The sequence below is a fragment of the Lepidochelys kempii genome, chromosome 1 (assembly GCF_965140265.1).
Source record: "Lepidochelys kempii isolate rLepKem1 chromosome 1, rLepKem1.hap2, whole genome shotgun sequence".
NCBI lineage: Eukaryota > Metazoa > Chordata > Testudines > Cheloniidae > Lepidochelys > Lepidochelys kempii.
The window spans coordinates 9,705,014-9,849,192 of NC_133256.1; the positions used below are offsets into that span (position 1 = coordinate 9,705,014).

The following is a 144,179-nucleotide window of genomic DNA, read 5'->3' on the forward strand; positions in this document are numbered from 1 at the left end:
AGAAATACCATCTTGAGTGTCAGGTGGGGTACTGAGCAATTGACAGCAACTCAAAAGGAGACTCCATGAGCATTAGGAGGACAATAGTAAGGTCCTAAGTGGGAGATGGGTCTGTTACCAGTGGGTGAGTATGCAGGAGGCTCTTGAGGAATTTTGATATTATTGGATGTGAAAAGATAGATCATGACTGTACCAGAGCACAACATGCCAATATTGCTGCAAGATGGATCTTGAGAGCTAAATGCTAGTCCAGAATGTTTCAAGTGCAGCATGTAGTCAATGAACTTTGGTATCAGGCCCACTACTGGGTCTAGATTGTGTTGGGCTGCCTATTGGGAGAATCTTTTCCATTTCGAGGAGTAGGTCTTCTTAGTGGAAAGTTTCCTACTGGGTATGAGACTCTCTTGAACCTGTAGGGATCAGTCTGTTTCAGTAGTGCTCAACCAGCCATCATCCAAGCTGTCAAAAGTAATGACTACAGCTCTCGGTGCAGAATCTGGCTATGGTTCTGAAATATGATGTCTGGACAGGGTGGGATATGTATGGACAGCTGCCTGGACAGCTGCAACAGGTGTGACAGCCAAAATTGTCTCAGCCAGTAAGGAGCTATCAGGATCATTGTGGCCTTATCTCATCTGATCTGGGATATAGAGGAATTGGATTTCTTCTAGTTAACAAGGAGGCTGAGCTTGGAGAAGACGTACTCCAGGGCTTTTGCAGTATCTTGATGGGATCTGCCACTGATCAGCCTGTCATTTAAGTACGGATAGATGTGAATGACCTTTCTACTTATATGCACTGCCACCACCATCAGTGATGGGCGGGAGGAGTAGACTTTTCTGTAGGAGCAGTACCAAAGACTACCAGGCTCCACACCAATACCAGTATCCTCTTGGTACCAAGGTCATTGACAATTCTTTTGGAGATATGTCCAGCAGCACCAGCAAACTCTGCTGGCAGCACTGAGGTCAAAGGTTGCCTCTCCAGTGCTGGAGTCATTGCCAGGGACCTTTTTCTCTGTGCTGTGATGACAGATCATAGAATCATAGAATATCAGGGTTGGAAGGGACCTCAGGAGGTTATCTAGTCCAACACCCTGCTCAAAGCAGGACCAATCCCCAACTAAATCATCCCACCCAGGGCTTTGTCAAGCCAGGCCTTAAAAATATCTAAGGAAGGAGAGGTTTCAGAGTAACAGCCGTGTTAGTCTGTATTCGCAAAAAGAAAAGGAGTACTTGTGGCACCTTAGAGACTAACCAATTTATTAGAGCATAAACTTTCGTGAGCTACAGCTCACTTCCTCAGATGCATATCGTGGAAACTGCAGCAGGCTTTATATATACACAGAGAATATGAAACAATATCTATTCCCACCCCACTGTCCTGCTAGGGAACCCATTCCTGTGCTTCACCACCCTCCTAGTGAAAAAGTTTTTCCTAATATCCAACCTAAATCTCCCCCATGGGAACTTGAGACCATTACTCCTCGTTCTGTCATCTGCCACCACTGAGAACAGCCTAGCTCCATCCTAGCTCCATCCACTTTGGAACCCGCTTTCAGGTAGTTGAAAGCAGCTATCAAATCCCCCCTCATTCTTCTCTTCTGCAGACTAAGTAACCCCAGTTCCCTCAGCCTCTCCTTATAAATCATGTGCTCCAGACCCCTAATTATTTTTGTCGCCCTCCACTGGACTCTTTCCAATTTTTCCACATCCTTCTTGTAGTGTGGGGCCCAAAACTGGACACAGTACTCCAGATGAGGCTTCACCAATGCCAAATAGAGGGGATTGATCACATGCCTCGATCTGCTGGCAATGCTCCTGCTTATACAGCCCAAAATGCTGTTCGCCTTCTTGGCAACCAGGGCACACTGTTGACTCATATCCAGCTTCTTGTCCCCTGTAACCCCTAGGTCCTTTTCTGCAGAACTGCTGCCGAGCCATTCGGTCCCTAGTCTGCAGCGGTACATGGGATTCTTCCGTCCTAAGTGCAGGACTCTGCACTTGTCCTTGTTGAACCTCATCAGATTTCTTTTGGCCCAGTCCTCTAATTTGTCTAGTCCCTCTGTATCCTATCCCTCCCTCCAGCATACCTACCACTCCTCCCAGTTTAGTGTCAACTGAAAACTTGCTGAGTGTGCAATCCACGCCATCCTCCAGATCATTAATGAAGATATTGAACAAAACGGGCCCCAGGACCGACCCTTGGGGCACTCCACTTGATACTGGCTGCCAACTAGACATGGAGCCATTGATCACTCCCCACTGAGCCCGAAGAACTAGCCGGCTTTCTATCCACCTTATAGTCCATTCAGCCAATCCATATTTCTTTAACTTGCTGGCAAGAATAATGTGGGAGACCATATCAAAGCTTTGCTAAAGTGAAGGAATAACACGTCCACTGCTTTCCCCTCATCCACAGAGCCAGTTATCTCATCATAGAAGGCAATTAGATTAGTCAGGCATGACTTGCCCTTGATGAATCCATGCTGACTGTTTCTGATCACTTTCCTCTCCTCTAAATGCTTCAAAATGGATTCCTTGAGGACCTGCTCCATGATTTTTCCAGGGACTGAGGCGAGGCTGACTGGCCTGTAGTTTCCCAGATCCTCCTCCTTCCCTTTTTTAAAGATGGGCATTACATTAGCTTTTTTCCAGTCATCTGGGATCTCCCCCGATCGTCATGAGTTTTCAAAGATAATGGCCAATGGCTCTGCAATCATATCCACCAACTCCTTTAGCATCCTCGGATGCAGCGCATCTGGCCCCATGGGCTTGTGCTCATCCAGCTTTTCTAAATAGTCCTGAACCACTCCTTTCTCCACAGAGGGCTGGTCACTTCCTCCCTATACTGTGCTGCCCAGTGCAGTAGTCTGGGAGCTGACCTTGTTCGTGAAGACAGAGGCAAAAAAAGCATTGAGTACATTAGCTTCTTCCACATCCCCTGTCACTCGGTTGCCTCCCCTATTCAGTAAGGGGCCCACACTTTCCCTGACCACCTTCTTGTTTCTAACTTACCTGTAGAAACCCTTCTTGTTACTCTTAACATCCCTTGCTAGCTGCAACTCCATGTGTGATTTGGCCTTCCTGATTTCACTCCTGCATGCCTGAGCAATATTTTTATACTCCTCCCTAGTCATTTGTCCAATCTTCCACTTCTTGTAAGCTTCTTTTTTGTGTTTAAGATCAGCGAGGATTTCACTTGTAAGCCAAGCTGGTCACCTGGCATATTTACCATTCTTTCTACACATTGGAATGGTTTGTTCCTGCAACCTCAATCAGGATTCTTTAAAATACAGCCAGCTCTCCTGGACTCCTTTCCCCCTCATGTTATTCTCCCTGGGGATGCTGCCCAACAGTTTCCTGAGGGAGTCTAAGGCTGCTTTTCTTAAGTCCAGGGTCCATATTTTCTGCTGCTCTCCTTTTTTCCCTCATGTCAGGATCCTGAACTCATCTATCTCATGGCCACTGCTGCCCAGGTTCCCATCCACTTTTGCTTCCCCTACAAATTCTTCCCTGTTTGTGAGCAGCATTGGTTCACTGCATTGCTTGGGGCTCAGTGGCTTTGTCCCTGGAGGCCTAACATGGCATGGTCTTTACAGGAGGGAAGGCACTGAGTTCCATCTCGAGTCTCTGACCCTGAATTCAGGGTGGCCTCTCTCGGTGTGGGGCTTCAGTACTGGAGATGTTGACATCTGCTTCAGTGAGGATGTTGTTGGTTTTAATAGCATTTATTTTGGCACCTGGTCTTTCAGTGCAGGCTTCTCTGCACTGGTTTTTGGAATCGAGTGTCCACCAGACGTTGTGTTGTGTGGTACCTGGAGTCAAACTTGTCTCTTCAGGATCTGAAGACAGCTTCATAGATTGCTCCAGCAGGTGACGCTTCAGTGCAGCATCTTGTGACTTGCGGGTCCTGAAAGAGAACAACCAGCTTGTCAAGCATCTGTCCAGTACACGGCTCTCTGCTAAACAGAGCAAGCATCTGCTGCGCCCATCTTTTAATGGGATAAACTCGCCACAGAAAGGGTAGGGCTTAAAATCCACAGGTTTAGAATCAGCCATGTTGAGGCACCCTGAACAGGGGGGGTCTGTACAGAGAGGTCTGACTGTCAAAACCAGACCATACAGGTCAAGATCTTTGCATCTGCTGGGCCTCCGATAGGTTGTAGCAGACCTTCTGTAGGTTGGAATTGAGGAGTTCTGACCATTTTTGCGGGATTTAGAGATTAGCCAGTGCCAAGGACTAGCAGGTTGGCCACTCGCTAGGTTCCATCTCACTGCCACAGGCAGCAAGAGGGAACTGGAGAAAAGCAAGAGGGACCTGTTCTGCCCTGTATGCCCTCACGTGCGAGTACGAGGACGGACAGGGTGCGTGTGCAGCTCTGATGGCCGCTGCTATTGAAAAGCCTCCAATCTTGCGTGAACGAGACACATGTGCACCTATCACAGGATCCACACGGACATGCCCTCCAAGAACTCTCTCTACTGCAGGCATCAGGGGGTGAAATTATGCAGCCTGTGTTATGCAGGAGGTCAGGCTAGGGAATCATAATGGTTCCTTCTGGCCTTAAAAAGCTATGCGTTAACATGGATGGAGCTGGCAGATCAAATCGAATACAGCTCCTGGAGAACTGTTCATACCAAAATGCTTAACAAATTATGCCCACAAAGGACCATTACAAATATGACCCTCTTGAAGGCACAGTGCCCACTGGGCAAGCTCGTATCATGTGCAGCATGTCCCCCGCCCTCTCAGCAGCAGTCTGCACTCGCGATCGCCTGCGGAAATGGCCCTCTGCCCCTGCAGACTGCAAGCTCTGTGACGTTTAAAGGGGCACTGTGCAGAGCAAAAGTCACAACAGACAAGCTACAGCCACCACAGTCTGAGACACCTCCTGACCCTGTCTGGACGGAGCCTGGCTCATCTGCCTTGGACTGATCTGATGCGGCCAGTATTTGAAGCCAAGTGAGACGTACTGGGCCAGCTTCTCGGGCTTGTATTTTAGTGCTACTGTGTTGCTCACAACTGGCAGCTGACAGGCCATCCACTTCAAGAGCATTTACTGCATCTTCTGCTTCACACTGCCCCGTGCAGCTGTGTTCGTTCACCGTGTCAGTGGATGCCAGCTGGGAGTGGACTGAGATCATGCTTGGCGCCGATACCCCAAAACTTTCTCCTCCTTCCCCCTTGGATGACAAGTAGACTGTGCCACGTACGCTGGCTGAATCAGAATCATGGGACTCCTAGCTACTGCCTTTCTGTGTCATTCTGTTCACCCATGTCAGGCGATGGATATAGCCTGAGTTAAAGGGGGCACCATGGACCCCCAAGTGACTCCTCTCCTCCCTAGATCTGGCACTGACAGCTGAGCAGTGACTCCTGCCCTGTTCCCCGCTGCTCATTGCTGTGCTGGTGCCCCTTCCGCCTCTGGGTCCTAGACCCCAAGGATCTTGCCTTGGTCCTCTCTTGGTCCCTCTGCTGGCTCACGACTGGGATGGAGAGTTGTAAGGCCTGGCCATGTGAATGAAGGTGGAGAGATTAGCATTCGATCAGCCCACGAGGCCAAGTGCCAGGGGTCGGGCTCTGGATTATGAAAGCACAGAGCATGTGAGCACATGGCCAGACAGCTGGCCAGCAGGGCCCAGCTTCTGACAAGTAGTGACTATAGGAATGAAACATTCCTATTTCATGAGGATGCCAATGCAGAATGAAAGCCTGTGACATCCTTCCCACTAGCTGGCATTAGGATAGCCCTAGACAGTGAGCCAGGAAGGATGGACACATGAATTGCACCTGCTGATTTACAGCATCTGTGCTGAACTTGGCCCATAATGTTCACCTGGTGATTTGGGTTCAGCTCTCAGTGCGAACAGGGCCAGCATGTCATTTCACCTCGTCACAGACCCAACCGATCACTCTAACCTTCTCGCCAGTCTCCCCCCTTCCCCCTACTCCTCCCATTCAAATCCTCTTCTGTTGCTCACACCAGACTCGTGCATCACTTTCATAGGCAGCACTGATATGGTTTTGTAAGAAAACAAGAATACATTTATGAACAAAGAACAGAGATTTAAGTGATACTAAGCAAGAGAAAAAGAGGCAGGTCTGGTTACAAACAAAACAAAACACACTTTCTAATGACTAAAACTGAATCTTAGCATGTTACAATCTTTTCCGAAGCAGTTTTCTGACTTACATTAAGTTACCAGCCTTCCCTAGTGCTACAGACTAGGGCAGCCAACTTTCCTAGGCTCAGAGGGTGCTGTACCCTATTGTCCCCTCACTGATGGATAATTAATTTCTCCCCTTATATTATCCAAAGTCCATTGTCTCTGCTTCTAGAGCCAGGAAGGACTTCTGGGGTGCAGACTCTGTCCCCCAGTTTGATTTTTAATGGTCTTCTCCCCTGCTTGTTTAGCCTGATGGCTTTGTTTATCTTGTATGTAAATGTACTTTCATTGTTCTCCGCCTGTAACCAAGCAGCTCAGAGAGGTAAATACACATTCCTTTATCTAGGGCAGGCTGGGTTTCTGCACTGCCTCCCAAACACATTTTAAGACACACACTTCCAGCACACATCTATAACGCTTGCTACACAACCCATGCATACATCACGCAATGATTTTTGGGACCAGCTTGTCACCACTTTACATATGACACCTTACATGACACCTTTGAGATTCATATTAGGACAACAGTGTGTTGGGGCAGTGAGTGTGTCAGGCCAGATGTGAGTTATATTATGGGGAGCCCTCTGCCAGCTGGCACTGAGGGGCTCCCTGTGTCACACCTCCAATATCGTCCTGGTTCTGGCCTTGATAGAATCTTATCTACGTTAGACTGTAGATTCTTCAGTGCAGAGAACTGTGCTGGCATAAACAGTCCAGATCTTCTGCTGGCATCAACAAGCTCTGATCCATTGACTCTGACTTACACCCACTGAGGATTTGACCTTCTGTAAAATCTCGTATTAATTTACAATCCTTGTACGTGATTTGTAAAATCAATAATATCGTATCACCCTGCATTACCAAGACAGTCACGCAAGCCCTTTCTGAATCGCTTCCCTGGCCAATGCGGGTGGAGTTAAATGGCTTGATAAACCATTTTACAAACACTGTTGTAGAGTTCAGGCAGGGCCGAAATTGCTCCCTGCCTGCAGGTTACTTTTATTGCAATAATTGGGCAGCACTGTGTATGAAAGGGTTTGAGAGTTCAGACACGGTTAAGTACCAGTGTCCTGTCCTCAGAATCATTAACCAACCCGTATGCAGTTACGCCTAGTGGATCCAGCACTGGACTAGGACACAGGAGATTTGGATTCAATGCCTGGCTCTAGCCTGCTGCGTGTCCTTGGGCATGTCACTTCCTTCCCTGTGCCTCAGTTTCCCCCTCTGTAAAATGGGGAGAATGGTACTGGCCTCCTTTGTAAAGCACTGTGAGATCTAAGGAAGAAAAGTCTGATATAAGAGCTAGGCGTGGTTATTTATTGTAAGTTGCGCTGATGACGTAATGTTTCCATCTTACGTTTCATTGGCTGAATGTACTGTCATTCAATATAAGAAACCCTGACTATTTCTGCTTTTTCCTACGCAGATAGTTGAACACAGTTTTTAACAGAGCCGGCCTTTTCCTAATTGGCCTCCACACTCCTGCTATTCATTCAGACCCACCAGGCAAGTCCCCTCTCCCTCCACATGACAGCAGGCCACTGGGCCCCAGTGCTGATGTGAAGAGGGGAGCGGATTGCCGTGCTCGTAAAATGCCCTTTGCAAATATAATTGCTCATCTGCTAAAACAGATTTCCCTCAGTGATTTTAGACTCACTGGAAATGGAACGATTGAAGGGATTATTTCATTAACTAAAGCAGGCTTGCGGCATTTCAAAGCACATCTTCCCCCCACAGAGGATACAGGGAGCTGGAGAGAGCTCGAGGGGAGCTGCCCTTGCCAACCCCGCTGGCAAATGGAGATTACAATCTCCAGCGTTGTGGTTCTCCAATGGCCAGAGCCTGCATGGTGCTGAGCAGCCACGGCTCCCATTGGCTTGAGTGGGCTCCAGGTGCTCAGGCTCTGCTCCCAGCTCAGGAAGACAGGGTTATGCTCGCTGCATCACTACAGGCTGACGGAGTCATTTGCAAGTTGTCTGGCGAATGCAGGAGGCAAAACCATCACTGTAACTCCTTGCTCTCCAGTGGCATGTGGGAGAATCAGCTTGGTCCATACAGGTAGACATATGACCAGCAGGATCATACCCCAAAGCACCATCGGGGACCAGACTAAAAGCCATTCCTGGACCCTGCCAGTACAATCTAAAGGGAAAGTCTTGGCTCTTTGGAAATTCAGCCTCGAATTGGGCCACAGCAAAGCTGAGCCAGAGGGAGAGGCCACGCTGGCCAGAGTTGACCCAAAATTCATTTAGTTGCTAAATTAACACTTAAAATAATAAGGTCTGAATCCAGCTCTGGCCTCTGCCTCCAGCCTGCTGTAGTGTAATGCTTCCCACACCTGCGGGGCTCCGAGCGGCGCCCTGAGTTGTCTTTCAGCTGAACGGGAGAGTCCTCTAGGCTCCCCCTCTCCCTGGCCCAGGTAACCGCACATGCTGTAAAGATGGGCTTGAGGGGCGGTGGAAACACAGCCTGGTCTGGAGCCACGCCAGAGAAGAAGGGCTTGGAAGGTGGCTGGTTTTCACATGGACACAGTGGAAAGAAGCCTCGCCCGAGAGCAGCCCAGGACCCCTGTCGGGCCAGGGCATGAATAGCCCCAGGCTGACTCCCTGCTCTGTGCACTTTCGAAGCATCCCCACATGGGCCCGTGCGACATTATCTGCTGCAGCCATTAATAGGAGACCTGAGCTTTCACTGCTTCCCTTGTAGGATTGTTATTGCAGTCCAGCCCCAGAGGTATGCCTGGCATGTACAATCTAGGCATGATAGTGCCCTGCCCCAAGATGCTTCCACCTCAAGGGCCCAATCCCACTAGTCACATGATTTCAATGAGGCCACTCCCGTAAGTAAGGGCTGCAGGATCAGGTAGTAAGTTAGACATGACACCCCACAGGAGCCAGAGGGCAGCAAGGGGACTATAGGAACTGGTCCCCCAGGTATGGAACATCCCACCGGAGACTAGAGCGAGTCTGGCCCTAACAGATGCAAATGCTAGATTCCCCTTTCTGAGTCCTTCTCCCAGGAGCTCTCTCTCTTTCAGCCCGGCCCACAAGAGGGCCAAGAGGAAAGGAAAACCGGAAATCGTACCAGTGGGAGGAAGAGAAGAAGGAAGGGCAAAGGAATATAATACCAATGGCTGTGCTGCTTAATGGGTATATGGTATTTAGATCTATCTAGCTTACCATAGTATCTGGGGGCCTCACAAATCTTTAGTGTGTTTCTCCTCATAGTGTGCAGTAGGGAAGTGCTGTTAATCCCAACTGTCCAGAGGGGAAACTGAGACACGGACAGGCTAAGTGGCTTCAGGAGGGTCACGGAGGATGTTTGTGGCTGTGCAGCATTGACCCCAGGTCTCCTGCAGCCCAGTCCCCTAACCACTAGACTGTCCTTCCTCTGGCCACACAGGGGCTCTGATGTCCAGGGCACAGATTACTTACGCCAGTATCCTAGGCAGACACAGCAGAGCGGGGGGCAGAAGCTGGTGACTACAGGCTGTTTGTAACCCTTCTGCCAGGCAGAGCCGGCAGCAACCAGGGACAGGTTCAATATCTAGAGGTTTTTTTCCATTGATACAACACAGAACCGGCTCGAGCCCCCACCCAGTAACCTGGGAAAATTACACACCACCCCGAGCGCCTCTGAGAGGCCGTACTTCCCCACTCATCAGCACAGAGTGTAGAAAAGAAACTTTTAATAAAAGGAGGGAATTAACTCAGTGTTAATTTGGGGAAACACCGCAAACAAGGTTCATAAACCACGAGCAACAGACCCACCCCCAAGTAGTTTTTCCATCAGGGTCTTAAGTTCAGCAACTCAAAAGTCCCTTTAATGTGCCCATTCCTTCTCTGCACCCCACTCACAGTTGCTGTCCTTGGTCAGTGCAGACCCAGAGTTCAGAGGTTCATCCGCGGAGTTCACCTCCCACCCTGGGTGGAGGTAAGGAGGCACCTTGCTCCACTGCTCAGGCACTTGCTTGCTGCCCCTCTCTGCTAGCCCCGGGCAGTAGCCCCGAACCCCAGAGCCCCACCATGAGGGGCTGACTGGCTGCCCCAGAGCTCCAGCAGCCCCAACCCCAGACACACAGCTGGGGCAGGGGATTGGTGTGTGGGAGGGGGTGAGGGGTGCAAGCTCTGGAAGGGAGTTTGGGTGTGGGAGGGGGCTCAGGGCTGGGGTAGGGGGTTGGGATGCAGGTGGGGGTGAAGGGTGTGGGCTCCAGCCAGGAGGCGCTTACTTCGGGCAACTCCCAGGTGACGGCACATTGGGGCTAAGGCCAAGGGCCGCAGAGACATGCCGACCACTTCCAGGAGCAGTGCGGGGTAAGGGCATGCAGGGAGCCTGCCTTAACCCCGCTGTGCTGCCGGACTTCTGGCAGCCTAAAATCTCCTGGTTTGGCTTCAGTAGCCTCTGGGAGATAGAGCCTGATTCCGGGAGACTCACAGCGAAACCAGGAAGGTTGGCAACCCTACCTACAATGAAAGACTGAAAAAAATTGGGTTCATTTAGTGTGGAGACAAGAACACTAAGAGGGGACATGATAATGGTTTTCAAGTACATGAAAGGTTGTTACAAGGAAGAGGGAGAAGAATTGGTCTGTTTAACCTCTGAGGATAGGACAAGAGGCAATGGGCTTAAATTGCAGGCAGGCTAGTTTAGGTTGGACATTAGGAAAAACTTCCTATCTGTCAGGGTGGTTAAGCACTGGAATAAATTGCCTAGGGAGGTTGTGGAATCTCCATCACTGCAGATTTTTAAGAGCACGTTAGACAAACACCTGTCAGGGATGGTCTTCATCACCGTTTCTCAAACTGGGGTCCGCAGACCCCTGGGGCTCCCCGAGGGGACCTCAGGCCCTACTGATCAACTCCCCCCCATCCCTCCCAGCGCCTCCTGCATACTAAAAGCCTAGCGGCGCAGAGGGACTAAGGCTTCCTACCTACCCTGGCTCCACGCTGCTCCAGGAAGCTGCTGGTACGTCTCTGCAGCTCCTGGGAGGGACAGGGGGTCGCCGCACGCTGCCCCTGCCCCATAGCGATGACTCAGCAGCTCCTATTGGCTCGGAAGTGTGGCCAATGGCAGCTGCGGGTGCCGTGCCTGTGAGCAGGGGCAGCACACGGAGACCCCTTTCTCCCGTCCCCGACTGCGAGAGAGAGGTGCTTCCAGGAGCCGCCCAAGATAAGCGCCACCTGGCCGGAGCCCACACTCAAACTCCCTCCCAGAGCTCGCACCCCACACCCCCTCCTGCATCTAAACTCTCTCCCAGAGCCTGCACCCAAACTCGCTCTCAGAGCCCGCAACCCTCCTGCATCCAACCTCCCTCCCAGGGCCTGCACCCCACACCCAAACTCCCTCCCAGAGCCCACACCCCCAGCCGCACCCCCTCCTGCACCCCAACCCCAGTCTGGTAAAAGTGAGTGAGGGTGGAGGAGAGCAAGCAACGGAGGGAGGGGGGATGGAGTGAGTGGGGGCATGGCCTCGGGGAAAGGGGCAGGTCAAAGGCTGAGCAGGGGGACTTGGGGGTCCCTGAAAAAAAATAAAAATGGGGGTCCTCGGGTTACTAAAGTTTGAGAACCACTGATCTAGATAATACTTAGTCCTGCCATGAGTGCAGGGGACGGGACGGCACTAGACAACCTCTCGAGCTCCCTTCCAGACCTATGATTCTATCTAGACACACAGGAGCCAGCTGGTCTGCTCTCAGGCAGCATTGAGGGGAGAACTTAGCACCATCCTTTTCAAAAAGACAGGCTCCTGCAAGTTCAGAAGTGTTCAGTCCGTTTGCTGGAGGACCTGATCACACACAGCTAGCAGGGTTGGCGTTCCATCCAGCAGCGACACACATGCCCCTTATTACCTAGCCCCTGCAAACTAGACCACGGCAGAGCACTGAGCAGAGGCAGTGAAGCAGACCCAACAACAAGGGGGAATCCAAGATGCTGTAGCAAAACCCAGTAAAATCCAGAACCAGGGGAAAACTCAAGAGAGTCAAGCGGCTTGATTAGAGAAGTGAAACCTCATTATCAGCAGAACTGTTTTAGGGGAAGCTCAGCAATAAATAAAGATTAACAGGAAAATGCTGGTTAAACGACTGCCCAGGGCTAGGAAACCTCATCTCATCTCTTCACTGAGAAATTCATTCTTGGGAGCAGAAGTAATTCTGTAGCTACTGGGGTGCCGGCCCTCAGAACCAGCGGTTGAGCTCCGGATGTGCCACTGAAAGCCCATAGGAACCAGAATGCCCTGGGGACATCCAGCCAGCATCCCTGGACTGTGGAAGAACCCCAGGAGAACTTGGCCTCAGAAGATCCAAACCATTTTACACAGCGCGCAGTGCAAGCTAGGACAGGCCTAAAGGGAGTGCTATGCAACTGCTTGTAGAGTGCAGACATGGGCAATTAACTACTCCGTGATGTATCTCACTATGGGGTCCCAGTGCTTCGACTTACGGCGCTCCCAGTCAAGGGGGTCGCAACCAGTAGCATAGCTGGGGGGGAGCGGGGCAGCGGCCACTCCCCCACCGAGCAGACGTGGCGCCTTGTTAATTACTTGGCGCCTTTTACATGTTTACTCCCACGGCGGGGCTCCGGGTCTTGGGCGGCAGGTCAGGGGGCACAGAGATGAAAGAAGGCCCCACCCCCTGGTACTCACCCGGCAGCGCTCACTTCAGCAGCACTTCGGCGTCGGGCCCTTCACTCGCTCCAGACTTCAGTGGCATTGTGGTGGTGGCGGCGGGGGGCGGGGAAATGGATGGATCCTTCAGTGCCAAAGACGGGAGCGAGTGAAGGACCCGATGCCGAAGTGCTGCTGAAGACCCGGAGCACCGCCGGGTGAGAAGTAGGGGGTGGCGGCTTTTTTAATCTTCGCTCCCCCTGTTTTTTCCACCTGGCTACGCCACTGGTCGCAACAGGAATGCGGTCATTAACTGGGAGGAGGGGCAGCATTAGAGGGGTATTTTGGTGGATGTACTTTGTGTTTTGGACACCAGCCGGGTGGCCAATGAATCCTATTGACACGGGTAGTTGCATTGTCAGGGTTCTTTCCAGTGTCCTCCCAGTGCAGCTTTGGGAAGAGACACGCAGAGGTGACAATTAAAAGGACACTGTCCACTGGGGGGTGGGAGGTTGGTCACACTTCTCTCTGAAAACCTTTACCTACAGTTGAGTGGATAATGACCATAAGAACGGCCATACTGGGTCAGACCAAAGGTCCATCTAGCCCAGGATCCTGTCTTCCGACAGTGGCCAACGCCAGGTGCTCCAAAAGGGAATGAACTATTAAACGTACCCATGGTGTCATCATAGTTTTCTGTATTTCGGTATATTCTCAGCGACTATGTACCGCTGATCTATGAGGAGATGGAACTAGGCCTTCAACGGGGACAGGGAGTGATCTCAGGAGAGACGGCTGGAGCCCTCTAGTGGCTGTAGTAGGGAAACAAATTGTAATCACGCTGGTGCTACGTTAGGGATTCTTTCACAGTGTGGCTACGACAAGTTCTCTTTGCTTGTGGCTCAGACCTGAGCTGGGTTCTCATGAACAAAAAATAATATGATCGGAGAGAAGTTAGAAACACACATTTCAGACACAACTCAAAGTAAAAGACACTCCCCCACCCCTTCAAGGAAAAAAAGTGTTCTGAAAATGTGCCCCTTTATTTAATACCCACGTAAGCAGGGTCTGCATGAGCTCTCCCCTGACTGCTAGCTGGGAGTGGGGAGAGACTTCAGGAGCAAACTGTACTTACATGAACACACCGACTCTGCCAAGATATCCAGCAGATAGAGCGGTATTGCTCAAAGTGATGGACTTTGGCTGGTGTCGGGTTACGAATCACTTTAGTACAGAATGCAGGGGTAGTGGATGCTCCCTACGGGTCCCTGGTCTGGTTTAACCTGTTCCTCCGCACTGTTCAAAGATAAAGCTAAATAGGCTTCATCAGGAGCCTTTTTGTTGTTTTAAATGTTCAACCAGAGTTGAGATCACTTGTGGTGGGGCGGTGTTTCTGCCCAGCCTGCTAGGAGCTGACAACCACGAAGAGACTGACCTGCAGGGTCACAGCAGAGAGGCAGGGTGGCAGCAGCAGGTGGGAGCGGCAAGCGGGCGGCTGGGGAGCGGCCGGCCAGCCGGCAGGAGCAGCGAGTGGGCAGCTGGTGGGAGCCCAGCCGGCAGAGCAAACAAGGTGGCTTTCACCATCCCCCGCCTGCCCACCTCTGAATTCTGAGTCTGCACTGACCAGGGACAACAGCTGTGAGTAGGGTGCTGAGGAGGGGGCATACTACAGAAACTTTGGTGTTGGATTCAAGAACCTGAAGCAAAGGATATCGCCCTGTGTACTCTGGGGTGGGTGTCTTGCTCATGCTTTTATGTTTATGAATACCGCTTGTGCTGTTTTCCCAGATTAATGCTAGGTTACTTTTATTAAAGAAAAACTCTTTCTACCTCAGACTCTGTGCTTGCGATGGGGAAGAATTGCCTCTTAGAGGCGCCCAGAAGATAGCGTGAAAATTTTCCCAGGTTACTGGGTGGGGGCTAGAGCCAGTTCTGTGTTGTATTGTTGAAAAGGAACCCGTAGGTATTGAATCCGGCTCTTCTTGCTGCCCACTCCACCTGGCAGAAGGGTTACACACAGTGTCACAGTACAAGAGATGCACATAAGGAATAGGAGAGGGCCACCTGCCCTCAATGCTAGCTTTTCAACTCTCTAACCTTTGAGCTGTCGTTTCACGCACTGACTTTGTGTGTGACCGTCACAGCCACTCTATCTGCGGCACATGGGTTTGTTACAGCTTCACAAGCCCGAAGAAGGGTCTCTAGTACCCAGCCCCTTCTCAGGACATTGATGACGAGAACAGACTAAGGTCAGATTTACAGTCCCTGTCAGTCAGGAGACTCATGCCCAGCAGAGGTAGAAGTGGAGCAAGCTTCCCCCAAACTGTCCTTCCAAGAGGAGTTCAGTCTTTGAGGCCCAGCCAATCTGGGCTTCTATCCTGAGACTCTCTGACTGAGACTCTGAGTCTTGTGAGAGGGAAACTTTCCATGAAGAACTACACTGAGACCCACCAAACTCATGTCACACAAGGCCTCTGAACAGTAACAAGTTTCATTCACTGCCCACCTAAGCAGTGGAACCAGAAGTGAAAGGCCCTGTAGCTTGCTCCCAATCCTTTGGTTCATCCAGTCCTGCCTCCAACACAACACAACACCCTTACACCCACCAGGTGGCATTTCCACTGGTCTTCTCCATCCCTTCTTCCTGCAGAACCAGACTTTGGTATCTCTCGAACCTGTTTGTATTCTTTGCTCCAATCACTTGTTTCAAGCCTGAGCTTGATAAGTTTATGGAGGGGATGGTATGATAAGGTCAGCTGCAATCATAGAAATGTAGCCCTGGAAGGGACCTTGATAGGTTGCCTAGTCTAGTCCCCTGCACTGAGACAGGGCTAAGTATTATCTAGACCCTCCCTGACAGGTGTTTGTCTCACCTGTTCTCCACAACCCCCCAAGGCAATTTGTTCCAGTGCTTAACCATCCTGACAGTTAGGAAGTGTTTCCGACTGTCTAATGTAAATCTTTCTTGCTGCAATTTAAGCCCATTGCTTCTTGTCCTGTCCTCAGTAGCTAAAGAGAACAATTTATCACCCTCCTCTTTATAACAACCTTTTACATACTTGAAGACTGTTATGTCCCCCCTCAGTCTTCCTTTCTCCAGACTAAAGAAAAACAGTTTTTTCAATCTTCCCTCATAGGTGATGTTTTCTAGTCCTTTAATCATTTTTGTTGCTCTTCTCTGGACTTTCTCCAGTTCGTCCACATCTTTCCCCAAGCATGGTTCCCAGAACTGGACATAATATGCCAATTGAGGCCTTATCAGCGCAGAGTAGAGTGGAAGAATTACTTCTCACATCTTGCGTACAACACTCCTGCTGATATATCCCAGAATGTTCCCTTTTTTTGCAACAGTATTACAAGAGTTTATTTATATTTAGTTTGTGATCCACTATGACTCCCAGCTCCCTTTCTTCAGTACTCCTTCCTAGGCAGTCATTTTTCATTATGTATGTGTGCAACTGATTGTTCCTTCCTAAGTGGAGTACTTTGCATTTGTCCTTAGTGAATTTCAGCCTATTTATTTCAGACCATTTCTCCAGTCTGTCAAGATCATTTTGCATCCTCCAAAGCGCTTGCAACCCCTTCCAGCTTGGTATCTTTCACTAAATGTAGGTGTACTTTCTATGCCATTATTCAATTAATTTATTAAGACATTGAATAGAACCAGACCCATGGCGGATCCCTGCAGGACCCGACACATCTTGACTGTAAACCATTAATAACTACTCTCTGAGTACACTTTTTCAACCAGTTGTGCACCCACCTTATAGTAACTCCATCTGGGTTGTATTTCCCTAGTTTTTTAGGAAAAGGTCATGTAGAATAGTATCAAAAGCCTTACTAAAGTCAAGATATACCACATCTACCGCTTCCATCCATTCACAAGGCTTGTTTCCCTGTCAAAGGATGATATTAGGTAAGTTTGACATGATCTGTTCTTGACAAATCCATATTGAATATTACTTATCACTTTATTTTCTTCTGCTGCTTACAAACTGATTGTTTGATTATTTTCTCTATTATCTTTCCAGGTACTGAAGTTAAGCTGACTGGTCTATAATTCCCTGGGTTGTCCTTATTCCCTTTTTCATAGGCATATTATGTCCAGTTCTGGGAACCATGCTTGGGGAAAGATGTGGACGAACTGGAGAAAGTCCAGAGAAGAGCAACAAAAATGATTAAAGGACTAGAAAACATCACCTAGGTACTATATTGCTCATTTCCAGTCCTCTGGGACCTCTTCTCATCTTCCATGAGTTCTCAAAGATAATCGCTAATGGTTCACAGATCTCATCAGCCAGTTCCTTAACTATTCAAGAATGTATTTCATCAGGCTCGGCCGACTTGAAGATATATAATTCGTAACTTGTTCTTTTCCTGTTTTAGCTTCAGACCCCACCCGATTTACACTGACGTTCACTATGGTAGTCATACAATCACCGCTAACTTTTCTGCTGAAAACTAAAACAAAAAAGGCATTTAACACTTCAGCTACTGCTGTGTCTTCTGTTATCTTTCCTCCTCATGTAATGGTATGTGGCCCATCCACGACTGCTATTAGCAAATATCTCCAATGGCCCATGAGGGCCACTAGAGGTGGAGGGCTGAGTTAGTCTGAGTTTCTCTGAGTTACTACAAAGAATTCTTTCCCATGTGTCTGGCTGGCGGGTCTCGCCCACATGCTCAGGGTCTAAATGACTGCCAGATCTACAGACAGGAAGGAATTTCCCCCCAGTCAGATTGGCAGAGACTCTGGGGGTAGTTTCACTTTCCTCTGCAGCATGGGGCACGGGTCACTTGCAGGTTTAAACTAGTGTAAATGGCGGATTCTCTGTAACTTGAAGTCTTTAAATCATGATTTGAGGACTTCAGTAACTCAGCCAGGAGCGGTGAGGTTCTGTGGCCTGCAATGGGCAGGAGGTCAGACTACATGACACCGATGGCCCCTTCTTGCTATAAAGTCTATGAGTCTATTTGCCAACTAGACTGGGCAAAGCACTAAAGAGTGTCCTGTAGGGACAGGGACTGGCCCCAGGGAGATGTGCAGGGGATCCAAAGGGCCTTGTCCATATCTAACTTCTGCGGTATTACTGCTTCAGTGACTCTGTATTTGAGCTCTGATGGGTGCCCAGAAGAGCAAACAACAGACCCCCACCAGACATGGAGGGTTTACATTCAAATGCAGGCAGCAAGTGCTTCCCAGCCAATCAGAAACACACTGACAGGGTAGATTCTGGATCCCAGGTATTTTCTGCAGCTGTGGAATCCACCTTGGATGCTACACTGAGTCCTGGAATTTAAATGTACAGTTTAAAAAAAAATACTACGGGCTGGAGTCTAATGCTAATTCATCGGCCTACTTGAGGAGTGAGGCTCTCCTGGGCGTGGGTATGGGGATCAGCATCCAGCCCTCTGTTTCCAACCCACATGATAGTGGAAAAAACACTGACAACATAACTCAAGTCTGCAGTGATGTAGCTCCCCGAGTCTGCAGACAGCCTGAAACAAATACCCAGGAGGGAGCTCTGCCTCCTTCAGCCCAATAGCTTGGTGACTCTGAAACCTAACGAGGACAATTTACCAGGAAATATCCAGAAACACCCAGCTAGTGCGCTTACCCCATAACCCCAAATGCCCCTCACACCTCCCCAGCAGCCAAATCCCCAGCCTGCCTTGAATAGCTTCTATGACACTGGTTCTCAAACTGGGGGTCGCGAGCCCCGACCCCAGTGCGCGGCTGCAAGTTGCGAGCCCTGACCCCTGTGCTGAGCCACGAGCCCCGACCGTGAGGCATGGCCGCGGGCCGCAAGCCCCAACCCCGGCGCCAGGCTGCGAGCCCCGACCCATGGAAAAGAAGCCCTTGAGGAATTCCACCATGATTTCAACAATTTCCATCCCACCATCAACCTCAGCCTGAACCAGTCCACACAAGAGATCCACTTCCTGGACACTACAGTGCTAATAAACGATGGTCACATAAACACCACCCTATACCGGAAACCCACCAACCGCTATTCCTACCTACATGCCTCCAGCTTTCACCCTGACCACACCACACGATCCATCGTCTACAGCCAAGCTCTGCGATACAACCGCATTTGCTCCAACCCCTCAGACAGAGACAAACACCTACAAGATCTCTATCAAGCATTCTTACAACTACAGTACCCACCTGCGGAAGTGAAGAAACAGATTGATAGAGCCAGAAGAGTTCCCAGAAGTCACCTACTACAGGACAGGCCTAACAAAGAAAATAACAGAACGCCACTAGCCGTCACCTTCAGCCCCCAACTAAAACCCTTCCAACGCATTATTAAGGATATACAACCTATCCTGAAGGATGACCCAACACTCTCACAAATCCTGGGAGACAGGCCAGTCCTTGCCTACAGACAGCCCCCCAACCTGAAGCAAATACTCACCAGCAACCACACAACAGAACCACTAACCCAGGAACCTATCCTTGCAACAAAGCCCGTTCCCAACTGTGCCCACATATCTATTCAGGGGACACCATCACAGGGCCTAATAACATCAGCCACACTATCAGAGGCTCGTTCACCTGCACATCCACCAATGTGATATATGCCATCATGTGCCAGCAATGCCCCTCTGCCATGGACATTGGTCAAACTGGACAGTCTCTACGTAAAAGAATAAATGGACACAAATCAGATGTCAAGAATTATAACATTCATAAACCAGTCGGAGAACACTTCAATCTCTCTGGTCACGTGATTACAGACATGAAAGTTGCGATATTACAACAAAAAAACTTCAAATCCAGACTCCAGCGAGAAACTGTTGAATTGGAATTCATTTGCAAATTGGATACAATTAACTTAGGCTTGAATAGAGACTGGGAGTGGCTAAGTCATTATGCAAGGTAACCTATTTCCCCTTGTTCCCCCCCCCCCCCCGTTCTTATTAAACCCTGGATTTGTGCTGGAAATGGCCCACCTTGATTATCATACACATTGTAAGGAGAAAAGAAAAGGAGGACTTGTGGCACCTTAGAGACTAACCAATTTATTAGAGCATAAGCTTTCGTGAGCTACAGCTCACTTCCTCAGATGCATCACGAAAGCTTATGCTCTAATAAATTGGTTAGTCTCTAAGGTGCCACAAGTACTCCTTTTCTTTTTGCGAATACAGACTAACACGGCTGTTACTCTGAAACCTGTCAATATTAGAGCAGTTACACTCGTACATTTTATGGGGTTGTAGTGACACCCAGTGACCACCTTCAGTAATTACAGGTAAATATGGCCCATAGACTATCTGTTCCCACATCCTTTCCTACAGATTGCTGCCTCTCCAAGGTACTGTCTCTCTTGGTATCCTGCCTCTCCTGCGTTAGCCCAGGTGTATCAGAGTCACCTATTCCGAGAGATCGAGTGACCCCGCGAGCTTTGTATCATCTTCCTTTTTGCTCAGATGATAATGTTCAATGAAAATGTTTCTGAAGACAGGAAAGCCTGCAGGTGTTTTTTTACACATTTCCATTCTGACACATCCCCTATTAGTCATTCTAAGTAAGAAGTCACTCAGCACAGAGTCATTTATAGCCATCTTGCTGCCTCTGGATTGTTAGGATATAGATATTCAGGCCTGTCTGTAAAGGCCTGTACTCTAAGAATTTAGGTGTATTCTTATCACTTAGCTAGTTAGAGAGGTATAAAAGAAAGAATCAAAATCACTGTCTGCCAGTGTAAGCTCCTTCTCTTACTGTGACAGTCTGAGGCCCTGTTCTTAGGCTGAGATCTCTGGCTAAGCAACAGAGGCAGCCATAAACTGGGAAGCGAATGGTCACATCCTCACATTCCAACCTAGTCACATTGAAAGAAGGTGCTATTGGGCTGTTAGGAATACAATCCTGTCCTGATAGTGCCTGTCACCTCCAGAGAAAGGGAAGTGCCTAGAAAATATAAAAGGAAACTTAGTTTGATAGCATCCTGTCTGGCAAGAACTCACTTATCAATAGCTGAGATGTGAAATCCTCACTTCTGTATTGTTTTGTCATTATAGTTCCCACTTTGCTATTATTTGCATGGTCTCTCTCTGGTTCTGTGATTGTCCCTGTCTGCGGTATAGTTAATTTTGCTGGGTGTAAACTAATTAAGGTGGTGGGATATAATTGGTTACGTAATCATGTTACAATATGTTAGGATTGGTTAGTTAAATTTCAGGAAAATGACTGGTTAAGGTATAGCTACGCAGAACTCAAGTTTTGCTATATAGTCTGCAGTCAATCAGGAAGTGGGTGACTGTGTGTGAGGGGGGGAAATGGGAACAGGGAATGGGGGTGGGGAAATTGGAATCATGTTTGGCTAAGGGCAGGAATGGGAGCAAGGACACAGGTGTAAGGCTCCATGGTGTCAGAGCTGGGAAAGGGGACACTACAGAAGGAAACTGGAATTATGCTTGCTGGAAGTTCACCCCAATAAACATCGAACTGTTTGCACCTTTGGATTGGGGTATTGTTGCTCTCTGTTTATGCAAGAAGGACCAGGGAAGTAAGTGGGTGAAGGAATAAGCCCCCTAACATGGATCATTAAGGTCCCTAGCAGAATGGGGCCCCATTCTTGTTTGCCCTTAGGCACTACCAAAATAATCATGTTTATTATTACCATTAATAATCATCATAAATCTCAAAACTGCTATTGACTTCTGCCGAAACAGGCTTAGGCCCAAAGCTCATAGCATTTATTCAGTTCCTTAGGAACTTCCTAATCTTTCAGGGTATGTTTTAGATCCCACTGATTATAGAACAGGTCCCTCTCTCCTAGCCAATTAGCCTAGAGATGGATGCAGGCATAATTAGGAGCCAGATCCTGATTTTAAGCTTTCACCTCAAAGCCTGGGGTATTACTGGGACATAGGCCTGTAGCTCAGCCCACCCCGACTAGATCATACAGTCCCCCTCTGGCTGTTTGTGTATCTGTTCAGGATAAATAGATGCTTTGCAGTGGGGTAGGGTGAGTACTTGCCCTCTCACATAGCATATCAGGTTTGGAAGGGACCTCAGGAGGTCATCTAGTCCAATCCCCTGCTCAAAGCAGGACCAGTCCCCAACTAAATCATCCCAGCCAGGACTTTGTCAAGCCGGGCCTTAAAAACCTCTAAGGAAGGAGATTCCACCACCTCCCTAAGCAACCAATTCCAGTGCTTCACCACCCTCCTAGTGAAAAAGATTTTCTTAATATTCAAACCTAAACCTTCCCCCACTGCAACTTGAGACCCTTACTCCTCGTTCTGTCATCTGCCACCACTGAGAACCGGCTAGATCCATCCTCTTTGGAACCCCCTTTCAGGTAGTTGAAAGCAGCTATCAAATCCCCCCTCATTCTTCTCTTCCGCAGACTAAACATCCCCAGTTCCCTCAGCCTCTCCTCATAAGTCATGTGCTCCAACACCCTAATCATCTATTAGTTGCCTTCATTACTTTGTCAAGTAAACTAATATTGGTTTGAAATTTCGTTCTCACACGGAGCTGAGTTTCCAGGTGTAGGCAGAGCCAGATTCAGGCAATACAGGGCCCTGGATACGCTGTGACTTGATTGAGGGCCGCCAAAGCTGCGCCTGTGGCTTGCCCCTGAGCCTTGGTCCCAGGCTATACGTGACTGACATTAGGAAATGGTCTCCCCTGCCCAAGGACTCTGAGGGGCAAGTGCAGCAGCAGAATGGGGTCCCCATTCCTCAGAAATGAGCAGCAGAGGTCCTCTTTCCCCACCAGAGAGCCAGGGATGGCAACACAGGTCCCTTCAACCACCTGTCTCCAGAGATGAACGGACAATAACAGACGGGCTCTCCATACTTACTCCAACAACTGGGGTGTGCCTGCTTGAGTGGCACATCCAGAGTGAGAGGCCTTGGCGTTAACACCCTGCTGAAGAGCATGAGGCATATCAGTCCCCTCTGAATGGCTGTTTCAAGCTGTCTCAAGACCCAGGGAGTTATCACTGCAGTGAGGACATGGGGGTTAGGGCAGGAGAATCCAGGTTTGAAAAAGAAGCAAAAACTACAGAGTCTAATGTAGTCCTGGGACAGCAAGAACTGAGGGTGTGACCCAAAGCTCCCCCATCTTCACACCCTGCATGCTAGTGTAATCATCTTTGTACAAAATATGCCTTGTGAGAGAGCATCTGAAAACGAATAATTCCCTGGTCAATGACATCGTGGTGATATGTACATAGCAACAGTATGCGTAAAGTTATGAATTTCCCCTGTATGATATTAGCACATGTTCAAAACCCACCCACCCCTGCCTAGGCAAAAGTTATTAAACAGGCCTATCCCAAACATAGAAACCTGTGTGCACCGAGCACAGGGCCTCCTTGACCCCAAGACTGCATGTGCCTTCCTCACTGCTTGAATAAACTTGGCTTTGAAGGTTACCTTCAGAAGAATCCACTTCAAAGTTTCACTGAACTATAAAAGAAAGGGAGTAGAGAATCGCAAGTCAACTCTTTCACCCAGGACGATACCTTTGGGACTCTGGGAGAGATCCTGGCTGAGAAGAGGGTCAGTCACCATCTTGTTGAAAGACTGTGGGGTAGAAAGGCCATGACTTTTATTTACTTGTGTAACCGTTCTGCCACCCAGAGTTAGCAGCCACAAGGACCAGGTACAAACACCTGCCCCTACCCTCTCTCAACTCACTGGGCTTCAGAACCCATGTCCCTTGCCTAGCGAGTGCCATTTAGATGAGGGTGAGTCCCTCAATTGGGAAACACCAAGTATAGCTCTCCTGCCCTTGGTTCCCATAACAAAGATAACAACCCTATATTACACCTGCCCCGACAGCAAGGAGACTGGGGATCTCACGCCAGCCAAAAAATGACCATTTGGGCAAACAATCCCATCATGCTGAGCACCCCATGCAAACGAGATCAGCTCCTGAAGTCCTTTTCCACAGCTCACCACTAGATGTCTGGGGAAAGCTCATTCAGACTCTGTTTACCCTTGTAACCCTTTCTAACTTCATCTCTTATACTTGAATTCACTTACAATCCTATCATCTTGTGTTAATAAATGTGTTTTATTTTTAATCAAAAACTAATCCAGGGCTGTGCATAACTGGAGTTACCAAACAGTTCAGTTTCAAGTAACCAATTGTTGAATATTGACACCCTACAGGGGCAAAGAACCTTACTAGCTGAGCTGTCCAGGAGAGGGCTGACTAGGGCAGAATGCACGTCGATGGGAAAATCTGGAATTGGGAATATGTTGGGGTCACCAAATAGTAACGAAGACAGGTGGAAGCCAGAGTGGGACTGTAGACAGGCTGCTGGGGTCAGAGTTGCTGAACCAGAGCTGTCTAGCACACAGATACTCAGGGTATGACTCACAGGCTGGTTGTGAGTGGCATATCCTCTCCCCACTAAACATTTCAGCTCTGATCAAGCTTTCTTTCCATGCCCCTAATCATTCTCGGGGCCCATGTCTGAACCCCCTCTAGTTCTGTGTCTCCTCTTCGAGACCAAGCGACCAAATCTGAACATCATATAACAGAAGAGCCTGCAACATCAATGCCTGTAACCTTAGAACATTCTCCATGTTAGTCTCCATCCCATTGTGTTGGCTTTTAGGATCATGGTTACATGTTATGAAGAGTCGTCATTGAGCTGCTGCCAGTAATGCCAGATCTCTTCCCTGAGCAGCTGCAGTTAATTTAGCGCCCAGGAAGGTGTACGAATAGTTCAAACTTCCCCTTCCAACGTGCATTCCTTTTCATGGATCAGCACTGAACTGCATCTTCCATGGTGCTGCCCATGCACCCAGCTCAGGTCCTCAAAGCCCTCTGGGCTTGACTCATTCTGAATCTCTCACCGTCTCTTGGACAACTCCTCTCCTTTCACATCTCCCAGTTCCTTGGCTGAACCCTTCTAAGCTTGTTGTGCTCACCAGGCATCTTTCCAGACCTAAACCATTGACCTGTGCTGTGTCTAATTTCGATGAGAGTGGAGTGGTTGCAAAGCCATAGTTAAGGTGGCATCAGAGACTTGTGTTTAATGAGGAAGAAAAACATCTGCTAAATATTTAGCTTCAATAAAAACACCAGACGATCCAAACTAGAGTGTAGGAGGGCTTTGCATTTCCTGCACTGTGGGGAGCTGTGCAGGAGTCAGACACTTACAAATATTTTGGAAACAAAAACAGATGGTTTTGGAAATTGGCTTCCTCAGGTCTCACTTTTTTCCTGAACCCGGGTACAATACGCTCACGGGGAGACTCCACACAAAGTGCATGGGTTAGGTGAGCTCTGGCTCTCTGAGTGTGCAGAACATCATGCTGGGATGTTTCCATTTGGGAATGTCTATGCCAAAAATGACTGAGCTGCTTTGAGCTGCGCCCTTTGAAAGCGAGGCATTAACAACGTGATTACGTTAGTCGTAAGGAACTGTGGGGAGGAGCCAGCCAGAGACTAAGCCCTGGTCTACACCCCCTACTTACGTGGGTATAACTACTACCTAACCCCCCAGTACAGACAGCGCCACATTCATGGGACTGGGAGAGCGTCTCCTGCCAATGGACCTACCGTCTCTGGGGGAGGTGGAGTCCCTGCGCTGACGAGAGAAGCCCTCCCGTTGGCATAGGTAGTGTCTTCACACAGTGCTACAGTGGCCCAGCTGTGCCGGGGCAGCTCTGTGAGTGCAGACGAGCCCTGAATCTGCAGAGCAGCAGCAGAAGCAGCTTAGCCAGGAACTGACAGACCCTGATCATACCTTCCGCAGTTTTGACTGGACTTCCTCTCCCCTGGACTGATTGGCTGTTTGCTGCAATGCCCTTTAGGCCTTTATCGCATCCCCTCAGCCTCATGCCACACCTGACCCCGATACCGTCCTCTCACACCTCTTCTGCCCTGAGCCCCTCACCCACTGCAGTCCCTCGTCTTCCCGTTGAGCTACTCCCCTCCTCACTCGCCTCCCCACCCCCATGGCGCTCAGGTATTTGCCATCATTGCTTTGTTCACGTGGCCGTGAGCTCAAACCCTTTCCCCGCCCTTCATCTATCCCGTCTATTTAGACTGTGAACTCGTCAGGGCAGGGACTGTCTCCTACTCTTTGGTTTTACAGTGCCTGGCACAACAGGGCTCTGATCTTGGCTGGTCGCTAGGCACTACCGTAATAAACATGATCATAAGGTCACTTCGGCACATGTTGGCCCAGGTGTTTACATGTGAGGCTTCAGCACCTGTAGCTGTCATGTCAGGACCAGCAGCAACCCCCTTAACGCTGCCCTGGCAGTGACTCTAGGCACTAACAGACCTGCTTTCAGAGCGCATGAGGGGAGTTGTTCGCCTTGCTCCTCTCTGTGCAGTGAGCTGAGTACAATGGGGCCAGATGCTAGGGTGAGAACCATTGACAGATCCATGGAGACTAGCGAGCCCTTTGGGCAGACACCCCCCGAACGCCTGGCTGTTGTTACATACCAACACCACGGTGCTCTACAGAAAGCTTCTCCAACCTGCCACAAGCCCTACGATTGCTCCTAACGCCCACAAGCCCCTCCGCAGCCAAGCAGGGGGACTCGGCCGGACAGCTGGACTCTCTCCCCCTGCGGCAGCTGTTGATTTACTGCCAATCTCTTAGAACCAGACATTCAGACTCAGGAGGCTGCTCCCCTCCAAGGGGCAGGGCCTGGCCCAGGGAGCTGATGGGGATGAGGGGGCTTGAAACAGGCCTGTCTGGTAATTGCTGTATTTCTGCCTGGTGTGCAGGACCAGGTGGGACAGCAGGCCTGCTTTTAAGGTGGGACAGCAGGCCTACTACCAGCTAGTTCTCCTGCCAGCAGGAGTTCCAGCTAGTTCTCCTTCCAGCTGAAGCCACCTTGCAGCTGATGAAATCATACCCGGTCCCCTACAGGCAGAGAAAGCAGAGCTTGGGTTGGATAGCGAGGAAGCACAGGAAAATGTGGCAGATCTACTACTACCAATGGGTGACAAGATCCAAGGCTATTGTGCCCCAGCCCCTCTGCCTTCAGTGAGCCTTGGCCTTACTCTTCAATCTTGGCCTCCTGACCCTTGAAACCTTCTCCTGTCCCCTTGCTTCTGATCCTCCTTAACAGGCCAGGACCCATTCTGTGCGTATGCCAAAGCTACCTACGTATTCTCGTGCCTCTCTGAAACCTCCCCCTGGCCTTGCCTGTCAAACCAAGCCTCCCTGGCCATGCCGAAGCCTTCCAGTTACTCATCGAAAACTGCCCCTGCCCATCTCTCTCTCCTGCTCCCACTTCAAATGATTGATTGCAACAGATCTGGCTTTCCGAGGAGACTGTAAATGCCTGTGAATTTGACAGTCCCTGTGCTATGGGTCCTTGGGACCCTGTTCTTCCTTCTTCCTCATAGGCTTAAGAAATGACCATCTTGGGTCCTATGTGGAGATGAGGAGAATTCTGTGTCTCCACCTCATCATCCCTCCCCCTTGCTTCTGGCCTTCGAATGTGCAGGACCCCTCCACCACCCCCGCACCAGTCTTTTGTCAGGCCAGAGGGACTAGAAAGAGTAAATGCTTTACCTCTAGTTCTCTTCCATCTTGGGTTAGGTAATATGGTTAACAGGGGGGTGAAATCGCACTTTGACCAATCAGCAAGTCTCTCTTCACTAATGGCACTTCCCTGGAGGAAGAGTGACATGGAAACCATGAGTTAACTCCAGCTCTGCCTGCAGGGAGGTGGGGGCTAAAAAGAATGCCCTTGATTGTGTCACTGGCATTTATTGAACTTTAATTTACTTACATTCAGGGTTGCAAGAAACTAATCTTTTGTACTGATAATCAAGGTGGGCTGTTGACAAGAATGTCTGAGGAACAGTGGGGGGTGGGAGGGGGGCATAAACATGGGGAAATAGTTTTACTTTGTGTAATTACCCATCCACTCCCAGTCTCTATTCAAGCCTAAGTTAATTGTATCCAGTTTGCAAATTAATTCCAATTCAGCAGTCTCCCGTTGGAATCTGTTTTTGAAGTTTTTTTGTTGAAGAATTGCCACTTTTAGGTCTGTAATCGAGTGATCAGAGAGACTGAAGTGTTCTCCAACTGGTTTCTGAAAATAAGGTGTACATTTTTAAGTGAGGGTAACTAGCCCTTGGAACAATGTACCAATGGTCACAGTGGATTCCCCATCACTAACAGTTTTTAAATCAAGACTTCATGTTTTTCTAAAAGATTTTCTCTAGACATTCTTTGGGGGAAGTCTCTGGCCTGTGATATACAGGTCAGTCTAGACAATCACAATGATCCCTCATGGCCTTGGAAGCTATGAATAGCCAGCAGTTGTCTCTAGAGAAGCCTTGCAATTGTATCTTACCCTTTGAAAGCACATCAGCATTAGTTATTACCCTAAACCCTACCGTAACATTAGTGCAATGCACAGGGTTGCATTTGGATTTCGTTGGCATTGGTGAGTTAAGCTTACTGGAATTGCCCTGTTTACACTGGTAACAATGAAACCAGAATCCATCTCACAGTGTTCCATTGTTATTGTAATACTTCGCTCAAGCTGTAAAAGGCATTTCACCATTGAAAGTACCAACAGTCCTTGTCCTGAGGCACTTGCTGTTTAAATGGACAAATGGCAGGGCAGGGGCCCAGCAGAACATGCATGGCTGATGGTGGGATGGAGCAAGTGTATAAGCAACTCTGCATGTATTTGTGGGAACAGTGTCTCCTCTATGTTGAGACCACTCCTCTGAGGAGAGGAGCAGGCCTCCTTCCCCACCGGAGCAGTGTTTAAGGAAGGATTTGATGGAGGCCTGGCAGACGGGGGCCAGTAGGGGCTTCCAGATATAGCAGGCCAGAGAAGGGTGGCGTGTGGGGATAGGAGGACGGAGAGAAGAGCTGAGAGATTGATTAGCTAGGTCACGTAAGGCCTCGCAGCCCAGAATAGCATGTTGCCACAATGAAGCAAGCAGATATATCTGACCAGCCTTTCAGGGTGGGTTGGATTATGGGGTGGCAGAGATGAGCAGCTCATCTTTGAACAGGAGCCTAACCCTGAACCAGAGGTCAAGCCCACGGAATAAGGGTGGGTGACTGCAAGAGCTATTGAGTTGTCCCAGCATTCCAACCAAACTACATTCCTATCACCTCCGCCAAAGCAGGAGGCAGCCCCGCTGGGCAACCACACAATCAGTCGCTTTACTCCAGCCTGCAGAGCGTGGAGTACAGGGGGCATGAGTGCAGCCTAGCTATGACTCTGGAGGCCAGCCTGGCTGTAAAGGAAATCACCTCTGACCAGAGTAAAAAAAGCTCCAAACAGTGAAGAGAAGCATAAAATACAAGCTCTAGTAACTGCATCACCTTATGTTTGTAGCTTTCATCCCTGGCAGGACAGAGTTGGTTTCATTTTTACCCTGCTCTTCTGTTTGCTTCCAGCAAAGCCTCTCCAAGTACCACATCTGGAGGGTTTTTAAACTCCAAAGCCCCAGAGGTTGGGGCCCACTCATACCAATGTTATTGAGGCTAGCGTATGCATGGTAGGCTATTATCTGTGTGATCATTGGTGGAACCATGTGACAAATTGTATTCACTACACATCTGCATCCGCCTCGCCTGCACTCAGCTCACCCAGCCAGCCCCACCCCCAGGGCCTCGTTCAAACATTCCAGCTCCTGGAGCAGCTTCAAGCAATTGCCATAAAAGAAATTAAACATCCAGCTTCCCAGAGAAGTTTCAGAGTAACAGCCGTGTTAATCTGTATTCACAAAAAGAAAAGGAGTACTTGTGGCACCTTAGAGACTAACCAATTTATTTGAGCATAAGTTTTCGTGAGCTACAGAGCTGTAGCTCACGAAAACTTATGCTCAAATAAATTGGTTAGTCTCTAAGGTGCCACAAGTACTCCTTTTCTTCTTCCCAGAGAAAAGTTTCTGCTTTTAGGCATTCCTCCTCCTTCCCCTCCCCCCAAAAAAGAACAGCCTCACTTCACAGAAGGGGAACTGAGGCACAGAAAGATTAAGCGACTCTCCCATGGTCATGAAGGAAATCTTAGGGCAACAGGAATTGAACTCAGAGCTCCCAATCCCAGTGCCCTGACCATAACATTATTTCCTTCCATCCATCCCCCAATAAACAACTGCTAACCTGCTGCCATGAGACCTTATCATTTACATTTAGGAACTCAGGGTAGAGGATCCCAAAAATCAATCAATCAGTTTTCTCCCTCCCCTGCCCTCACATATGATTGCATCTGACTGGGAAGAAACAAACATCTGTATACATACAGTAGTTCTGCTCTTTCTTGCTAATTCCAGCCAGTCAGCCCCTAAAGCACTTGTCTTTCCTCTTTAAATGCCCTCCATTTCTCAATGTCTCTTTGGTGTTGACCAAAATGCTTCCTGCTAATTCAAATTCAGCTCATTACAATTGGTGCGAGAGAAAGAGAGAAGTAAAGGAGAATGCAGATCACAAAGGGCAGAAGGATTCTCACTAGACGAGGTTCAGATGTGACGATACTCCTGGATCGCTGCTTTGCTTTTGGTCAAGGTGGTAAGCTTTGTACTTAATAGTCTTACATTTATTACAGCATTTTGCTCATCCCAAAGGGTGACACAAGAATCATTTCATCACGAAAAATTAAGAAACTTCTAGCACTAGCATACTATGTGCGTTAGCTAATATACATTAGGTGTAGTATACGCCACATTAATATATACATATAAGTGTTGGGAAGTTATGCTAACAATGTATTACGCTTTCCCTGCAATTCTGTTCACCCATGTCAAGTATCCCTCAATACTGTGCAAAGCTGAAGTCAGCTTTGGCATTAGAAAATAGGAAACTTGTCCAAGGCAAAACACATTAGTGCTCTGCCCCAGTACAAGCTAGGGAGGTATATTTGCAGACCAGTATCCAGAATGTAGTATCAAAAAGAGATTAGAAAAGTGCAGAACAAAACAAGACAAGGGACTGTTATGAACTGGTTGGTTGGATTTTAGTGCGGTATCAGGAATTTCGTAACTTGTAAAACCATACCATAAATATAGCCAGTTTAAATGCATATTTCCAAAGTACACCTTCCATGTAAGAAACGCGCTGCAAGAATCTGCTTCCCGGAAGGAGAGTATTTATGTCCCCTTTTTGTATTAGCTCAAGACAAAACAGCACAATAAATTTGATTATTTGGTCTCTTCAACGTTTTAATGAGTTAACTGTGAGTGTAATCCAACAACTGGCTATGTCTGAGTCAGTACGTGTTACACAGCATTGTAAGAGAGGAAGACTCAATCGAGAACACTACGCAAATCTTTTTCCTATTTTGTATGTAAGCTCTTTGGGGCAGGGACTGTCTTCATTGGGTGCATGTAATGCTTAGAACAATGAAACCCCCTGATTCTTGACTGTATTGCGGTAGTGCCCAGAAGTCCCAAATGAAAACACTTTTGCAAGAAGTGCCATGAAGTGAGCTGTAGCTCACGAAAGCTCATGCTCAAATAAATTGGTTAGTCTCTAAGGTGCCACAAGTACTCCTTTTCTTTTTGCGAATACAGACTAACACGGCTGTTCCTCTGAAACATAACAAACTACTGTCCCAAGACCTCAGTTTACAGTCTCTTATGAAATATCCTGCTATATTAAGATTCACAGAACAGGTTTTACCTTGATCAGAGGGGAGGATGTGTTGATTAGATCCTGTTGGGATTTAAACCAGTTGATCCTAGGAATCTAAATATTTCAAACCTGATGCTTAAGATCACTAAACCCTCCCCTTGGGTTGAGAATAAGACATCGTGTCAATTTTCCACTGTCTTCCCGTTTAAACTCAAATCAGAAGGCAGAAATGGAAGAGACCTGCTGGGGAAAATTTTCAAACATGCCTAAGTCTCACTGAATTTCAATGGGAGTTGCACACAATTTTACCCATCATGCTATCTAATGCAGCTCTCTGTTCCCTACACTTTTGCAGGGCTTTGTCCAGCCTACTGGAAAATGACCCAAATGATAGGGGTTTCCACCACTTCACATTACAAGCTATTCCAGTCTTAGATCTGAACCAGGAAATGATAGAGTATGTTCTCTTCCTTTCAGCCCACCTATTTCTAAAAAAAGGTCAACTATGTTTGTTATGTACGTTTGGTACTTGTTACCAAGAAAACAAAGCTTTTAAAATTACCTCCACTGTTACAAAACAGATGTATCAAGAATAAATTCTATGTTTCCACCACTGTAAATAATCTTGTATATCGTATCTTGGATTGGAGCTGGTCAAATATTTAGGAATTGTTTACATGACAATTTCCCCCCTCTATCAATTAAAAAGCATTTCTAAACATTTCTAAACCACACATTATTCAACCAGCTCTACACTGATTCACACGAGCGTTAAAGAAAAGCTCCAATAAACACCAAAGGATCACACGGAGATTTGCTACTACGAAGAGAATGTTTTATTAGTTACAACACTTCATTCAGCTAAATCCACATAGTAATCCATACAGAAATACTTCAGAAAAAAAGTGCAAATTCTCAGTCTGTATTTATAATACACCCCAATTTCTTAAAAGGCATTCAAAGTAACAAATGGTACAAGAATAGGTAACAGATCTAAAACGTTCCTGGGTTCTAAATCGAGAGCAATGACTTCAGGTATTGTGGGTGCTATCATCTCGGAAGAATCAGCCATTGAACATTCGTGGGACATAGCTGCTATATTCACTGGGAATTTGAGATCAGAATTGGGCTCTGAATGCCCAGGCTTCCCCATGCAAAAAGCACCCCTCTCTTCTCTTGGGTGTGGTAAGACACGCTTACAAATGTTTGTGCCTTTTAGACGCTCTAGGTAAAAATCATGAAAGAAATATTCACCAGGAGCGCTGATTCAACTCTTTGCTTAATCTTTTAGGATCAATAGTTTCCTGAACAATGGCAAAAATCTTCCCCCTTGTGATGAGGCCAAGTAGTCGGGCTTGGTGTGGGAGACTGGAATCCTTCTGTCCCTCAGGCTGTGAAGTGACAGCAGACTCCCTGCAACCCAGACTTTGCAGTAGCCATCACTGCTTCTGTGCTACACGCTGGTGTGGGGAGCGGAGACCCTACTCACAGGTTCCGGACACCACCTCCCTCCCTGCCACGGAATAACACTGAGTTTGGGGCCTTCCATGGAGACAGGATTTGGCCCTTGATCTAAATGCAAAGGAATTGCTCCTGTGGTAGAAGAGCAGTGTCTTGGCAAATGCCTCTGCCACTTCAGGTCCGACATTGAGATGGAGTCTCAAATACGTCTCAAAGTAAGAAGCCATAAAGCCATAGGGCCCTGATCCTACAATGAGTGTGTGGGGGTTCATCTCACTTTAACGGGGCTGTGGGGGAGGAGCAGAGGTATGCCCACACACAGCCAGTTTTAGGGGCAGGCCCGTATCTTTACTCAGCAGGTTACTTTGTTCATTCCTTAGCACTAGACGCTTTGCCCTGCCTGAAGCTAGCAGTGACCACCCTCTTACTTTCCATGCAAAAGTTTCAAGGAAGTTCCTTGAACTCAGGGTGCTTCATGAAACATCCCTTGCCCCCAGCTATAGGGAGCAAAAGCGAACACCGCTGGAAGGGCAGAGTTCAGGAATACTATAGGGGCACTGGCTGAGAACAGAAGAATTTCAGAGAAGGAGAGGGCATGTTCTGGCCCCCAGGTAGACACATGGCTGTTTGCTTCAACATTTCCAATCTCTTTGGCCTTATTTTTTCCCTTTTATTAAAAAAGAGAACTGAAGTTGCTGGTAACCTGGAAGCCTGGTCTATGTGAGAGTGGGGGATAAAGGTACTACCTGAGCATTGCAGTACCAGGGATAGTATTATCGCTGGCACCCCTGTGGGCAGGCACCCTGTGAACGGCGGAATGCAAAGCTTAAAGCCCAGTCCAGAGCTGCATGTTGCCAGTAAGGGGATGTTGCTGCTGTGTGTTATCATAGACTACCCCAGACTGCAAACCAAAGTTAGCCAGCATTTAACCAACCTGCGCCAATCATACTGAGGGAGGTGCCGTCTTCTCAACCCACAATGGGAAACTGGATATTTCATTACATACAAACGCAGAGCAATCTTGTCACTAATGGGTTACAAGATCAACCCAGTAAGGACTGGCTCCCCCCTCAGGTCGCTTCCCTTCACTGAAGTCCTCGGTCATAAACACAAAGACAAAAAGCCCTGGGAGTCCACAATTGGGCTTGCATTCTAAGGGCGCATTAGTACATGCCTTCTCTTGTAGGCTTCCCTCTGCCAAAACCCCAAGTTCCTTAATTCCCGTTCAAGTCTTATTGAATCAAATCATGATCAGTGAACCCTGCAGGTGAACTGTATCAGACTCAGTAGTCAGCTCAGAAATATCATTTTAGTGTGTTCCATTTATTCAGTCCCATTTTAATGGGAAAACATCCTGACCCCAAAGACAGAAGAGGAAGTAATTGTACTTCTAACTACAGTAAGAGGTTCACTTAAGTTTTGCTTTAGGACATACCTGTAGTCATTCAGTGCTGCACTGCCAGGAAAGAGGGGAAGCATGCATTAACAGCTTTTGCTATCCACTCCTGCTGCAGCTCAATATCTCCTCCAGAGTTATGACGAGCTGTGATATTACCACAGAGGGAGGTGGATAACAGCTGTTGATTTCCTTTTACTAACTGAACAGCAAGCACTTCACATTCTGAAGAAGATGGTGCTTATGCAAAACACAAATAGAAGAGGTGTATTATAAATAGTGTCAACTTGCCTGGCAAATTTTTTATCCTTTAAAGGATCATATCCTAGTCCCATGGAAGTTCTGCCACAGACTTGAATGGGATAGAGATTAGGCCTCTGTATGCAGCAGTACAAAAAAAAACAACAAATGAAACTACTCAAATGCTAGACACAAATAATCACTGGCTCTATCATACCTGATGAATCGCTCCACACCAACCTTTAGAAATGCATCTTATAAACAGGAAGCGCCGTAAGTCAGTAAACATCCAGACGAAAAAAGAACTGGTTTGGTTTAGAATTAGTCACCTCCCCACACACAGTTTAAATATTTCTACAATGCAAACAAAACTATTAAAAAAGCCCATAACTGAAACCAGATTGTGCACGCGTTCAAAGTGCTGAGGCAGTAGGTACAGCAAAAAGGTACTCAGCAGTGAGGTAACAAGATGATCATCTTTCACAGTAACAAAAGTAGGGGAGGGAATGGAGAGAGAGGAAAGAAAACAACTTCTCCAAATGGAATAGTAGGGATACTTCAAGCATTACACACATCAATGGAAAACAATGGTAGCAGCAGATTAAACAGCAGTAATTATTATACCCTTAGAATACAGTCATTCTGGTGCCCCACTTCCAAAAGCACTTCATCCATGATGTACTGCTTAAGAACTAAGGGCCTAATGATCAGTTTAAGAAAACCACTGATACTCAGCTCCGCCAGATTCATCCAGTCTCAAAAGCATTTTGAAACCCGCATCTTTTAAGTGTTCAACAGCCTGGTGTGCATGTTAAGATTTATCTAATACTGGATTAGATTCAGACTAGGTATGTAAATAGTGTGTAAAAAAAAAGTAATCGGTTAAACATTTAACTGGGGAACTAAGGATGTGGGGGGTGATGTAGCAACCCCATGTTTTACACGGGGTCCCAACTGCCGGCTTTGCGCCTGGGGTCCCAGCTACGGCTGGTGCATGGCATTCGGGCACGCAGGATGACAGCTGGGACCCGGAGCCAGCAGCAGTGTTTAATCGTTAACTGAATTGATAAGCATCAAGCTTAACGGTTAATCGGTTAAACTTTTAAACATCCCTAATTCAGACCAGGCTCAGCTAACCAGCTACTAGGAAAACAGATCTGAAAGCCTTACACAATTCTATGTGCTACACCATACCGTTCCACAGACACAACTCCATACGCCTTTTACAATGTTTAGCTTTGTTCAAACCACACACACAAAAAATGAATTGTTCTCTTCTGAATTACAAAAAAAGATTCAAAACCCCAAGGACTTGATCCTGCTGCCAATGAAATTAATGGCAATGCTTCCACTCACTTTAGTGGGACCAGAATCAAGTCTGAAGTTTAACTTCCATCATGAAAAAAAATGCAAAGTCCCAGCAGCAACTTAAAAAGACTTGCTCCGCATATCTTTGGATATCTTCCAACTGGTGCAATATTGTGAAAGCAGTCAAGCTTCATTGTTTTCACCCATTTCCCCCTCCCCCCCAACATCGCACTCACAAATATACAATAATCAAAGGAAAGAACCCCTTTTGGCATAAGAGAAATTTCACTCAATTGTGTGGACAACTTGGAAATCTCGTTTAAAATAAAAAAAATAAATAAACATTGCTTGTAAATAAGAATCTGTTCGACAACTTCCTGCAGTACATGTACATTCATATATAGCTAAAATACGTATTTATGGTCATAGTGCAAAGCCTCTGTCAGCATGACATATCCAATTTCTGCACAGAAACCGAAAACATTTTGTCTTTATATCTGCCTAGCTGAGATATGTACAGCACCGTTCTGCACTGTCCTACAGAACCTAGCTATAAGGGTATAATAGAGGACAAATTCAAAGGTTTAACAATAGTGGCAAACAATGGTTTAAACAAGTGCCTCTTGGGTTTTAGGAACTCAACTATATATTGATTTAGAGCAGATTAATCAAAAAAGATACTACTAGAGTCCTATAACCATGTTTAGGCATCAGACACCATAGTATGTACTTGTGTGTTCAACTGTCCTACTTAATTATTTTAGTACCATAGTGGCTAGATGTCCAGAGCATCACAGTTCCTATTTTAGAGATTTCTATCACCAGTTTAAAAGACAAAGTGTCAAGCATTATTCTGCACCCGGGGACATGAGCATCCAGAGGACGCTGAATAGGGAAGCAGTATGCTTTTTAAAATACAGTTTTTCCAGAACAGGTTGCTAATAGCAACCTTCCAAAGACTTTCCACATTAAGAAAACCAGGTTCTAGTCAAAGAGAGTAAGGTACTAGTTAGGAATTATATCATTAGGAATAGCAGCTAAAAACTTACACGAACAGATAATTAAAGTAAGTTTAGAGGAAGGATCGAATATTTGCAGGCAGGCAACATCAGGAGCTAATTTGTAGATGCAACTGTAAGTGAAGAAAAGTGAGAGTAAAGGGGTGAATACCCAGAGCCCATGTCTCACCTCCATTAGCTTCCTCTCTCATAAGTGAGCAGAGAACATAGACACTGTCATTTCAAGAGGTTAGAGAAATATTAACTCGATTTCCACATAGTCCTCCCTGCATTCACAAGGCATCTATATTTTAGAACAGCCTGCTTTTAGATGTCTTAATTTGAGATAATGTAGAATGAGATCCAGAATATTTTGGGAGAGTTTTATAAAGTGAAAGAAAGCCAACTGATTAAACTATGCTCAATGGGCCTCTGGTGGTTAGAATCACTAATTTAAACAAGACACAGACAGATTATTTCCCCTGATTAGGTCATCCTGGAAAGGCACTGTTTGATCAGTAAAAAACCAAGCTGCGAATCAAATTGCATGGAGTTGCCACTATTGTTTCACTGTTAAGTAAACATCAGTATTTTAAGATACACAGGAAAAAATACAATGCACCAAGAGCCCCTCTAATACTAGGATATTTAAATGGCTGAAAACCATATACTGTAACAACTTGTCTAAACTAGACATTTTAAATACTAAACTCTATTTTATCATACTTGTAAATTAAGACCTGTAAAGGTAAATGATACCTACACACTCCACAGCAATTAAGAAGCCGGCTCATTTTGTCAGTCTTATGTGATTGCTAATTCCCTTCAAATACACTTATGACTAACAGAACTTTTTGAATTCAAGTCTTTTCAAATCAAAGGTGCTAGGTATTCATTCACTCAACATGAAACCTAGTGATTACGCTACAGCAGAGTTTAGCAGTCTTAACCCTTTGGAGTGCTAAATTTTGAACTATGGGAGTTGACTTCATTATGCTAATGTACATGTGTCTTCTGGTCAAAAGAACATGAAATTGTAGATATTAACTCCCCCAAATCCATTTGCCAGCCATAGCTTTTTGCTGGAAAACTGACAAAAAGATGCAGCCTCTTTATTGGTTTTAAGAATTTAGCCAGTTAGGTAACTGACACACACACGCACACACAATTAATGCTAAATGGAGTTCTGATCTTGGTTCCTTTGTTCCACATGATACAACGCAAGGAGAGTCACTTCTACAACAAACTGCTGGAGGAGATCTACACGGAACGCCAAATCAGTCCATTCTTACTGGGCTCCAAAAAATTCTCAATCAAAGCTTCAATGACTTTCTGTAGTTGTTCTTCCAGAAAGGTTTTGTCACTAGAGGGAGAAATCAAATGGCTGAAGTTACAGTAATATCAAGTGATCTATCCCACAAAAGTCAGCTCCAACACTTCAATAAACTAAATTTGATTAGATTTCAAGAACCTCAGAAGTCCCTTAGACGTTTTCTTCCCATACAGCTAATTGTAATGTTCGTACTTGCTGAGCTTCTAGACTTAGAGCTCAATCTGTTTACTTTAGGAAAAAGATAATTGAGAGGTGACCTTGATTACAGTATACAAATACCTTCATGGGGAGAAAATAGTGTGTGCTAAAGGGCTCTTTAATCTAGCAAGGAAAGGCATAATAAGAACTAATGGCTGGAAGCTGAAGCCAGACAAATTCAAATTAGGCACACATCTGAAACACAGAGGGATTAACCACTGGAACAAACTACCAGGGAAGTCTCTTGGAGTTTTCAAATCAAGAAGACCCTCTGGAAGATATGCTTTAGTTAGTCCAACAAGTTACTGGGCTCAGCATAGTGGTAACTGGGTGAAATTTAAGGGCCTGTGATACACAGATGGTCGGACTAGATGATGTAATGATCTCCTTCTGGCCTTAACTCCTATGAAATCTAATTAATGAACGCAGCAAGGGAAGAAAATCAAGACCAACTCCATTAAACAGAACAACATGTCTCTAAAGACACATACCCCTCTCTCCTGCTACTCCCTGTTGTACAGTATATTTCCACTGGGCGCAAGAGGAACCGACTCACTCAATCTGATATTAAGTAGAAATAAACACATTTGACCTATGTCCTGTTTAGATCAGTTTTGGCCATTTTGACCCTGCCCAGGAACTGGCAAGAAGTTTGTTGCTCTTTAACCCGTGAAGACTTAAAATATAAACTAACAAGGAAACATTGAAATAGAAGAGCACCTCATCTAGCATAGTATAGTACTCCACTCCTGATAGAGACCAAAGAATAATGCTTCAGAGAGAAGTATTCAACCTCTATCATCCACCTAGCTAAGCAGTGCTATAACATCAGGGGAGGAAGTGCCTTTCTGATCTACAGCTGCTGATCACGTTATGCTCTGGAGTAGAAGGGCTTGATAGTCCTTCTAATTTCTATCCTGGAGAGTAAATGCTGATACTCTTCTTATCCATTTGAATGTCTAATCCTTTAGAAAAAATTAAACTATTTCTTTGTATTGGTTACTAAAACAAAACAAACCAGCAAGATGTGCACACACTTTGGGGTCTGAGCCAAAGCCCAAACAAGCCAATGGAGTCTTGCCATTAACTGCAGTGAGTTTGAATCAGGCCTTTACTGAGGGTATGTCTATACTACCAGCCGTATCGGTCGGCCCCGATCGATCTGGCAAGAGCGGACATTCAGAAAATTAGTGTTCACAATACCTGCCACTTCGAGTTGCAATTGCCCAGGCTCCAGTCAAACAGAAAATCTATTCAAGGTCCTCAATATGGTAAACAGCTACTAACTGCAATGTGTAAACTGGAAGTTAAATATACTCAAACTAGGGAACCAACAAATACCTGCATAAATATGAATGAAGGTGCCTAAGTAACTGACCCAACTTTCCCAAGGGCAGAGCATCCATTGCTCTGATTGACTGTGTGGAATGAGCATGTTTGGCACCCTGAAAATAAGGCCAGTTGAACTGTCTGTCTTTAAGACCCTCCCAAGTTTGAAAAGTAAAATCTAGGTGCTGAGAGTGACTCTCACTTGGGAGTCGTGTGGCCACCCTAAAGCCCTTCCTTCCAAGAGCAACAAACACTGATGATACAGATGGTATGTGGTGGTATAAAATGCTTCTCCCAAAAAAAGGCACGTGGGACACTAAAGAGGAGTGGTGTTGTTTTTTTAAAGATCAGAGGGAGGAGAGTTTCACATATGCAACTCACGAACGCAAAGATTTCATCGCCAGATAACCTAGGGTGCAATAGTGTGATCCCTAAAAGGCGAGTGGGTGTTCATGGACCTCTCCGTATGAGCAGAGCTTGACGAGGAGTGAAAGAAAAACCTTTGCTCCAGGATGAAGGTGGGGGGGGGGGGGGAATGGGTTGCAGCAGCAGACTTGTGAAATTCAACTCTTGTTCATTTTATCCACTGCTAACACAGTTCTAGCATTAAGCCTCATGAGCAGATCCATGCATGCCAGTGGCTGGGGAGGCAGTTTAACAGCCCGAAACCCTCAACACCTGTCCGTCAAGTCATGTGCATTGCACCCAGCAACTAGGGTGGGAAAGCTCTTATCTTTGGAGAATGTGTCTCGCCTAATGCATGTTCACCTACAGGTCTGTGGAAATATTATGAATGATGAGGGTGTAGCTCCGATACTCACCAGTCAAAAGTACTGGCCGGTCAAGCAAAAGGTGTAAAGACTGTACAGAAAAGACACAGATTCAGCCAACCTAGTGTTGACACAATGTGGAAAATGGAAACCCTCACCTCTGCTCAGGCCGCGCACACATCTCTGCATAGTACTTGATCTTTGGCTCAGTTCCACTTGTCCGGAGGGTGGCAACACACCCATTTTGAAAAGTGAAGGTGATCATTTGACTCTTTTTACTTGCAGGCAACACCTAATGGAACATCATCATCATTTTAATCTGTACAATCAACATGCATCTCCCCTCCCTGCTATCCTAAGTATTATGCACTGCATAGAAACTCTGACACAATGCAAACAAGTGATCAATATGAAAATTAGTTTCCGACGACCTAGTGCTGTCTATATGGGGACTTAAGCCAATTTAACAACACTGCTCCAGAGTGTGGATTTTTCACATCCCTCTGACTGATGTAGTTAAACCAATCTAATTTTCTAATACAGCCAAGGCCTTAATTACCCATGTGTAAAACTAATTTTAATTAAATTATGGATATCTTAATGGAAACTTAAAAAAATTCTTTGGTGGATACTTCAATTGTTTAATTAATATTGAAGATTTATCCACTGATGGTATTTCCTTTAAATCAAAGGTGTTTGAAATTACCTTGAAGCTACTGGGCTCTTCTGTAACTTTAAAGGAAACTCATTTAATCAGCGTCTTGAATAAAAAATTGGCTGCAAACCTCTGCATTTCATTTATAGCTATTTGCGTTTAAAACTTTGATAGGGAACATAGCTGAAAAACTTCACAGGATGGAGGCTTGTTCATATCTCAAACATGGGGAGGGGAGGGATAGCTCAGTGGTTTGAGCACTGGCTGCTAAACCCAGGGTTGTGAGTTCAATCCTTGAGGGGGCTGTTTGGATCTGAGGCAAAAAATTGGGGATTGGTCCTGCTTTAAGCAGGGGGTTGGACTAGATGACCTCCTGAGGTCCCTTCCAACCCTAATATTCTATGGTTCAGTTACATCATAATAAAGTCAGTACTTTCGGCTAGTGGCCTTCTGCTAATGCGGATAGATATTCGCACTATTGCAAAAATTGTTTAAAGTTGTTCACGTTTTTTATTTATGTGGAAAGGACATAGGACAGACTTTAATTAATGTGATAGATTTAAATTGTCTGCGTCACTGTATTTTCAAGAAAACATACAGTACATAAGAATTCTTCCATAGACATAGCTACCACCTCGTGGGGAGGTGGATTACCTCCACTGATGGGACAACCCCTCCTGTCAGCACAGGTAGCGTCTACACTGAAGTGCTACAGCCGTGCTGCTGTGATTTTTTAAACGTAGATAAGCCCTACATTTATATCCCAAATACTGAATGTTTGGCATCTTTCTGTATCATAAAATCAACTTAATGTACTCATTCAGAGGCTCAGAAAACACCTTGTCAAAGGGTTAAAATGTTAGCCACTATACTAATTTTTTCTCCAAGTATTGCGTAACTCACCGATTTCTTATTAAGCTGGCTGCTATCATAGCCGGTGGTAACATCCCGTACGTGTAATATACCATAAGTGCCACAAGACTTTGGATAAGATTTTGGGGAATCAAAATTCCGAAGCTTTTCGAATATCCTTTTGATAGTAGGAGGTTCGTAGCACAAGAAATAGGAGGTCTTTGAAATGTGATATCCATACCTACAAGGAAAAATATTATTTTAATTACAAGAGTCTCAGTCTTCTGCACACTAAGTCTACAGAGTGATCAGTTATCCAGAACGGTGACCATGATTCTCCATATTCATGAGCATACTTTAAGTCCAAGCTTACTTTTACTTACTGCTGATTTTAAAAGATAGCCTAGACAATGTAAAATGATGCACGAAGCCTGTTTGCAGACCCAAAACCACTGAACTTCACCAATTCACCCTAAAGTGAGGGTCAGTAATGAAGGACAAGAATGTACAGTAACCCTCCACAGTCACAGAAATGGGCTGAATCCAGTTGAGAGAAGAACTTGAAATTCATGCCACTAAAAATATAGGATCCCTGTTTGGAGCCCGGAAAATTGTGCTTGGAGCAGAGAGCTGATCCAATGCCTACCTCCATGTCTCTATCCCTGGTCTGATCCATAAGCCTTCTCTATTCTTCCTTGGGCCCCCAGCCTCCACACACTCCTCTAACTGCTCCTTTCTGGATGCACAGAGCAGCCTAATTCTTGCCACACCCATCCTTTCTTGCCTTTTACTACATTCTCCTCCATTTTCCCCACTGTGCCTTTGGAAAGATATTGTAAATTTCATACCTCTGTGTTGCCCCTTGCCAGTATTACATCTCCAGTCCTGCTCTGTGCTGAGTTCGTCCTGCCACAATCTACACGTGACAGAGTGAACTCAGTTCAGCAGCAGTCAGAACAGTGGCCAGAAGAAGCACTGCGATGGGAGATATTTAAAAGCAAAGGCTAATCCACAGGCCATAACAAAGACAGCAAATTTATTTTCAAACTAAACAGATTACTACTACTTCCTTTTTAGAAGCTAAGCTCTCTGGGGACCTGTGTTTATATATAGGACCTAACATAATAAAGCCTCAAGCAGAATTGGGTATATAGAAAAAGTAAGACACTCATGAAAAATAGTAGTGAACCAAAGACTGACACACTTTTGTTTCAAGATCTGAAATTCTGGGTTTGTATCAGTTTCCCTGCAAATTTCAAGGTTTTCAATTATTCCTTTAAGTGGCCACTGTATGTGATAAACCTAGCTCGTCACAGGGTAGAGCCTAACTAATCCAAATCAAGCTGCTTCAATCTGTTAACTATGAAACACTTCACATAAAGAGATATTTTCTTAGCACCCCCAGGGTTTTTTTTTACATTTCTATAGCATCTTTAAACCCTGATAGGATGGGGAATTATGGAACAAAATGGAGATGGAGAGGATACACAGGGAGGAAAGAATCAAACAGCATAGCAAGACAGATGCTGAATTCGAATCCCAAGGGCAAAAAGACGATGAGGTAAACTAAGGACAACTTAGAAAAGCACAACTGAAGAGGAACCGAAAGCTATTAAAATGACATGGGCAGAAGCTACGCCTGCAGCAAGATACTGTCAAAGATGGAAGGCAGCGATGAAGGCCCTGTGGTCTGCATGGAATAAAGAGGCATAAGTCAAGTTAGTTTACACTCCAAGCACTTTACAAAGATATACGCAGAGCACAACTAAAATACAGAAGGGAGGATAACCAAAACAACCTAATAGTGGGAGAAGAAATCATTTTTTCTAGGGATAGATCCAGGGGAAACCTCTATTCTTACACAACTTTTTAAGATGCCAATTCAGAACTGACTAGGCCTCCTCCATTCTTAAGAACTATCCTCCAACGTGACCTGTATCTACCTCAAGGAGAAGAAAAGTTGAAGTGACCCAGAGAGGTTTTTAAACTGTGATTCCAGCACGTCAAGGCATTTTATATCTAACGCTTTTCACTAAAATCATCCTCCAGTAAGGTTAAAGGAACCCACACTGTAAAGACTAATCAGGTCTAATTACAAGTAGTTAACTTTAAAAAAAAAAAAAAAAGCGTGTCCCAAACCCACTTATTTTTAAAATAAGTTTTCAGATGCAGAGCTCATTGTTAAATTTAAAAAAAAAAACTTGTGATTTTCTGGAAATCACAAATATACCCTAAATATGCTATTGTCTTTAGTTCCTCCACACCTCTTGATTCTGCCTGGACTTCTATGCTTCACTTGCCCTCCCTCCTTAAACACAACATGAAAAGAACCTCAACAAGAGGTCAGAACTTCTCTTGCAAGACATTTAAAAAAGCAAAAATTAGTAGGTAGAAGTGTATAATTTAACTCATCTAATAGTAGATTGATTATGACGACAATGAACTAAAAAACACAATCCTTGCTAGTAGGACTCTTTCTGATATTTATTCTAGCAGCCAAGTTTTTATATCCTCCCCTCTTCCCCATCTCCTAATCACCATGTTATCTGTATCAAACATAGTTGACAGGCATCTTATTTCTCTGAACAATACATACACATTTAATGTATATTAATCCAGTTTACATTTATCTGGTATTAATGTTTTATATCGCACTTATTTTGTACAGAAGAAAGTGAGTCCTACTAGCAAGTGACAGATACTGTTCTGATTTTGATAGTGCTGAGGAAATTGTTTGATTACGCAAAACTCAGGAAAAAAAATCAAAAAGGAAAGTAGAGCATGTTAAAAAACAGAACTTACATTTCATATATTTCAGTTAGTTGCTGTGCCAATGTTAGGTTCTTGATTTCCAGATAAGATGCCATTTCAGCTATAACCACAGCTGCACTCACGCCATCCTTATCCAACACTGATGTGCCACACATGAAACCTGACAATCACAAGACTAGTGTTCAGAGCAGTTCTATCCAAGATTTCCATTTGTTTTACTCAGGTGAAGTGTTAAACTTCAGATGCCCTTTGTGCACACGGAACTAAACACATGTCCAACTGCTGCCACTCTATCTATGCATATGCTACACCCATCTACCCAGTAAGCCAGCCACTCAGAGTTATGGGGGTGGAAAGATGTACTGAACAACTTATCAGATTCAGGTAGACAGAAGCCTACAGCCCTACCATGCTATGGTACAATTCCCCTCAAATCTCACACACTAAGCAGGGCTGGTTTGAGCAAGTACACTTGTATGCCGCAGGGAGTGTTGCCAGTGATTTAGTAAGCAGCACTAGTCCCACAAGTCAATCATGAATCAATGCCCCACCGTGCTGCCAGACGTGTAGCCTTTTGGAGGACATCTAAAATCAAGGTTTTGACTCCTTGCAGTTGTTAAAGATCCTTCTACGTTTTATGTAAGATCAGGGATGTTCAATCTAACTTGGATAATTGCAATCTGCTTCCCTAAAGTCCACTTTCACTTTTAATTGGATATACTTCCTGTGCTAAACTGATATGTTTCTATGTGCTGCTAATCAGCTGCCATGTTCCTGTGACGTTGCACCCTATATGATTTTATAAAATATGCTAATGAGTGTGAATATAATGTAACTGGAATATGCTTCATGCAAAAGTTCTCTTGTAAGGTATCATTACAAAGCTTATAATCTACTGAGTGTGGTCAACCTTTTTGTATGAATGTATCATTTTTGCATCTGAAACTAGAAATATGAAATATAACTCTGAGGGTCTGCTGTAATTATGGAATGTGTGGGGCTATTAACGGTAGTTTGGAATCTTGATGGCTCCCATTAACCAGGACAATTGTCTGTAGATGGCTCTGTTTTACTTGTAAGTCTTCCTGTATACGTGCTGGCAAGTGGATAATGAAGTCTTACAGTGCCATGTGATCATGTCACCTGAACTGGAATCCTTCGTTAACCTGGTGCTTTTCCATTTAGGAGGGGTGGGACCCCAGAGAGGGATAAAGAATTTCTGCCTTATGTAAAAGATATGTAAGTGGGTGGAACAGAAAAAAGGGGGCAGCAATCATGAGAAATCCCCTAGCTACCACCTAATCTGAAACAAGGGCTGTACCAGGGGAAAGGATTGTGCCCAGACTAGGAAGGCGTCCAGTCTGTGATAGAAGCATCTCTGAGGGTGAGATTTTATTGGTATTCCATTTTCTTACTGTACTAGACTTAGACTTGCGTGTTTTATTTTATTTTGCTTGGTAATTCACTTTGTTCTGTCTGTTATTACTTGGAACCACTTAAATCCTACTTTTTGTATTTAATAAAATCACTTTTTACTTATTAATTAACCCAGAATATGCATTAATACCTTGGGGGGCAAACAGCTGTGCATCTCTCTCTCTATCTGTATTATAGAGGGCAAACAATTTATGAGTTTATTCTGTATAAGCTTTATACAGGGTAAAAACGGATTTATTTAGGGTTTGGACTCCATTGGGAGCTGGACACTTGAGTTTAGAGACAGGAACTCTTAAGGTGTTTTCAGTTAAGCCTGCAGTTGTTGGGGGATGTGGTTCAGACCTGGTTCTGGGTTTGTAGCAGGCTAGCGTGTCTGGCTCAAACCAGGCAAGGCACTGAAATCCCAAGCTGACAGGGAAAACCGGTTAGAAGTAGTCTCAGCACATCAGTTGGCAGTTCCTAAGGGGGTTTCTGTGAGCCAACCCGTCACAGTTCCATCTAAGAGGTGGATGAATTTCCATAGCTGAAGTGTACCCTGTGTAGTCCTTATCTACCTCTAAGGGTTGTCAAGAGGCTTTGTTTGTGAAGTGCTCAGAGAGCCTCAGATGAAAGGTACTATAGAATAATTGCTAACTATAAAGGTATTATAAATTACCTAACAGAAAATTAACCGTGTTTTAGAGATGATGTAGCTCTGTTGGCCCCAGGATATTAGAGAGACAAGATGAAAGAGAAGCATTCGACACACAGAGTTTTCTTCAGGTCTGACTCCAAGTAGCTTGAAAGCTTTTCTCTTTCACCAATAGAAGTAGGTCCAATAAAAGATATTATCTTACCCATCCTGTCTCTCTAGTATTTCCATGGAGGATAGGTCCATCAATGGCTATTAGCCTGGATGGGTAGGGATGGTGTTCCAGCCTCTGTTTGCCAGAAGCTGGGAATGGCCGACAGGGGATGGATCACTTGATGATTACCTGTTCTGTTCATTCCCTCTGGGGCATCTGTCAGAAGACAGAATACTGGGCTAGATGGACCTTTGGTCTGACCCAGTATGGCCATCCTTAAGTTCTTATGTTTTAAAGAGTGCTTTCCAAACACCTGTTACTCTGCGATCTGCTATTCATTGGAACCTTAGATAAGACAAGCGGTTTTTGGAAGGAATACTCCCTTCAGCTTATTTGAAAATACGAGGCATTAACCAAACACTAAACAATTGTTGTGTAGAAAAAAAAATAAGCCACCTCTCCACCTGAATACCAAGAGCAGGCTACTTCATAACTGTACTCTACTGGATTTCTTGCACCTTGCTCTGAAGCATTTGGTACTGGCCACTGTTGGAGATGGGATACTAGACTACATGAATCACTAACATGAGCCAGTATGGAAATTCCTATGTCCATGATGTACAAAGTAAAGTGGACCTTGCAATGGAGACAGGAACTTAACACAAGGATGCACCGGTACGGAGCTTTAGTTGAGCTGGCAGTTGGTTATGTACTGTTGGGTACAGTTAGTTCTGGGAAGATACATCAACTGTCAGACACTACAAATTTCTGAAGTTCTCTCAGAAGACTGTGTTAAGTGACAGTATCTGAACATATCTGGCAAGTAGATTAATTTACTTTTCAGTAAGGTGATCAAAAATAGAGTTAGTAAGTGGTTTGGTAAGCAAAAAGTTTAAAAAAAAAGCAAAGCAAAGCAAAAATTCAACATCTATTACAGAGAATGTTATCAACTGAACTGAAGACTGGACATTAGCTCAGTCTGGTCCATCAGGACTCTGTATGGATGCTACAGATCTTCTTACTGTTTTGTTAGAAGTTCAAACAATGTCACAGTCCTTCACTGTGACTCAACCAGTAGCATCCACACAGCATTTGATAGGACAGTGACTGCCATTCTGTTAACTAACGTTAACAAGGAGTTCAACAAAATGCAAAGAGGAAAACTAAAGAGAAACAAATCCTATGGGATTCCCTGTCACGACCAAGGTACATTAGCACAGAAAATATTGTTTACTAGCTTTCCACATTAAGATATTTTAGAATACATTATTGTACATACCAATAGACTCTTCAAATGCAAAAAGAACTTCTTTCCCACTGTTTAGGAGATCTTTTACTCTACTTCCAATCCATTTAAAACCAGGCAGTGTTTCCTGAAAATGAAGAGGCCACCCAGTAAGAGCTATTTTTTTTTCCAATACAACAGTATCATGGAACAAGGGAAACATTTGCTGCTTTCACATAAAAAAACACCTTTCACCCCCAGATGCATTCTTGTATGAAGTCTTAAGTACAAGGCCTGGAATGTCAGAAAACCGGAAAAAGTAAAATGATGCAAAAGGACTTCATGATCAACAGGACCAAAGAATGCTGATAAACCAAATAAACAGAAGAATGGCCATACTGGGTCAGACCAATGGTCTATCTAGCCCAGTGCAAGAGGCTTCAGAGGGAATGAACAGAACAGGGCAATTTATCAACTGACCCATCCCATTGATCAGTCCCAGCTTCTGGCTGTCAGAGGTTTAGGGACAACCAGAGCTTGGGGTTGCATCCCTGACCATCTTGGCTAATAGCCATTAATGGACCTATCCACCAGGAACTTATTTAATACTTTTTCGAACCCCATTATACTTTTGGCCTTCACAAAATCTCTTGGCAACAAGTTCCACAGTTGGCTCTGCGTTATGTGAAGAAGTACTTCCTTATGTTTGTTTTAAACCTGCTGCCAATTAATTTCCACTGAGTGACCCCTGGGTTCTTGTGTTATATGCTACTAACACTTCCTTATTCACTTTCTCCACACCAGTCATGATTTTATAGACCTCTGTCATACCCGCACCCTTAGTCATCACTTTTAGAAGATGAACAGTCCCAGTCTTTTTAACCTTTCCTCATACAGAAGCTCTTCAATACACCTAATCATTTTGGTTGCCTCTTTCTCTCCCTTTTCCAATTCTCATATCTTTTTTGAGATGGGCTGACCAGAACTGCACGCAGTATTCAAGGTGTGGATGTACCATGGATTTATATAGAGGCAATATGATATTTTCTGTCTTATTATCTACCCCTTTCCTAATGATTCCCAACGTTCTGCTTGCTTTTTTGATTGCTGCTGCAAATTGAGTAGATGTTTTCAGAGAACTATGCACAGTGAGTATTCACCCACGAAAGCTCATACTCCAATATGTCTGTTAGTCTATAAGGTGCCAGAGGACTCTCTGCCGCTTTTACAGATCCAGACTAACACGGCTACCCCTCTGAAGCTATTCACAGTGACTCCTAGATCTCTTTCTTGAGTGGTAACAGCTAATCCAGACCCCATCATTTTGTATGTATAGTTGGGATTATGTTTTCCAATATGCATTACATTTCATTTATCAACATTGAATTTCATCTGTCATTTTATCACCTAGTCACCCATGTTAGTGAGATTCCTTTGTAACCCTTGGCAGTCAGCAGTGGACTTAATTCTCTTGAATAATTTTGTATATTCTGCAAGCTATGCCAACTCACTGTTTACCCCTTTTTCAGATCATAATTATGAATATATTGACTGGCACAGGTCCCAGTATAGATCTTTGGGGGACCCTGCTGTTTACTTCTCTCCATTGTGAAACCTGACTATTTATTCCCACCTACCCATTTATTTCCTATCTTTTAACCATGAGAATACCTTCTCTTTTATCCCAGCACTGCCTACTTTGCTTAAGAGCCTTGGTGAAGGACCCTGTCAAACGCTTTCTGGAAGTCCAATACACTATATCCACTCGATCACCCTTGTCCATGTTTGTTGACCCCTTCAAAGAATCCTAATAGATTGGTGAGGCAGGATTTCCCTTTACAAAAGCTGCACTGACTCTTCCAACATATTGTGTTCACCTGTGTGTCAGATAATTTTGTTCTTTACTATAGTTTCAACCAATTTGCCTGGTACTGAATTTAGGCTTATTGGCCTGTAATTGCCAGGATCACCTCTGGAGCTTTTTTTTAAATTCAGTGTTACATTAGCTAACCCCTCAGCATCTGGTACATAGGCTGATTTAAGCAATAGGTTACATACCAGTTAGTAGTTCTGCAATTTCATATCTGAGTTCCTTCAGAACTCTTGGGTAAGCCATCTGGTCCTGATGATTGTTTAATTTATCAATTTGTTCCAAAACCCACTCTACTGACCCCTCAATCTGGAACAGGTCCTCAAATTTGTCACCTAAAAAGAATGGCTGAGGTGTGGCTGAGGTGTGGGAATCCCTCTCATATCTTTGGCTTTAAATGCAGATGCAAAGAATTCATTTAGCTTCTCCGTAACAGCCTTGTTTTCTTTGAGTGCTCTCCTTTAGCACCTCCATCATCCAATGGCCCCACTGACTGGCAAGATTCCTGCTTCTGATGTACTTAAAATTTTTGCTGTTAGTTTTTATCCTTAGCTAGTTGCTCTTCAAATTCTCTCTTGGCCAGCTTTATTATACTTTTACACTTGACTTGCCAGAGTTTATGCTCCTTTCTAAAGAGTAAGATCAATAAGAGACCCCAATCCAAGCTGTTTTGTCAATTAACCATGCTTAAACCCAGCAAAATCTGTTTAAAGCCAGCAAACAAAGAGGCCAACACACTCAGTTTAGACTATGAATCTAAGGCACAGTGTTTCAGAATAGCATTCACTACTGCATATGTAAGCAACACAAAAATAAATACTTGTTATAGCCTCCCAAAAAAAGATTTAGCTCTTATGAGGAGCCCGATGGAACAGGAGCTGGCAAATATGCACAGCAGAAAGCTAAAATCTCCTTTTAAGAGATCTGACAGAAGTACAAGATTAACAGAAGGACAAGTGGTAATGATATAGTAGCAGTCCTGAGTGAGAGAAATATTACTCTCTACCTACAAAAAGGGGAAATTCTGTATCATGACTGATATTTAAGGATAGAAATTTCAAACCAGATTAGTATTTCTGAACTCTCGAAAGAAATTATAAAGCCTGGTCATATATATTTCTATAATCAATATTTTCCAACTCAAAAATACAGTATTTAGTAACAGACACCAGAATTTTCACTAGAGGGCAACAACACTTAAGTTGATTAATAGCACAATAGTACAGTCATTTTATACATTTTTTAGCTCTTCATTGTTTGGCAAAATAGATAGAAAAAACCTCCCAGAGTTCTCATCTGGTCTCAACTGACAACTATATTAAACAAGACTTGAATCTTATTTAGTATATTATGTCAAACATGTTTTTTATGTTCTTGTCTCAGCTGCGGATATTCACAGAGCTCTAGGAAACTGAGCAAGATCCATTGTTGGTGTAGGATCAACAAGAAAAGTTGTTCCCTTCACAGCACCCCCGCATTTTTTTATTTAGAACTCGAAGGGCACAAAGTAAAAGGTATTTACAGTGTAGAAGAGTTCTGATCAAGTTATGACAATTTTTAACTAAAATCTAGTTCAAAAACCTCACGTGCCAAATTAAAATACAAGTACTGTTCAAGTCAATTTAAACCCCACTGAGTAGCTTTCATGTCATAGATCTAAGAGAGCAACAGTTTCTGCATTATGCACTCTGGAAATCCCATAGCTTCTCTCCTTCCTCCCTCCCCCTCCTTCCCCCCCAATCAAAAGGGATTCCCCTCCTCAAGGCAAAGTTTTGAGTTATTAGACCCATCTGAGGATAGTGGACCTAAAATTAATCTTGCAATTCTTTAGGGGTGGGGGGGCATCACACTGCCTCACAAGACCACCTCCCAGCTCTTCACAGACAGAGATTACAGTCTGCATACTCTGCAACATGGATTAGCAAGTAATACACATGCTAATCTTCAAGGTAGACAAATGAGATCTAATGGGTAAACTGGCAGTGCCAAAAGAAACACTGAGTAAAAATCCTCAGTCAACAGCAGCAAAAGAGTAATTTGTGTCTGGACTTTTTGGAGGTGTAGGTAATGAGGCAACTACAAAAACCTGTGGCAATCAGTTATGATAGCAATGGCTATTATATTCTTCCTGAATATAACTCCTGGGGATTATAAGACACACAAGCCACCCTTACTTCAAAGTGAAACCCTTCTTGAAGTGCAATCGCCTTCAGAATTTTAGAGGAGACTGTGGTTGCTAACATGTAAATGTTCTTCACATCAGCTTCTTTGGAATGGTTCACCTTCCAGCTCCTGAACATCCACCATCCAAACAAAGCTGCCAGCTCGTTGCCGGTAAACACCTTCCAACGACCACTGCAAACAGGATGGAAACAACATCAAACAGTTCCTTCAAGTTTCTCAGAAGCATGCATTAAGAGTCAAAGACTGTACAACATATTCTGCAACCACTGGAACAGTGAACAATTGAATGTGTCATTCTACCTTGAAAAGTAGCGCCACGAACAGCACACTAACAGGGTTCTGTTACCTTGTCTCAATGTTTCCAGACCAAATTTTCTGTTTACAAGTGTGGTCTCCCTGTTACCAACCCTTCAAGCAAGATAAATGAACCAGAAAGAACCTATCAGCAATTCACACTCCACCCTCAATTACACCTGTGCAACCCCTTTGTCTTCAACTGAGTTCCACAAGTGAAGGGGTGGCCCAGGATTTGGCCCTGCTATTGGAACAAAGTTAACAATTCTGTTGAGAATTCAGCGCGGTATACAGGAGTCAAAAGGTAGTAAAAGTATATGGTCATCAAAGGTGCTATGCTTACAATCAGTCTTCATAACAGATCTTTAGTGAAAGGTTTTAACTAATCTTGCTTAAAATGCATCATTAAGATAAAAATGTAAGAAAAAATGAAGACTAAAAATAAATCTCAATATGATCAAATGTCACGTTGTTAGGGATGGTGGAATAAACTGGGAAATCTAAGTGACAATCAACATCAGAGGATGGAGTAGTTAGTTCCCCTTCCCCTTTTCTCTCAAAGGCAAGGTTAAAAAGAAAGGTCCCATTTCTTACTTCTCTTGTAGTTCTGCCACCGCCAATCTGTCTGCATCAGGATCAGTGGCCACAACCACTCTGGCGCTTTCTTTCTCCGCAAGCCTCAGAGACAACTCCTGAAAAAGGCGATTTAGCCATTATATGCAAATAGTCAAATTCATTTGTGGTCCTCAAGTGTATTAACTCTGCTGAAATTCACACACACACCCAGGTCTCTGACTTTATTGCATTACCATTTCAAAACAAGTGGAAACCCAACTGAAAAACAAAGTGACTGAACTAAAAAACTAAATACCAGCACAGATTCTCCTTCTTCAGGATTTGGACATTTAACGGTAGAAAAATCTGGATCTGGATCTTTTTGTTCAGGTACTGGAATGGGAGGCTTAAAGCCAAATGCTTTAAAAGCCAGCTGGACATAGTCATGTCCAACGCCATGGAAAGATGTATGAATGAACTTCAAGTTGGTCTTTGTGTTCAGTTCCCTGAAAAAGAAAAGAGACTTCAATTAACATTATAGGTTATTTCACAAAATGCTGTGACATCATGAACCATGGTGAAATGCCAAGACAACATGACTGAAGTTTACGATAAAGTTGTTCTTTCTCCAGATGTCTTCAAAAAAATGTGAAAAAGGAAAGTTTCAACTGTAGGCATTCAATAAAGATTGCTGGCTCAATTCTTCCTCACTCTGGAAACTGGGATCTCTGCTGCTTGACTGGTTGCATATAGTACTTTTCCAACCCTTATTTTTTAAGGTTTGACCTACATTTGTCATTGCTGGTCAGAAACCATTACACTTTGACAAGTTTCTGAAGTGAACCCTGCATTAGAGTGTGGGAGTTGTTATATTCTTCTCATACACCACCTGTGATAGCAGATCTTTTTCAGATCTTCCATATAGCTTTTAGAAATTTCCTCCAGAGGATCTCGTGTAAGAGGACTGGTGTCTACTAGATTCTCATTCCAGGAACCATTCCATGGTTCAACACATTCTTCTATACATTTCAGGATCTCTTTGTCATGAGGAGATGTGATCTGAGCTCCATTTTCCCAATAAACCTGGCATAAAAAAAATTGACACTTAGAACTGTGTGTTACATGGGCAAGAAACTTGTAGCAAAGCACAGTATCAGACTGGTTTAGTTCTCCAGAACTTTTTTGGGATCACTCAGGCCAAAGGTTTCAAGTATCTAATTTTAGATACGTAAATTCATAATTAGGTGACTGATTTCAGAGTTCTTGAACACCCAGGCCCCCAACTGAAATCAGACTATGGATGCCTAAAATCAGGTACCTATGTTTTAAAATTAGGGCTGTCAAGCTATTAAAAAACTTAACTGTGATTAATCGCACGATTAATCATGCTGTTAAACCCTAATAAAAGTACTGTAGTGCATCTCTTTACCATGTAAGTTGAATTTACAAATGTAAATTATGTACAGAAACCCCTGCATTCAAAAATAAAACAATGTAAAATTTTAGAGCCTGAAAGTCCACTCAGTCCTACTACTTCTTCAGCCAATTGCTCAGACAAACAAGAAGGATGATTTTCTTTTTTTGGTGATTTGGGTTCTGTAGTTTCTGCATGGGAGTGTTGCTCTTAAGTGAAATCTGCAGTGAAAGTGTTCTTAAAATTAACATGTGCTGGGTCATCATCCGAGGCTGCTCTAACATGAAATATATGGCAGAATGTGAGTAAAACAGAGCAGTGGACATGTAATTCTCTCCAAAGGAGTTTAATCACAAATTTAATTAACGCATTATTTTTTTAACGAGCGTCATCAGCATAAAATCACGTCCTCTGGAATGGTGGCCAAAGCATGAAGGGGCATGCGAGTGTTTAGCATATCTGGCACATACATACCTTGCAATGCTGACTACAAAAGTGCCATTCAAATGCCTATACTCACTTTCTGCTGACATTGTAAATAAGAGCATTATATCCTGTAAATGTAAACAAGCTTGTTGGTCTTAGCAATTGGCTGAACAAGAAGTAGGACTGAGTGGACTTGTAGGCTCTGAAGTTTTACACTGTTTTGTTTTTGAGTACAGTTATGTAACAAAAAAAAATCTATATTTGTAAGCTGCTCTTTCAAGACAAGGAGATTGTACTACAGTACTTGTAAGAGGTGAATTGAAAATTACTATTTCTTTTGTTTATCATTTTTACAGAGCAAATGTTTGTAATCAAAAATAATATACACTTGGATTTCAGTTACAATACAGAATACAATATATATGAAAATGTAGAAGAACATAAAATATTTAATAAATTTCAATTGGTATTCTATTGTTTAACAGTGCGATTAAAACTGTGATTAATCGCAATTCATTTTTTTTAATTGTGATTAATTTTTGAGTTAATTACGTGAGTTAACTGCGATTAATTGACAGCCCTATTTAAAATATTAACCTCGAAGTCCTATATGAAGAAAATCAACCACCACTTTTATAAAATCCTACTTCCTTTAAAAAAGCACCACTCCCACCCAGGGCCACATTTTTAGATTAGAAATGAATGAGATCAAGATAGACAAGCAACGTCCAAGATGTGATGCTTTGTTCCATAACTGAATCCAGTTGAAGGGTCACACTGTCATCCAACCAAGTCAAATCCTCAAAAATTACTGACACAAGTAGCTGCTCTTTGTACCACACATGTGAATGCAGTGGGAGCTTAAAAAACAAAGCAACTGGGAAACCCAAGGATAAGGAGCCTGGGTGATGATAAATACAATGCAGGTCTACTTCTTTTGGAAAAAAGGCAAATCAAGTACTTCATATGGACAGCAGCACTGAGGCCAACACCCCAAATGCTGACTTCAACTCTTATTTTGAATTGCTCCATGTAACCCCTGCTCATTATCTTGTGTATTAAGTTTTCAAAGGTTAAATGCATATTTTTAAATGTACAGTCAAGTTCAAACCCTGACACGTTGGACAGGCTTCCACAAAGAATTACAAAAAGAGGAAATACAGCATGCATTGTTCGAGCAATATGTAATATTGTGGCTGAATACAGTGCTCCAAATTAATCAAAGATGGAAGTGACAAATGGAGCCACCAATTAAACAGAACAGAATCTCAAAAGTAACTCCAGTATACAAGGTATTTTAAGTAAGTCCTCCCAGTACTGATCTTTTTTTAGACTACGTTCTAGACAAAGTTCTCTAGAAAGGTTGGGCTCAGTTCTAACCTCATTTTCAGACTATCAGCTTGGGGAGGGAAAGTACTTTACTTCAGATGCTTGCGTCATCTATGTGTAATGAATGGCAGAGGAACAGAGTTGCAAACTTTCCCCTCATCTGTATTCAAGACCTATAGTGGACTTGAAGTGGAAACTTCCTTGCTTCTGTTCTCAGAAAACTGGGGGTATAATTCAGAAGCCAATAAAATAGAGCAATTATGTGAAACTATTTTTCCTTCTAATGGGTATAGACAGAAAAACTCCAGAAGTCGTCTCATATATTAGATGTTTACAAAGTGCCAGTTGTTGTAGCATCTTAGTGTTTCTCAAATGCAGTCACCAGGGCCTTTTCTTGCGGCCACAGCCTCCTGGGCTGAGTGTGGCACAGAGCAGTGGCCCCAGTCCCAGGGCCACCAGCAGCGGGTTGGGCCCTGTCCCCCTCCAGAGACACAAATGCTGGAGGTGCAGGCAGCTGGTGAATTCCACACTTTCCTGGGGGTAGGGGAGGCAGGCTTCGTCCAGGGGCTCCAGGCTCTCTCCACGCGCTGGCAGGCTCTGGTTCCAGGCTCTGGCCCCAGGCTCACCACGCCCATCATCGTTCCTGGGCCCCGCTGCCTCCCTCCCCATCCAGGGCTTAATTTGTCCCAGGGCTTGCTGGAGCTGAGTAAGTCTGCTGTGAAAAGTGATATTAAACATACAAAGATCACTTTTCACAGCAGAAGACTTACCAGCTAGCAAGTTTTAGAATTAAAAAAAGCGCAACCTAAAAAGCAAAAGAAACAACAAAAAGACAAGAACATCCAAAGCACTTTCTATGTGTTTCTATTTTGTTTAGATCCAATAAAGAACAGAGACAACTGTAAATTATTTTTACTACTGAGTCTGAAAAAACCCTACATGAATAAATTACAATAATTTGGATATGTACATATTTATTTGTTTTTTCTAAAGTTAATTAAGTATTTTAGGAAAAATTGTCAGCATGGCCACCAGCAAGAGTTGGCCACACTCTGAGGCCATCAAAAAATGTGTTGGGAGATCCCTTGATCTAGGTGACATACACTGTATACTTGGTAAATCAACTTCTGTCACAAATTTGCAAAAATAAGAGCACAGGGCTTACCTTGTATCCATTGTCCTCCTTACGGTTATGTGATGCTGTGATCATCACACCAGCTGTAGCTTTGAGTTGCTGAACAGCATAGGGCTGAAAGACAAAAGCAATTTAAGTTCACTATTTCTGAGCTGACATAAATACATAAAGGTATAAAGTCAGTTAAGGGGTAAGTATTATAGGTTCTTAAAATTTCACAGGCTGATTTCAAAGATATCATTTGAACAGTTGGACAACCAGCACACTGTGTCTCTTGTGATAAGCGATGGGTTGTGTGAGAGAAAGCATGATCAGAGTTACTCTGCTAAATTAACATTCCCATAATAAACTGCCAAAACAGATAATCTCCCGCAGGTACTCCAAGGCACACAACTTTTTAATGTCTTATGGTGAAGAAAAGCCTCCACTTTAGATTACACATATTAGAGGAGGACAGAAAAGACTGGCGCAACTATCAATAAGTCAAAAATCATTCCTATCCATGAAGGATTTCACCAAAACACTTGGTAAGCTAATAAATACAGCTGAAAATAGATTTTAAAAGTTATAGAAATAAAAATCACAAATCCAGAAGGCAGAGAAGCCATCCATCATGGATCAATAGTAATTTTGTTCTTCAATATGGAGGAATGAATTCAGAGGTTCTTAAACTGTGGTCCCCGGAACACCAGTAGTCCACGAGCTCCATTCAGGTAGTCCGCGGATAGTTTCCTCCAAGGTACCCACCTGGGTGGCTGCACATGAGAGAGTGAAGGGCCACCCACCTAATTAGTGGAGCCACGCCTGTGTGGCTCCACTAATTAGATGCCTGCACTCTGGAGAAGACGCACATGTAAGGTGAGGTGGTGGCCTTGGGGGAATAGGTGATAGGTGGGAGGGGGTAGTGGTGTGAGAAGAGGGGGTGGGGGGAATTTGGGACATGCAGGGCTGCAGCAGCCAGAGAAAGAGGCAACTTTCCGCAGCTCCAGGGCTGTGGCTGCCAGGGAGAGACCCCCTCCTCTCCAGCTCCAGCTCAGGGGCTGCTGTGATTGGGGAGAGACCCTCCCCCCCTCCTTCCCAGCCCCAGCTTGGGGGTGCCACAGAGGGGGAGAGAGGGCATATCCATCACATTAGAAAGGTAAGACTACTGATTTTAAAATATGAGTTGTGTGCATTTACTTGTAGAACAAAAAACGTTAATTATTAAGTTTTTTTTAATAGCACTTTTATCCAAAGCGCTTTATAATAGTTAGCTAATGGTACAAACAACATCTGGAAAAATCACTAAGTGGTCCGCTGAGACCCTCAGCAATTTTCAAGTGATCCACGGAAAAAAAAAAGCTTGAGAACCACTGAATAAATTGAGAATACCAAGGTTATAGATACACAGGTGGTAGCAACCACAAGCAACCTAATTTCAATATACTAGGAATGGAGTTCATAAAAAACACACTAGCAAAATTCAGGAAACTGAGAAACCTAATGAAATTATTTCTTCCCATAGTACCAGTCATACCCACAACTGGGGCCAACTCACTAAAACAACTGGCATATTGCAAATGCTGATCCAAGTGGAAGCCCCAGTGCTGGAGATATTTAGAAGTTTAAAATTAAATATACACTACAGAGAACAATCCTTCATTTCCTCTACCTACCCCTGGGAAGAGTCTAGAGGTCCCAATCCTGCGAATGCTCAAACACAAGTAGACCCACTGAACTCAACAGAACTACTTACGTGTTTAATAATTTGAATAATAAAATTACAAGGGATCGGTTTTCCATCTTAAATTATGGGCCAAGTTTTGCTAAGTTATACATTTCTCACTGCAGTTACTATGCTTAAAGCAATGGAGTTACTATGGATTTAATACTAGCGTAACAAAACCGAATTCAGCCCTATGATTTCTTAAGTCTTCCTAAGGAGTCAAATGTTCCACCTCTAGTCTATTCTTCCATTTACGTTCTGGCCTTCTGACAAGAAAAATATTTAGCTAAAATTAAGATGACAGCCTTGATGAAATGCTAAAAACATTAGCTGTAATAGAATAAAGTGTAAAAGACTTACCACAAAGGGCGTAGGAACGTATTTTGAAAACAAGTACACAGGTACGCCTTTCGCAAGCAGGACTGCTGCAGTAAGCTTTGCAAGTCTATTGAACAAGAAAAAACATGCAGTGAATCCTATTATCTGCAATACTGCTCTAAAAGCCCCAATCCAAAGAACAAGTTCTTTTTCTGCCTTCTCTCAAGATGTTCTTATTATAGAATCACAGAAGTGTAGGGCTGGAAGGGACCTTGAAAGGTCATCTAGTCCAGCCCCCTGCACTGGGGCAGGACCAAGTATATCTAGCCAACCCTGAGAGGTGCTTTGTCTAACCTGTTCTTAAAAAGCTTGAATGACAGTGAGTCTGTAAGGAGCTGCTAGAGAGACAAGGCAGGTGGAGTAATATATCTTTTATTGGACCAACTTCTGTTGGTGAAAGAGACCAGCTTTTGAGCTTATACAGAGCTCTTCTTCAGATCTGGAAAAGGTACTGTCACAGCTAAACACAAGGCAGAACAGATTATAAAAGAGTTAGGGTGAAGTGGGCAGTTAACACCTCAAAAAAAAAAAAAAGACAAAAGAGGGTTAGTAGGTTACACATTGTAGTAATAAACCATTCATCCAGTGCCTTTATTCAGTCCATGATTATTCTTGTCTAGCAAAGTTATGAATTTAAGCTCCCAGGCTTAAATTTTGAAGGTGTTGTGAAGGTTTACTTTGAGGATGAGGACTGATAGGTCAGATATAGAGTGTTCATTTTGTGACAGTTCTTCACCCACAGGTGATATGGTGTTTTTGTCTTAACATTTTTCAGTGTGAGTTCATTTGAAAAAGTACTTGTCTGGTTTCACCCACATAGTTGCTATTGGGGCACTTAGTGCACTGGATGAGATATACCATGTTGTGAAGGACTCATGGATCTTGAAAGGTGTGTTGGGAGGGGGAGGAGGGTGGCGGCAGAGCAGAATTGATTGTTGTAGGGATGGAGATCTGTCTACAGGTTTTGCATCTGTTCTGTCAGTGTCTAATGCCACTGAGATGACGTGTCTCGGTCTGTGGAGAGCTTGCTTCTGATGAGCTTAGCAAGGTTGGGGGGGTTGATTGAAGGACACAAAAGGTGGTTTGAGAAAGATTTCTTTCACGATGTGGTCATCATCAAGTATGGGCTGCAACTTTTTGACGACACCTGGATGTGTTCCTGTGTGAGGTGGTAGGTGACAACTCAGACAGAGGGATGTGGTCTGAGGGTTTTTCCCATATCCAAGTAAGTTCCCATAGACTATTTGGGTGGCCTTTCTATGATGCTATCTACTTCTCTGTGGAGTGTCCTTGTGTGACAGTGTCCCGGGGCGCAACCTGGACTGCAGGACCACTGATGTCCTCCAAACCCACCAAGCTGGGATGCCCCTCACATTGTGATGCTGATGTCAAGCTACAAACTTCTGAAAGGCACTGCACTTACAGAGACATCCACAGGCAGGGACACACCCAACTACAGGGATACATGAATGATCTCACAGCCACTAATGAACCAATAGAGAGGCGCCAGCCAATTCCTCCCAGCTCCAGTCCTACACTCCAGAACCATACTGCCTTGCAATTAGCCAGCCACTTCTTCATAGGGAAGTGGACATGCACCTTTGTAACCTGAGGAGATTTCCTAAGCACTTTAGACAAACTCACTGGTAAGAATAAAACATTAAAATAAGTTTGCTAACTACAGAAAGATAGATTTTTAAGTGATTATAAGCGGTAGACATAAAGATCAGAAATAGTTACCTCAAGAAAATAAAAAATAAACATGCTTCCTAAACCCTCAAATTTTAGTCTAAGCAAGTGTTGAGGCAAACAGCTTTTCTCACCCTGACAGATGGTACAAGCAGGTTACAGTTCCTCAATACCCAGGCTGGGACTACCTTCCAGCCTGGAGCCAAATTTCCCCAGTTTTCAAAGTCTTTGTCCTTCAGACGTTCTTCTAGGTGTTGAGCTGGGGAGGGGGAGGGGAGAGAGAGAGAGGCCAAGTGATGTCACTGTCTCTCTTTTATACTTTCTTCCAGCTTGGTGGAATGATCTTTGCTGTGACATGGGTTAGTCCACCCCCATGGCATACATGTCTTCTCCGAGAAGTCTTTGGATACTGGATTGTGTGTTGATGAGCCATTAATGCCATCTGGCTATTGATGGCTTCTCCTTAGTTACAACAAAGGCTGGCTGTGCGTGTTCCCAACCTCACAACATATGTCAGTAACCTATATAGTAATACTTCACAAATTCACAATGATAATACGTAAAACCCAATAGTTGTTATTGTTCAGCAGATCAAGACTTACAAAATGATATCTCACAAAGTATACTTTGTATAAAACATACCATAATAATATCACAGTGGTGAATATGGGGATTCCAGGGTGATACTTTGAGGTACAAAGTGTCATACCTTGTTTGGAGAAGGTGGTTTAAGGGCGTGGCTTGGACTTTCTCCTTGGAGCATATTCTGGGGTACTTAACTACCTGGCTGTAGAGAACATTTCTTGGTGTGGGTGGATGGTTATTAGATCTGTGAAGGTAAGTGTGGTGATCCATAGGTTTCTTGTATATAGTGTCTGTAGGGTTCCATTGCTGAAGTTGATCATGGTGTCCAGGAAGTTGACAGTGCTTTAGGAGTGTTGTAGAGAGTTTGACAGATGGTTGGTGAAGTTATGGAGGAAATTTAGATCATCTGTCCAGAGGATGAACACATCAAGTATATATCTCATGGTGCATTTGTCCATAAATTCTTCCTTAAGGTGACCCATTAAGTGGCTGGCATATTTGGGAACCATCCCAGCACCCATGATTTGGGCAAAGTGTCTGTTGAATGTAAAATGATTATAAGTGAGGATGAAATGGATAAGTTTGGCAATGTGTTTGAGGTGGATATCTGAGAGTTGTTCATTAGTCTTGTAGATATTTGAGGCAGGCAGAAATGCAGTCAGGGTGACAGACGCTGATGGATAGGGAGGTGACATCCATGGTGACAAGGACAGTGTTCTGAAGGAGGCTGTTAATGTTATGGAGCTTCTGGTGGAAGTCGTCATGTCCTGGAGAAAACCGGCCCTTTGTGTGGTGAACTGTTTGAGGATGTTTTCTGAGAGTCCTGATATTCCTTCAGTAGGAGCATTGTAGCTAGATAAGGAAACCCAGGCAGATCCGTCTTATTTGTGTATCTTGGGAAGCATGTAATAGGTCCCTGGAGGGGGCAGGGTTCACGAAGGGTGAGGTTGTAGAGTTTCTCTTGAAGTTGTTTCGAGAAGGAAGGATTTGATGATATCCTTAAACTCCTGGGTGAATTGTAGTGTGCAATCTTCTTTGATTTCTTTATGGCAGGTGATGTCAGAGTTGTTAGTTGGCCTTGTTGATGTAGTCATTGAGGTTGAGAACTATGACAGCACCTCTTATCTACTGGTTTGATCACTATCTTGTGGTTGGATTTCATGGACTGTGTACCTGTCCTCTCGGCAGTGGCGAGATTGTGGTGGATGTGATGTTAATGATTTCAGAGTCATTTTTTTTTCCTGAAGCAATCAACATAATGATCCAGTGTGTTGTTTCATTCTCTGTGAGGAGTCCAGCCAGATGTTTCTTTTTTCTTATGACTAATTGGCGGAAACATGGTAGTTGTGGGTGGTATAGTCTTTGTTGTGAAAGAATTCTTCTAGTTCTCCACATTAGTATGGTATCAGGTTCTGTGGTGGAGCAGAAGATCAGTCCCTTGGCGAGTACAGAGAATGTGGCTCTAATTAAGGGTTTTCTTGATAAGTTGAAATTCACACAGGTCATTAGCTTTACTGCCAGACAGACATACAACTTATTTTAAAATAATCTTTTCATTAGGGCTAGGGGGAACTTTAGTTCAATTTCATCGACAGTTTCTTATCTCTGAAACTACAACTTCACAGGTATTTATAACCAGAAAATTATTTGCACTTTGATCATTAAAAGTGATGGGGCGGGGGGTGGTCATTGTAAGTGAACAAGCAGGCTGTGAAAATTAAGGATCCATACCATGTTCACTTTGTTCACTTTTTTAACAGTGAAGTGGAATTTAATTTTTTAATCACATGATAGTGTAATAGTAAGTGTACTGTAACATACTGTAAAGCAAGAGTTGCAGTAATATGATCAAGTGAGAATTAATGAAGTTACAGGAATGCTTTCTCTGCATTTCAAACCATATATTACCCAAGGGGGGTGGGGGGGTCCACACCCAAAAAACGGGCAAGGATACTAAAAGAGATTTTTTTAAAGTAGTATACCAGCCTGGCTGAGCTAAATCAGCAGCATCAAGCACCTTTATATTTGTAGAAGTTTGGATTTTTTTAAGCATGAAATTAGAAAAGACTCCTAATTTGTGAGAGTGTGTGTTAATGCCTGCATACTGCTGAGACAAATCAGTGTATGAGGCTACAAGAGGTATCGCAATAGTTACATAGGATTGAAGGAGGAATTACTCCTTTTCCCACCATGAAAGTTTAAATCACATGTGCAGTTTGACAGAGTTGGGACTACAGTTTTGCACTAAAACTCAATACAGACACATCGATAACCAGTCGTGCACTTTTTTGATGTATTCAAGCTAAGGGCTTAGCATTAAGTTTGCTTTCACACTTAAGTCCCACACAGATATCGTGATTTCTGCATCATGGGACTGTCTTGTTCTTTAGAGTGCTTGTGCATTTAGATGGTATACTTTTTTGGGGCAAGGACTGTCTTTGTTATGCATCTGTACAGTGCCTAGCATGAGCGGTCCATGACTAAGATGCTTAGGCACTACAGAAATTTAAATAGATAATACACTAAATTCCTGATAAAATCCCCATATGAAGAGACACATTCTAAGCCACACTTCAAATTCTAGTCTTTCAAATGGAATCAATCCTCATACCTCTTACTGCTGCAGCTGCTGGTCACCTGACCTCGCGTGTCATATCCAACAACGAAGCCTCTCTGCCTGAAGTCTGAAAAACACCTCTCAAGGTATTTGTACATTCCCTGCAGTAAAACAGAAGCATGAAGAGTTAGCTCCATTATACTGCACATACAGCTCAAAGATTACTCTGTTCAGAATTCATTATGCCACAATAATGGGGAAAAGGACTTTTGTTTCACTAGAGCTGGGTAAATGATAAAAAACGATAAACACTGGTTCAAATAGACAGAAAATCTGCTTTAATGGCGTTTGAAGTACGAGTACATTTTTGTTCCTAGAGTGTTCACAGGAAGAGAAAGGTTGCAAATACCCATGAGAATCTAGTCAGGGAGCAGAAACAGATAACCAGGCAGAATGGACAGAAAATTAGGTAACAAATCCTTGAAGCAGCAAATACTTGAGATTAATCCACAGGATACAACATTAATTGTAAATAATGAACCAATTCATAAAAGAAAAATCTGAATAATTCACACACACTTTGTTATATAAGTTTCAGAGTAACAGCCGTGTTAGTCTGTATTCGCAAAAAGAAAAGGAGTACTTGTGGCAACTTAGAGACTAACCAATTTATTTGAGCATAAGCTTTCATGAGCTACAGCTCACATCCGATGAAGTGAGCTTTAGCTCACGAAAGCTTATGCTCAAATAAATTGGTTAATCTCTAAGGTGCCACAAGTACTCCTTTTCTTTTTGCTATATAAGTGGTTCACTTAAGTCTCATGCTTGTGTTTAGACCACAATCTACGGAACACAATATGTACTAGTTCTCACTTCCTACCTAAAGTAAATTATCTTTTCAACACTGCACATTACTTTAGAAAATGTGACTCCATACACAACAGTTTTTCATTACAAGTAGATTTACACACCTACTCCCAATGGTGAAGCAGTTATCCCATAAGTGTATTTAGTTCACCCTGTTTATCTTTAATAGGATATTTACTACTGATAATGCTAAAATTAAAAGTATGTCTACGATGGTCTGAATATTAAGTTATTTATTATTTAGATATTAGAAGTTGTTTATGGCAATTGTTGGTGTGTAGCAACTATATCTAGGAGCACTGATGCATCCAGTAAGCACCATTTTGATCCCCAGTGCTGAGTGGCCCTCTCTTAGAATGAGAATGTAAAGCTGCCAATTCCGAAGTGTTTTCCTATAACGTCACCATCTTAATGGATCAAGCTTGAACCAACTACTCTTCTCAAAGCTTCCGGTTTCCTTCAGACAGTGGAGGATACGGGAGATGGCACTGCCTGCACTAGAAGACAGAACGGTTACTTACCTTATAGTAACTGGTTTCAGAGTAACAGCCATGTTAGTCTGTATTCGCAAAAAGAAAAGGAGGACTTGTGGCACCTTAGTAACTAACCAATTTATTTGAGCATAAGCTTTCGTGAGCTACAGCTCACTTCATCGGATGCATACTGTGGAAAGTGTAGAAGATCTTTTTATATACACACAGAGCATGAAAAAATACCTCCTCCCATCCCACTCTCCTGCTGGTAATAGCTTATCTGAAGTGACCACTCTCCTCAGAATGTGTATGATAATCAAGGTGCGCCATTTCCAGCACAAATCCAGGGTTTAACAAGAACATCGGAGGGGAGAGGGGGGGGTAAGGAAAAAACAAGGGGAAATAGGTTACCTTGCGTAATGACTTAGCCACTCCCAGTCTCTATTCAAGCCTAAGTTAATTGTATCCAATTTGCAAATGAATTCCAATTCAGCAGTCTCTCGCTGGAGTCTGGATTTGAAGTTTTTTTGTTGTAATATCACAACTTTCATGCATGCCTGTAATTGCGTGACCAGAGAGATTGAAGTGTTCTCCGACTGGTTTATGAATGTTAAAATTCTTGACATCTGATTTGTGTCCATTTATTCTTTTATGTAGAGACTGTCCAGTTTGACCAATGTACATGGCAAAGGGGCATTGCTGGCACATGATGGCATAGATCACATTGGTGGATGTGCAGGTGAACGAGCCTCTGATAGGTCACGCGATTACAGGCATGAAATTTGTGATATTACAGCAAAAAAACGTCAAATCCAGACTCCAGCGAGAAACTGTTGAATTGGAATTCATTTGCAAATTGGATACAATTAACTTAGGCTTGAATAGAGACTGGGAGTGGCTAAGTCATTATGCAAGGTAACTTATTTCCCCTTGTTTTTTCCTACCTCCCCCCCCCCCCCAGACGTTTTTGTCAAACCCTGGATTTGTGCTGGAAATGGCCCACCTTGATTATCATACACATTGTAAGGAGAGTGGTCACTTTAGATAAGCTATTACCAGCAGGAAAGTGGGGTGGGAGGAGGTATTTTTTCATGCTTTGTGTGTATATAAAAAGATCTTCTACACTTTCCACAGTATGCATCCGATGAAGTGAGCTGTAGCTCACGAAAGCTTATGCTCAAATAAATTGGTTAGTCTCTAAAGTGCCACAAGTACTCCTTTTCTTATAGTAACTGTGGTTCTTCCAGATGTCAGCTAAGATACATCTCCAATTCTAAATGACCGATAAGCAGAGTCCCATCTGGAAGATAGGATTGAGGAGTCCTGCTTGCCACTAACTGCCTTACAAAATTCAGCTATGTGGCTGTTTCTAAAGCACACAGGAGAGGCAGTCTGCCCTCTTGTGGAATAAGCTTTGATACCAGCCATGTGATAGCAGCCTGAAATGCACTGTAATCCATTTAGGTTCAGTTATTATCTGGGAAACTACACATCCCTTAGAAGCATGAGAAATGGCAAACCCCCCGCCGCCCCCCCCCGGCAAAAAAAAAAAAAAAAAAAAGACTGGAAGTGTCTGAAGGGCTCCATCCTATCACAGTCCGAAAAACATCTAAAGCAGGGGAAATTTTACTCCACTGGAGAGGAATGGGGTTTTGGAATAAAGACAAGTAGATTGGTTCAAATAAGTGTGACAAGTTCAGGAATAAATTTGGGATGAGGTCTCAACAACCACCTTATCTTTACGGAATATTGTGGAAAGGGTCAGTCATGACAGCTTGCAATTTGTTGGCGGGGGGGGGGGGGGGGGGGTTAATTTGGAGGATTAGCAGTTGACTCCTGGAGAGAGGGAGAGAAGATTCTTTGGGTAGCTTCTGTGAGGAGAGAAATCTCCACTAGGTTCTCAAATGCTTAGTATATCCCTTTCAGTGTAAGAACTAGAAAGGTTACTGACCATTGTTTTGTTTGTGTTATGTCTATTCGGGTTAAATAAATTTACTGTTTATCAAACCAAGCAGTTGGAAGTGTAGTCAGTTGGTGGGTTTTGGAAGGGAGCTGCAGGGCCCTCGAAAACAGAATTAGGAAAAGTAGCCAAGACAGGATACGTGCCTATAAATATTAGGCTAAGACAACTAGGAAGGTAAAAAGGCTGCACTAGTGATCCAGAGACCCTGATAAATATGGGGTGTGCCCAGAAAGGGGTAGATCATGACAAGATTTTATGCGTAGCCTCATGCCCCTTTGGGACCAAGGTCCTTGTATATGGAGGTGGGTCCAGGTATGCACTGCACCCTGTTCCTGATGCATCTGTGATCAATGTCTTTGTAGGCAGTAGTGTGGAGAAGGGTAACAAGCTGGTCTGACCACCTGTTTGGTACTGACAGACTGGGAGCTCGGAGTAGAACTGGCATGCTTATTTGATGTTTTGCAGTGTGATACATTGACCTTAGCCAGCCTTTAATGCATGTAGGTGAAGTCTGATTAGTAATGTCACATATGTGCAAGTTTGTCGCAGGTTTTTTCTGTGATGTCAACCACCTGGATAGAGCAAAATCTGTACTTGGGAAAATATATTTTTGCTGATTTTGAATAGATTACTGTTTCTAAAAGCTCTGATAGGTAGGCAGATTTTTCATAGTTTACCATGCGGCTCAGCTGTCTGAATTCAGCCAATCATCCAGATATGGAAAATGTGAATGCCGTATCTCCTTAGATGTGTTGCCACAACAATTAGGCATTTTATAAAATATTTTTGCTGTGGAGAGACCAAATAACAGCACTTCATATTGGTAATGACTGGGCCCTACTGTGAATTCTAGATCATCCACCGTAGGTTGGATGGATTGAGATATGAAATTGAGTGCTGTGAAGGCAGAGAGCCACAAACCAATCTTGAGCATGAAGAGAACATATGGCGGCAAACATTACCATTCTGAATCTCAAAACTGGATCGGACAAGGCCCCCCTTTCTTCTTTGGAATAAGGAGATATCAAGAACAAAAAAATTCCACTAAATTCCAAAAAGGTAGCTCTCCTAGAGGCACCAGAGAAACCACTTTTAGTTTATTTTCATCAGAAGGATCTCTGAAGAGAGATGGGTAGGAGGCAAGGACAAACTGGATGGAATAGCCTTATGAGACAACTTTCAGCACTTCTTTTACTGCAGACCAAGCCTGATGGAAGAAAGCAAGCCAGCATCCAAAAGGTAGCATTTGTGGATTGCTTGTCTGATGGGTATCAAACCTACGGTCTGAAAAGCAGATGAAAGTTAACCAGAGACCGAGAAAGATGGTCTCCTCCAAGAAAAGCTCTACCTCTTTCCAGGTGGGTATGCAGAAAACCATTGTTGAGGGTATGCAGGTGTCTTCTGTATGGATTTCCCTTGGTATTTAAAGCTTGCAATTTGGGGTAGAGATGTAGAGACCCAATGAGCAAAGCATAGCCCAGGTGCCTTTTAGGGAATGTAACTGCATCATCTGTATGTGCGATACGTAAGGGTCTGTACCCTTAAGTAAGTCCTTAACTTTGTTTTGCAGCTCCCAAGGGATTCCAGAGGCCTGTAATCATGACTCTCTGCACATAGTCTCCACCATGGCCAGGGATCTATGGCTGCCTGTAAAGATGCTTTTGCCACAAGCTGGCCTTCAGCAATGATGGCTTTTAACTCTGGATTCCTGAAGTTCAGCGAAGAAGGGGGTACAATTATTTCATTTAGGATAGGGTATTTTGTAAATAAGGCTTGATAACTGCGATGAGCAAACTGAGTGTTGCTGACAAATAAGCCTCTCTTTCAATGGCAGCTAATTTACTTGTGTGTTTGCACACTGGTCTTGTCCTGGACTGCAGAGACCTCTAAAGAATCCAGTGTTGGACAGATGCAAAGATGCTCCAGCCATTTGATACTTCATTTCTGCCTCTAGCTGTTGGTGGTAAAGTTGCTGATATCTGCCACAAGGGTCTAGGTTGGTTCTAAGATGCCTTCATTAATTCACAGTGCGATTCTTCAAGGAGTGTTTCAAAGCTCACAAGCTTTTGCTTCAATTACTAGGTCTCTATTTTGAGTGTCTCTGCAACATGAGAGTAGCAGCTTCATGGAATGCTCTAAAGTCATCAGAAATCAGTCCAGGAGTTGAAGAAACTTGTCAGGAGAGGACAGTGACGTGTCTCTGAGAGAAGATTAAGGAGGGTGTTGCTCAGGATGCTTTAGACCTGCCTGTTCCTCCAGCAGAAGAGGAATGTGACCTATATTTGCTTAAGTGGTAGGAGGGAGATTGGCTCCTGGCTGCTCTAGATTTAGATCCCCAGTATATGCCTATTGCTAAGGTGGAGCATTGTAGCGATAAAGCTGGTTCTGTCTGGTAAGGCTGACCAGACCATTACCATGGCTAAGACAGATGAGTCAAGGCTCTGCAGTATGTGTCCCTGTGTTTAGACAGAGACCTTCCGAGAAGACTCCCTACTAGACAGGGGAGAGAAGGTATGTCCCTGGTGATGGATATGAGCGATAAGTCTCCTCCAGAGGTGGTGCCAATCTTTGAGGTGACTTCTGTACCCTAATGCTGGAGAGCCAAGTGTAGTGTCATCGGTGCTGAGGGTGATGTCAGAGACATGACATATCTTCCTCTAACATTGAATTGGCCAGTACCATTAATGTATCCATTGTCTGTATTGGTGACAGTATAGTGTCTATGCAGGTGCCAATGGCTGATTGCCAACAGTATTGTCAGGTGTAGGCACCAAGTGACTTGTGCCTCTTCAATGGGGAGCTGGAGACAGAGCCAGCATCATCTGCCCCTACTGAACAAGCGGGATTAGTGCTCTGTTTCTGGGAGGAGAGAAAGGGTTTGAACTTCTTGTGGGAAGAAGGGGGGGGTCAGTGCAAGGAGCCATATCTATCCCGATGTTCAGAATTTCCCTTGCCTCAGTGAGGTGATAGTACTAGTCCTCTATGCCCAAGTGGCTGTTGGTACCAAGGTTGTCTTCTGAGGTCCCCTATCAGGGGCACCAGTAGACTGGGACATAGAAGAGATTAGATCCATTTGGAGGTTGATCCTTGATTGTGTCTGAATTCCCTTACTGATTGTTTGAGAAAGCATAGCTTAAGCTGAGTGTCCCTGGACTTTGCTACTCGGTATAACCCAATTCCTTTTCAACCAGGACAATCTGGCACATGGATCTCACCAAGAGAGACAGTTGCTGTGGCAGTCTGTAACAGGAATGACTCCTTGGCAGAACAGACACTGTTTGAAACCAAAGGATTTTGAATCTACCATTTTAGGCCCAGACAAGGATGCAAAGAGCTGAGGAAAAGTTTTAAATTTAAATCTTTTGTGGGTTTTTGGTAACTCAAATCAAAGGGGGGGGGCTATGTGAAGGGAATTAATCCCAATTTATCAGAGTAGTTCTGCCAAGGGGTTTTGGGCTGACACAGGTGGTAAGAGAAGAGAGGAATGGATGCAGCTGCTTTGCCCTTTAAGTAACATTCACTGCCAAGCATGGCCCAATTGACACTGCTATTCACAGATCCCAATCCTGTGCACATAATGTGCAGGTGCACCTAGAGTGGGATTCACACAAACACATACCCTAAGAAGAAAGTTATGTTCTTTCTGCATACTGATGGAATCATAGGCCATGGCATCTCATAGTCACCCTCTGAAGCTTCACAAAATGCTGAATAGAAGCAATGTCAAGATTGAGCCCCATTCGACTTCTGTAAAGGATTTTCACTTAGCTGTGAATGGGGTGATCATGAACCACTGGAAAATGTCAAAGAGAAATGAGCAAAGCTTATTTAACCCTGACTCCATCCACCCAAGCTAGATCGCATAGGCAGGTCAGCAGCACCATGTATTATTGCTTACATTATATTAAAATAGCTCGTACAGGCCCCAACAGATTGGAAGACTAATGCAGAGACAAAATCTAACATTTATTTTAGTCAAACTGAGAGGTAAAATTTTGCCCATCTTTGCATAAATGATACAACGATGTATAATTTCCATTTCACACTTACAAATCCTGAGATTCTTGCCTCTGCAGTCTTTGGACTGAGATTTCCCTTGAACTTTTCAAAAACCCTGATATGTTCAGGGTTCTGTATATCAGCTTCCCTCCCTCCCCCATGCAGAAACTGGCACAGCACAGATACTAACAAGCTCAGGATAGTTCAAGCCAGCACAAATTTCAGGCACAGGATTTCTGACTGGCTAGTTAACACGCTTATCTGATGCTCAGTATGTTCTGTTCACACAGCTTTTATCTTTCTCATCCTCTTGACTGCAGTGTGAATTTAGGTGGAATATCCATGTTCTCTCACAAAGGTGGTTTCATTTTTTAAATTGCTTCGGTTAAGGGACAATTGCATTAATCTATTTCAGTGCTGCCAACTCTTGTGATTTTATCATGAGCCTCTATGTTCTGGGTTTTCTTAAAGCCCCAGCTCCTGGAGTCATGGGATTGTGAGAATCTCAGCTTCCAAGCAAGTAACAGTTTTAAAAAGAAAAGAAGTACTTGTGGCACCTTAGAGACTAACAAATTTATTGGAGCATAAGGTTTCGTGAGCTACAGCTCACTTCATCGGATGCATTCAGTGGAAAATACAGTGGGGAGATTTATATACATAGAGAACATGAAACAATGGGTGTTACGATACACACTGTAACGAGAGTGATCCAGTAAGGTGAGCTATTACCAGCAGCAGAGCAGGGGGGGGAAAACCTTTTGTAGTAATAATCAAGGTGGGCCATTTCCAACAGTTCACAAGAACATCTGAGGAACAGTGGGGGGGAAGGGGGGAATAAACATAGGGAAATAGTTTTACTTTGTGTAATGACCCATCCACTTCCAGTCTCTATTCAAGCCTAAGTTAATTGTATCCAGTTTGCAAATTAATTCCAATTCAGCAGTCTCTCACTGGAGTCTGTTTTTGAAGTTTTTTATGTTTTTGTTTTGAAGTTTTTTAAGTTTATGGCTACTTTTAGGTCTGTAATCGAGTGACCAGAGAAATTGAAGTGTTCTCCAACTGGTTTTTGAATGTTATAATTCTTGACATCTGATTTGTGTCCATTTATTCTTTTACGTAGAGACTGTCCAGTTTGACCAATGTACATGGCAGAGGGGCATTGCTGACACATGATGACATAGATCACATTGGTAGATGTGCAGGTGAATGAGCCTTTATGGTGTGGCTGATGTGATTAAGCCCTATGATGGTGTCCCCTGAATAGATATGTGGACACCACATAAAAAGTGAACCCTACAGGTGCAAAAGCCCAGAAGGCAATTTTTTTCTTATAATTTTGGGGGACTGATTCATTTTTGAATGCTTGGGATTGACAGTGCTGCTACTCTATAGTAGTGGGAGAACGTATATTAGGCAATTTCTTGGCCCCTAGCAGAAGTGGTGCAGCTGCTCACTTCCATTTAGGTAATCTCTAAATTAATTTAGATGAATTAATCCGATGAATTAGATCCAATGAAGTGAGTCGTAGCTCACGAAAGCTTATGCTCAAATAAATTGGTTAGTCTCTAAGGTGCCACAAGTACTCCTTTTCTTTTTGCAAATACAGACTAACACGGCTGCTACTCCGAAACCTAAATTAACTGAATTTACCATTAACAATTGTCCTGAGTTCCTCTCCTCCACCTTCATCTCGGATTCCCTCCTTCCCCAAAATGTGACTTGTTAGTTACAAGATTGGTCAATGTTGTTTGCGTAATTTAAATTAACCACTTAGGAGAAATTCTCCTGCTGACATAGCGCTATGCATGCTACCGCTTATACTGGTGAAACTTGTCATTCAGGGAGGTGGTTTTTTTCCCACACTCCTGAGTGACATACGTTTTGCTGACATAAGCAGTAGCCTAGAAATGGCCTAAATTCCCCTCCCTGTCCTTCATGCCACCATTTATCCCTTTTGCTTCCTTCCCCACAGCAATGCCCAGCTCCAGCATCCTTAGGCCACTCCCAGCTTTCAAATCCTTCTTTGCACATAAATGAGCAGTTAACTGCTCATTCTTGGGGCAGAATGATGGGGGCCTATCACTAGCCTGGTCACACTGTTAATATGTTATATCCGGTCTCCTCTCTCCAACAACTGCCTGAGGCTATGTCTACATTGCCAAGTTTTTCTGCCAAAAGTTAGACCACTTTTATTAAATCGCTTTAAAACAAGCTGCCGTTGCATGCCCACACTGTGCTCCTCGTGTCACTGGAGCCAGAGCCATCCTTTGAGTAGGGCGAATCAGGGCAACTGCCCTGGGTCCTGCGCTTTGGGTGGCCCCCGCGCTTTGATAAAATAGAGATTGTCCCGATATTTAGCCCTTTGTCCTGCATCCCAACCGATGTGTGATCAGGACACCATTTGTCCTGATATTCAGGAGAAGAGGCAGGCAGGGAGGTGGCTGGGCAAGCAGGGTGAGGAGGTGAGTGTGGAGGCGAGCGGCAGACAGACAGGTGGGAGGGGGATGAGGCCGCGGGTGGGCAGATGGACTGCGAGTAAAGCGGCGGACAGGTGGCACACCGGGTGGACGGCGGGGAGGTAAGCGGCAGGCAGGCGGGTGGGCAGACAGTAAGAAGGAAAGCGGCATGTGAGGGGGGTGAGGAGGCGAGCGGCCGCCGGGCTGCCAGCGAGGAGGCTGATTTGTCCTAGGCCCCACACCCCCTAGGAACAACCCTGGCTGGAGCGCATCCACGCTAGCAGCTCTTGCAATGACAAAGAAAGCAGTGCACTGTGGTAGCTATCCCACTGTGCAACTGGCTGCAGGGTGCTTTGGGAACAGTTTGCAATTGTTGGGGATTGGTCCTGCTTTGAGCAGGGGGTTGGACTAGATGACCTCCTGAGGTCCCTTCCAACCCTGATATTCTATGATTCTATGAATGCCTCATGGAGCAGGTTTCTCAATCCCATTGTTCCATGGGCATCCTACTAGATTACCATCTGCTTTTCAACTGAAGTATGTGGGGGGAAGAATGTGTGACAGGGAGCGTGTGTATGAAGGTGGAGAGAGAGAGACTGTGTGTTGGGGGAGAGTGAGTGTGTTGGCATGCTGTGTCCTAAGTTCAGACAGCCACCAAAAGCAATCTGTCCTGAGGCAGAGTGAAGAGAGAAACCCCGACATCAGCCCCCAGCTCCCTCTCTGGATCTGCACAGCAGAGTGTCTCTCTCTCTCTCTCTCTCTCACACACACCCCTCCACCCCTGCGTGTTCGTAGTGTGGGAGACAGCAGGAACGTTCCATGTTGAAGATTTGCTCTGTTTCCCAGCACAGAGCAGAATGCCAGCTGCCAGAAGGGAGCTTTGAATGGGAAGAAGCACATGCATGCAAGGTTGCTGGGTTCAAAACAATGAGCAGTGCTGTCACGGCAGGCACTGTTGGACATCTCCCGAGGCCAATGACAGTGATAAAAGAAAGCAAGGTGTTTACACTGGCACTTTGGCAATAAAACATTTGCACAAAAAGTCTTATCACCCTCGTGGTGGTGGTTTTATTACAGCGCTGCTACTGAGGAGTTTCGTTGCAAAAAATGGCTTTGCAGTGTGTACACCTCTGCTGTTTCATCGCCAAAAGCTGCCTTTTAGCGAAAAAAACTTGGCAGTGTAAACCAGGCCTTAGTCTTTGCGGAGTGTGAGCTCTCTAGGGCAGAGAGCTCATCTCGGTCTGTGTTTAGAAAGTCCCTTGCACGGTTGGGTGCTACCACAATCTAAATGATAATACTCTCCTCCAAAGTGTGGCAGGTTTTTCATACTGCACCTACTTCTACAGACTAGGGATTAAACCTACAAAAACTGTTTACGTACGAAAATTGTTCATATGGAGCATATTCACTATGTGGGAAAACAACAGTTGTTTTATATCTTTAAAAGTCATGTGGGAGTTTTACCTGGCACTTATGACATGTTACAATATCCACGATAAGGGAATTCTTTTCACCACCTCATTTAAATATCAGTTAGCCAGCAAGAGACCCCAAATCTGAGATGTGAGTGGGCTGAATTACTCCCAGCTTGTCAACATTTGTACTTTGTGCCAGTGCTACAGGAGAAAGCTGACAGGGAGAGCCCAGAGTATTGCCAATATTTAAACTACAAGAATTACTTGAAATCCCATTTCCTTTTGGAACTTCTCTCTGCTTTTGATTCCCAGCATCACCACTGACTGCTTTCAAACACTTCCATAATAATTATATGGACCATTAACCATTTAGTTATTATACACCACTTTGTGGTACACTGAGAACTTTAGAAAGTTCAGACACCACTGAAACCTTTAGAGCACCAAAGCCACTTGATCATACATGAGGGCAGGTAGCTTTAGAAAAATATCAATTTGCTGAATATCTGATGTTTAGCCAGACATACACAGGCTAGAATTTTCTCCTACTCTGACCCAACCCCGATTTGGCTCAGGATTTTGTGTTTCTGATATTAATTTTAAAAGAGCAATAGTGTTTCTAGCACTGTTAGAAGAATCTTTGGAGGTAGATTTCAGTAACATACTAAACGTAATTAGAATGCCTAGAAACTAATGCTTGCTGCAGATTTATACTGCATTCCTGGGCCTAATCCAGAAAAGTGCTAAGCATTCACAATCCCCCAAGAGAGCGAATATTAGTGGCTGCTGGGCACTTCTCTGGATCAGGCCTTTGTGAGTGAGCTGTAGCTCACGAAAGCTCATGCTCAAATAAATTGGTTAGTCTCTAAGGTGCCACAAGTACTCCTTTTCTTTTTGTATGACCTCCAGTTCAATCACAAAACTTTGGTGCCAAGGAGTACAGGGTATATTTAGAATAAAGACTTCAATGGAACACCTTAAAAGGAAACAAATTTAAAATTACACTAAAGACCATTTAAAGTACTGCTTTGGGAATGAAGCAGTTAACATTTTTTAGTAAATCAGGATTACCCATTTAACATACTCCCACTATACCTTATCTCTAATGTAGTTAAAATCCCAGAACAAAGAAGATTGAAAGTACTCAACGAACAGAGATTAAATCAAAAGCCTTTCTGCTTCAGAAGTAAGCTTTAGCTGGCTCCTCGAGATCATCACAGTAGCATGCCTAACCACAGAAAGTAAACAACCAAAAATAGAGCCTTTACAGAGTAAATACCAACCAGTTTGACTTTCAATAACCCACACAGAAAAAATAATTCACATGATACAGCACTAGGAAAGACTGATTCCCTAGTGCATAAAATGAAACTTTACACTTCCTGCCAAGAACGTTTATTCTGTCAGCCAATCCAAGCTCACTCACACTTTCAGCAGACCCAAAACACAAAGGCAGCATGCAGTTTTCAGGCGTTCGGAGCATGAACGGCTCCGAACTCAACACCACACAGGTCAAAAAGCCAAGTGACTGACTATAATTTCCTTTACAGCAAAACATTTATTAGCAAACAAGGCCACTAGACTTTTTTCCTTCAGAAGTTCCATCATCACTATCACTACTGTAGCTAAACCAAGTGCCAACACTGATTCTGTACTACGGAAGTTTTTATACTGCACTCATTGTCATAGTATCTGAGCACCTTCCAGTAAGCGTGTTAAGCAACATACCTATTTATTGGTCATGTGTTTGTTCGCTCATCCTCTCCGCTGAAGAAAGGCAAAAAGAAGGTGGGGGAAATTAAGGCAGAAGTTGCTGCAGAGCCAAATACAGCCAAGGAGTGGGTCTGTTGGGGCAGCAATTTTTCCAGAGTCCCCCAGAGAATTAGCAGGTGCCATGCAAAACCTGAGATCAAAACTGACTGAGACCATTTTGACCTGCATCACAACAACAGTTTGATCTCTACCTCAGGGCAAAAAAACCAAACATAACCAAAAAACCCAAAAAACAAAAACCACCAATTTTTTGAAAAATGGCTATTTTTTTCCTCCCAGATTATATCTCTGGAAACCCTAGCTCATATGACCCAACTTTGAATCACCAACCCTACTCTGCTCTGCACTCACCTGAGTCATAGCTAATTTCAAAAAGAAAAGGAGTACTAGTGGCACCTTAGAGACTAACCAATTTATTTGAGCATAAGCTTTTGTGAGCTACAGCTTGAAGTGAGCTGTAGCTCACGAAAGCTTATGCTCAAATAAATTGGTTAGTCTCTAAGGTGCCACTAGTACGCCTTTTCTTTTTGAGAATACAGACTAACACGGCTGCTACTCTGAAACCAGCTAATTTCAAGAAAATCAGGGCAAGCATGCAGATTTTAGAGCAGTCAGAAGTGTCCTTTAAACAGGAAGTGAGGATGGGAAGGACTCCTTTACACATCCACTGACAGCACAGGAGGGTCTGAAAAGGTGTGAAGTGGCCTATTCATTTCAATGTGATGTTTTCAGCATGCAAACACCCCATGAAGATTAACATAATCTAAAACAGGTTTCAAAGTAGCAGCCGTGTTAGTCTGTATCCGCAAAAAGAAAAGGAGGACTTGTGGCACCATAGAGACTAAAATTTATTTGCGCATAAACTTCATGAGCTACAGCTCACTTCATCGGATGCATGTAGTGGAAAATACAGCGGGGAGATTTTATATACACAGAGAACATGAAACAATGGGTGTTACCATACAGACTGTAACAAGAGTGATCAGGTAAGGTGAGCTATTACCAGCAGGTGAGCCGGGGGTGGGAGGGAACAGAGGGAATAAACATGGGGAAATAGTTTTACTGTGTGTAATGACCCCCAAAATCATAAGAAAAAAATTGCCTTCTGGGCTTTTGCACCTGTACGGTTCACTTTTTATGTGGTGTCCACATATCTATTCAGGGGACACCATCAGTTGGCAACGGGCTTTGTTGCAAGGATAGGTTCCTGGCCTGACAGACAGCCCCCCAACCTGAAGCAAGTACTCACCAGCAACCACACACCACACAACAAAAACACTAACCCAGGAACCTATCCTTGCAACAAAGCCCGTTGCCAATTGTGTCCACATATCTATTCAGGGGACACCATCATAGGGCCTAATCACCTCAGCCACACTATCAGAGACTCGTTCACCTGCACATCTACCAATGTGATATGTGCCAGCAATGCCCCTCTGCCATGTACATTGGCCAGACTGGATAGTCTCTACGTAAAAGAATAAATGGACACAAATCAGACATCAAGAATTATCACATTCAAAAACCAGTCGGAGAACACTTCACACACTGGTTACTCGATTACAGACCTAAAAGTGGCAATTCTTCAACAAAAAGACTTCAAAAACAGACTCCAATAAGAGACTGCTGAATTGAAATTAATTTGCAAACTGGATACAATTAACTTTGGCTTGAATAAAGATTGGGAGTGGATGGGTCATTACACAAAGTAAAACTATTTCCCCATGTAAAAAGAAAAGGAGTACTTGTGGCACCTTAGAGACTAACCAATTTATTAGAGCATAAGCTTTCGTGAGCTACAGCTCACTTCATCAGATGCATGAAGTATGCATGTTCTCAGCACCCCATCCAAAGGGGCAGGACTTTTCCAGATGCTGGCTCAAATTGAGGGGCAGAGAGAGAGAGACTCAATGTTACGGAGCCACAGGTCTAGTGCTCTTGCACAGCTCTGTAACAGTCCCTGGGAGGAGCCCTTTAGAGTATTAACCCCCTAGGGTCACATTCTCTCACTGGAGTAAACCCTGTAGCTTCACTGCCTCCTGAGTCCAAACTTCAGAGCCTTCAGCACCCATTTCACTCAGTGAGCCCACTCGAATTGGCCACCTGGGGGAGACTTGCATACCCAAAGGAAGCAATGTACCCCCAACCTCAGTGACTCAGACAGCATTGGAAAAGAAGGGTGTATTAGATGTCTGGAACAGCATAGAAACGTCTTAGTTAGCACTGAGAATAGAACAAAAATTACAGCATAGTCCACCTGGGTCAGTCCTGCCCCTCCTCTTTGTCCCCAGTCCAGAAGCGTGTTTCCTACTTCCAACAGCCCACACTATACTACCCTAAGGGTCTCTCCTCTATTGTTTGTTTCTCTTCCTGGTCTGAACAAGATCACCTGGCTATCTACCTAAGCTCTCAGTCCCCTAGCTGGACAAAAACAGCTGGCTTCCTGCAGGGGGTGGGGGCAGTCCAAGGTCATTAGTTGCCAGGCACCATGCCCAGACAGAGTGGCCATATTCTGCTGAGACTTTAGCAGAGCAAAACAACCCTTCCCACCACCTATTTCAACATGCAGCACATAGGGGAAACTGAGGTATGCACAGTAATCATACAAAATATTAAGAAACATTCCCACTTCATCACATTCAGACCCTCTCAAAAGGGCAAGCACCCTCCCCCCCCACCAGATTGCCACTCACATAGGTGGGGGGGGAAGAGGATAGAAACCCTGAAAATAGAGAATATAGAAAATTCCTTCTCAGTATTTACATCTTTCAAATACTTGCAAACAAGAGCATTTTGTTTGCTCATGTAATGTCAGATAAGTCCCCTGAAGTTAACACAAAAAGCTTTAACTCACTGGCAAAATTCCACTTTAGGTAATTACATCCGGCCTACCGAAGATGCCTTGGGTGGGTTTAGCTGGATGAGTAGTTTTACACTTCTTGTCCTTTTGGTATTGCTGTGTACTGTTGAACAGCTGCCACATTCCACCCATGAGGCTGGATTTCAGTGATGGGTGACAATTCCTATATGTAGCTTCAAGTAAGTTTAAATGTGTTGTGAATTTTGAAGATGAAAGGCACAATTTTAAGTGATCAAGATGATTACTATGAAATCATTATCAAGAAGTCTGCCTGTATAATACTACCCAAGTTACCTGTGTTGACTGGATCACTGTAAGGTCATTAATGTAGCAAAAGCCTGCCCCCATGGCAGAACGAAGTCCAGCAGTCCCGAAGGTCAGCCTGCAACAGAGACGATCCCGCAGCTCTTTATTCATCCCATTCCGTACCAGGTTTTCAATCTGCTCTTTTGTTTTAGGGTTCTGCAAAAGAAAAACAAAGGTTCTGTTCCCATTGCTCAAGGAGAATCTGATGGAACAATTACTGCTGCAGTGCAGTTAGTGAGAGAATTATTTTAACACAAATTCACAGGATAGGAAGAAGTGGTCTCCGAATCCACAACCCAAGCTCTTTTATAATACAAGTTCTATGTTGGTGTAAGAAAGGATCATTCTTTGCTCTAACCTGTGTCATTTCTAGCATGATCTCTCCTCAAACATATTTAATTATGCATAGGCTTGGAAACAGCAGATTTTTATTGGTAAATGTCAATTTCACCATACACACATAAATCAAACACAAACATTCCCATCTATAATCATCAAAGTTTACATATAGGCAAAGAAAGAAAAGTGCTGTTTGAGAACTTGCTAGAATTTGAGTTAAGGCTCAAATTTACTTTGTATATTTTGACAAGTGATGTTGACTGTGTTTTAGCGGTTACAAAGCTTTAACTTTCTAAATCTCAACATCTACTGTGATTAAATAATTATTCTCTGACCTTCCTATTGTCTGAAATACCCCATAATTTCCTGCAACTGTGAAAAGTTAAATAGATAAAAGTCAGCAAAATCCTTAAAAACAAACATTTTTTATATTATCCATCAAACTGATCGAGTCAAATTCTGCCAAGCCTAATTATGTATGACTCAATAATTAAAGAAGTGCATTGTACTCCAGAAGATGTTCCTTTCCAAAGTTAAGGCCCAGAACCAGATATCTTGGAGTAGTTTACATTGCAAAGAGTCGTAACAAAATTGCTTGTCAGCTGCACTAGGAATTGGGGATTTTAAAAGGCTTATGGGTAAATTTCAAAGGCACCGTTAGTCAGTGGGAGTTGGGCTCCACGGGTGCCTTTCAAAAATCTACCCCCTACAGTATTACGTAATCTTATTTGTTTCTAGCAGCTCATGCAGAACCATTCCCTAGTGCTTTGTCCAGTTTAGCTTTAAGTTACTCAAACAGATGATATGCTGTTGTTGTAGCAGTGTTCGTCCCAGGATATTAGAGACACAAGGTGGGTGAGATATTGTTTACTGGACCAACTTCTGTTGGTGAGAGAGACAAGCAGAGGAGTCAAGCAACGATTAAGTTGGTGTCACAGTCAGGACGTGTGAGGGATATTCAAGTTACATTCAGCCTCAGAAATGTGTTTGGATTTGTGAGCACCCACAGTAGTAAAAAAAAAGGTTAGGGCAAGATTTGTTTTCATTTAGGAGAATGTAAATATGAATGCACAAGCAGCTTCAGTGTCTCTAAGCAGGGACAAAAATATTACTGTGGTGTACCAATAATTTAATCAGAACTGTAAAAAATATTTTAAAATATAAAACCCAGCATTCATGCCATGTGAAGACTGCATAGATAATGATAAAGTCTGGCAATGCAAAGCAGAAACTGCAGTTCCAACAGCAACTTTTATTGCTTGATGTGAAGCAAGGCCGAATTATATAAATTAGAGGTTTATCCAGAAGAATACAAGAGCGTACACGGTATTTGCACTACATGGTACATATGAACCATTTTCTATTCCTCTTTGGGGTACAGTATTACTACTTATTACAAAAGGCATATCTTGATGTCTTCTGCTGCACAACTGCTGATTAACATTGAAGTTGGAACCTTTTTATTTCTAACTGTGCAACCTCAGCATGTTTTCTGCACTGAATTTCCTAGTGTTTTCTGGGGGAAGCTGGAAGCGTGGAGGCTGGTTTTAGAAAACATTTCTCCTTGTGGAACTTACAGGCTCATTACTCCATAGCTATTCTATTTGCAAGCCTTACAAATTCTGCCTTCACCACTGCTGAATTCCACAAACCAATACATGTGCACTTCCGTATTTGTATTGCACTTGTATACATAGCCATATTCAAGTGTGCATGTGTAAACTTTAGTTTTCTACTGCACATATTCAACAAACAATTTTGAATGATTAAATCAAAACAGATTTTGTTCAACCTAAGCGATGGAAGTCATCCTCGGTAAGCACAAGGTCCATATCAACTTTTACGCTTCAGAGCTCAGCTGTTTCTTTTTACAACTGGGAATGGGGAGGAATGCTTCACTCTCACCCAACAGTCAGACTGTCAAATACAATTTGACTTTGGATAGAGACCAGTATGGGAAGTTTACAAGAATGCTGCCAATTTAAATGCTCTAAAACAGACTTAAACAACATGCTCTGATTTTGTCTCCAGTTCCTTTTATAGGGTATTTCTTCTCCACTGTTTACATTTATGCAAATCTTTTCTGCAAGGGAGAAGTTTTGCAGAGGAACGATGAAACTGACTAGACACAAAATAAAAAAGATTCAGAATTTTTTTGCTAGCTTTTAAACCACAGTACTTCTAGATGTCACTATAGTCGGTACAACATTCAGACAAATGATCTTTCAAATCATGTCCCTTTAAGCCTACAATGAGAAAATTCTATGTAAAAAAAGGTTTCAGAGTAACAGCCGTGTTAGTCTGTATTCGCAAAAAGAAAAGGAGTACTTGTGGCACCTTAGAGACTAACCAATTTATTTGAGCATAAGCTTTCGTGAGCTACAGCTCACTTCATCGGATGCATACTGTGGAATGCACAATATGCATCCGATGAAGTGAGCTGTAGCTCACGAAAGCTTATGCTCAAATAAATTGGTTAGTCTCTAAGATGCCACAAGTCCTCCTTTTCTTTATGTAAAAAAAGATGCGATTGAAACTAGTATGTAACCTTAGAGTCCAGTCACACACTTATGCACATGAGTAACTTTTCCAAAGAGTAGTCCCACCAAACTTCAAGTGTTTGCAGAATTGGGCCCATAGCCATTATTTGTATTATAGTAGCATCCAGAGGCCCCAATAAGAATCAGGGTGCTATCTGAACATATAGAAAAAGGTGGTTCCCACAATGAGGAGCTTATAAACTAGCTTAAGAAAAGATGCAACAAGTCGGCCTAAAAGAAGGAATGAACTGGATAACAATGACAGGGGTATATGGTCACAGACTAACCATATGCACAATTTAATAGCTCCAAATCATTGTGCTGAAGTATTGTCTTTTTTTTTTTTAATTCAGAGATCGAAAAAATAAATACAATAATTAGCAATCCTCACTGGCCATGAATCCAGTGAACTATAATAGATACACACAGTACCCAGACAATAGCTTAATATTTTTTAAATATCAGGTCAGAAAATCCAGGTCAGAATTAGAGATTGTATGCAAATATCTGCCATTTATAATACAAGAGACACAAGGTCTGAGAGCTCTGTGTAAGATCAAAACTTCTCACAGAAGTTGGTCCGATTACCTCATGCACCTCTAGGATCGGCACTGACACTTAACCAGAAGAATGGCTCAGATGTCCTTGTATGTAACCATCATATGTAACTGAAGACAGTATCAAACTCTCTCTCATGGTCAAGAGCCTCCAATCCATTATCCAACCTATTATTTGGAAAAATCCCATTTGATTGAGGCTGAACTGACTCATCATTATGCCTGCCAACAAGTGGTCCATTATTTCAAAGATTCATGTTGATGTTCAATAGGGCTATTGAACTATAATTGACATGCCTCATTGAATATACATGCTGAGAGGATATTTCCTTCAAAATACTTTCCTTCCATGACAGAAAAATCCAGTTAGATCTAAATAATTTAACTGGTCTTAGATATGTTCCCTACCTGATCCCTCAAACCCAGTGCAAATCTACCCCAGTAAAGCTGAAACTGCTTTTATTTGGTCAAGGTCCCCACTGCTGTTTTTAAACTTCTGGCAGTAACTGTTTCTGCCTCTGCTATTTTGATTTTTAATTGCCATTCAAATAATCCTGTCTAGTTTGTTGCTTCTTTATTATGGAATTAGATTAGACCCAAATCCTGGAGTGACTGGGGATATGAGTGAAATTAAATGAAGCGCATTTTACCAAGGACTCTTTGGTATGTCTACAGCTGCCGGGAGCGAATCTCGACAGACTCACACTTGCAGGGCTTAGGCTAGCGTGCTACAAGCCGTGTAGGCACTGCTTTGACATTTGGACTCCCTAGGTGCCACAGACCAAACCTGAACATCCACACGGCTATTTTTAAGCGTGCTAATGTAAGCCCCACTAAAACAAGTCTGTCAACGCGGGCTACAAGACTTGGCCCCAGCAGCTGTGTAGACACACCCTCAGAGGTCTATGTCAACTAGAAAGGCTTGCAATAAAATTAATGGCAAATCAGACTAAAAGCTGATTTTTTTAATGGCCTAATCTTTAAGAGGCCAAGTATCCATGAGTTGTATGTGGATGGCGAGTCAGTGTGTGACTCTCTCTGCTAGCATACTTCTACAGATATCACCAGAATGCAGAAACAACTGACCTATAAACAAACAGTAGTTGGATGAAGTCAGCTGCCGAGCATGTTTTGCAACTAACTATTTTAAATGTAAGTTTGATTCAGTTGGGGTTGGTCCTGCTTTGAGCAGGGGGTTGGTCTAGCTGACCTCCTGAGGTCGCTTCCATCCTAATCTTCTAAGAGTCTAGGATTACAAGTAAAGGAGTACTTGTGGCACCTTAGAGACTAACCAATTTATTTGAGCATAAGCTTTCGTGAGCTACAGCTCACTTCATCGGATGCATACTGTGGAAAGTGTAGATGATCTTTTTATATACACACAAAGCATGAAAAAATACCTCCTCCCATCCCACTCTCCTGCTGCTAATAGCTTATCTAAAGTGATCACTCTCCTCACAATGTGTATGATAATCAAGTTGGGCCATTTCCAGCACAAATCCAGGGTTTAACAAGAATGTCGGGGGGGGGGGGGGGGGAGTTAGGAAAAAACAAGGGGAAATAGGTTACCTTGCATAATGACTTAGCCACTCCCAGTCTCTATTCAAGCCTAAGTTAATTGTATCAAATTTGCAAATGAATTCCAATTCAACAGTTTCTCGCTGGAGTCTGGATTTGAAGTTTTTTTGTTGTAATATCACAACTTTCATGTCTGTAATCGCGTGACCAGAGAGATTGAAGTGTTCTCCAACTGGTTTATGAATGTTATAATTCTTGACATCTGATTTGTGTCCATTTATTCTTTTACAAGTGAATTTGATGACACAGAAGTAGGTTTGTTGCCTTGTTACTATGGCAAGTCAGCAACAAAAGCCTCTTTCTTAAAGAGGCATTAATTTGGATTTATCAAAAGCATCATTTAAGTACTATACCTAACCTGCAGTTGTACCCTCACAGGCAGGCCTTTTTACCCACATGGAGCCCTACTAGTTCAATGGACTCTAAAAGTGATCTGATAGCAGATCTATTTGTTAGCTTTAGCCAATATAATTGTTACTCAAGAAGCTTTCTGCTTTGTGCACATTAGAGCAAGGCAACAGTAATGAAAGACAAATTACAGGATGACGGAACTTAATAGCAGCGGAAGTTTGAAGAAATCTGCTACATTCTCAAGTAGACCACGCAACCTGCCTAAATAGCTTCATAGCAACTTTGCTATTTGTGGTTCTGGATACCCAGTTAAAGAGCAACCTCTTGTTTCATTCTCCAGAATGAGGAAGCTCCCGACTTTCACTGAGATAATCCACAAAGTCTCAGAGACCAACTGTCACTTACGACACAATTAGGTCTGACTCAAGTTATGTTTGTTTGTTTTGTCTTCAAGCCAAGGTTTAAGACAAACAAGTTATGGTTGTGCAACATTATGGCTGTGGTAGAACTGAAGTTAGGAAAGTCAAAGTCATAGTTCCAATGTCAACAATAAAGCAACTGCACTTCACACAAGTCAGGTATGAATAGGTAAGCTATACAAAGCAATGCTACCAAGATTACCCAAAATGCTGCTTTCTGAAATAGGTATCACAGGGCATGGCCCTATAACATTGACCATTCCCTCTATTACCCAAAAATTAGATTCACTGTCCTGCACTGTAATCAAACAATGGATGTTATATACATGTATGCAAGGGGACTAAATTGTTGATGCTGTGGGATAAGATCCCAACCATAACACTGAACATGAAAAAATTCTACAAGTAATTATATTGAGCTTAGCTGCCTTTAAGCATTTGATACACAGCATGTTTACTACAGAGCACCCATTCACCGTGACTCACACAGACAGCAACATCTTTCTCAAAAACTGATGTTCTGCCTGGAGCAGCTGTTCAGACTAAGCACTCTGACAACAAGAAGTAGGGTGGTATTAATTAACTGGAGACTTCCATTTTTATTAGTTGTCAACCAAGAGTACAACTTTGTTAACACTTGGTACAATTTTTAATAGGCATTTAGCAAAGTGAATTTTCAAGTTAAGACTGCATTTTCCCCCTACCTCCATTATAAATTGAAAACAATTCAGAAAGATGTTAAAGGTCAGAAACATTAAATACAAATTAAAGTGGATGCAGTGACCTGGGTACATTATACTTTAAACCAACTACAGGGAGGAGCCAGCCAGAGACTCTAGCTAGTAAAAGCAACAAAAGAAGGGACACACAGACGCTGATATCATCAGAATTTTCTAGTTTTGACTGGACCTTCTCCACTCCGTGCTAACTTGCTATTTGTTCCAATGCTTCCCCCATCCCCGCAGTTTTCATCTCAGCCTTACACCGGCCCTTCTTGGCCTTCATTTCTCCCCTGCCACACACATACACCATTTGTTCTTGAAAGTTATTCTGTGCACAAGATAAATATGGATGGCCCCATTTTCAGAGCTGCTACAACTGACTTCAATGGGAGCTGCAGGTTCTTGGAACACCTTTAAACTTACGCCAAGAAGCTACTGCCTTGGTGAACCTTGATGTAAAATTTGGGCCCCTTTAACAGACTTTTCAAGAATGTCAATAAGGCATTCTGAATAGACTTCAGCCGAAAAATTAACTGCTCTATTTCCTTGACATTCCCTAAGACTTTCTTAAAGACTTCTCCCCATCTCCTGAGGTTTGGCAGCAAAGATACTGAAGAAATACCATGATTGGTGAATAGGGAAAATTCTTTGGGGTTGCCTCTCTCTCCAAGAGAAGAGTTTAAACCTCTCCCCACAAGGTCATATGCTCTACAAGATCATCAGGAACTCGTCCTGGCTGATTTCCTCTAGGTCACTATGATATAGCAGTATGAACAGTGCTTAAGTACACATCCTCTGGAATTCTTAATTAGGATCAGTGTGCTTACAGTACATTTGGTTACATTTGCTTACACTTGGTATAGTCAAAATACATGTATGAAAGGGGGTGAGGATTGGACAGTTTCAGCTTTGTTATCTATAACAGACAAACTAAGAGAAGACAGTCACATTCATCCCCATCATGCTATCTTGGACAGACTGCAGATAAAGTATAACAAACACAAAGTGAAGGAAACAGGTGAACAAAATGGGTTAAAAGGGAAAAAATAGCCGGGAGCCATGGTCAAAACAGAAGAGCTGAATGAACACTACTAGAAGGGCAGTTCCAGGGTTGTGAAAGGGTGGAAGTCAGACTGGAAGTGATTCAAGTACAGTAGGTTATTTTGGGAGAAGTGGCTGGATAAAAATAACTGATGTGCTTCAGCGCCCACCTATACTGAAGGTTCTACAGAGAGTAGGAGGAGACGCAATACGTGCATCTATTTCTGATTTTTGGACAACAGGGTTAAATTCATGCCAGTTGTAAGTACACTGAAATCCGTAGTGCTGATCCAAGGATGAATTCACACCAAGGAGCTTCTGGGCTTACCCCTGAATTCCATGAATAATGTTATACCTGTATTGGATTTCACTTGCCAGCACTAGTCTCATCCTCTTTACCACCATCTTTCAGGATATCAGATAAATCACCTGTATGAGAGACCAGAGAGTGCTGAACTGTCAGGGCTCAGCCCTGCAGGGTGTAACGTATACAAAGACCAGCTTCTAGTGGAGACAAGTTTAATACAGAGCCCATGGCTAGAGAGAGGTTCCATTTTGTCTCACTTAGTATGCCTGAGGTCAACACACCACAATGAATCTCAGTATAAAATGTCAGCTAAACAGTCAGTGAGTCTAGACACCATGTGTGATGCCTTAATAATTGCTGATGTTTAACTCTAGACATCAGTTGGCAGACAAGACCTGGCATAACTCAAACACTGGTTTTAACTGACCTCTGGTTAGTGCTCACCCAAGCTGTACTATTGCAAAGTCTGCACATGTGTGACGTTTCCCTGGTGTTATCCGGACCGGTGATCTGCTAGGTCCCTCCAATCTTTGACTCTAGGAGCCAGCATTACACAGCTCTGCTGTGAGACCCCCCACTCCTGGGCTGTTCACGCACAGACTCCGGCATGTAAGCTGCTCCTTGGATTGTGTAACTGAATAACACTAGCCAGTATCTCCGGTCCCAAACAACCCTAGAAACCTCCATCTTGCAGTGTCTGGTTATGCCCGCTGGACACTGCAAGCTTAAATGAGTTCGTCAAGTTAACAAAGAAATTGATATGCACCAGGCTTCTTATCCCAAGGGGAGCCTATGACACGCTTCAAACCAAATGCACTGCTTCAGGTAGAACAAACAAATGAATTTATTAACTATAAAGATCAAATATAAGTGATTATAAGTCAAAACCTAAGTCAGATTTGGTCAAATGAAATAAAAGCAAAACGCATTCTAAGCTGATCTTAACACTTTCAGTGTCCTTACAAACTTAGGTTTCAGAGTAGCTGCCGTGTTACTCTGTATTCGCAAAAAGAAAAGGAGTACTTGTGGCACCTTAGAGACTAACAAATTTATTTGAGCATAAGCTTTCGTGAGCTACAGCTACTCCTTTTCTTCTTACAAACTTAGATGCGTCTCACCACAGGCTGGCTGGCCGCCCTTAGCCAGGCTCTCCCCTTTGATCAGCGCTTCAGTCGCTTGGTGGTGATGTCTGTAGATGGAAGTGGAAGAGAGACCAAGAGCATGGCAAACGTCTCTCCCTTTTATCATGTTCTTTCTTCCCTCTTGGCTTTGCCCCCTCCCCCCTTCAAAGTCAGATGAGCATTACCTCATCGCAGTCCCAAACTGACCAAAGAAGGAGGGGTGACAGAGTCCAACAGATCCTTTGTTGTTGCCTGGCTTGTCCTTTGTTCCTGTAAGGCTGGGCTGGGTTTGTCCCATACATGCCCTGATGAGGTGTGAACTGCCTCTCTGCTCTTGGAGAGTTTTTGCCTGGGCTTATTTTAAGCCATGAAGACACATTTTCAGCCTCATAACTATATACATGAAATTATAACCTATAACATTACTATAACAACAATTACTATAACATCACTTTAACAACAATGCTCAGTTCATCATGACCTAACATGACAAACTTTGCATTGGATACCACACAATCTTATTATCAGGATGAAAATGGGGGTGCAGGGTGTTCCCTCGAGATACAGAATGTCATAACATGTATTCAAGAATTTGAGATATCTGGGTGTGCATGCAGTGCATAGTACATTTTTAAATGTAAAAAAGAATTTTAATTTCCTGCAATTACATTGACCAGTTTAAATGAAATATAATGGCCCTCCCCTATCCTCCCTTGATTACATTAAACTAGGCAATCTAAGCCCTCTAGTTATTTCACTGATCACTGTTAAGAATTCTTTCCCTCTGGCTGTCTATCCACTGTGGCCCCCACACTGAGATCAGTGGACAAGTACCTTGAAAGGAGAGAGAGCTGAACACTGTTTAAGGCTGAATCTTAATTTGATATGTGGAGGAGTCTCTGCAAGTTTTTGGGTATAGAAAGGGTATGTGATGGGGGGGGGGAGGGAGGGCAGATGCTATGGAAAGCCCTCAACTTGCTCAGAATATCAACAGTAGAACCTCAGAGTTACCGACACCTTGGGAATGGAGGTTGTCTGTAACTCTGAATAAAGCACAGTTCGGGCTCCATATCCAGCAGCCGACACTCCAGGCCACGTTTCAGCGGCAGCTGAGCTGCTCCCTACTCAGTCCCTGCATGAGTTTGCAAGCTTGTCCCCCTATCTGCAGAGGTGTGTGTGAAAGCAATGGGGGGTGGGGGTGAAAGCAATGAAGACCTCAAGACTGCTCCTGCTCTGCTAGCTGGCTCCAGCTGCCTTGGGCTGGCACCCCAGTGTCTTGCTGTAAGTGGCTGCCCCGTGCGCAGGGATGGGAGCGGGGTGGAGACAGGCAGCCCAAATGTGCCTACCTTTAAGATGCAATACAGGTACAGTACTTGCTTTTTTTTTTTTTTTTTAAGCAGGTGGGGTCTCTGCTGCTGCCCGATTATTTACGACTTCACCTGATGTCCGGTTGACCCATCAGTCTGTAACTCTGGTGTTCACATCTTTGAGGTTCTACTGTATTGAAAAGTCCAGTGACACATTCTGTTCAATAAATTGAGGTACTGTATAGAATATGTTGGCAAGATGACCAGAAGTCTACTTCAGGGGGGCCTTCTGCCTGAAATATGGAAGTGTGTTTGCTTGTGGTTTGTTATTTCAGTTATTACAGAAAATAAGCGGGGAGGGGGAATTTTTTTTAAATGCTCCTTCTCCAGCCCTCTGCAAATAACTCTGCAGGTAAGAAGGGACGGTCAAGGCTGTTGGGGGAGCCCCATCCATTCAGAAACTCAGCACAAGGACAGTGTTGAGGCAGATGATCAAAAAGAGGCAAAGGATATGATCCTCAAGCACTCCTCCTCCCCCACATCTTATGCTGGCAGAGGGCGGGATGACATGTACATGCGTATGTATTAAGAGCCCTGTCCCACAAAACTCATATTCAGCAACAGCAGCAAGAGGCAAAATCTGCCATTTCCCTAGGTGGTACTCCCTCTTTTACATCAGCAGGGGACAAAGCTATCTGAAAAAAGTAAAGGCTCAGTTAAAGAAATATGCTGAAGAGAAGGCTGAAGGACAAAATGATCACAGAGCATTCTCACCCAGCATGTCCTTAGATTAATACGATATGGAGAGTCAGGGCAGAAAGAAGGTTGAAAACATTTTTTAAATTAACTGATCAAAATTCTGTGTTTCCTACTGTTGTAAATGTGGATATAGTGACAACACAGGAAGCAGATCTGTGGAGTAAGAAGATGAGACTCTGAAAAGAACACCAGCCCATTTACTTAGGGCAGAATAGCCCCATACACGAGAATAACCTCCATAAGCTATAGGAAACCGCGTTTGTACTTCCGGTTTTCATCTACTCATATGCCATGGCAAGGAGAGGGCAGGACTGTTCTCCCTGAGAGTCTGGAAGGGGGCTCAGTCCTTTAATCTACAGATTGGCAGCAAGGAGGCTCAGTACCTGTGCACTGCCTCCTAGAGCTCACTACAGGAGCCATGCCACCAAAGTGGCCCTTATTATTGCTAAACATCCACTCAGTAGCAGTGCCTCACATCACACTGGGGAACTCCTAGCTTGCTATTACTAATTATATACTGTTTAATAGCTTATAAAGTTATATTTATTATAGCACCATCAATTTGTATGATACTACCTAGAAAAGGTTCTACCCCATGGAGTCTAGCATTTACCCAAACAAAAACTACAGATCATCAGACCCTTAGATTATAAAATACTTAAAGCAGAAAACTGGTCTTCTTACTTTTATGGCACTGTTCAGACTTACTAGTTTATATAGTGTCGTGAGGATCCTTCTATTTTATGAGGCACCTTGCAAAGCTTTTTAGCCCTCAAATACAGAGGAGAACCAGTTTAAGAGATAGAAATGAAAGTTCCTTCCAGGCATCTTGTAAAGAGATCATGGAGTAATGAAGCCTTTTCATTTCATTCACACAGTTGAGCAGAGAACACCCTGAACTGGGGGTGGTGATGTAACTTTTGATAGCTATTTCTCTCAAGCTGGAAGAAAACAACAGTCACTGAAAATTTGCAGATGGTAAACAATGAAGAGGACAGGTCCCTGATACAGAGTCATCTGGATTGCTTGGTAAACTGGGTGCAAGCAAACAGTGTTTTTAATATGGCTAAATGTAAATGTTGAACATGAGCTCCCACTGTGATGCTGTGGCCAAAAGGGCTAATGGAATCCTGGAATGCACGAATGGGAATGTCAAGTAGGAGTAGAGAGGTTATTTTATCTCTATAGCTGGCAACAGTGCAACCACTCCTGCAATACGGTGTCCAGTTCTGATGCACGCTATTCAAGAAGGATGTTGATACACTGCAGAGGGTTCAGAGACTTGATTACAGACTATAAGAATCTACCTGGGGAATAAATATTTAATAAAGGCTCCTCAATCTATCAGAGAAAGGTATAACATGATCCAATGGCTAGAAGTTGAAGATAAATACAGACTGGAAATAAGGCATACCTTTTAATGGTTGGAGCAATTAACCACTGGAACAACTTACTAAGGATTGTGGTGGATTCTCCATCACTGACTATGTTTAAATCACAACTGGATGTTTTTCTAAAAGATCTGCTCTAGGAATCATTTTGGGGAAGTTCTATGGTCTGTATTATACAGCTCAGACTAGATGATTACAGTGGTCCATTCTGGCCTTGGAATCTATCAGTCTATGAAAGCTGTAACCAAGGCCTGGTTTACCTAAAACTTCAGTCGACCTAGCTATATTGCTTAGGGGGTGTGAAAAATTCACACCCGAGAGACACAGTTAAGCGAACCTTAGTCAGGGTGCAGACACTGCTAGGTTGATGGAAAAATTCTTCCATCAACCTAGCTACCACTTCTCAAGACGTACTTGAGGGTATTCATTACTATTGCAATGACAGGGGTTTTCCCATTGCTGTAGTAAAGGTCTACACTACAGCAATAAGAAAAGGAGGACTTGTGGCACCTTAGAGACTAACAAATTTATTAGAGCACAAGCTTTCGTGAGCTACAGCTCACTTCATCAGATGCATTCAGTAAGACAGCAGCATGGTGCAGCACTTGTAGCATAGACCCAATCCAAGACTCAAAGCTGACTCACCAACAATGCAGATGGATCTGTAATACAATTAATACACAGCTATAACACAGTTAACTCTTGTGATAATCAGACAGCGCAACTGTATGTATACACTGGGTACAGTATGGCTTAGACTAGAGAAGCGGTTCTTCAGAGAGTAGCTTAAGGCAGTGTCTTAAGCACAGGTTAAAAAAGGCAACTGGAATCTGAAAGACTGAGTGAGCACCGCTGACATTTACCACACAAAGGTCAGCCAGTTCCTAGAGCTAGCACTGCCTGGCACTGCTCGGCTTTTGCTACACTTAAGAGAAACGCAGTAGAGAGGATTAAAATGATAGCCTAACATCATTTTTCTCCAATCAAAACCAATGACCCTTCATTAGAAAAGGAAAAATATAAGCAATTTAGGCCCAAAAGTCTGACCTACTTTAAAACTGTTCAACCAATGGGAAATAAGCCCTGAATGGTAGAGAATAATGTAACGTTTAGTTTAAATGCACAAAAAGACCAATACCACAGTGTGCAAGTTCTCTCAGCTGACTGTGCAGCAACAGCTAGTTTCCTTCAAACCAATAATGCTGGTGCATCAAAAAGGAATTTAATCTAGTTTAGATTCATTTTTCCTATTTGAACTGGTTGCTGGGTCAGAACCAATACTGGCCGAAGAGGTGTACCGAAGAAGAGGGTTTCAAAGAGAATTTCCTTTCACACTAACTGAAAGACTCATTGCAGATTACCACATTTTTGCTTGTTTAAGCAAATCTTCCTGCAATCTCCCAAGCAAGTGAACAGCCCATTGTTCCAGTCCCTGATCACACCTGGCTCAGTTTGCAATTGAGACAGAGGTTTTTGCCCTTCTCCTTTGTCTGGAAAAACGCCTGGCTTGCCTCCTTTGTCTGTTTACAGTCTCCAAAACAAAATATTAGAGTATCCATAATTTCACACACAATGTTTTTACATACATTTCCCAGTGATATCAGAAACCAATGTGTTATTAGTTTTCAAATGATATATTACAAGACAACTTTTAAATGAATATCATGGCAACAGTGTGAGGTGCACGGAGCTGGTCAGGCCAGCTGAGATTTACTGTTACATACCAGGGAGCCCTTTCCCATCTGGCATGGAGGTGCTCGTTTACAGTCACGAGTACATTTGGCAAAAATAATTAGGTTTTAGTATTGCATCCTAAACCCTAGCAGAATGCATATTTTACCAGTATTAATGTGCCATTCCCACAAAAGAGTGCTAACACCAATAATGCTGGTGTACCACAAAGGAATTATCCGATGTGTATTGCAGAGGAAGAAAAGCAGCCAAGAATTCCCTAAATGAATTCTAGTTTGTTAGGGTCTTGTTCAATAGCGAGGTGATTACTAGAATCTTTTTTATTTACCAAAGTTATGAGTAAAAATTAGTAAATCCCAAAGCTTTTAACAGATGTTTATCGTAGAAATGTTTAGCTGGAAGCAGGGCTGTCCCTAGGGGGGTACGGGGCCAAGGACATAGGTCCCAAGTTTCTATCTGCCGGGGGGTGGGTGCTCTCCCACGGCTCCACCCAAGGCCCTAACCCCCACCTCACCCCTTCCCTGCCCAGTTCTGGCCCCCCCAGTGCGCTGCACCCTCGCTCCTCCCCATCCCCCTCCCCCCAGTGCCTCAGGCACAGTAAAACAGCTGATCTGCAGTAGGTGCTGGGAGGGAAGGGGAAGATGCTGATCGGCGGGACCACCGACAGGCAGCAGGAGGTTGGTAGGCGGGCTCCTCCTCACCTATTGCCTCACCTCCCCGCCCACTGCCTCCTCACAAAGCATGGGGCCCCTCAAACAGCGGGGCCCGGGGCAGTCGCCCCAATTTGCCATACCGTAGGGACGGCTCTGGCTGGAAGGGACCTCAAGAGAGTATCTAATCCAGCCCCTTGTGCTGAAGCAGGGCCAAGAAAACCATTCTCGACCATCCGTGACAGGTGTTTGTCCAAACTGTTCTTTAAAACCTCCAGCAAGGAGGATTCCACAGCCTCCCTTCGTAACCGATTCCAGTGCTTAACCACCCTGACAGATACACAGGTTTTCCTAATATCTAATCTAAACCTCCCTTACGCAGATGAAGACTTTGTTCATGTCCATTGGAGGTAGGACAAGTTCTACTGATCACTGTCCTCTTTATAACGTATTTGAAGACTTAACAGGTCCCCCCTCAGCCTTCTTTTCTCGAGACTAAACATGCCTAGGTGTTTTTTCGTTTGTTTTTAAACTTTCCTCATAGGTCACATCTTCTAAACTTTTTCTCATCATCATCTCCTCCTCCTCCTCCTCTGGGCTCTCTCCACTTTGTCCCCATCTTTCTTGGAGCGTGGCGCTCCAAACTGGACACAATGTTAGGATATAGATATTCAGGCCTGTCTGTAAAGGCCCGTACGTTAAGAATTTAGGTGTATTCTTATCACTTGGCTAGTTAGAGGTATAAAAGAAAGAATCAAAATCACTGTCTGCCAGTGTAAGGTCCTTCTCTTACCGTGACAGTCTGAGGCCCTGTTCTTTGGCTAAGGGACAGAGGCAGCCATAAACTGGGAAGCGACTGGTCACATCCTCACATTCCAAAGTAGTCACATTGAAAGAAGGTGCTATTGGGCTGTTAGGAATACAATCCTGTCCTGATAGTGCCTATCACCTCCAGAGAAAGGGAAGTGCCTAGAAGATGTAAAAGGAAATTGAGGTTGATAGTTTTCTGTCTGGTAAGAACTCACTTATCAATAGACACAGCTGGGAAACTCATGTCTTTATAGATGTAGTTGTGAAATCCTCACTTCTGTATTGTTTTGTCATTATAGTTCCCACTTTGCTATTGTTTATTGGCATGGTCTCTGTCTGGTTCTGTGATTGTTTCTGTCTGCTGTATAATTAATTTTGCTGAGTGTAAACTAATTAAGGTGGTGGGATATAATTGGTTAGCTAATCATGTTACAAGATGTTAGGATTGGTTAGTTAAATTTCAGTAGAATGATTGGTTAAGGTATAACTTTAATTTTTCTGATATCTGCTGGGAGAGCAATACAGCGGTGCATAGACAATCCAGGAAGTTTTTGGAAAGCGTAGGGGACAATTTCCTGGTGCAAGTGCTAGAGGAGCCAACTAGGGGGGGCGCTTTTCTTGACCTGCTGCTCACAAACCGGGTAGAATTAGTGGGGGAAGCAAAAGTGGATGGGAATCTGGGAGGCAGTGACCATGAGTTGGTTGAGTTCAGGATCCTGACGCAGGGAAGAAAGGTAAGCAGCAGGATACGGACCCTGGACTTCAGAAAAGCAGACTTCGACTCCCTCAGGGAACGGATGGCCAGGATCCCCTGGGGGACTAACTTGAAGGGGAAAGGAGTCCAGGAGAGCTGGCTGTATTTCAAGGAATCCCTGTTGAGGTTACAGGAACAAACCATCCCAATGAGTCGAAAGAATAGTAAATATGGCAGGCGACCAGCTTGGCTTAATGGTGAAATCCTAGCGGATCTTAAACATAAAAAAGAAGCTTACAAGAAGTGGAAGGTTGGACATATGACCAGGGAAGAGTATAAAAATATTGCTCGGGCATGTAGGAATGATATCAGGAGGGCCAAATCGCACCTGGAGCTGCAGCTAGCCAGAGATGTTAAGAGTAACAAGAAGGGTTTCTTCAGGTATGTTAGCAACAAGAAGAAAGCCAAGGAAAGTGTGGGCCCCTTACTGAATGAGGGAGGCAACCTAGTGACAGAGGATGTGGAAAAAGCTAATGTACTCAATGCTTTTTTTGCCTCTGTTTTCACTAACAAGGTCAGCTCCCAGACTGCTGCGCTGGGCATCACAAAATGGGGAAGAGATGGCCAGCCCTCTGTGGAGATAGAGGTGGTTAGGGACTATTTAGAAAAGCTGGACGTGCACAAGTCCATGGGGCCGGACGAGTTGCATCCGAGAGTGCTGAAGGAATTGGCGGCTGTGATTGCAGAGCCATTGGCCATTATCTTTGAAAACTCGTGGCGAACCGGGGAAGTCCCGGATGACTGGAAAAAGGCTAATGTAGTGCCAATCTTTAAAAAAGGGAAGAAGGAGGATCCTGGGAACTACAGGCCAGTCAGCCTCACCTCAGTCCCTGGAAAAATCATGGAGCAGGTCCTCAAAGAATCAATCCTGAAGCACTTGCATGAGAGGAAAGTGATCAGGAACAGCCAGCATGGATTCACCAAGGGAAGGTCATGCCTGACTAATCTAATCGCCTTTTATGATGAGATTACTGGTTCTGTGGATGAAGGGAAAGCAGTGGATGTAGTGTTTCTTGACTTTAGCAAAGCTTTTGACACGGTCTCCCACAGTATTCTTGTCAGCAAGTTAAGGAAGTATGGGCTGGATGAATGCACTATAAGGTGGGTAGAAAGCTGGCTAGATTGTCGGGCTCAATGGGTAGTGATCAATGGCTCCATGTCTAGTTGGCAGCCGGTATCAAGTGGAGTGCCCCAAGGGTCGGTCCTGGGGCCGGTTTTGTTCAATATCTTCATAAATGACCTGGAGGATGGTGTGGATTGCACTCTCAGCAAATTTGCGGATGATATTAAACTGGGAGGAGTGGTAGATACGCTGGAGGGGAGGGATAGGATACAGAAGGACCTAGACAAATTGGAGGGTTGGGCCAAAAGAAATCTGATGAGGTTCAATAAGGATAAGTGCAGGGTCCTGCACTTAGGACGGAAGAACCCAATGCACAGCTACAGACTAGGGACCGAATGGCTAGGCAGCAGTTCTGCAGAAAAGGACCTAGGGGTGACGGTGGACGAGAAGCTGGATATGAGTCAGCAGTGTGCCCTTGTTGCCAAGAAGGCCAATGGCATTTTGGGATGTATAAGTAGGGGCATAGCGAGCAGATCGAGGGATGTGATCGTCCCCCTCTATTCGACATTGGTGAGGCCTCATCTGGAGTACTGTGTGCAGTTTTGGGCCCCACACTACAAGAAGAATGTGGATAAATTGGAGAGAGTCCAGCGAAGGGCAACAAAAATGATTTGAGAACTGGAACACATGACTTATGAGGAGAGGCTGAGGGAACTGGGATTGTTTAGTCTGCGGAAGAGAAGAATGAGGGGGGATTTGATAGCTGCTTTCAACTACCTGAAAGGGGGATCCAAAGAGGATGGCTCTAGACTGTTCTCAATGGTAGCAGATGACAGAACGAGGAGTAATGGTCTCAAGTTGCAGTGGGGGAGGTTTAGATTGGATATTAGGAAAAACTTTTTCACTAAGAGGGTGGTGAAACACTGGAATGCGTTACCTAGGGAGGTGGTAGAATCTCCTTCTTTAGAGGTTTTTAAGGTCAGGCTTGACAAAGCCCTGGCTGGGATGATTTAACTGGGAATTGGTCCTGCTTCGAGCAGGGGGTTGGACTAGATGACCTTCTGGGGTCCCTTCCAACCCTGATATTCTATGATTCTATGATAGCTAATAATATTACTATATAAATTAGGAGCAAACAGGAAGTAAGTTGGGATTCGAAAATAAGGAAAAAGGAACTTGTATTTAAGCTTGCTGGAAGTTCACCCCAATAAACATCGAATTGTTTGCACCTTCGGACTTCGGGTATTGTTGCTCTCTGTTCATGCGAGAAGGACCAGGGAAGTGGGAGAGTGAAGGAATAAGCTCTCTAACACACAATACTCCAGCTGAGACCGCACCAATGCCTAGCCAAGGGGGACCATTACCTCCCATATCTTACATGCAACACTCCTGTTAATACGCTCTTGAATTATATTAACCTCTTTGGCAACTGCATCATCATTGGCTCATGTTCAGTTTCTGATCCACTATAGGTCCCAGATCCTTTTCTGCAGTACTACTGCCTTGACAGTTATTCCCCATTTTGTAGTTGTGCATTTGGTTTTTCCTTCCTGTGTATAGTGCTGTGCGCTTGCCTTTATTGAATTTTATCTTGCTAATTTCAGACCAATTCTCCAATTTGTCAAGATCATTTTGAATTCTGATGCTGTCCTTCAAAGTGCAGCTCCTCAGAGCTTAGTGTCATTTGCAAATATTATAACCATAATCTCCGCTCCATTATTCAAGTCATTAATGAAAATACTGACCACTACAGTACCAGACCCAGGACAGACTCCCGCAGGAGCCCATTAGGTATGTCCTATTGATAACTACTCTGAATAAGATTCTTCAAAGACTTGTGCACCCACCTTAAGTAATTTCATCTCGATCACATTCCCCCAGTTTGCTTATAAGAAGGTCATGTGGGAATGCATCAAAAGCCTATTAAAACCAAGATAAGCACATCTACTGCTTTCTCCCATCCACTCGACCAGTGTATTGTAGTTTAAAGATGGAAATAGATTTGTTATATTAATGAGTCATCTACATCAATTTATCCAAATGCAATTAAAACTATTATTTTATGGTCATTACACAAATTCACTCTCCTGCTGGTGATATAGCTATATATATATATATATATATATATATATATATATATATATATATATATATATAGCTATATATATATATATTCTCTGTGTATATATAAAGTCTGCTGCAGTTTCCACGATATGCATCTGATGAAGTGAGCTGTAGCTCACGAAAGCTTATGCTCTAATAAATTGGTTAGTCTCTAAGGTGCCACAAGTACTCCTTTTCTTATTGTGTAGAGAGTTGGAGAGTGAATCACCATCACCAGCAGGAGAGTGAATTTGTGTGGGGGGGTGGAGGGTGAAAAAACCTGGATTTGTGCTGGAAATGGCCCAACTTGATGATCACTTTAGATAAGCTATTACCAGCAGGACAGTGGGGTGGGAGGAGGTATTGTTTCATATTCTCTGTGTGTATATAAAGTCAGCTGCAGTTTCCACGGTATGCATCCGATGAAGTGAGCTGTAGCTCACGAAAGCTCATGCTCAAATAAATTGGTTAGTCTCTAAGGTGCCACAAGTACTCCTTTTCTTTTTGGTGTTACAAGAAGGAAGTTTTTGTTTAATGATAAAACCCAGTTATATAAATGTAACTGTATGTGCAACTCCATGCAGTCACATTGGATGGAAGCTTGGTAATTAAATTATCCAAGGGGGTCAGGCAGAGTGGCTAATACCACCACTTTGCTTCTGTCCCCAGAAGCCTTTACAGCTATTCTGAAGGAAAATGGGCCCTTTTCCCACAGAAATGGTCTATAAGGGACTGCTGCAGGCAGCAGGCGGAGAGAGAATCTGATCAAAATTATTTGACTATTGGGTAATGTAATCAAAATCACTAAAGGATGTAAGGGGTTTCTATTGGAACTTAACTTGGCTGCCCCTGGTTGTGTCTACTTGTACAAGATGGACGTGTAATCGGGGTACAGTTGTGTAAAAAAGAGTAATCACAGTGCAAGGAATGTTAGGCAAAAGAGAATTTTGTGTGTGTGTTTGTACAGTGCTCAAATCTGAAGCTGTGTCTCAGCTATTACCTGAGAATAAATTTAAAGCTTGGTACAGCAGAGAAACTATTGCAAACATGGTCTGTTGCACAAGAGGGGAAACTGAGGTATACCACCTCATGAATTTCATAAATGACCAGTGAGTGGGGTAATTCACTAGCCTGACTATAGAACAAAATAAGAACAGCCTGGAGGTAATTCTTCTGTTTTTCCGGCAATTAGCAAGGAAATTTGTAAAAGAAAGTGGTATTATTATTATTAAGCAATAATCTGTCCCCACCAGGGGGGTGGGGATTGTTTCTTTTGTTTTTCAGACACTCTACAAGCAAGCTGGCGCCAGTGGAAAAATAACCCACAATACCATGGATCTGTGTTTTGTGTTTGTCTGTGGTGCTTATCTTGTTGCTAGCATTGTAGTGTTTTAATGAACAGAAAATCTCATGATACGGGTGGGGGATGGCTTCAAAAGGCTGACCGGGGGAGGGGGGGAGATGTGTATGGGAATGCAAAATGCTCAACTAGGAGGCCAGCACCTGTGTAATCGCTACCATGATACCTGGAAATGGAACAGCAACTAAGGTGGTCCCTACAAGCCCTATGGAAATAATGAGAAGGGGAGGAGCTCACTGGGAATCAATAGAGCGGTGTGTAAAATAGTGTAAATCAACAGAAGATGTTTGGATGTGCCCCTCTCCTATGACTATAGAGGAGCAGGATCAACGGCCTATGCAAGGAGTGGACAATTGGGTGTACTGTGTATAAGGTGTTTTGCTGGGAATGTACATATTACTGGGGGCACAATTACACCAACCCATAACCAAACTACATCCATCTATATGCTGCTATCTGGACTTTGGTGCACAAATGGATCTGTGAATATTATTGCTGTGAATAATCAAACCAGGGCATACTGCCAGATTCCATGCCAAGTGGTTAAGCTGGTTTGGACAATATCCCATTTCTCTGGAACATTCAATGGACTTATGATATGGACAAAAGCAAGCAAAACCTGCAGGGGCAGCTTGTTGCAACTGCCAGCAACTGGACACATAAGACCGTGACCCTGTCAAAGGAGGAGAGGCAGTGTTTTGGGGGTGTCTCGGATGTTGGACCATACTGCAGTGGTCAGGACTCAGTGTCACTGTGGATTTTGTATTGTTAACTGTACTTGTGTTATGTTGCATATGGAGACAACCTATACGTAGTGCAATAAGCCCTCCAACCCCTGCAGTGCACTAGACAACCCGGACCCAACCTTCTCGAGCCCACTATAATGGGAAGTCTGAAACACTAATTGGAATAGGTGTGATATGCCCGTACGAGAGAAGGTGCAGGGCACTATACTACACAAGGGGCAGTGGGACAAATGGAATATCGACACCTTCCACCTTGATGCCTGGCCCTATCAGGAAATGTGTTGCTATATGTCCTAAGCTTTTCCAGGGATACCTGGGCAGGAGGATCCCAAAAGAAAAAGAAAAAAAAGGGGTGGAGTGTTAGGATATAGATATTCAGGCCTGTCTCTAAAGGCCCATAATCTAAGAATTTAGGTGTATTCTTATCACTTAGCTAGTTATAGAGGTATAGAAGAAAGAATCAAAATCACTGTCTGCCGGTGTAAGGTCCTTCTCTTACTGTGACAGTCTGAGGCCCTGTTCTTAGGCTGAGATCTCTGGCTAAGCAACAGAGGCAGCCATAAGCTGGGAAGCGAATGGTCACATCCTCACATTCCAACCTAGTCACATTGAAAGAAGGTGCTATTGGGCTGATAGGAATACAATCCTGTCCTGATAGTGCCTGTCACCTCCAGAGAAAGGGAAGTGCCTAGAAGATGTAAAAGGAAATTGAGGTTGATAGTTTAATTTAATTGAGGTTGTAGGAGTAAGTGATTTAAACTTAGTCTGATAGCATCCTGTCTGGCAAGAACTCACTTATCAATAGCTGGGATGTGAAATCCTCACTTCTGTATTGTTTTGTCATTATAGTTCCCACTTTGCCATTGTTTGTCTGTATAATCTCTCTGTCTGGTTCTGTGATTGTTTCTGTCTGCTGTATAATTAATTTTGCTGGATGTAAACTAATTAAGGTGGTGGGATATAATTGGTTACATAATCATGTTACAATATGTTAGGATTGGTTAGTTAAATTTCAGGAAAATGACTGGTTAAGGCATAGCTAAGCAGAACTCAAGTTTTACTATATAGTCTGCAGCCAATCAGGAAGTGGGTGGGTGTGTGTGTGGGGGGGGGGAATGGGAACAGGGAATGGGGGTGGGGAAATTGGAATCATGTTTGGCTAAGGGCAGGAATGGGAACAAGGACACAGGTGTAAGGCTCTGTGGTGTCAGAGCTGGGAAGGGGGACACTACGGAAGGAAACTGGAATCATGCTTGCTTGAAGTTCAGCCCAATAAACACCGAATTGTTTGCACCTTTGGACTTGGGGTATTGTTGCTCTCTGTTCACGTGAGAAGGACCAGAGAAGTAAGTGGGTGAAGGAATAAGCCCCCTAACAGTCTCTAAGGTGCCACAAGTACTTTTCTTTTCTTTTTGCAGATACAGACTAACACGGCCGCTATTCTGAAATCTGTATACTCCAGTGTGCAATAGAACATAGTAATGCACTTTTCAAGCCTCTCCACAACTCTGGCTCTAACATAGCACCAAGGATTCTTCATTAACATAAATACTAACAGTGTAGCGGTTTTTAATTTTCTGAAGATTGGTTGCCAATATATCTTGGGTTCAGTTTTAATAAATAAATAAATACAAAAGTACTGCCTTACCTTACCGCCTCTTATTTAATTGAACTGCTAATTCTCTATGGCCTTATTTGCACTTGGAGATTCTTTTGCTATCCCCAAAATCCACCTGCAGTGAGTTATGGCTAGGATTTTCACTTTTGTCCTTCAACTTTATAATCTACCTTTGGCCACTGAAATGCACATGGAGTGATTTCATATTTCTTCTCTTTGGCTTCTGACAATCAGTTGTGCTCAATTTGTCGTTGTTTAGAGAAGCTTGCTTTAAAGATTTTGTAAGGAGAAAGATTTTACATTACTACACTGTCAGCCTTTAGAAAATTTCATCAGTGCACCTATTTCAGTTTTATCTTTAAATGCAACTTTACAACAACAATATGAAAACCAGAGTACAGATGCACTGCAGCATCTTTTCAAAGTGAAACAGCTCATCTGTCATAATCTTTCGTGTATACACAGCCACCACTACCAGTCCACATCAAGGATCATAGCCACCAACCAAGACCCAATTCTGCAGTAAGCTCTGTGCAAGTGCACCACTGTGCTGGCAGAGCCAGTGGTTTGAGCATTAGCCTGCTAAACCCAGTATTGAGAGTTCAATCCTTGAGGGGGCCATTTAGGGATCTGGGGCGAAAATTGGGGATTGGTTCTGCTTTGACCAGGGTGTTGGACTAGATGACCTCCTGAGGTCCCTTCCAATCCTGATATTCTATGAAAACAATAAGTCAATGGGATTCCTCACATAGGTCAGCACATCCAGAATTACTGCAGTACCACAAGTCAAACAAGTTTTCTCCATTTGCTGTTCAGATAGAAGCTTTGCAGTCTTCTGCTGCTTGACGCCAGTATAATAATCCCTCTTCTCAGGCACAGAATGACACCCAGATTCCCATTATGAAAACTCTCCACTTACCCACCCGAGAACTTAATATCACATATAGCCAACACTGGTAAAGTTAGGACTCCTCCACTGAGCACGCTCAAGTAATCAGACATCCATTAGAGCAGGGGTGGGCAAACTTTTTGGCCCGAGGGCCACAACTGGGTATGGAAATTGTATGGCGGGCCATGAATGAGCGGCTGGTGGTGCGGGTTCTGGGGTAGGGCTGGTGATGAGGGTGCAGGAGGGCTGGGACTGAGGTGTTTGGAGAGTGGGAGAGGGATCAGGGCTAGGGCAGGGGCGCAGGAAGGGATCAGGGGTGCAGGCTCCGGGTGGCGCTTACCTCAAGCAGCTCCCGGACGCAGCAGCATGTCCTTCCTCCGGCTCCTATGCGGAGGCGCAGCCAGGCGGCTCTACACACTGCCCTGTCCACAGGCACTGCCCCTGCAGCTTCCACTGGCTGTGGTTGCTGGCCAATGGGAGCTGTGAGGGCAGTGTGTGGAGCCCCCTCGCTGCCCCTACGTGTAGAAAGGACGTGCCGCTGCTTCCAGGAGCCACACAAAGCCCCGGCATGCGCGGAGCGGGGCAAGCCCCCGACCCCACTACCCAGCTGGAGCAGGGCAGGCCCCAGACCCCGCTCCCCGGCTTGAGCTTGAGGGCTGGATTAAAATGTCTGAAGGGCCGGATGCAGCCCTCAGGACGTAGCTTGCCCACCTCCGCATTAGAGGGTGTAGGCTTTGCAGGAGCTAACTAGCAACAAACGTGCAGCTGGCCAATAGGAGTATAAGCATTTATTTTTAAATGCTGATTGAGAATTTACCTCCCAGACAGATACCCGCTCATTATGCACTTTACTATGTCTTTCCAGACAGAGAGATAAATCCCTCCCTTTAGGCCCACATTTTTTTATTTAGTTGCTCCAAACCTTAACTAGATGTACTGTCGCCCTGGAAAATTCCTCAGGTGTGAAGCCAGTATTTGATCCTCCAGGTTCATATTAAATGCCTTCTGCATTGCTCTCCACAACAGGTTCTCAGACACTATGGTGGTAGGGGCCTTATAAAAGGATATCAGATCTTCAGTGAAAGAATCTTGTTTTCATACCACTATATAAAGTCACCTAATGAAAACAGGCAGCCCACCTACTCACAATTGAGGTTGGGACCCTATAGTGAGCTCCCTGTGGGAGATGTTCTGCTCAAAAAAATCCTGTTCTGGGACCCCTTTTTGAGAAGTCTGTACATGCCCAAACTCAATCTTAGGAGATCAAAGGGAAAATAAAAAGAATTCAGAAATCAAAAATGGGAACAAGGAGAGGGGGGAAATGCCCATAGCAGAATAGGCTAGTGTTTCATTTGGTCAAGTATGTGGTCTACAGATGAGGAGGAGTGAAGACCAAAAAAACCCAGAATGGTGTTGTATCTTGTAAACTTGAAAGAACTAATTTCTCAGCAGTAGAAAAATGAGACAGGGATCAACAACAAAAAAATGATAAGAAAGAGGAAACTGAGAAAAAGTACACGAGAAGAAAAGGAAACAAATGGAAAAACATGATGGAAACAGAATTTAGATTAGTGAAAGTTTCCTTTGTACAAATGCCTATGTGTTATGTTATCTTTGGGAACCATCCTACAGCTCTTAATCTGAGAGGAAAAAGGAAAAGACAATATTAGCAAGCTAGTGCTATTTAGCCTGGAGTCAAATGGTTGCCTATTGTTCCTCTTGGGCACTGCAGATTCACGGCTAAGGTGGATGTTTCTGTTAGCCACAGGCAGTTGCAGGTACAATAAAAAGCCTAAAATGATAAGAGTCCAAAAGGCTGAGGGTTTTTAGGGCTCCAGGAAACTGGTTTTAAAATGGAGACAGCAAGTATCTGTTTACCATGACAATGCTATGGGATGACAGCTTCACAGAAGTAAATTAATCATGTATGCGCAAGCATGTTTTGCTTTGTCTTTGGCCAAAGGAAAGAAATCATAATTAAGGAGTTTAAAATCACAACAAACCACAAAAAAGACATACACACACACACACAAAGATTCTGATTAATTAGATTTTTTTAATTCATTATATTCATTTTGATAAAGAAGTCATACTACATGTTTTTTGCTTTTGCAGCTCTTATCCAAATATTTTCCATTAAAAATTAGTATTTAAGAAACCTGTTTTTAATGTTCTTCTATCTAGCATCATTTCAGGAGGGAAGAACATTTTACCTTCATGCTTTGTTCAAATACATTCATTCAATGAGATGTTTGCTGAATAAGGCCTGATGTTTGGATTTTAAGATGTTGCACTTCGGGCTGCAGTTGCATAAGAATTCTGGAAATCAGGCACTAGCACAAAGTGTAAACAAAAGTAATTTTGACACTTTATTTCGACGGTCTAAAATTAAAAGTGAAAACTTTGTAAATTAGAGGTTTTAAAAATTCATTATTAATCTAAGGTGTTTAGTAACACAGGTCAGGAAGCTTTTTAAAAAGCAAACAAACAATTTTTAACCTGACAATGTATCTAGGAATTACTCTGTGGAAGTTCTATGCCCTGTGTTATACAGGAGGTCAGATTAGATGATCACAATGGTCCCTTTTGGCTTTAGAATCGAATCTTTACATGAAAAATTATTAGCCAGATAATCCACAATACTGGATCCTGACTACATCCTAGAATTAAATTTTAGTGTTTTGTGAAAACTAGGATAATTGTGCAGCCCTTTTGGTGCCTCGTTCTATTTTTAAAATTGCATGCTGAACTCCAATCTCTAGGTTTAATGTTGAAGAAATGACATAAGTCTATCTTTACACATTAGTTTTCTAGATTCAGAAAGTCAAGACAAATAAGAAGTTACAATGGCCTCACATAATGCAGTGTAAATATACTTTAGGAACATGGATAATTATATTGTTTTTAAACTCCTTAAATGCCAATACAGGTATTCGCAAAAAGAAAAGGAGTACTTGTGGCACCTTAGAGACTAACCCATTTATTTGTGCATAAGCTTTCGTGAGCTACACGATGAAGTGAGCTGTAGCTCACGAAAGCTTATGCTCAAATAAATCGGTTAGTCTCTAAGGTGCCACAAATACTCCTTTTCTTTTTGCGAATACAGACTAACATGGCTGTTACTCTGAATACAGGTATTCTTCATTTCTTGTCCCAAGCAGCTGTGCATGTGCTATTAAGTAGTTGCTAGGTTTCAGGTGACTGCATTCAGTACTAGCCAACATATTCTTTTTACAAAGAGTTCTTACAATCAGTGAAATTTGTAAGAGCTTTGATATCCCAAAACGGCCAAATCCTGCAAAAGTTTTTCTCATGTAAGTAATTCTGGCTTCAGCGGGAGACAAGTCTTTGCAGGATCAAGCCTAACAATGGAACTCTCATATCAAAACAAATTAATAAGCCATTTAGTCTGTTATCACAGACAACAGTGAATACTCAATGCTTCAGATGAAAGCATTCGTACACTATAAGGCATCTAATTATTTGATACCCTTGGATACTCTGGCTCATTAACCTCAGCTGGTGGTGAGCTTGTGCCATGAAGTATTATAGCCTTTATTTTTTTTCTTTACAACACAATATTCTACAGTAGTGTATTCCTTTACGTTAGTTACACATTGCATTAAAAAATATGTTTGCCATTTAAAATTTTTGCCTTTTTCATACTGAATGCCCCCCTCAGAACCGGTCAATCACCACAAAGAGTTTCTTATGTTGCTCATCTACATTAGGGCCAGATTAATTCTATCTGGGATTTAACTGAAGAGAGAAACCACTGAAGTGTTCGCTTCTCCACATAACGCAATGCATTCAGTAATTTATCAGTCAATCAATGCATCTTCCCCTTAATATCTTCTCATAGGCTACATTATGTGCTAAACAGATTACAACACAACAGTGTTTACTCCCATCTGTGATTCCAGGACCTTCACATGCCACATTCCTCCTCCCATATATTTTTCAAATGACTTCTCTCACCCTGACCCCTTGTTGCATGAGAGCTCAGCTCACCACCACCTGAGCAGTGGGACAACCTCACAGAAGGAGCATCAGTTACTGGGTAAGGGATAGAGGGAGAACTGGAATGAGATGTCATGAGACCAGATCTGACACTTATTGGTAAAAAAACAAGAGAGATGAGGAAGAGAAACATAACCAAGTGAAAAGCCAACTAAGGCCAAATTAATGTGTCCTCAGAGGGAACAAAGACACATCCCCCCCACCACACACACACACACACACACTGTGGTCATGTTTGTTTGTTTTTTAAATGTCTTAAGACAGCAGTGTCCAGGGGTGACTAATATACACTTTTTAAGGAACAGCAAAGTGCACCTTAGTGGGATAAAATCTGCACGGGGTGGGAGGATGTAGCCCTCCATCGGAGAGCTATCGGCCAGTACTGCCAGCTATCTGACAACACTGCCTGATGCCCTTTTGCGCAATCCAGTGGCTCCCAGAAGGCAGACACGCCGTCGTCGAGAGCACACAAGAAGTCTGCTCCTACGGGCTGTGATACTTGGGTCTAAGCCTGGATGGTGGGGTTTAGTGCGGTCTGCTTGGTGGGGTCGGTGACTTTTGATTTACAGGGGTCAGGCGAGACATTATATTTTCCACTGGATGCACCCGATGAAGTGGGCTGTAGCTTACGAAAGCTGATGCTCAAATAAATTGGTTAGTCTCTGAGGTGCCACAAGCCCTCCTTTTCTTTTTGCGGATACAGAGTAACACGGCTGCTACGCTGAAGCCTTCTGGTACGAAGCCCACCCCCCAGCAGCCCCCCGGCGCGCGCACCCGCCCCCCAACAGCTCCCAGGGGCGCGCGCGCGCACCCGCCCCCCAGCAGCCCCCCGGCGCGCGCACCCGCCCCCCAGCAGCCCCCCGGCGCGCGGACACCACGGCTCAGCCCCGGCCGCGCCCGGGCAGGGCACACACACCCCCCCCCCCCCCGTCAGGGGGCTGCCCGGCTGCCACCCGGAGGCCGGCGGGGGCGGTGTACCCACCTTGTCCCAGCTGAGCCACTGCCCGACCGCCTCGTCCAGCTGCGCGTCCCCGGTGCTGCGGGCGATGAGCAGGTTGGAGTTGACATCCCCGTCCCCCATGGCGGCGGGTGGCACGAGCGGCGGACGCTGGGGACTCACCTGCCGGCGCCCAGCACGGCCCAGGGCATCGCCCGGGGCGGGGGGGGGGGGTCGCGGCTCGGTGCCTCAGCCGGGGACTAGGCGGCGATGGCGCAGGGACCGGGCAGGGCTCAGGCGGCGCGCGGACAGACCCTCGAGCGCCCTCCCGCCGCCAGGCTGCGCCGCCTCAGAATAACGGTCCCTCCGCTGCGCGCTGCGCACTCCGCGAGCCCGGCCCCGCCCGCAACGGGCGCCGCAGCCGCGTTCCGGGCCACGCCCACCCCGAGCCAGCGGCACCGCCCCGGCGCGCGCTCCTGGCCCCGCGCCCCGCCCGCCTCCGACTGCGGCTCGCGGGGCAGCGTGCCCGTCCCTGTGCTGCCCCTCTCGCGGTGCCCCACGGGAAATGTAGTTCTCCCTCCCTTCTTTGGTCGAGATGTGGGAGGAGCATAGGGAGAGTAAGGGACTCCAGTTCCCGGCTGTCCCTGCGCGCTCGCTCTCTCCCGGGGTTGGGCGCTGCCAGTGTGGACGCGGCTCGGGCTGACCCCGAGTGGGTGCCCACCACGTGTTCCGCTCTCGGTCAGAGACCGTCTCTCCAGGGCCCCGAGGCCCCTCGCGCAGCCGTGGCCTACTCCGGCTCCCACTGACCCCAGTGGCAAACCCCACCTTGGTGGCAGCCGGATGGAGCCCAGCGCACACACCTCCAATGATGTGCGGCCACCTCTGGGGCGGGGAGCAGCTGCTCTGAGCGCTAGCGAAGAGTTTAGGACAGGAAGTGTAGGTCACAGAGCACCTGAGTGGGCTCAGCGCTTGGCAGGCAGGATTCCAAGAGCCCAGCTGTGGAACTCGCTGTCAGGGAATGTTGTGAAAGCCAAAAGAATAACCAGGTTCAAAAAAGAATTAGATAAATTCCTGGAGCATAGAGCCTTTAATGGCTATTAGCCAAAATAGTCAGCGCTCTGGGTGTTCCTAAACCTTCAACTGCCAGAAGCTGGGGCTGGATAACAGGGGGTAGGTCACTTGATAAATTGCCCTGTTCTGTTCATTCCTTCTGGACCATCCAGCACCAGCAACTGTTGGAAGACAGGATACAGGACCATGGGTCTGACCCAGTAGGCCATTCTTATGTCCGGAAAAGCCACATCTTGAGCAAAGAAAATCCTCTCCAGTTGCTTCATCATTCCTTCCTTTTATGTTGGCTCAGAACACTCAGTAGCCAGCTAAGGAAAATGAGCATTTATTGCCAGTTACACTGTCATCTGTCCTACTTGCAAACCCCTAGAACATCTCTGTGATCCAAATAGACTGTTCTCATCCACCTCCCAGCAAGTGAGGAAAAAGCCCTTCATCTAAGGAATAAACCCTTTGTTCAGCAGCATTTCCAGCTCTGCCTCAGCTGGAGTTAAACCACCACAAAAAGAAAATAATAACTCACTGATGTCCCCCCCGCTCAGGTTGAGTTTGTTCACATGCCCTATCAATTCCGCACTAAGCCATTGTAGTGATCACATCTCTGCAGCACATCCTTGCTTCTGTTTCCATAGTGATAGGAGGCACTGACTGCAGAGAAATGTGATGGTTTCAGTCTCTGGCCAAACCATCAGTACAGGAGGCGGGGATTGCGGTTTATGAGCTATGCAGGGAAACAAAAGCCTGACCTGGTAATGTCAGTCTAGGGACTGGTTGAAATCAAGGGAGATAAAATACAACAGGGATATCACAGTTGTGGGTGTAAGAAATTCATGTGTGGGGCTGGGGCTAGAGAATGAGAGGACCAGGGAGGAGAGACAATGGAGGGATGCAGTGTGGGTGGAAGAAGAAGGGAACAGGCCCAAAGAAGTGTGGGAGACAACTCAAATGGGAGGCAGGCAGCTTCAGTTAAATAATATGTGCCAGGATAACAACAGAGGCTATTTAAAAGCTTAAGATATAGGAGGGAGCTATCCATCCCATGAAAAATGTTGATCTAATTTTACAGTGGTTTGGACCAGTCTCAAGGATTTTGAGTCAGCTTCCTGAGACACCCTGTTTTCTGGCTGCAGGATACAATTAATTCTCATTCAAGGCAATGGGAGTTGGTACCCTGTGGCCTGAGGATTTTGGTCAGCAGAAGTCATAAATCCCAGGGGAAGCCATCACACGCACGCTACAACCAACTTGACAACAGTTAGGCTGCTGGTGTGCTGAGAACATTGCCTGTCATTCTGACTTCTTGTGCTCCTCATCTGTTTATATCTATCTGTTGTCTCTTGTCTTGTAGTTAGACTGTAAGCTCCTTGGGGCAGGGATTGTCTTTTTGTTCTGTGTACTACAGTGGGGTCCTGGTATGTTACTAGGACTCCTAGATGCTACAGTAATATAAATAATAATAATAAAACGTACCACTGTAGGAAACTCCAGAAATCTAAACTATCCCTTTCCCTTGATTTCTTGCTCACAGAGCCTGGGGTGACACACCTGCACGTGACAATCACCTGGAAAACAGAATGTCATTTATAAATAAAACGACTCAATGGAAGAGGAAAACTCCGGTTTATTTTTACTTGCTCCGTGGACATCTGGGTCTCACAGCACTTACCCACAGCACTGGATCTAGGGTCATGTTTGGAACTCATAGGACCCGTGCAAGTGTCTCTGATACTAGAATATGGCCCTTGGCTTTGTTAATAGAGCAATGGTTTCTTTTTTGAGAGCTTTGGATGTGAAGTACTGTGCACAGTTTGAGGCTCGTTGGTAGAAAACAGATGAAAGCCATCTGGAGGGACTCCAGAGAAGGGCAATAAAATAAAAGGATTACAGGCTGTAGCGCTTGGAAGGGATTAAGGGGATTTTATATGTTCATCCTAGAGAAAAGAAGACAATGTGGGATATGACAACTGGCCTGATATGTGTCAGGGTTAATAGCACCAAAAGAGGGAGGAATTGCTGAAGCTGGTTAAGAGGAGTAATGCAAAGAAGCTAACCTAAGGCCAGATTGCATCTGTCCCTGTGTAGATGTGCAAGAGAGGCAGAGTATGTAGCATGCCCGCTGTCTGGCTTACCCTGCATAGGGGCCAGACACAATCATAGTCCTTGCACTCAAACAGGACAAGGCCTGCCTCAGGCTAGTGATCACATTGGTATTAGCCTCCCCAAGTAGGGAAGAGATGGCCCCTGATCCTTCTCCACGCTAGCCAGGGACTGACCCCATTCAGGACAGAGCGTATGCTGCACCCTGCAAAAAGTGTAATAGAGGGAGCCTGGAATCCCTGAAAGAATTATTCCTATAAGAGGGGGAGGGGTCAGCCAGAGGGGACCAGTGCTGCCCAAAAAGGGCGATGCTGGCCAGGTAGGGCATGTGGCTGAGGGGACTAGGATTATGCTGCTTCAGTATATCTCTGCCACAGCCCCCACCAATGGAGCTTCAGCAATAGAAACACCCCCTGCCCCTCCCCCAGTGTGGTGGGTGAGGTCAGTGGTGCAGAGAGATGCAACTGACTCTCATTTTAACCCAGTGCTACAACCTCTCACGGTTTTAGCTGAAAAAAGTGAACGCTAAATGCTCAGAAACCAAAAGGCAAGTAAAAAGAACCCAGCTTTTATTATTTTTGTAAATTTGATGGTTTTTAACCTAATCTTACAATGTTTGGAGTCAGACACATGGTTCTGAATGTCTGAGATTGTCAATACTGTAAACTTGTAGAGCTGAATCAAGCCTGCAGGGGAAAATGTAACAGTAAAGTCAATTGTCCAATGGGACAATTAGCTGAGAAAGGCCAAGGAAGCAACATCACTAGAGACAAACATGAGCAGACTAATTGGTGTGAAATGGTATGTACAGCCTGCCTGGTGGTTGGGAAAGTAAAGGTTAATTGACTCTCTGTCCCAGAGCAGAATGCCTACTCTCATTCACCAGGAATTGCAAAGGAGCAAAGCCACAGGAACTGTAAAAAGAGTGTATGTGTGACATCTTCCTTTCTGTGGGTTTGGATCACTGGTACCAGGCACCCTATTGCTAGCTACTCTGATAAAAAGGGAGACTGGCTGGCTGAAAAGGGCCTTGTATGGATGCTCAGCACCTCTAAAGCTTCTCCTTCCACTTGAATAGCAAGTGGTTTGCATTTTTGGAATAGGAGGATGTCTGTCCTTGTTGTCATGAAGCAAGGAGTGGCCATGCTGTGAAGCATAATGACAGCGGCAAAGAGGTAGGTGACCATTGTTTAGGCCAAAAAAACTTGTTTGTTTTAAAATGCAGAGAAAATAATATCTTTGAAAAATGAAAGCTAACATATCGTTTAAAATAATAAACTTCAGGATTTGCAAGTATATGATCTAGTGAACAAGATCTTACTGCTGTTCCTCACTCAATGGGAATTTTATCATGACTTCAGTGGGACTACAATTAGGCCAAAAGGTATCAGTATCATATAACTAAAAGAAAAGGAGTACTTGTGGCACCTTAGAGACTAACCAATTTATTTGAGCATGAGCTTTCGTGAGCTACAGCTCACTTCATCGGATGCATACCGATGAAGTGAGCTGTAGCTCACGAAAGCTCATGCTCAAATAAATTGGTTAGTCTCTAAGGTGCCACAAGTACTCCTGTTCTTTTTGCGAATACAGACTAACACGGCTGTTACTCTGAAACCTATCATATAACTAAACATTCTGAATAGTGATGCATCATTTTTTAACTTTTTTAAATATATTTTACTTTTCAATAAATGTAATACATATTAGCGACCCAGTGATATGGTCACTAGTCAAAATTCAGTTGTACATGCAAAATCAGTTAGTGTAATCCCGCAAATTATTATTATGGGCTGGATCCCTACATCATCTGGTATAAATTGGGATAGCACCATTGACTTTAATGAAGCTGCTCTGATTTACATTTACAGCTGAAAATCTGGTCCTGAATTTACTAGGCACTTTTTTTTAGTATGGCCAGTGTTTTCAGTATAATCAGTCTGCATGTCATTTATTCCAGATTCTTTAAATCCTATTCAGTATTGGTCTCCCATAATGTTTCCATTTACTTCCCTTCCCACCTTCAGATTTTCTTAGCAATCAAGATCATGCAAAATAAGCATAGTGCGTCTCTTGAGAGATTACATGCCAGCAGAGTCAGCAGTACTGTACATATCCATGCCCTTGTTCTGCAGTGCTCTTTTTATCTCATCATTATTTATTTAACCTGCATGCCCCATGCTCTTTCTGTGCCTCTCAGTTTACACGGTAATGATACTGTGGTAACACAGTTCCTTTCTTTATCTCTCTAACAGTAATGTGTTTCCAGAAATCCAGTGCAACCTTAAACCCAGGCTGTAACAGCATCTCAGCCAAATGAATAGCATGCTTCAGGGAGGAATGATGTCACTTGGTTTCTGAATGAAGCTTCCAATCTGATCTGGGGTCAGATAATCTGTACTTTGTCTCAATGAACCAGCAAAGGCCTGGAGGGTGCATTGCAAACAAAAGGAGGAGGCAGGGAAATGAGAAGGACTCTATAGTAATGGGCAGAGGGATTAGGAAACCGCTTTAGAATTCTGCAACTTAATTCTGATGGGCTATTGATGTCAGTCTAGTAAAGAACTAGTCCTGCCCCCATACTGCAGCTAATGACAAAATACCCACTGATTTTGCTGAAAGCAGGATGTGGGCCCTAAATACACAGATCCAACAGAATATCTGAGGTCTTGTTTGGATCCAGCAGTTAATATTCTGCCACCAAATTGCAGGAGGGTTGGGATGATTTCCCAGCCTCTGAGTCAGTCGCATCCACTTTCTAGATACTTTTCAGAGTAACAGCCATGTTAGTCTGTATTCGCAAAAAGAAAAGGAGTACTTGTGGCACCTTAGAGACTAACCAATTTATTTGAGCATAAGCTTTCGTGAGCTACAGCTCACTTTCCACAGTATGCATCCGATGAAGTGAGCTGTAGCTCACGAAAGCTTATGCTCAAATAAATTGGTTAGTCTCTAAGGTGCACAAGTACTCCTTTTCTTTTTTCTAGATACTGGTAATTACCCTGCCAGAGAGGATGTCTCCTGACAGCTCATACCAATTCTTCTCAGGAGAATTGGGGTTTGTTGTTTTTTCTGTCAAGTGATTTGCCAGAGAAAAGACGCCATGAGTTACATTCTGCTCTTGTGTACAGACCTCCAACCCTGCCAGCAACAGAATGTGACCCTGACTCATCAGGTTAAAGGAATTTAGGACTCAGGATCTCCCTGCCTCCTAGTCCTGTGCTCTAGCCATTAGTGTAAATGCATTTATAGGCTAGTGTGACTGAGTATTTAATGAGTACTTGTGGCACCTTAGAGACTAACCAATTTATTTGAGCATGAGCTTTCGTGAGCTACAGCTCACTTCATCGGTACTCCTTTTCTTTTTGAGAATACAGACTAACACGGCTGTTACTCTGAAACCTGAGTATTTAATCTCGGCTTTAATCAGCGGCTGCATACATGGATTAGAAGTATTTACAGGGAGTTCAGTAGTGCAGTAGGGTAGTGTGCTAGCCTTTCACCTCTGGAGACCTGAAAGAAGACTTGGTTTAGGTCACAAATGAGTCACACTCTTACTAGCAACCTAGTTCTTAATGGCTGTTTTGTCCGCATCACAAATACCACACAAAGAAAAGGAGTACTTGTGGCACCTTAGAGACTAACCAATTTATTTGAGCATAAGCTTTCGTGAGCTACAGCTTACAGTAAGCTGTAGCTCACGAAAGCTTATGCTCAAATAAATTGGTTAGTCTCTAAGGTGCCACAAGTACTCCTTTTCTTTTTGCGAAAACAGACTAACACGGCTGTTACTCTGAAAAAAATACCACACAGTTCAGCGAGAGGCCCAGTCTCTGCTGAAGAGGCCGAGAAGTGGAATGGCTGGGGGCGGGGGTAACATAGGTTGTATGACTGAAGTGCACAGACAGAGCAAGGTGGAGATTCATAGCTGGTTGTTACAGATCATGGCACAATGACGTGGAAAGATGACACAATACTTTTTCCCTTCCCCTCACTCTTGGCAGTGTGCCTTTTGCCAGACTGCCCCTGTGCACAGAGCAGTCTCCTTGCATTCATCTGACTAGAAGTCTCTTTTCTTTTGCAAATTCCTCCTTAAAATCCAGCTCTCCACATAATCCCTCCCATCTCCTTGTCATCACCAATAACCCTCACACCCTCCCTCACCTGTATTGTTGTCCAATGTCTTCCCCTCTCCCAGGGCAATCAGACGGGGTGGGGAGGCAGACAGCACTCCCTCCTGGGATTCTCTGCAATCCCCGACTTATGGGAAGTGTTCTGGGGTCCATAGCTAGGCTCCTCTTTTTGTCACTAGAGGAGATGATGTAAAGGAGAAAAGAAACCACCCAGTTGGGGAGGGATTCACATAGAGGGGTGTATGAGAGGGCAAAGCCGCACTGCTGGAATAGTGGCAATGCATAATGGCTTGGAACCAAATACTTTACCTCACTGCCCAAGTCAAGAGGGCAAGAAATGCTACTGAGAAAGCACACTCAGCTTCAGCTTAGCCACTCCATGCATCAACTCCCTGGGGAAGCCTGCTTCACTAAGTTTCTTTGACAGCTTTAGATGCCAGTAGAAATGCTCTGTCAGGCATTTCCAGCGTCACTGGTTTCCCAGTGCAGGCTATTCCATGGACAAGCTTCTGGCAATATTACACACCGTGGGGCGGGGGAGACACCACTTACATACAGGCATAGAAAGCTTGATTTTCATAATTATATTTTCCATCATGCATTTAGAAACACTTTGACAGCCCTGGCTGTGATGTGGCTTGACCATATTAGTGCAAGAGTGTGTCCTAGATTAGAGGGGGTGAGGAGAATGACCAAGGGCCTGGAAAAATTCTCATATGAAGAGAGATTGAAAACGCTGGGCTTGGTACCTTAGAAAGGAGACGAATATGGGTGGGCATGATAAAAGTCTATTAAACAATGAATGGCCTAGTGAAGGTAGATCAGGAACTTCTTTCCCCTATCTCCATAACACAAGGACAAGAGGATATTCAATTACATTAAAAGATGGGAAATCTAAAGCTGATAAAAGGAAACAGTTTTGCACACACTGTGTAATTAGACTGTGGAACTCCTTGCCACAGGAAGTCATTGAGGCCAAGAATTTAACAGGATTCAAAAAAGGACTGGATATTTATATGGATAACAAGAATAGCCAGAGTTATCTTGATTAATTATAATTTTTGGAGGAGATAGCAAACCTCACAATTCAGGATCTAAAGCAATCTCTAACTATTAGAGACTAAGACAAGGCCTAATTTGGGTAGGGCCCTACCAAATTCACAGGCCATTATGGTCGATTTCATGGTTATAGGATTTCAAAAATCGTAAATTTCATGATTTCAGCTATTTAAATCTGAAATTTCAAGGGGTTATAATTGTAGGGGTCCTGACCCAGAAAGGATTTGTTGGGGAAGGGGGGTTGGATTTGCAAGGTTATTGTAGTGGGGCTGTCGTACTGCTACTCTTATTTCTGCGCTGCTGCTGGCCGCGGCGCTGCCTTCAGAGCTGGGCACCTGGCCAACAGCCGCCGCTCTCTGGCCACCCAGCTCTAAAGGCAGCGCAGAAGTAAGGGTGGCAATACCACGACCCCTCTAAAATAACTTTGTGACACACACACACACCCCGCAACTCCCTTTTTGGCAGGACCCCCAGTTTGAGAAATGCAGGTCTCCCCCATGAAATCTGTATAGTATAGGGTAAACACACACAAGGAGCTCCTGGCCATTAGAGACCATGTACCGGCTTTGGAGACCAGAGTGGCTGAACTGGAGGAACTAAGGAAGACGGAGAAGTACATAGATGAGACTTTCCAGGACACAGTAGAACAGTCACCCCCGCACCGCACCCCCCGTCTGACAGCCTCTGTGCTGTTGCGGAAGAGATGAAAGTCTCAGGGAAGGAGAACATTCAACTGGAGCAGAGGGAAACAATCCCATAGTTGGGAACCTCCTTCCAGATGATGTCATTGTATCCTCTCGCACTGAGGATACCTCTCCGGGGAATGGTACTCCAGTTATTAGGAAGAGACAGGTAATAGTAACGTAGGATTTGATCATTAGAAACATAGATAGCTGGGTTTGCGATGACCGTGAGAACTGTATGGCGACTTGCCTGCCTGGTGCAAAGGTTGAAGATCTCTCGAGACATCTAGATAGACTTATGTGTAGTGCTGGGGAGGAGTCGGTGGTCATCGTTCATGTAGGTACCAATGATATAGGGAAGGATAGGAGAGAGGTCCTGGAGGCCAAATTTAGGCTGCTAGGTAAGAGATTGAAGTCCAGGACCTCCATGGGAGCATTCTCTGCAATGCTTCCAGTTCCATGTGCAGGGCCAGTTAGACAGGCAGAACTGCAGGGTCTCAATGCGTGGATGAGACAATGGTGTAGTGAGGAGGGATTTAGATTTATTAGGAACTGGGGAAACTTTTGGGAAAGGGGGAGCCTATTCCGGAAGGATGGGCTCCACCTAAACCAAAATGGAACCAGATTGCTGGCACTTAGTTTAAAAACTGCTCTATGACCTTTTTAATTTTAAGGGCTGGGGAAAAGCCGACAGGTGCGGAGGAGCACGTGGTTCGGACAGAGACATTGCTTAGGGTAGGATCTATTCATGGAGATTCTCTATGTCCTAGGAAGGAAGAAAGGATGGAACATGATAAAATACAGGAAGGATCTGATGAGGAAAATGTCAAATGAAAAAGAGTCCCATTCAATGACATCATGTAATGGCAGACAGCTAAAAAATGACAATTTTTTTAAAGTGCTTATATACAAATGCTAGAAGTCTAAATAATAAGATGGGCGAACTAGAGTGCCTCTTGTATGAGGATAGCGATGTAATAGGCGTCACAGAAACTTGGTGGCATGAGGCTAATCAATAGGACAGAGTAGTACCAGGGTACAAAATATACTGGAAGGACAGAACAGGTCGTTCTGGTTGGGGTGTGGAACTATATGTGAAAGGAAGTGTAGTCAAATGAAGTAAAAAAAAATGAACCAAACTGTACCATAGAATCTCTTTTAGATAGAAATTCCATGCTCTAATAATAAGAATCTAGCAGTAGGGATATATTACCACCCACCTGACCAGGATGGTGATAGTGACTGAAATGCTCAGGGAGATTAGAGAGGCTATTAAAATAAAAAACTCAATAATAATGGGGAATTTCAACTATCCCATACTGACTGGGTACATGTTACCTCAGGACTGGATGCAGAGATAAAGTTTCTTGACACTTTAAATGACTGCTTCTTGGAGCAGCTAGTCCTGGAACCCAGAAGAGGAGAGGCAATTCTTGATTTAGTCCTAAGTGGAGTACAGGATCAGGTCCAAGAGATGAATATAGCTGGACCTCTTGGTGATAGTGACCATAATATAATTAAATATAACATCCCTTTGGCGGGAAAAACACCACAGCATCCCGACATGGTAGCATTTCATTTCAGAAAAGGGCACTACACAAAAATGAAGAAGTTAATTAAACAGAAATTAAAAGGTACAGTGCCAAAAGTGAAATCACTGCAAGCTGAATGGAAGCATTTTAAAGACACCAGTATAGAGGCTCAACTTAAATGTATACCCCAAATTAAAAAACATAGTAAGAGAACCAAAAAAGTTCCTCAGTGGCTAAACAACAAAGTAAAAGAAGCAGTGAGAGGCAACAAGGCATCCTTTAAAAAGTGGAAGTTAAATCCTAGTGAGGAAAATAGAAAGCAGCATAAACTCTGGCAAGTGAAATGTAAAAATATAATTAGGAAGGACAAAAAAGAATTGAAGAACAGTTAGCCAAAGACTCAAAAAGTAATAGCAAAAAAAATTTGTTAAGTACATCAGAAGCAGAAAGCTTGCTAAACAACCGGTGGTGCCTCTGGACGATTGAGATGCTAAAGGAGCACTCAAGGACGATAAGGACGATTGCGGAGAAACTAAATGCATCGGTCTTCACAGCTGAGGATGTGAGGGAGATTCCCAAACCTGAGCCATTCTTTTTAGGTGACAAATCTGAGGAATTGTCCCAGATTGATGTGTCATTAGAGGAGGTTTTGGAACAAATTGATAAATTAAACAGCAATAACTCACCAGGATCAGATGGGATTCACCCAAGAATTCTGAAGGAACTCAAATGTGAAATTGCAGAACTACTAACTGTAGTCTGTAACCTATCATTTAAATCCGCTTCTGTAACAGATGACTGGAGGATAGCTAATGAGAAGCCAATTTTTAAAAGGGCTCTAGAGGTGATCCCAGCAATTAGAGGCCGGTAAGCCTGAGTTCAATACCGGGAAAACTGGTTGAAACTATAGTAAAGAACAGAATTGTCAGACACATAGATGAATATAATTTGTTGGGGAAGAGTCAACATGGTTTTGGAGTCTTTCCAGTTACTTCAATGAGCTTTGAATCAGGCCTCCCAGGGCTTCTTGCAGAGTAATTTACTACTTAATGTAATAAATTAGCTGTAGTACAGCGTGGCATAATTGGGCTCTTTGTGAGGACAGGAGATGATAAAAGCCCTGATATGAGCAGAAAAGGATACATATGAAACAGAAATAAAATACATATGAAACAGAAATAAAATAATAACAATGGGCCACACCTTCAGCTTCAATGGAACAGCACTGATCTGAAGGTCTGAGTCATAATCTCTTAGGCAGGAGCATGCCTTTTTTGCAGCTGTTTGTTCAGTGCCTGGTACATTGAGGGGACTACTAGACACGTAATGTCAGACATACCCATATACCCTGAGTGTTGTGCCATTCCAGCCACACACTGCAGCTGTAAACCTGGTTTAACCAGCCACTGGAGGGTTCTCCATGTGTAGGAGAACACTTGGGTCATGCAAATGGACCACAGAGGCTCCTAGTCCTCTGCTTGGTGTACAGAAATAGGCTGCCTCACTAAGAACCACCCTCTACTGGGTGAACAGGCTGATGCTCCCACAGCAGGTTCAACAGACCCCAAGTTTGTTGACCTTCCAAGCACACTGCAAGCCCCATCTGTTTTCTAATTGCAGACCTGTTTGCTGGAAGTGATGGTGATCAGAGGAAAGGATCTTTATTGTGGATTTAGATTTTATTGAGACATTTACTAGGTTTTTAGATAAGTCCTTTAACTAACATTGGATTGACTTGTTATTTGCTATTTTAGCTAATGTGTTTCAATTTTGTACTCTCAGAAGTCTGAGTGCCTTTTATGAACCTATATAAATAAATAAAAGGACAGGACATTGGGATTAATTCATCGCAACAAAGGAAAAATGGATATTATTAATATTGTTACACCATCTGTGTGCCTGGCTCTTTCTAGAGGTGGAGTGCTGATTTAAAGGGCCAGCCAGACAAGCTGGCATCATAACCAGTTCATCCAAGACAAAGTATCAGCCAACATCAAGAAACATGAGGGCAGGCACGGAATGGATAATGGACATCGGCCTGGGAGACTTCAGAAAAACAGTAAGAGTGCATGGCAGAGAGAAGGATGAGAACCAAGGGCCATGACTGATGAGAAATATTAATCTTGACCATTAACATGACTCCACCTGAGGTCTGTGAGGATGGGTCTGAGCAAGGAGTTAAAAATATGAAACAATTGCACTTAGCTACAATCTGAACTCTCAGCCAATGACAAATAAAACTGCTATAAGGAGACCAGTTGTGCCGCCCTTACTCACAGTGATAGTGTCATACTAAACAAGTATCAGAGGGGTAGCCGTGGTAGTCTGTATCCACAAAAGCAATGAGGAGTCCGGTGGCACCTTCAAGACTAACAGATTTATTTGGGCATAAGCTTTTGTGGGTAAAAAACCCACTTCTTCAGATGCATCCATGCATATGCATCTGAAGAAGTCGGTTTTTTACCCACAAAAGCTCATGCTCAAAGAAATCTGTTAGTCTTGAAGGTGCCACTGGACTCCTCATTGTTTTTGTACTAAACAAGTTGTCTTGCTGAAACAAGTGGGACTCTGGGTAGTGAGGAACTAATCCAGAGACTCCATGTCTTCTAGGGACTCTGCAGTTGCTATTGATTTTTCATGGAAGCCACTCAGATACTATGGTGATGGGCAGCAGTGTAAAAGCAATCGTTAGCTAGATAATCAGCATGAGTGAGGGTTTTACAGTTAGACCATAGTTAAGGCCAAACTTTCCTTATAGCGGATGCTGGAAACTTCTGGTGGAAAATGAAAGATCAGATTTAAAACCAAACAATTTGTCTGAAGACCAGCTAGGATTTTCACTACTAAGCTTCCTCCTGAATCACCCCTCTGATATACGGCCTGTATTGCCATATATCTCCAGAGGTGTGTGGAGGGTCTTCTATAGTTTCAAGGAAAACCCAGCTATATAAAGATGCTTAACACTGGGAGTCCATTAACTTATCAGTTATATCAAAGACGAATAGAGCTATTTATGTTTGTATGCGGCACTCATACAGCACACATGCATCTGTTATATAATAAATATTACATGAAGATACAATCTAGTATTGCAGTAACTTTGCTTGACGTCCTGTTTTGTCTTCTCTCTTTCTTTTGTAATAATGATCTCATTCAGTTCTACGTGATGTCTGTTTTTATAAAAGCTGTGATGGGGTGTGTGACATTCCCCTGGTGTTATCTGGACCAGTGATCTGCTAGGTCACTCCAATCCTCGACTCTGGGAGCCAGCCTTACCCTGCTCTGCTGTGAGAACCCCCACTCCCGGACTGTTCACGCACAGCCTCTGGCATGTAAGCTGTTCCCAGCTACATGAATGAGCACTTTTGGCCAGCCGCTGCTTGGATTGTGCAACCAAATGACACTAGCCAATATCTCTGGTCCCAGACACAACCCTAGGAACTTCCGTCTCGCAGTGTCCAGTTATGCCCGCTGGACACTGCAAGCTTATATGAGTTCGTCAATTTAACAAAGAAATTTATATGTACAGGCTTGTCTCTGACACACTTCAAACCAAATGCACTGCTTCATGTAGAACAAACAAATTTATTACAAATTTTATTTACTACAAAAGATAGATTTTGAGTGATTATAAGTCAAAGCACAATAAGTCAGATTTGGTCAAATGAAATAAAAGCAAAACGCATTCTAAGCTGATCTTAACACTTTCAATGCCCTTACAAACTTAGATGCTTCTCACCACAGGCTGGCTGGTTGCCCTTGAGCCAGGCTCTCCGCTTTGATCAGTGCTTCAGTTGGTTGGTGGTGATGTCTGTAGATGGAGGTGGAAGAGAGAGCAAGAGCATGGCAAACGTCTCTCTCTTTTATCATGTTCTTTCTTCCCTCTTGGCTTTGCCTCCCTCCTCCCCCATTCAGAGTCAGGTGAGCATTACCTCACCGTAGTCCCAAACTGACCAAGGGAAGGTGGGGTGTCTCACTCGAGAGTACAACAGATCCTTTGTTGCTGCCTAGGCCAGTGTCCTTTGTTCCTGTGAGGCTGGGCTGGGTTTGTCCCATACATGCCCTGATGAAGTGTGAACTACCCCTCTGCTTTTGGAGCGTTTTTGTCTGGGCCTCTGCTCCTGGAGAGTTTTGCCTGGGCTTTTTTTAACAGATGAAGACACATTTTCAGCCTCATAACTATATACATGAAATTACAACCCATAACATTATTATAACAACAATGCACCATGCATCATGAGCCTTCCGAAGACACCCGACATGACAAACTTTGCACTGTATACCACACAAACATATTATAAGGATGAACATGGGGGTGCAGAGTGTTCCCCCAAGGTATAGAGCATCACAGGGTGTCCACCCCCTACAAGGCCTGAAGGGGTAAATTAGGCCAATTAACCTATAGGCCACATCTGGAGGAGAGTCAGGGAGTGCTGAGGCCTAATTTGCTGATAAAGTCCAGCTGGAGGAGGAGCTGGACCAGGTTTATAAAGCCAGGAAGTTGGCAGCAGAAAGTGGCTACAGGGAAGGAGTCCCTGGGAGTAGGGAGGTCTGTCTGAGGTCAGAGGGTTCAGTAGTCTGTAGTTACTCCCTGGGAGGAGGGAGTTTGAGCTGTTACACCCACAGTGGGAGGAACCAGAAACTGTTGAAAGGAGTCCAGGGGAGGATTAACAGGGTCTGAGGGAAAGCAGACCGCAGTTGCCCAGTGCAGGGTTCCTGGACTGGAATCTGGAGTCGTGGGCAGGCCAGGGTTCCCCTGCTAGCCACGGGGGAAATAGCACCCTCAGGGGAGTGCCAGAGAAGACTGCCTGAGACTGTTCGTGTGGAAGAACTTTGGTACCCTGCAGGGGAAAACTGCTGAGTGACCTGGCTGGAGTGCTAAGTCACCAAGAGCGGGCTGCAGCTCGTAGAGCTAGAGAGGGGCCAGAGACCCACAGAGAGAGGTGGAGAGACCACATGCGACCACGGGAAGGGGCATTGACCTCGTGAAGCTAATCCCCAGAAAGGCCAGAGGAGGCGCCATTCTAGTGGTGAGTCGAGCACCTCGTCACAGAAGCATTGAAAGTGACTGGCCGATCTGGTTATTTCTGAGAAGTACTGACTGAGCTGCTCCTGGAGATGGGTTCTCTCTCCCCTCGCTCCTGGGGAAGGTAATAAATAATACATGAATAACATAAATACTCTTTTGAACTTCTATATCAACTTCCACCAGCAGGTTTACAAACAGCATGGAATGCAGTCACCTGCTCTTGGTGACTTAGCACTCCAGCCAGGTCACATAGCAAAGTATTATCCCTAAGTCACAGATGGGGCATCTAAGGCACAGAGGCACTTTGTGGCTTACCTACGATCTCCTAGCAAATGTGAGGCAGACTCAGGAATAGACGCTGCATCTCCTAACTCCTGCATGTGCTTTGCCATAAAACCACCCCTATCCCAGGGAGGTTTTTTAGTGGTCTTTGGTCAAAAGTTGAGCTCAGCTCATTGGCCATCCTGGAGAAACCCAGCCGATACAGACTGTGGGCACAGAGTGATATTACTGTAAGGTGAAATGCCTGGTGTCACGTTCTCGCTCGTAGTGCCAGCTAGAGGTACTCTACGGAGCTGAGCTTCTGAAAGACAAAAGCTGAACCCTGAGATTCTCTGCAAACAGAATTTTGCATCCATTGGGAAATGCTGCCTTTGGGCTGCTTTAATATTTCATTTGATCACTACTGACCAAACAGTAGCCCACCCTTACATGGCTATGCAGGGATGTACTGGGAAGCAAGACCCTAGCCACATTCCCACTCCCCTCTGCTGCCTCTCCACATTGCAGTTGCAGGCATGGGAGAAGGAGAAGAGTTGCACACCTGGCATTCCACCTCCACCCCCAGCCCATGCAGGTGGATGGGAGGAGGTAGAGAGGGGTAGGAAATGGGTGGAATCTTGGCTTTGCTTCCCCCGCTTCCTCCAATACAACGTGCTTAATTATTTGCTCCATTTATCTTTCTGGGTACTGAACTTAAGATGGCCTCTTCAGTGTGTACAGGAGAGATTAGGGTTACACTTTTTTCTGAGAAAACCTTGTACTCCACTATGTCTTCCAGAGGAGTCTGCAGCTCCATCAAATGCACAAGCAGACATCTTGGGGTCCAATTTACGAGCATTTAACTCTTCTAAGACGTGGGTTTTCACACATGCAGCCGATGGGTCTTCTATAACCTGAACATCTAGAAATGCATCTACTGGCCTACCCCTGACATCAAGATAATACACGCAATGATTTAATACTCGATGCCCATTTGCATCGGTGCATTCATCAGCCATGTATGCACATTTTTTGAATGTGATGAGAGAGTTCTTCACTTTTCCAACTGCTGAGTCTTTCAATGTTGCAACGTATGAGTCTAACCAATCCATTGAGTTTCTTGCAGAAAGATAGTGAGCATTTGCTGGTCTTGGTCAGAACCTGTGTCCAACTTCAGGGTTAACAAGTGACAATGCACTTAACATTGGCCTCCAGTTTGTAGTATGTGGTATCTTTTGCTTAAATAGAAAGTATGATACGACAGCCATGTTTGTTCGTATAAACTTTGTCGTATCTCCAGCATTTTTAGCAGCCTCATTAAATACTTCTGACAGTGACTGGCTTATTCTGGCAACACTTGATCTAGTCCTAGGTGAAGCACAGGATCTGGTCCAAGAGGTGAATATAGCTGGACTGCTTGGTAATAGTGACCATAATATAATTAAATTTAATATCCCTGTGGCAGGAAAAACACCACAGCAGCCCAACACTGTACATTTAATATCAGAAAGGGGAACTACACAAAAATGAGGAGGTTAGTTAAACAGAAATTAAAGGGTACAGGGCCAAAAGTGAAATCCCTGCAAGCTGCATGGAAACTTTGTAAAGACACCATAATAGAGGCTCAACTTAAATGTATACCCCTAATTAAAAATCATATTAAGAGAACCAAAAAAGAGCCACCATGGCTATAAAACAAAGTAAAAGAAGCAGTAAGAGGCCAAAACGCATCCTTTAAAAAGTGGAAGTTAAATCCTAGTGAGGAAAATAGAAAGGAGCATAAAAACTGGCAAATGAAGTGTAAAAATACAATTAGGAAGGCCAAAAAAGAATTTGAGGAACAGTTAGCCAAAGACTCAAAAAGTAATAGCAAAGAAATTTTTAAGTACATCAGAAGCAGGAAGCCTGCTAAACAGCCAGTGGGGCCACTATAAGATTGAGGTGCTAAAGGAGCACTCAAGGACGATAAGGCGATTGCGGAGAAACTAAATGAATTCTTTGCATCAGTCTTCACGACTGAGGATGTGAGGGAAATTCCCAAACCTGAGCCATTCTTTTTAGGTGACAGATCTGAGGAATTGTCCCAGACTGAGGTGTCATTTAGAGGAGGTTTTGGAACAAATTGATAAACTAAACAGTAATAAGTCACCAGGACCAAATGGGATTTACCCAAGCATTCTGAAGGAATTAAAATGTGAAATTGCAGAACTACTAACTGCAGTCTGTAACCTATCATTTAAATCAGATTCTGTACCAGATGACTGGAGGATAGCTAATGGACCACACTTTTTAAAAAGTGGTGATCCCGGCAATTAGTGGCCAGTAAGCCTGAGTTCAGTACCGGAAAAACTGGTTGAAACTATACTAAAGAACAATATTGTCAGACATATAGATGAACATAATTTGTTGAGGAAGAGTCAACACAGTTTTAGTAAAGGGAAATCATGCCTCACCAATCTACTAGAATTCTTTGAGGGGGTCAACAATCATGTTGACAAGAGGAATCCAGTGGATATAGTGTATTTAGATTTTCAGAAAACCTTTGACAAGGTCCCTCACCAGAGGCTCTTAAGCAAAGTAAGCTGTTATAGGATAAAAGGGAAGATCCTCTCATGGATTAGTAACTGGTTAAAAGACAGGAAACAAAGGGTAGGAATAAATGGTCAGTTTTCAGAATGAAGAGAGGTAAATAGTGGTGTCCCCCGCAGGTCCTGGGACCAGTGCTATTCAACATATTCATAAATGATCTGGGAAAAGGGGTAAACAGTGAGGTGGCAAAATTTGCAGATGATACAAAATTACTAAAGGTAGTTAAGACCCGGGCAGACTGCAAAGAGCTACAAAAGGATCTCCCAAAACTGGGTGACTGGGCAACAAAAAGGCAGACGAAATTTAATGTTGATAAATGCAAAGTAATGCACATTGGAAAACATAATCCCAACTATACGTATAAAATGATGGGGTCTAAATTAGCTGTTACCACTCAAGAAAGAGATCTTGGAGTCATTGTGGATAGTTCTCTGAAAACATCCACTCAGCATGCAGTGGCAGTCAAAAAAGCAAACAGAATGTTGGAAATAATTAAGAAAGGGATAGATAATAGGATAGTAAATATCATGTTGCCTCTATATAAATCCATGGTACACCCACATCTTGAATATTGTGTGCAGATGTGGTCACCCCATCTCAAAAAAGATATATTGGAATTGGAAAAGATTCAGAAAAAGGCAACAAAAATTATTAGGGGTATGGAATGGCTGCCGTATGAGGAGAGATTAATAAGACTGGGACTTTTCAGCTTGGAAAATAGACGGCTAAGGGGAGATATGATTGAGGTTTATAAAATTATGACCAGTGAAGAGAAAGTAGATAAGGAAATGTTATTTAATCCTTGTCATAACACAAGAACTAGGGGTCACCAAATGAAATGAATAGGCAGCAGGTTTAAAACAAATAAAAGGAAGTATTTCTTCACAGAATGCACAATCAACCTGTGGAACTTCTTGCCAGTGGATGTTGTGAAGGCCAAGACCATAACAGGGTTAAAAAAAGAACTAGATAAATTCATGGAGGATAGGTCCAACAATAGCTATTAGCCAGGATGGGCAGGAATGGTGTCCCTAGCCTCTGTTTGCCAGAAGCTGGGAATGAGCAACAGGGGATGGATCACTTGATGATTACCTGGTTCTGTTCATTCCCTCTGGTGCACCTGGCACTGGCCACTTTTGGAAGACAGGATACTGGGCTAGATGGACCTTTGGTCTGACCCAATAGGGCCATTCTTATGTTCTTATGTTATGTTCATGCCGGGAGCCTGGGTAGCTGAGGTACAATCTATCCTTCCTGCAGAAGGAGGAGGATCAACTCAGTACTTACAACAACTAGCAGAGTGTGGGGGTCAACCAGCTGCACCAGCAGATGCTGCTTCAATTCCCCAGCAACCACAAAGAGGGTGAGAAAAAAAGTCTCTTGCTATATACGGTCACAGATGGACCATTTATTACAGTATGACTGCAGGGCTAAGAATAATGCCTGGAAGCCATCAGGAAATTAGGGGTGAGGGCTGGGCTTATTGGCCAGACCCTCTTTTATCGTGGTGTTGGATACGGTGTAAGAATCAGAATAGAATAGGGACTAACTGAAGCAGAGCAAAGGCCAGAGGTAATTTATTGAAGTTGCATTACCTCCGTTGCTAGTGTTGTATGGGTCACTGTGAATCAGACAGCTGCTGCCTGGTTTAGTGGCTATGGGAGCTCCTGTTTCTTCAGTGACTGAGAACTTTGAACAAATACCCCCGGGACCTCTCCTCATTGGCTTCCTGTCAACAGAACTGAGGGCCAAGAATTGTCCGCTAAAGGCAAGGCAGATCTCACTGTACATATTGGTGCCTAGGCAGGGGACACCCCTTTGTGGGCGCTGATATGGTTCATTTTGGGAGTAGATTTCTGTAAACTGGAATCAGATAGCGATTCCATGTGGGTAATCAAACATCAGGGTGAGAAGAAGATTTTGCCAAATTATACCACCAATACCATTGCCACCAATGTATCAGCTTCATGTTTTGTGACTGATACAACAATGCCCTTGGAGGATGTGAATATCCGTTTGTTCAGTTACAAAGACATCTTAGCCCGGGTCTACACTACGGGGTGGGGGGATTGATTTAAGTTATGCAACTTCAGCTATGTGAATAACGTAGCTGAAGTCGACATACTTAGATTGACTTACCGTGGTGTCTTCACCATTGTGAGTCGACTGCTGCCACTCCCCCGTTGACTCCGTCTGTGCCTCTCACGGCGATGGAGTACAGGAGTAGATGGGAGAGCGCTAGGGGGGTCAATTTATCCCATCTAGACTAGACGCGAAAAATTGATCCCCGCTGGATTGATCACTGCCCACCAATCCGGCGGGTAGTGTAGACATACCCTTAATTATAGGACTCACTCACTCAAGCTGGGATGGGCTCATTTGACAGCACTATATCAGTACATCGAGATTTGCACCCCAGCAAACAGAGACCCTCTGGCACAGCTGTAACAGTAGAAAATCTGTTACAGATTAAAAAGAGAGTGATTTGGCCATCTCATGGACATCACCAGTTATTCTAGTCACAAGGGAAGATAAAGTACACCACTTTTGTGGGGTTGTTAGACATCTAAATACTGTTACCAAAAACATACACAGCCAATCCTACAGAATGATGATGTTCTGGACCAATTTGGGGTGCTCAGCAATTCATTACTCTGGATTTGCCCAGTGGATATTGCCAGGTTCTCTTACAGAAGGAGTTCTGCGTAAAGAGAACCTTCACTATTGGGCTGCATCATTATAATTCAGTTATGCTTTTTAGGATAACCATGGGGCCTGCTGCCTCTCAGAGATTAATGAGTTAAGTAGATGTTTCTTCTACTTGGATGGTATCATTGTGTACACCATCCAGCTGGATGCAGCATCTCCAATGTCTATGAGCAGCACTGTAGAGAAGTCACGAGGCTGGGTTGTGCCTGGGTCATAAGTGTCCATTTGCAGAACATGCTAAGAAATTTTGGGGACAGATTTTATCAAGTAGCATGATTACTCCAGATCCTGGTAAGCTCAAAGCATTCAAAATTCCCATCCCACATGGTATCATCATGGCAATCCCAAAGGAACGTAGCCTCCTTATAAATCGAGCACCACCCAGCTTGATGTATAGCTAAGTCCGTAGGATGGTTTGCCTAGATGTTCAGTTTACATCCATCACTGGCACTCTTATTGCGCCACCCAAGGCTTTTGGCGATCGTGTGATCACCGGCCGTATCACAGCATTCCTTGGCACTTTGTCATTCGTTGATGTTCTATCTTAATAGCATGTCCCTACCAAGAAAGCTGCCCGATAGCGAATCAGTGATGATGGAGGTGGTTGATGGGTTCAGCTATGAATATCCTCATTTCTGATCTTGTCCTGCCACTTAATATGGAGCGGCTACTGAAGGCAACAAGAATCGAAAATGTCAATCTGCTGCTCTTCAGCCTTCCTCAGCAGCCATAGCCATACAACAGAGTTGGTATAACATGACGCCCCCACAGAGGTCACTGAAGGGCCCAAAACATGGCATTAGTATTGCTGTACAACTGTCCACGTCTTTCGAGCATGCCCACAAGGTAACAGGGATGTTAAGTCCTTCCGGGGGCTGGATTTTTATTACCAAAGATTTATACCATGCCTCAGGCACTTGACAAAGCCAAGACACTGGACAGAACATCATACAAATTATGTTTAATTTCAGAAAGGTGAACTACACAAAAATGAGGAGGCTAGCTTAACAGAAATTAAAGGGTACAGGGCCAAAAGTGAAATCCCAGCAAGCTGCATGGAAACTTTGTAAAGACATCATAATAGAGGCTCAACTTAAATGTATAACCCTAATTAAAAAACATACTAAGAGAACCAAAAAAGTGCCACCATGGCTAAACAACAAAGTAAAAGAAGCAGTGAGAGGCAACAAGGTATCCTTTAAAAAGTGGAAGTTAAATCCTAGTGAAGAAAATAGAAAGGAGCATAAACTCTGTCAAGTGAAGTGTAAAAATCATAATTAGGAAGGACAAAAAAGAATTTGAAGAACAGCCAAAGACTCCAAAAGTAATAGCAAAGAAATTTTTAAGTACATCAGAAGCAGGAAGCCTGCTAACAGCCAGTGGGGCCACCGTACGATTGAGGTGCTAAAGGAGCACTGAAGGACGATAAGGCGATTGCGGAGAAACTAAATGAATTCTTTGCATCAGTCTTCACGGCTGAGGATGTGAGGGAAATTCCCAAACCTGAACCATTCTTTTTAGGTGACAGATTTGAGGAACTGTCCCAGATTGAGGTGTCATTAGAGGAGGTTTTGGAACAAACTGATGAACTAAACAGAAATAAATCTCCAGGACCAGGTGGGATTCACCCAAGAGTTCTGAAGGAACGCAAATGTGACATTGCAGAACTACTAACTGTCATCTGCAACCTATCATTTAAATCAGCCTCTGTACCTAATCACAGAATCAAAGAATCATAGAATATCGGGGTTGGAAGGGACCTCAGGAGGTCATCTAGTCCAACCCCCTGCTCAAAGCAGGACCAATCCCCAATTAAATCATCCCAGCCAGGGCTTTGTCAAGCCTGACCTTAAAAACTTCTAAGGAAGGAGATTCTACCACCTCCCTAGGTAATGCATTCCAGTGTTTCACCACTCTCCTAGTGAAAAAGTTTTTCCTACTATCCAACCTAAACCTCCCCCACTGCAACTTCAGACCATTACTCCTTGTCCTGTCCTCTTTTACCACTGAGAATAGTCTAGAACCATCCTCTCTGGAACCACCTCTCAGGTACTTGAAAGCAGCTATCAAATCCCCCCTCATTCTTCTCTTCCGCAGACTAAACAATCCCAGTTCCCTCAGCCTCTCCTCATAAGTCATGTGTTCCAGTTCCCAAATCATTTTTGTTGCCCTCCGCTGGACGCTTTCCAATTTTTTTGCACCCAAAACTGGACACAGTACTCCAGATGAGGCCTCACCAATGTCAAATAGAGGGGGACGATCACATCCCTCGATCTGCTCGCTATGCCCCTACTTATACATCCCAAAATGCCATTGGCCTTCTTGGCAACAAGGGCACACTGCTGACTCATATCCAGCTTCTCGTCCACTGTCACCCCTAGGTCCTTTTCCGCAGAACTGCTACCTAGCCATTCGGTCCCTAGTCTGTAGCTGTGCATTGGGTTCTTCCATCCTAAGTGCAGGACCCTGCACTTATCCTTATTGAACCTCATCAGATTTCTTTTGGCCCAATCCTCCAATTTGTCTAGGTCCCTCTGTATCCTATCCCTGCCCTCCAGCGTATCTACCACTCCTCCCAGTTTAGTATCACTTGTGAAGCCTTTATTTTTTTAAAGGGCTCCAGAGGTGATCCCGGCAATTACAAGCCGGTAAGGCTGACTTCAAAACTGGGCAAACTGGTTGAAACTATAATAAAGAACAATATTGTCAGACATATAGATGAACATAATTTGTTGGGGAAGAGTTAACACAGTTTTAGTAAAGGGAAATCATGCCTCACCAATCTACTAGAATTCTTTGAGGGGGTCAACAAGCATGTGGACAAGGGGGATCCAGTGGACATAGTGTACTTAGATTTTCAGAAAACCTTTGACAAGGTCCCTCACCAGAGGCTCTTAAGCAAAGTAAGCTGTCATAGGATAAAAGGGAAGATCCTCTCATGGATCAGTAACTGGTTAAAAGACAGGAAACAAAGGGTAGGAATAAATGGTCAGTTTTCAGAATGGAGAGAGGTAAATAGTGGTGTCCCCCGCAGGTCTGTACTGGGACCAGTGCTATTCAACATATTCATAAATGATCTGGGGAAAGGGGTAAACAGTGAGGTGGCAAAATTTGCAGATGATACAAAACTACTCAAGACAATTAAGCCCAGGCAGACTGCGAAGAGATACAAAAGGATCTCCCAAAACTGGGTGACTGGGCAACAAAAATGGCAGATGAAATAAATGCAAAGTAATGCACATTGGAAAACATAATCCCAACTATACATATAAAATGATGGGGTCTAAATTAGCTGTTACCACTCAGGAAAGAGATATTGGAGTCATTGTGGATACTTCTCTGAAAACATTCACTCAATGTACAGCTGCAGTCAAAAAAGCAAATAGAATGTTGGGAATCATTAAGAAAGGGATAGATAATAAGACACAAAATATCATATTGCCTCTATATAATTCCCTGGTACGCTCACATCTTGAATATTGCGTGCAGATATGGTTGCCCCATCTCAAAAAAGATATATTGGAATTGGAAAAGGTTCAGAAAAGGGCAACAAAAATTATTAGGGGTATGGAACGGCTTCCATATGAGGAGAGATTAATAAGACTGAGACTTTTCAGTTTGGAAAAGGGATGACTAAGGGGAGAATATGATTGAAGTCTATAAAATCATGACTGGTGTGGAGAAAGTAAATAAGGAAGTGTTATTTACTCCTGGAGAGTGAATTTGTGTGGGGGGGTGGAGGGTGAGAAAACCTGGATTTGTGCTGGAAATCACTTTAGATAAGCTATTACCAGCAGGACAGTGGGGTGGGAATAGGTATTGTTTCATATTCTCTGTGTATATATAAAGCCTGCTGCAGTTTCCACGATATGCATCTGAAGAAGTGAGCTGTAGCTCACGAAAGCTTATGCTCTAATAAATTGGTTAGTCTCTAAGGTGCCACAAGTCCTCCTTTTCTTTTTGCGAATACAGACTAACACGGCTGTTACTCTGAAACGGGTCACCAAATGAAATTCATAGGCAGCAGGTTTAAAACAAACAAAAGGGCGGTTTTTTTCACATAACGCTCAGTAAGTCTGTTGAACTCTTTGCCAGAGGATGTTGTGAAGGCCAAAACTATAACAGCGTTAAAAAAAGAACTAGATAATTTCATGGAGGAGAGGTCCATCAATGGCTATTAGCCAGAATGCTCATGGACTGGGACCCTAGCCTCTGTTTGCCAGAAGCTGGGAATGGGCGACAGGGGATGGATCACTTGATGATTACCTGTTCTGTTCATTCCCTCTGGGGCACCTGGCATTGGCCACTGTTGGAAGACAGGATACTGGGATAGATGGACCTTTGGTCTGACTCAGTATGACCTTTCGTATGTATTAGACGATCTGAACTTCCATGGTCTTTAAACAGTCGTGTTCATACACTTCTTTTCTTTTCCTGTTGTTTAACTCAAAGCCAAAGAGAAATTGAAGCGGTGAGGAATGTTGATAGTTAGAACCAATCAGCCCACCATCCTCAGGGGAAGTTCTGAGTGGCAGTTGGGCCCAGAGTTTCACAGGTATTTATGCGCCTCACTCCCATTGAAATCAAGACAAGGATCTAGGCCTCAGAGTCTGTGCTGGGTCAGGGTTTGTGTGTGAGAGACTATTGCACCGTGGGTCTCTAGTAAAGTCTCCGTTCTGTTTAATTCACCCTATCTGAGGCTCCTGGTTCTACAGCTGCCAGAATGGACCCAGCCATGGGGGAGCTCATAGGTGTTTCCTCCGCCTTCCCCCATTCCCAACTGAGAGATACTTTGGAAAAGGCCTCAAAGCTTGGACGAGGGATCCCTAAAGAGCACGATGGGTGGGGGAGGATCTGCTTAGCAATGTGCTCAACAAGAAAGATGAGCCAGCAGCCAACCAGAAGCCCCCAGGGAGTGGCCATTTCCACCGGGTAGCAGGAAGTGTGTGTGTCGGGGGTGAGGAGGAGGAGACATGCAGGTCACTTTCTCCTGCTCCACAGAAAACAATGGTAAGGAGGGTTGTCCCATGGCTTGCTGGTGGAGGGGGCTGAGGATATAAGGGTGCCCCTATAGCAGGCTGAAGAATGTTAGTATTATAGTAGCACCAGCTGAGATTGGCGCCCTATGGTGCCAACACTCTCCATACACACAGGGTATGTCTACACTGCAAACAGACATCTGCGGCTGGCATGTGCCAGATGACACAGGCTCCGGCTAAGGGGCTGTTCAATTGAGGTGTAGATGCTCAGGCTGCAGCTCCAGCTCTGCGAAGCTCCCACTTAGCAGGGTCTTAGAGTCCGAGCTCCAGTCTGAGCTCACACGTCTATACCGCAATTAAACAGCACCTTAGCCTGAGCCCCGTGAGCCTGAGTCAGCTGGCATGGGCCAGCTAGGGGTGTCTAAGTGCTGTGTAGACATACCCACAGTGAGAGACACGGGGCCAGGTTATAAGAACTGAGCTCCCATTAGGGCACCAGAAGAGGGGGCCACCTTTTCAAGTGATCTCAGCACTTTAGGAAGCGGCAGCATCTCAGTGCTGATACACACGGCTGAGTGGGTTGTGTTGAGGGTCACTAGGACTCCTCTCACTTTTCACATATGACATACCTTAGTCAAACCCACAGGGAAGGGAAAACGCCACCCACAGTATACACCCTCTGCTCCTCCACCCACAACCTTACTGTTACCACAACCACCGTACTCCACAGAGCGCGCTCCGTGACCTGAACTCTCACTCCCTGGACGCAGCCCTTGACTAAATGATTTTCCCCTAGTAGCTGTGGATATTTGTAATAGCTGTTGGTTGTGTTGGGAGAGGGCAGTTTGGTAAAGGGTTATGTGCAGGAGGGTGGTTCAGGAAGTGATGGAAGGCTGGCATCCATAGCAGTCAGAGTAAAAGTTAATCCACACTGGTTAACCACCTGCTCATAGGGAAAAGCAGGAATGTATGCCCCATTTTAGACAAAACCTTAACTGGAGTCACAACCAGGCACCTCCGTGATACTTTATGTCCCTTATATGGTTAACAACCCTTGGTCCTTCCTTTATTACCCACCTGTGTTCATGGCAACAATGACGTAAGTGCTGCAGTGTGACCTCACTATGCTGTGATTTGAACACTAGCTCAGTTGGCCCTCAGTGTCAGTTGCCTTTACTTGGACAGAAGGAGAGGCTGGGTCGTGTGCTGGCTAAAGTCGATTTCAAATCGAAGATCTAATCTATTACTGAGGGGGGAAAGGTAAGTGGGCTTTCTTACTGAGCTGCTTCTCCCCCTGGCTGTCCTGCCTCTGACCAACAGAGATCCACTTTGCTTAAATTCTGTTTGGCAAGGGTCACCAAATTAAACTTGGTTTTTTTGGCCTAGAACCTCAAAGGTATTTAGGCATTTATCTCCCAGTGAAATCCATGGGAGTTAGGAGTTAAATACCTTTGAGAATCTAGGCCTTTGTTCCATTTTATGTCTCTCGCGCTCTGGCATGAAAAAATGCCATCCTAACGGAATTCAGGAGGGAATCCAGCTGTCTGATCAGGGGCTACTTGTGCCCTACCTCTCTCTCTCTCTCACTCAGTTCTTTAGTTCAGCTGTGAAAATTGTGGCAGACAGGGTATAACTGCAGAGCTGATAAGGCTGCATGTTAAGGTTACGTTTTGTTAACCCAGCAGGGATTTCCAGAGATCACTGAGATACCTAGAAAGACTTGTGCCCTCTGGGAGTCTCTTCCGCTGATCCCTCTCTGGGACCCTGTTCTAGGATCTCGCTCAGTGCCCTTGTCCCTGATGTGGGGAATGAAAGGAAGTGGGATCTGATCCAGGCCACCATTCATCTGAGAGTGTGGACGAGCTCCATACGCATAGACCCCAGAGGACACAGTCAGGGTAGTCTCCCACTAACTTCCATGGGCTTGGATCAGGCCCAAATGCAGGCACAATAGAAAGATGGCTCCTGCAGCAGAGTGCGGAAAGGAGAGGCTCTTTGCTGTGGCATTATTTCCTACAGGTGCAGAATAGACAGTGGGGGATTTCTACTTCAGTTCCTGGAGATTTAGGGAAGCTGATCCCCATTCAGTGGCCTCACTCTCACAGCTGGCATGAGAGGTAGCAATTGGGCTAGAGACATGACCCTTAAAATCTGCCTTCAAGTTGATTCTCCATAATTCCCCATCTAGAATGAAGAATAACATTTCCTTTCCCCACTATGGCAGACCATTTTGGTTTTGCACTGCCCATTCCAATGTTTAACATTTTCCAGCATTAGGAAGGAATGGGGAGATACATATACACGCTCTCTAATTCTTTTGGGGGTGCATTTTGACCCTGTGCTGAGGGTCAGCAAAGAGTCATCTACCTCTTACATCCCACTTAAACCCAGAGCCTTGAAGAGGGCAATCAAATTTTGCAATGAATGTGAAGAGCTGTAATTTTTCCTGCTGTCTCCCGTGGAGCACAAGCATGTAGATTAAGATTTAAATCTTTGACAGAGGATTTAAGTAACATTGGAGCACAATGTGATATTTTGAATAGAGCTAAACTTTGTGTTGCCCACTACACTAAGAACTATATTATGCTATTGATTGATGACCATCAAGCCTGGAATCTTAGCTTTGTGAACTTCTTTCTCCATCTTTGTTCATAGCTCAAGTGTTGGAGGAAACCAATGGTTTTTAAATTAGTTAAGAGTCCCAACTTCTAAAGCAAGTAAACTTGAGGCTTAAAATGTGTTAGGTTTTATGGGCCAGATCTTCAGCTGCTATAAATCGACAGCTCCATTGTCTTCAATGAAGTATTCTGATTTACAGCAGCTGCGGATCTGACTCAACTAATGTATTATTCAAATGAAACGCATATGTGATGGACAGTGCTCAATGGGTTTTTTTTTTTAAGAAGCACCATACCTGAATTTTGGGTTGGCAAATATTGTGATACATATATATGTTTTTTGGACATTTAGGTGCTTTATAATTCCACTCTTGGTGCTGTCATTGTGTCAGATTAGTTTTGTCACCTTTTTTCTCTTTACAAACATTAACTAAGTAACCTTCCTCATCCCTGGGAGGTACAAGAGGGTCAGCATCATCCCTTTTTTGTGCATAGGGAAACAGGCACAGGGCAGGGAAGTGAGTTGCCTAACATCACACAGTTAGTGAGTAGCAAAGCCAGGATGAGAAATCTGTTTCTGGTTTCCAGTCCCATACTCAAACCATTAGACCACACTGCTTATCCTTTGCATATTTTTGAGTATATTTATTGACTTTATTAAAACAACAAAGTTCCAAAAGAAAACCCCAAACCTTTGCTAATATACAATTTGAGTCAAGGATTTATTTCTGTATTTAAAAGAACTAGATTCATTACAGTTGAGCATTTACATGCTAAAAAGTAAGGCAATTCTCAACTGAGGTTCTGGCACTAACTTTTAATCTGGCCCCAGCTGCTTCGTATCTTCGTATCTTCTGTTGTAGAATCACAGAACTGTTGGGCTGGACGGCTCCTCAAGAAGTCACCTAGCGCAGCCCCCTGCGCTGAGGCAGGACAAGTAGGGTGTGATTCCCAGCCCGAGGAGACATCCCTGCTCTAGCTAGCACGTTAAATAGCAGCGTGGCTGCAAGGGTGCTTGGGCTAGCAGTCGGAGTATGTACCCATAGGGTCCAGGTGGGGTTGTACTTGGAGTGGCTAGCCCTTCTCACCCCTGCCCATGCTATCCTTGCTACAATGCCATTTTAACAAGCCAGTGCAAGTATGTCTATGCGAGCTGGGACTCACACTTGGTTGGAGGATTGGCAGTGGGTGCAGGGTCCCAGGCCCAGATCCTCAGAGGTATTTAGGCTCCTAACTGCCATTGATTTCCATGGAAGTTAGGAAACTCCAGACCTTTGGGGATCTGGGCCCGAGTTCTCAAGCTCTGCTGTCTGTAGCTGGAGGATGACGCACACATTCTCACTAGCTTCAGACTGGAAATTGTTCTGCGGACAATAAGATCAACTGAAACACAATTGGCCACCCTTCCTGACTTGTTGCAGAATGGACGGGCACAGCTTGCCAGGGGAGGAGGAGGAGGACAACAACGTGGCTGCTGAGGGCACGTCCACCATGGGAGGAGAGGAACATTCCAGTGGGAGCCAGTGGGAGCCGGAGCTGGCTCGAGAAGACACTCAGGATGGCTCAGCCATGGTCGTTCCTAACCAGAGTGGGCCTATCCTGAGATGTCTAAAGCGCATCTGCCAAAAAGCGAAGAGAGGCAAGGCAAGATATCTCCGAACTGTCACTACAGGTAAAAGGAAGGGCCCCATTCAGAGGAAGCACTAAGGGGTGGGAATGAAGGGAGGCAAACTCAGTCTCAACCCCCGTGTGCTCAAAGATTTGTGGTGATCCCAAAGGCTCTTGGGTTTGTGTTCCACTTAGGGGAAACTGAGGACAAGGCGCAGAGAATGGGGGAAAAAACCCAAGGAAAACGTGGAGGAGGGGAGAACAAATCGATGTGGTGTCCGCCCTGTATAGCAGCTATATGCTTGTGCCCACACAGCTTGTTAGTGGGTGGACAGCACTCTTCCATGGCTGAGACTGCACGTAGCTCGAGGGCAGCCCTCTGTTCTGCACGGGGCAGAGATCACTGCTGGGGCTTGGCAAATAAATAATGAGCTAGCAGTAATCAATCCCAGTACTAATCATCCCGGAATCTCCCAGAGACTGGAATGACAAGAGACAGGGTTCTTGAATCTGGACCAGTTTGGTAAATGCTGGATCTCCATGAGGTCCCGCCGTCCCCAGTATGAACACAATACCTACAAGCCCTGCTATAAACACTAGAACCTGGTGACAGTCAGACCCCCGTCTATCTAAGGCTCTCCAGCACAGGTAGAGGTGATGACTGCCCTAGAGCCCGTATTCCTGTGGGAATCTCTGGCTGCTGGAAGAGGAAGGGCAGCTTCTATTTCTCTCCACCCCATACTGCTCCCCCTTCTTTCTTATTCTTGTCGTGAAGGCATTGCTTGGAGCAGGCAGAGCAATACAACACTAGAGATGACTGACTAGCCCAATACGTGGGATGGAATGGGAGTCCTAGTGTATCCTAACCTAAAGCAAAAATAAGCTTGCTCCCCCACTCCCTGCACACCCTTACCCTTCAAGGTCAAAGATTCTTGGCTAACCTCTCAAAACACACATGCAGATGAATTCTGTAGGGCTAGCGTTGTTAGCAATGACACATTTCTATCTCTTACAGTGAGTGCAAAAGGTGAAAATCTTTGACTTCGAATAAGAAGTGGCCAACCTGAAAATGGTGAAAACCACAGACTTAAGCAATGGGGCTTCCAACACTTCCCTTGGGAGGATGTTATCCTGGCGGTTCCACCCCTCATGAGATCCTAGCTGCTTTCCCATGCTGCTGATGGCAGCAAAGCTGGATATGTGAACTGAATCCTAATTGATAGAGCCTCAGCCGGTCCTATTCAGCCATAGCTGGCTGGCTGATGTTCATGCTATTGGACATTTGGACTATTATTTGGTTGACCCTATACAGTACAGTGAGTCCTGGTATTTCTCTGGGTCTGTGCTCATTCATGTCCAATCAGAGAGCGCAAGATATTTATTGTGTAATGAAAATCAATAATATTTATCCAAGAAATAAAGGGGGTAGAGGAGGTGACTGGAGTCAGGAGTACCATCTTCTATTCCCAGCTTTGCCAGTGACCTGCTGTTTGAGCCAGTCACTTCACCTCCCTGTGCCATGGTTTCTCCAGCCATAAAAATGGCGGTAATAACACTTGTCCACCTTTAAAAATCATTTGGAGATCCTCTGCTGAAAAACTCCACAGAAGTGCAAAGGAGTCTCATTGTGGGTCTCTCGTCTTGGTTTTTTTTTTTTTTAAAGGAATCCCCCATTTGATTCTGATTTTGATCACACCAATCTCTCTTGTTTGGAGAGTCAGTGGCTTATTTTACCAACATCACAGTTTCCTTCAACTCGCTCCTGATCAAGCAGGATATAGATGTCTAGCCCTACCCCAAACAAACAGTGGGAATCAAACCAATCAAGCCAACAAACAAAAGATAACCCTACCCGGAGCAGAGATATCTTACCCCAAAAAGGGAGACATGGCAGTGACACCAGGCTTTCCCCTAGGAACTTCGCTATTGCTCATCGTTTTTATCTGGAAGGAGCCTCAGATACTATGATGATGGGCAGCACTATACAACCCCAAGACAGACAGACTGACCATGTCCTTTCTTTGGTTTAAATGAACTGTCCCTGAGTGACTCCTTTAACCAGCAATGACAGTAATTTCTTTCTGTGGTTCCTTCTTTCTTATTAGTCCCAGATATCTCGCGCATGGAGACTATTTGGGAGGCGGATGAAAGTGGACATGAGCAGCATGGCTGTGCTATGGAGGGAGCCATGCTCTTGCTGGAATCATGGAGAAACACCATTGACTACTTCAATAGTAACAAAGAGGTATAAACCTTCTCCATCTAATCTGTAAACTCATGTCACCTCACACTGCCCATCCCACCTGACCCAGCCTGGGACATCCCAGAAGGTTTGTCGCATAGGGTCTGACTTCTCGTCAAACCCTTTGCCTACAGCACTCATCCTTTCTTCTTTCACTTACTCCAGAAAATCCAGCTTCTGGATGCTTTTCTCCTATTATACATATTAGGTGCCTTCTCCAGATACATCCCACAAACGCTGTGTGGATCTCGTGCCCCATTATTCTGTGGTATCCTTATTTGCTGGCTACTCCTCTGCCTCACGCTATCTGTTGGACTCAAGAACAAAACATTTGCACCCAAGGTCTCCCCTTGTGACTGCTCCTCTCTTAGACCTTCATTGACAAAAGAAATGAGTCCAGCTTTGTCACTTATGCACATGGTCACGCTACATCTGGCTACTTGTCCTACAGAACAGGCCCTGTGTGGAGTCCTCCACATGAAGTCCCATTGCTGTTCTGCTTGTTCTCCTTGATCCAACCCTTCTCTGAACAAGTAGCTCACACAGTCAGATCCTACACAATCCATCATTCTGCTGGAAGCCATCAGAACTCTTCTTAGACTGTCAACTCTCGGGAGCTGGGCCTGTGTCTTCCTTTGTTTGCAGACAGAGCCTAGTATATTGTCGGTGGTGCCCAGATACATCATCAGCCTCAACTCACCTCAATTTCTGATCCTGCCTATGCAGGAAACTGTGATTTTAAGGGAAAGAGACTATTAATTGCTCTACAACATCGTTACTTCATCTACCAGATGTTCCGTGTGGAGGGGTTTTGAATGAATGTATAATATTCTATCCAATGATGTTCTCAATCTAAATCCTTTTCACCCTGATATATTTTCTCTCATTTTGGTTTAGGATGTCATTATGAAAAAAAGTTTCTTAAGACTCTTGTCTGTTCTCAGCAAGAGTATCGACTGGCATAACATGCCTGCCTTTTTTATTCACAACTTTGCATCAGACACTGCGGGAGCCATAGTGGTGAGTAAATAATACACACAGGGTCCGTGGTGTTGGTTGGAAAAGATTGATGAACTGTGGAGAATACTTAGCTGCTAAACCCAGGCTAGGATGCATGGAATCTGGAGTGTTGTAAAGAAGTTTGTTGTACACACTGAAGCAATGATTTCAGTAAGTAAAATTGAGGTTAGTGCTGATTGACTGGAATTATTAGTGTGAATGGACAGAGAGAGCGGATGCTAGTTGTTGGGAAGTAGGAGATGAGCGGACAGAGATGGATGAGGAAATGAGTGAGTGAATTTGTGGTTGGGTAGAAACAGATGAGATCCCTTTGGACACCAACACTGGCTGAGCAGCTTCATGATCTGGGAGCTCCTCCATCAGGAAGGAAGACCCTGGATTTTGGCTGGGCTCCTTCTTACTTTTGGAAGGTCTGATGTTCTTGTAGCTGGGGATTTATTGGAGACTCCGGAGAAGCCTGTGGCTAATTGAGCCTTTTTTGAGGCCTCCAGAGTTAGCGGTGATGCCAGGGCTTTGTATAACCTCCTCAATGAACGTGTGAGGGAGTAGGACTGACCTTGGGAGCACTTAAGTCTCATTTACTATGTTTGCCCCCTTTGTGACTTACAGGAGATGATTAAGAACGAACCCCGGGACTCTCTCTCCAGCACCATACGTCTCCAGGCCATGGCCACCATTATCGACCTGAGGTAACGTGATTTCTCATATAACAGCCCAGCCTTTACACCTGGCTTCTCACTCCATGCTTGGTGGGACCAGAGTTGCCAATAGCAGTCTCTCACCTAGTTCCTTTTTCTCTTTAGGTCCTGAGGACTCTTTGCGGGGGGAAGAGCTGGGGGGTTATTGCATGGATGATGACTGATGATTTTCTGCCCAGTAACATTGTAATCCTCTTTACTCCACATGTGTATCAAAGCCAAGAGCCCCTGTAGACATTTTGAGATTATTTTGTTTCTGGAGGCGTCAGCTGAGTCATTTCCTTCACTCTTTTGTGTAGCGTTTCTGAGTCGGATTTACTATTCAGGTCACTTGTTCCTGCCCTCCTGTGCTTTTCCTGTATCCCGTTACTCTTTGCCAGGGTCTTACTCTTCTACATTGTTACTGTTCGCATGGTCTTGTTCTCTTGTATAGTCCAGGTGCCTCTTAGCATCATGCTCCT

General features: G+C 44.1%; 1 protein-coding gene across 4 annotated transcripts; it reads right to left on the bottom strand.

Moving 5' to 3' along the window:
* Positions 1 to 32,145: 32,145 nt before the first annotated feature.
* On the bottom strand, positions 32,146 to 109,875 carry PGM2L1 (phosphoglucomutase 2 like 1). 4 transcript variants are annotated; one of them, XM_073334015.1, is made up of 15 exons: positions 109,436 to 109,525; positions 106,647 to 106,766; positions 80,305 to 80,472; positions 64,259 to 64,365; positions 59,356 to 59,440; positions 57,321 to 57,404; positions 53,876 to 54,069; positions 53,303 to 53,492; positions 53,026 to 53,123; positions 52,128 to 52,308; positions 48,138 to 48,231; positions 44,667 to 44,796; positions 41,916 to 42,105; positions 40,516 to 40,649; positions 32,146 to 38,090 (listed from the first exon to the last, which is right to left on the bottom strand). In XM_073334015.1, the coding sequence occupies exons 2-15, from the start codon at positions 106,671 to 106,673 to the stop codon at positions 37,988 to 37,990; spliced, it is 1,785 nt and encodes a 594-aa protein (XP_073190116.1). In that variant the 5' UTR covers positions 106,674 to 106,766; positions 109,436 to 109,525; the 3' UTR covers positions 32,146 to 37,987. The 4 variants fall into 4 exon arrangements, with proteins under 4 accessions (XP_073190116.1, XP_073190126.1, XP_073190106.1 ...); XM_073334025.1 differs by lacking the exons at positions 106,647 to 106,766; positions 109,436 to 109,525 and adding an exon at positions 109,574 to 109,875; XM_073334005.1 differs by lacking the exon at positions 106,647 to 106,766 and having other exon boundaries at positions 109,436 to 109,874.
* Positions 109,876 to 144,179: the final 34,304 nt, after the last annotated feature.

Coding starts and splice junctions, on each gene's coding strand:
- PGM2L1 (XM_073334005.1), bottom strand. CDS start 109,534: ATGGGGGACGGGGATGTCAACTCCAACCTGCTCATCGCCCGCAGCACC. Junction 48,232..52,127: donor AAGAAGGGTTTCACTTTGAA/GTAAGGGTGGCT, acceptor CTTCATTTTCAG/GAAACACTGCCTGGTTTTAA. Junction 40,650..41,915: donor GCCAGCTTAATAAGAAATCG/GTGAGTTACGCA, acceptor ATGTTCCATTAG/GTGTTGCCTGCAAGTAAAAA.